Source organism: Amborella trichopoda, chromosome 12 (assembly GCF_054954075.1).
Source record: "Amborella trichopoda isolate Santa Cruz 75 chromosome 12, AtrichopodaSantaCruz75HAP2 v2.0, whole genome shotgun sequence".
Taxonomy (NCBI): domain Eukaryota; kingdom Viridiplantae; phylum Streptophyta; class Magnoliopsida; order Amborellales; family Amborellaceae; genus Amborella; species Amborella trichopoda.
Genome location: NC_142347.1, coordinates 7617753 through 7743367, shown reverse-complemented (window position 1 = coordinate 7743367; position 125615 = coordinate 7617753). Strand labels below are relative to the sequence as shown.

At 36.8% G+C, this 125615-nt stretch overlaps 2 protein-coding genes and 1 long non-coding RNA gene across 23 annotated transcripts; all 3 read left to right on the top strand.

Annotated features, from left to right (window-relative positions):
* The first annotated feature begins 10611 nt into the window (after window positions 1-10611).
* LOC148779417 (uncharacterized) lies at window positions 10612-11257 on the top strand. Its single transcript, XR_016045583.1, has 2 exons — window positions 10612-10666; window positions 10846-11257. It is a non-coding gene; the product is annotated as an uncharacterized LOC148779417 (long non-coding RNA).
* A 20390-nt stretch (window positions 11258-31647) lies between these two features.
* On the top strand, window positions 31648-101816 carry MAP1C (methionine aminopeptidase 1B). Of its 21 annotated transcripts, none has more exons than XR_016045564.1 (11): window positions 31648-31809; window positions 41066-41144; window positions 47591-47828; window positions 49625-49786; window positions 49900-49941; window positions 66047-66118; window positions 68491-68571; window positions 69810-69906; window positions 90820-90867; window positions 99042-99374; window positions 101412-101816. XR_016045564.1 is itself a non-coding variant. In XM_088853360.1 (10 exons), exons 1-10 carry the CDS (start codon window positions 31692-31694, stop codon window positions 99185-99187), a joined length of 1083 nt encoding a protein of 360 aa, XP_088709486.1. In that variant the 5' UTR covers window positions 31648-31691; the 3' UTR covers window positions 99188-99597. The 21 variants fall into 21 exon arrangements, 1 of the variants encoding a protein (XP_088709486.1); XR_016045565.1 differs by having other exon boundaries at window positions 101359-101816; XR_016045568.1 differs by having other exon boundaries at window positions 68491-69061; window positions 69809-69906; window positions 101359-101816.
* Window positions 101817-119338: 17522 nt separating this feature from the next.
* On the top strand, window positions 119339-121285 carry AS1 (myb-like HTH transcriptional regulator family protein). The gene has a single exon (XM_006855757.4). It carries the CDS (start codon window positions 119974-119976, stop codon window positions 121156-121158), a length of 1185 nt encoding a protein of 394 aa, XP_006855819.1. The 5' UTR covers window positions 119339-119973; the 3' UTR covers window positions 121159-121285.
* Window positions 121286-125615: the final 4330 nt, after the last annotated feature.

Here is a 125615-nt window from a genome sequence, read left to right as displayed (position 1 = left end):
CTTTTTGTTTTGACTACTGTTCATTAATTTCTAAAGTAGAGCATGAAGTTTACACCAAAAATTGTTATATAATGAGTCTTTTAAATGGGGAAATAAATATACATTATGATCGTTGGAGATTACTGTCTCGCAAAATTCTCTTCTCCTACGAGATAAAGGGACTTCCCTTTACAAGAATGAGGGATATCATTCTCTGCACTCTCCCTCATTAACTCACGCTTTTCTCATCCTCTCTACTCTCACTCGATCTCTGTCTACTCTTTTTCTGCCATCCTTTCTTTCTACTCTATTTTCCTCATCCTTCTTTACTCTTTACTCTCCCGATCATTCTCTCTCTCCTTTCTTTGTGCAAACCTAATGGTAATACGATAATATGGTGAAAAAAATCTAAAATATTATATTATGAAATTTAATTTCAAAGCCCTCCAAGTGGCAAAGTGCAAAGGTTAGTAAGGAGGAATACTCAAAATAATTTTTATCTAGGTACTCAAGTTTTGAAAATGTTTTTATAAAAATTTACTTTTACTTTTATGTTTTTAATTTTTTTTTTTGCTTTTCGTTTTTTGTATGACTGTATGGTGAAGTAGTTCTTATTATCCTCATTAATATAGAGCCTCTCTCTTTCTGGCCAAACATTATGGATTTGTGGTTTTCTTACGCATAATTTTTATGAGGTATGTGTTATGTGTTGGGGTGCATTATGGCAATTCTTGAAGTAATTGAGACGCCTCTAAAATGAGAATCCAGTATTTTTTACTTATTTTTTGAAGTCCTCGTATAGTTTGCATGTTCAGGGCGTCAAATTTTTGAGACATTTTGAGAGAGAGAGTATTTTTTATTTATTTTCTGGAGTTCTCATATAGTTTGCCTGTTCAAGGTGCCCCTAAAATGAGAATCCAATATTTTTGACTTATTTTTGGAAGTTCTCGTATAGTTTGCCTCTTCACGGTGTCAAATTTTGGAGACAGTTTTGAGAGAGAGAGAGAGAGGGAGTATTTTTTATTTATTTTATAAAGTTCTCACATAGTTTGCCTGTTCACAGTGTCAAATTTTGGAGATAGTTTTGAGAGCGAGAGGGATGATGCCTCAACATAACGTCCTACTGGCTATTCCTACCGTTAAAATATAAATATAGAAAAAGAGGATAAAGAAAACAAGATAGCTATCAAGTACAAGTTTGAAAAAGTACACTTGAATGGAAATAATGAGAGAGAGGGAGACTCTTTGGCTCCTTTTTTTTTTCTGCAGATCTTTGTTTAAAAATAAATAAAAACCCGCAAAATTAGTTCATGTCGAGAACCCAGTTTGGAAAAGTACGATTGAATGGCTAAATGGGGGTTGATGGGTGAGACAATGAGAGAGTTTTAACTTTGATAGCCATCATCTAAGTACAAAATTTGGATAAGTATGTCTGAACGGCTAAAGGAAGGAGAGAGAGAGAGACCCTTTATATTTTGTCTGCATACCAATCTTTACAAAATCAGTTATTGAAACGCAAAAAAAAAATAGTAGAGAGAGGGTGAGCTAGTAGGGAAAGATATGAAGTTGGGGTTGTATGTATACAACCCTATGACTCTAGTTTTCATAAAGTTGCTTTGAAACAGTCAAAGTAGGGTGCACCTCCACATTCTGTCATGATGTAATTTTGACGTCAACAAATATCTTAGAATGGCTTAAGAATCTATTTTTATTTTTAATTATGAAATTTTAAATGCTAAAAATGGTTCAAATCAAATAAATCTATAAACATATGAAAATCTTAAAAATGGATAGTTCAAATAATATGTTACATGGTGCCCTATTTTTGAAACTTGAAATTTTTTTTTTCCATCCATATACATCTTGATGTCGAAATGATCAATTAGAAACTTTTCCAACATCAAATAGCCTTTTTCGATGGATTTTCGAGGTGCAGCTTAATTTTATAGTTCAAGATTACAACCTTCTATAAGCCTTTTCCTATATAACCTTTTACTATTGAAGTAAGATGTGCCTCAAAAATCCTCTAGGTGTCAGTGTTTTGTTTTTGGAAAACCCTCCAATTGATCGTCTCGACCAAGAAATGTAAACATATAAAGAAAAATAATCATTTCAATTTTTAAAAATAGTGCATTTTGTGACAAATTATCTAGACTGTTTATTTCAAGATTTTTAAGTGTTTATAGATTTTCTCGATCTATACTATTTTTTAAATTTCATTGCTAATAATGAAAATAAAGTTTTGAGCCATCATAAAGTTTCCGACACAGGAACTAAATCTAGAGGTAAAATTTCTAGGGAAGAGAAAGAAGAAAGGTGAAAATAATAGGAGGATTCCAAAAAAGTTCTGAAAAGTATTCAAATTGTACCAATGTTTAAGGGGATTTTAGAAACTACAATGTTTATCTTAAAAAGTTTTTTTTTCCTAATCTAACTAAATTAGTGAGTTCACCTATCAGAGAGAGAGAGAGAGAATGGGTGAGGATGTGAAGGGGTACGGAGACAGAGAAAGAGATAGAGAGAGGTGTATACCTATCTTTAGGGGAAGAGAGAAGAAAATTGAAAAGTAATAGTATGATTTAGAAAAAAATTTAAAAATATTCAAATCTAACTAAATTAGTAAATTCACAAATCCAAGAGATGTGAAGAGAGAAAGAGAGGATGAGAGGGGCGGTATGAAGAGAGAGAGGGAGGGAGGGAGGGAGGGAAGGGGACTATGTAGAGAGAGGGAGGGAGGGGGAATATGTAGAGAGAGGGAAAGAGATGGGGCATGGAGAGAGAGGTGCGAACCCATCTCTTGAGGAAGATAGAGAAAAAAGTTAAAAATTTAGGAGTATTAAAAAATTATCTTAAAAAACATTCAAATGGTACCTATCTGTTGGAGTATTTTAGAAATTACATTGTTTATCTTAAAAAAACTTTCTTTTTCCTGATTTAAGTATAATCTATTCTATATCTATAAAGAGGCAGAAACTCTTCAAACATCATCATTATCATCGTCATAAAATTTTCTCAATTAATTGAGATCGACATACAAATCTCGATCTATCATTCTGCTTTATTAAAGGTTATACCCTCAATGAGGCTATAAGTCGCCATATCTTTCCGAACTACTTTCAACCACGTCCTACTCTTTCCCCTTTTAAGTCATTCCACTTGAACTAACTCGTACCTCTTAACAATTGTTGTACTTGGTCGGTGCCATATATGACCAGCCTACCTAAATCTACTCTCTATCATCTTATCGCCTATTGGTGCCACACCTAAATTCTCCAGAATGGACTCATTTTGAATTCTATCCCTTCTTGTCTTGCTACTCATCCATCTCCAGTACACTTATTCAATGGGTATATTATTTTTTGTCCACCTAATATTCAACCGCATATAACAAAATTGGTCTCATAACTGTCTTATAGAACTTACCCTTCAGTTTCATTGGTGTGCGGCGATCACAGAAAATTCCAGTTGTATATATCCACTTCACCTACCCAGCTCTAATTCTGTGTGTAACATATTCAACCGCTCCATTTTCCTAGACTATCAACTCAATATATCGAACGAGAAACTCTTAAAAAATGATATAGAGGGACTATAATGGCCACGCTTTCGAAACACAAAGTTTATATAAGTCGTAATTAAATTTTCAAAGAGGAAAAGTTGTTGGAGTTTTGATAATGAAGAGTTAAATACGAAAGAGCATTTGATTTCCAAGAGCATTTTGAACGTGCTACGGTTACACGTATATATGATGTGATATTGTTCTAAGCCATTCCTTTTTTCTAACCAGCTTTATTGTAATTGCTTTAATTTATTACTATGAATTGTTTGTATTGACTTCTTGAGGAATATCTGATCACATTATTTTTATTTTCTTTGTGAATGTCCATTGAAATGTAGAGCCTCATGTTTGGTTTTATTGAATGAAAATAGGAAATTTTGGTTGGATACATTGAAATTTTATATTTGAATTTTTTTTTCTTTTATTTTGGATTAGCCAGTGGGGAGAGGGGCCCTTCACTTGGTAGGAACTGAGCCAAAGACATAGCGTTGTAAATCGTCAAACGCTAACCAATTAAGCCTAGGTTCTTTTCCTATTTTGTATTTGGAACTAATGGTATTTGGATATGAAAGATATTGACATTGGATCATGGTGCAATTTTTATTTGATTTCAAAGAAATGGGAGATAATGAATTTGATTAATGTATCATAATTCCCCATGGAAAAATGCGTCATGATTGTTGGTGCTGGGTCATGTCTCTTAATGTCAGTTTTTCTGTATACAAGAAGTCAGTAAATTTTTATGGGAAAATATCTTCATACCGCCTGTTTTTAAGTTTCATATCTCAATAGATCCAAAAATTCAAAAGATATATTGTAGCATAGAAATCTTAACTTTTATATCTTCTAAATCCCTAGATTAATTTTACCGATTTTATTTTTTTTCTTTTAACTCCAACAACTTGTTTAAAGACAGCTCTTTGTAAACCACATCTTTTCTCTCTATTCACATGATATTCTCCTTATTTTTCTCTCTTTCTCTTTCCACCGTGACTCTCCCCAACCTCTTTTTTTTTCTCTCTCTCTCTCTCTTACATCCTAATCTCTCTATCTCTCTCCATAGTGTCTCTCCCTAATTCCTCTCTTTTTCTCTCACATCCTAATCGCTCTCTCTCTCCATAGTGACTCTACCTAATTCCTCTATTTTTCTCTCGCCACCATGAGTTTCTTTAATTTTTCTCTCTCCACCCTCTCTCTCCATGAATCTCCCCAATTCCACTTTTTGTCTTTCTCTTATCATGTTCCCCACTTTCTTTGTCCCCCTCCATGTCGTCATTCTCTCTTACATCTTAATTTCTCTCCACCGTAACCCTCCCCAATCCCCTCTTTCTTTCTCTCTGTATTACCTCAACTCTCTCTCTTCATCTGTCTCTCTCTCCATCTATATTACATATCTGCCATGTAAGCATGCATGTAATTCTCTCTCTTCATCTGTCTCTCTCTCCATCCGTATTATATGTCTACCATGTAAGAATGCATGTAAAGCCCTTCATATGGTTAAGAGATATTTATATGAATATTGGGATTGGTACGTCACAGTTGCAAGGTAGGGGCTTAGAGGGAGAGACTTGGGTAATACGGAGAGAGAGAAGGGGTTTGGGGAGAGTTACGATAGAGAGAAAGAAAAAGAAATTAAGACATGAGAGAGAATTGCGACATAAAGGAGGATAGAGAAAATGGGAAACACGAAGAGAGAGAGAATAGAATTGGGGAGATTCACGGAGAGAGGATGGAGAGAGAAAAATTAGGGAGAGTCATAATGAAGAGAGGAAAAAAGCGAGGAATTAGGGGTGGAGAGAGAAAAAGAGAGAGAAATTAGGGGTGGAGAGAGAAAAAGAGAGAGGAATTAGGGGTGGAGAGAGAAAAAAAGAGAGGAATTAAAGAGAGCCAATATGGAGAGAGAGAGAGAGAGAGAGAGAGAGAGAGATTAGGACGTGAGAGAAAAAAAGAGAGGAATTAGGGGTGGAGAGAGGAATTAAAGAGAGTCACTACGGAGAGAGAGAGAGGGATTAGGACGTGAGAGAAAAAAAGAGAGGAATTAGGGAGTCACTATGGAGAGAGGGAGAGGTAATACGGTAAGGCAGAGAAAGAAATGGTTGGGAAGAGTCACGATGGAAAGAGAAAGAGAAAGAAATACGGAGAATATCATGTGAAAAGAGAGAAGGGATGTGGTTTATAAAGAGCTATCTTTAAATAAATTGTTTGAGTTAAACAAAAAGGAATAAAGTGAGTAAAATTAGTCTAAAGGGTTAGAAGATATAAAAGTTAAGATTTCTATGCTACAAGATATCTTTTGAATTCTTGGGTCTATTGAGATATGAAACTTAAAAATAGGGAGTGTGAAGATATTTTCCCAATTTTTATTTTCTCTAAATTTTGTGGTTTTCAAATTATTGAACATAGTTTAAGTAGATGTCTATAATTGAGTCCTACAATATATTACTAATGTCTTCTATTAGAAATTTTGTGATATTATTTACATTTTATGCTTCAAAAGTTAAAAGTATAAGCCTATGTTATAAAAAAGATGTACTATTCTTAATATTTTGAAATATATCAATATCATTCTCTCTTATTTATTAGATTTTATTTTCATTCATTTTTCTATTGGATAAGATTCTCTAAAATTTCGTTCAAGAGAGAGGGGGGAAGTTGGGGCTCCCTTCTCTCCCTCTCTCTCTCTCTCTCTCTCTATATATATATATATATATATATATATATATATATATATGGAAAATGCTCCCTTGAGCCAGCTCGCGCATAGGAAATAGGTGCGTCGAATGGCTTGGATGGTTTTGTCGAGTGCGAACGGTTGGATGTTGCCCCTTTCAAAATAGTAGAATGCAAGTCGTAGTTGATAACCTCAGGCCTACTCGCAATGCCTCTCTCTCATCTCGCACAACTAGCATGCAGTCTCTCTCTCATCTCGCACACCCAACACCTAGTCTCTCTCTCTCATCTCGCCATCCCTGCTAGTAGAGGTCTCTTTCATCCCGCACACCCAGCACACAGTTTCTCTCTCTCATTTTGCCATCCCTGCTTGCAGAGGTCTCTCTCATCTCTCCCTAATAAAACCAGTCTCTCTCTCATCTCGCTCTCCCTGCAGTTGGGTTTTTTTTCTGAGCACCCTCACAACAATGGTAATGGTGATTTCCAGTTTTACTTTGTGCTGTTATTAGGGCTTTATATGTACTCGAATGACATCCATTGATTTTAGGGCTTTTTAGTTGATTATGGGGCTCTTTGTTCATTACGAACGTGTCCTTTCAAATAAACCTACAATTTAGGTTGTTAATGGAAACTTGGATTTTTTTATTATTATTATGTAGTACTCGAACGCCATCCATTCGTGTTGCTATGTTAGCTGATTTACATTTTCTTTTTATGTTGATTCTTGGGCTGGTTGTAAATGAGAATTTGGATTTTTTTTTTTTTTTGAAATACTCGAATACCATCCATTAGTGTTGCTTTGTTAACTGATTTACAGTTTCCTTTTATGTTGATTCTTGGGCTGGTTCTTAATGGAAATTTGGATTTTTTTTTTGTAATACCTGAATGCCGTTCATTAGTGTTGCTTTGTTAACTGATTTACGGTTTCCTTTGGTGTTGAGTCTTGGGCTTTTTGTTCATTAGTTTTGTTTCCTTTCAATAATCAAGTAATTTTGGTTTGTTAATGGTTCGAACGTGGTTTCTTCTTACTGTTGGAGTTGATGTTGCTCTGTTTAGTACTGATTTGGATTTTTTTTGTAATATTTGAATGCCATCTGTTGAGTGATTCACGGTTTCCTTTTGTGTTGATTCTAAGGCTTTTTGTTCGTTAGAAAAAAAACCAGTTATTTTTCAATCATCAAGCATTTTGGTTTGTTAATGAGACAAACATGGTTTTTTCTTATTGTAAGAATTGATGTTGCTCGGTTAAGTACTAATTTGGAGTTTTTTTTTTTCAATACTCGAATGGAATCCATTGATGTTGCATTGTTATGTAGTAATACGAAATTTTTTTTTTAATACTGGAATAGCATCCATTAATGTTGCTCTGTTAAGTAGTAATACAATGGTAATGGTGATTTACGATTTTATTTTGTGCTGATTTTAGGGCTTTTTGTTCATTAGAAAAGAAACCAGTTTTTTTTCTCATTGTCAATGGAGTTCTCAGGGTTTTTTTTAGTTGAGATTTGAAGGCGAATGATCCTGAATGAAGAATTAGGGCTTTTTGTTCTTGTTTTTAATTTCTTTTTAGTGTTCAAGGAATAAGGCTCGATATCTAACTAAACTTAACGACCAAAAGAAAATTTATGCAAATTGTCAAATCATTTATTAAAAAATATGTGAAGTGTTGAATAAAGAAATTATGTTTTGTGTAGGGTAATTTTAGTACCTGAGATGGATCTCACCATTTCAGAAAGTGTCGCATCTCCCTCATGGTCAGAGGATGACAACATGGGCGATACTGTAGAGCCCATGGAGCAAGATCCCTTGCTTGCAACCCCGTCCCCCAATATATCCATAAATCCTGAAAACAAAGAACATGCGTTGTCATTCATGGGGTCACAAATAGAGGAACCCCACGTAGGAATGAAATTCAATGCTGAAAATGACACATATGAGTTTTACAAGGCTTATGCATTGCTGAAAGGGTTTGGTGTCAGAAAGGGAAACACTCACAACAATATCGATGAAAACAAAATTGATATGGAATATATATGTTTTAAGGAAGGATTCCCTATGGTGAAACAAGTGCTAAGTAGAAAAAAAATCCCCGAGACAAGGTGTGGATGTACATCGAAGATGAGTGTAAGCATAAATACCAACAATGAGTGGGTTGTTACAAGATTTGTTGATGATCATAATCACAACCTTTTAACTCCAAGGAAAACTCGACTCATGCGATCGCACGAAACATTATCGCATGCGACAAAGACAATGATAAACACCATAAGCTCTGCTTTGGTAAAATCTAGGAATATCTATGATATCATTTTAGAGCATGTTGGAGGGATTGATAATCTCCCTTGCTCACAAAAAGATACGAAAACCAATTAGGAAACAAGAGAAGAAAATTCAAAGGAGAAGATGGCAATCGTGCGATGGAATGGTTAATCGATATGAAGAGATCGAATCCATCTTTTTTCTATAAAGTGAAATTAGATGAAGAAGATCACATTATCGGTCTACTATGGGTAGATGTCATGTCATTGGTGTTCTACCATCATGTCTCGGATGTGGTCACTTTTGATACGACATATAAGACAAATTCTTTTGGCATGCTTTTTGCTCCCATACTTAGAGTGAATCACCACCTTAGCACGACATGTTTTCGATTTGCCCTTATATTTCATGAGAAGGTAGAGTCTTTTGTATGGGTATTTAAAAATTGGCTAGAGGCAATGGGTGGACGTCAACCGAGAGTAATTATCACCGATCAGAATCCTGCAATGACCATTGCAGTGAGACAAGTTCTGAAGAATAACAGACATCATTATTTTAAGTGTAGCATACTCTCAAAGGTCAAAGAAAAATTGTGCCATGTCTTGCGAAGGAGTCCATCTTTTCCAAAAACATTCAGAAACTGTATAATGAGCCAAACTAAGGAAGAATTTGAGTAAGAATGGAAATCCTTTATTGAGAAATATGTTCTGCAAGAGAATGAATGACTTAATAGATTGTACAAATGTCGAAAGCAATGGATCGATGCATACATGGAAGATGCATTCACAGTAGGTATGTCATTGACTCAAAGAAGCGAAGAAATGAATAAGCAATTCAAAAAGTGCGTGACTTCTAATACAAGCTTGCGCACATGATTGGAAACTGCTATAAAAGTGCATGATAAAAAACTTCTTATGAGAAAAAATGACTTACAAAACATGACATCTACACCTATTCTGAGGACCACGTGTGACATCGAGGCTCATGCTTCGAAGGTATATACACACAAAGTTATGAAGTTGTTTGGAGAAGAAGTTGCAAAATGCGCCAATTACATGAGTGAAATTATTGAAGAGAATGACACAGTTGCAATCTTCAGGGTATCAAAACATGGAAGTGGAACAAGGGCCTGCAATATAGAGTTCAATAGTCATGACCAAACTTTTGTTTGTACTTGTCACATATATAAGAGGCTTGGCATTATTTGTAGGCATGAGATTAGGGTCTTGATGGTGAATAATATTTTTGAAATCCTTTTGCATTACATAATGAAGAGGTGGACAAAAAACTTGATGAAAGGTGTTGTACTTGATGGTAATGGGAAACAAATTCAAGGTACTTCTGATCTACCCCTTTCAATTCGTTTTAATGAGGTTTGTCAAGTCACTAGAGAACTAGCAGAACATGCTTAAGAAAGCGTAGAACTCCATGCATTTATAATGTCTAAATTATCAAGTACACTTGTAAAGGTTTAGGCCAAGATTGGGGGTGTGGTATTACCAGATGGTACTTTTAAGACCCCTTTCAGCAGTCATAATGAGAATGTGATTGCCGACAGTAGCAACCATGCTGAGGTTGAGGGACATGCATGCTATAACATCATTGAGGCCCCCCAGGGACAAAGAAAAGGGAGACCTACCAATGATAGATATTAATCTCAGGCTGAGATAGATGCAGCAAAAGCGAAAGAGAAAGAGAAAGAGGTCACCCAAAAGTGCACAGTTTGCAAAGGGATTGGACATGACAAAAGGAATTGTCCATCTCTCAAACGTTCAAAGTATGAATGAACTATTGCTGCATCTCTTGTACTCTTTGTGATTTTAATATGAATTCCTTAAATATAAATATTTGAAAATTTCTTTCGTTTAGGTTAAATATAAATATAAGATGCACGGATGGGTCACGTGAGAATGTTGAAATGATGAGTAATGGTAAGAATTTCTATTGCTTTGCATTGTATTTAGTAAACAAGTATTCTTTGTATTGATCTAGCATTGTAATAGATTTTATTGCATTTAAATTTTTATGCTTGTGTGGTTGTATCCATGTCAATGACAATATAGAATATAATGAGTAATAATATGAATATAAAATTTACAATAGCTTATGTTGTTAAAATTTACAATAGCTTCCGTTGTTAATGCAGTATTGGAGTTGTGGATAAAACGTCAGCTGTTCTTTTGTATCAAAAGTTGGCAGGTAAATAATATTTGTTGTCGCGTATTGATCTAGTGGGTGGATTTTACAGTTGGCATCAGAAATGTGATCCCTTCACTTTTTAATTTCATTTACCTCACAAACACTTTATGGCTATGGATATGTATATTTATGGTTGTTATGAGTCATGGGATGCCTTCTTAAATCTTGAAATGTTGCAGGTTATTTTTCCAGTTTGACTTGGGTTAGCGGTGGAGAAAAAACAGAGGCAGAGCTGCTTGTATCGTTTATGGGACTCCTCACTTGTTCATGCATTCGTGTTCAAATGTTGTAGTGCATTTTTTGGGGAGTTTGGTAGCTAGTGAATGGGCGATATACTTGTCGGGAGCGTATAATATTTTTGCTATATATACTATCATATTTTTTCTGTTTGGATGGTTTTTGTTGGATTATGACAGAGATGAGCAATTAATTGCTCTTTTCTGTTCTGATGGCTTTTGTTGGATTATGAGCTGTAGCTCCTATTGTTTGGCATTCTGATACTGAATGTCATTTATGGCTCATTGTATAAATTCAAATATCTTATCCATGCAATTAAATACAAAATCAACTGTAATCTTTCTTTGTTTTCCCTTCTTTTGTGTGTGTGTGGTGATGTTGAGGAATGGGTGGATGGGCGCCTGGGTATGTATATTAAGTTAAAAGGAATGAGGTAAAACATCTAGGGACATAACCTGAATCACCAAATAAACGACCTTTCCACCATTAAAATGCAAGAGAAACAAAACCAACACATCACATTTACCATATTAATCCATTGTAAAAATGCAAATAAAGATAGAGATTCATCTCCTAAAATGAACTATAATTTCTAATACAATGCCATGACTACCACTGCCCACAAATCCTTATGCAAATGAAATTAGGGCTTCATGGGATTCATCTTCTCCAAATGAAACACTAGAGATGCAGAAAGTGTCGTAACTACAATTAACCCAAAATCCTTATGCAAATGAAAATAGGGGTCCCTCTCTTACTGAAACACTGGAAGCTGAGACAGTGTAATAACTATAATTGAACTAAAGATCCATATGCAAATGAAACTAGAGCTCCATCTCTCACTGAAAGACTCGATGTTGAGACAATGCCATAATTATTGCAAAAAGAAAATCCTTGCCATGGAACAAATTTGAGTAATGATGTCTTTGCCATGGAACAAATAGTAATCAAATCAGTACCTAATCATTTTTTAACACCAAATAGTAACCAAATCAATAGCTATTCAATATTTTGAACACCAAATCCAATTTTTGATACATTCTTCTGTTTCTGTGTTATTATTTGATACAACAATAGAAATAAGAGCGCATCCGATTCAAATACATTTTTGTACAAAAGTAATGACGTCAAGAATAAGAGCTACATGGCCCATACAAAAGTAATGAATTCAAGAATAAGAGCCTCATGGCCCATACAAAGGCTCTCAACAACCCTCCTAGAAATACATTCCATTTCACCAACTTTGCCATGTTGGCCTTGGCAGGAAGCAATTGCAATCCTGACACATAAATCAGAAGCAAATCATCTTGTAGTAATATGAAAGCTGTCCATTTGATAAATGTCATAACCTGAGAAAATGTGAGAAATAGAACATCCATAAAAAGTAAAAGATAAATAGTCCCATAAGTAACCCAATCAGTACCCATTCAATTTTTTAACACCAAATAGCAACCAAATCAATACGTATTCAAATATTGATACATTCTATTGTTTCTATGATATTCTCTGATACATCAATAGAAATGAGAGCGCGTCTGATTTAAATACATTTTTGTACAAAAGTAATGAATTCAAGAATAAGAGCTTCATGTTACCCTTGGAAGGAAGCAATTGCAATCCTAACACATAAATCAGAAGCAAATCATCTTATAGCAATATGAAGTCTCTCCATGGGCTATACACTATCCCCTATGTTGTCATCGTCTGACAATATGGGTGGTGTCACACTTTCTGAAATGGTGAGGTCCATCTAAGGTACTCTAAGTATTCTACAAAAAACACACTTTATTTCAGGTCTAATCTATAATCACTAGTTTGAACGCTAAATATGTTTACTGGTTTCCATGTCATTGAACATCGAATTTTAAATTCAATGAGCATACTAGACTGAAAATGCAAAGCTCATGGAAAATTGCAAATGCAAAGTTGAAAGTGAATTTATTGACCTCATTAAGGGTGGTATAATAGCTTTGGAACTCGCTCCAACTCCACCTCGAACAGGCCGAGTTAGTAACACTCTCCAACAAGAGGTTAAGATTACAAAACTGTAAGATTAGGATCGAAATTTAACTCAATGGATGCCATTTGAGTATTAAAAAAAAAGAAAAGAAAAAAAAATCTACAAATTATGACTTAACATAGCAACATCAATTCCACCTTGTTTGAACCATTAACAAACTAAAATGCTTGATGATTGAAAGGAAACAAACCTAATGAACAAACAACAATCGCTTAACAGAGCAACATGAATGGATGCCATTTGAGTATTAAAAAAAAAAAAAGAAGAAGTCCAAATTAATACTAAATAGAGCAATCCATTCTTACATTAAGAAGAAACCCTGTTTGAACCATTAACAATCCAAAATACTTGATGATTGAAAGGAAACAAAACTAATGAACAAAAAGCAATCACTTAACAGATCAACATCAATGAATGCCATTCGAGTTTTAAAAAAAAATAAAATAAAAAATCTCCAAATTATGACTTAATAGAGCAACATCAATTCCACCTTGTTTGAACCATTAACAAACCAAAATGCTTGATGATTGAAAGGACACAAACATGATGAACAAAAAACAATCACTTAAGAGAGAAATATCAATGGATGCCATCCGAGTATTAAAAAAAGAAAAGGAAAAAAAAATCTCCAAATTATAACTTAACATCGCAACATCAATTCCACTCTGATTGAACCCTTAATAAACCAAAATTGCTTGATTATTGAAAGGAAACAAAAGTAATGAACAAAAAGCCCAAGAATCAATACAAAAGAAAACCGTGAATCACTCAACAGAGGAACACTAATGGATGGCATTCGAGTATTACAAAAAAAAGCCAAATCAGTACTAAACAAAGCAACATCAATTCCAACAGTAAGAAGAAACCACGTTCGAACCATTAACAAACCAAAATTGCTCGATTAAAACTAATGAACAAAAAGCCTAACAATCAACACCAAAGGAAACCGTACAGTTAACAAAGCAACACTAAAGGACGGCATTCGAGTATTACAAAAAAAGAAAAAACAAACAATCCAAATTTCCATTAACAACTAGCCTAAGAATCAACATAAAAGGAAACCGTAAATCAGTTAACAGAGCAACACTAATGGATGGCATTCAAGTTTTTCAAAAAAAAGAAAACTCCAAATTTCCATTAACAACCAGCCCAAGAATCAACATAAAAGGAAACCGTAAATCAGCTAACAGAGCAAGACTAATGGATGGCATTCGAGTATTACAAAATAAAAAGAAACATCCAAATTTCCATTAACAACCCAAATTGCAGGTTTGTTTGAAAGGACACTTTCGTAATGAAAGAAAAGCCCCATAATAAACTAAAAAGCCCTAAAATCAATGGATGCCATTTGAGTATATATAAAGCCCTAATAACAGCACAAAGTGAAACTGCAAATCACCATTACCTTCATTGTGAGGATGCTCAGAAAAAAACCCAACTGTAGGGAGGGCAAGATGAGAGAGAGGCTGGTTTTATTAGGGCGAGAAGAGAGAGATCTCTACGAGCAGGAATGGCAAGATGAGAGAGAAAAACTATGTGCTGGGTGTGCGAGATGAGAGAGACCTCTGCAAACAAGGATGGTGAGATGAGAGAGAGAGACTGCGTGCTGGGTGTGTGAGATGAGAGAGAGACTGCTTGCTGGTTATGCGAGATGAGAGAGAGGCTTTGAGAGTAGGCCTGAGGTTGTCAGCTATGACTGACATCCTGCTCTTTTGAAAGGGGCAACATCCAATCGTTTGCACTCAACAAAACCATTTGAGCCGTTCGGGGGTGCGACCTGGCTAACCGGAGCATTTTCCTATATATATATATATATATATATATATATATATATATATATATATATATATATATATATATATATATATATATATATATATATATATATATATATATATATATATATATATATATATATGCAAATCCCCCACATGATCTTATCAATTTGATAGAATAAGAGAAGAGATCCTGTTAGCCCATGGGCTGATGGAACAATGTAAGCTCAACGACCCATATTGAATTTGGGCCGATTTGACAATCGTGAACTCATTTCATAATATATTTTTAATATTTTTTCTACAAACTTAATTCACATAAAATTTGAGGATTCTATTCTTCTCATCAATGAGCACCTAATAAAAATATTAAGACATATTTTACAGAAAATAAGTTGATCAAAATATCCCTAAAAAATAATTTAAATTTTTTATTTGTATTTTTTAAATTGTTATTAGATTTTAGATGCTCTAAATTTCAAGTCATTTGAATTTGTAGAAAAAAAACTAAAATTTAAATACGAAATATAATGGTGACCATTGGATTGGCTCAAATTCAATCTTGTCTATTGGGCGTACACTGTAGTTGTTGGGCTAACTTTAGATTCTCCCAAAGAATTAAGAGTAACTACATAATATTGGTAGAATTTTCCAATATTACTTATATAACCTTTGATATTTAAACGCTCAACATGAATTGAAAAACTACGATATATGATTTTGAGTGGATACACTAAGCTCCCTCGTGAGCACACTATACATTTATTCCCACTGGAAAGACACTAATTTAGGAGATTTTTTTAATTTGAAGTTTCGAGGATCCATTTAAGTATAACTATATTATTTTCAAAGAAAAAATTTAGATTTTATATTCATAAATTTATAGATCAGTCCCTTAAAAAATTTGACGTTTCTATTGCAATCATGGGATGATATTTTTTTTAAGCGAATTACATCCCCAAAAGTTGATATAGAAAATATATAGCTATAGTAGGTTTTGCCTGAGGGAATAAATGGATCGTATATTCCCATGAGAGTAAGGAATCTTTATTATTTAATATATAATATTATAAATTTTTGATACGGAAGTACTCTATCTCTTTCCTTGTGAGTTATCTTTTTACAAACTAATGATATTTATTGCATTAAAAACGAACGATAATATCATTTTACATAATATTATCGGGGTTTACTTGATGGAAGTAGTTTGCATGAGGTTAAAACCTTAAACAATCAAAGTTACGTGCACCTCTAAGCTTGTCATAAGATGCAATTTGGTGCAAGAATTATTTTCATCTCTAATCATAAAATGTTAAACTCAAAAAATGGTTCAATCTAGTAGATTTATAAATACATGAAAATATTGAAAATAGGCAATCCACATAATGTGCTGCAAGATATACTGCTTTTAAAACTTGAAATCTTTCTTTTCTCCAAATCCATACATCTCGATTTCGAGATGATCAATTAGATATTTTTCTAACATCAAAACAACCTTTTTCGAGGGATTTTTGAGGTGCACCTTAATTCTACATTTTAAGCTCTCAACCTTATATAAACCTTTTCCTTATTTTATATGATTTTTTATATTAACAAACATGTAAATCCCATTAGCAGCCATCCCAATTGGAATTTTTGTGGGCCTACATGATAAACATTATAAGAAGAAGAATAGTAATAATCGCAACTTATGAAATAGCCAAAATAGTTGGATAAGGCTCGGGTAATGTGCTGATGATGATGAAATAGCAAACAATTCATCATCATCATTATCGAAGCCTTATCCTAATTATTTGGGGTTGGCCAAATAAATCGTGTTCTTCCATTTTTCTCTATCAAGGGTCATACCCTTAGTAAGACCAAGAGTTATCATGTTGTTTCTCACTACTTCTATCAATGTCCTTTTGGGCTATTCCCTTGCCTGTTAGAACCTTCTACTTGAATCAAATTGCACCTCCTAACCAATACTGTCTTAGGTCTACGTTGACTGTAGCCAATCCTCATAAATCTACTTTCCTTCATTTTATGCCTATTGAAACCGCACCTAAGTTCTCTTATATGTATTCATTCCAAATTCTATATTTTATTGTCTTGCTATTAATTTATCTCGATATCCTCATCTAAGCTACGCTTGTCTTATGGATAAGTTGTTTTTTAACCGCCCAACATTCCGTCTATAAAGGACAACTGGTCTTACAGCCGTCTTAGAGAACTTTTCCTTTAGTCTCAATGGTATGCAACGGTCACATAAAGCTCCAGATGCACATCTCCACTTTGCTCACCTAACTCTAAATCTATAAGCGACATCTTCCTCAATCTCTCCATTCTCAGGGATTATCGACCCTAGATATCAAAAATAATCTCTTATAGATATTTCTTATCCACAAATCTTAGCTACTTCCTTTTTTTTATTTATATTATTACTAAAATTGCATTCCATAGATTCTATCGTAGTCTGGCTAACGGTAAAACCTCTAAAATATCTGTTGAAGGATTCACGGTAAATGCCTTGCTGTAGCGCTGGATTTTCTTTTATCATCACTAATTTCTTGCGGTTGTTTCCCATCACCTATTATTTGTTGCTCTTCTTTTGGGATTTTTTGGGGATTACAAGATCCTATTAATTTGGGCATTTTATTTTTGACTTACTCTTTGGTTTTGTGTATATATAGCATTGTAAAGCTTCTTGTAAAAGCATAAATAATAGTGGAAGAAAAACTATCGTGGATGTAGGCAAATATTGCCGAACCACGTTAAAATTTATGTCTTCCTTCTTTCTCTTTATCTCTTTTTCTTTCTCTTATTTTGTTCACATGGTATCAGAGCATGCAGCGATCCATTGCTCATCCAGGGTTTTTCATTTCTTTGAGTGTTGTGGGTTTTTTTGCCGTTGTTTTTTTTTTCACAATTTGCTGCCATTGTTCTCCAATCTATTGCCAGAAAATTTCAGTGTAACTAAACCACTGTTGGCTGATTTAAAAATATCTGAAAACCTACTATCTTGAAGTTTCTATCAGCAATATTATTATTTGCTTGAGGTCGTGTGTATCAAGCAAGCCTCTTGAAATTAATGTCATCTGTTGTTGAATGTAACGATGTTGTGCTCTTGTCATCTATTGTTTGTTGTGTATTTTTCAACCAAAAACCATGAGCATTGATTGCACGTTGGATAGAGAAAACCAGCAACCTGTGAGTGGATTTCTTCTACCGCTTGTGTGCTTCATTCTTTTGGATTTGCTAGGTCATCTATGGTAAGTATTGCTGCCCCCTCTTACTGCTGTTAACAGTTCTTTTTATACAGAACTATGGATGCTAAGGATATTAGCTCTAAGTATTCTCCATATGACTCTGAGTTCAATACTAGCATCAAACATACTACTACCCCTCTTAACGGACTTAATATATTGCCTGGTCAAGGGCCGCAACTTTGGCATTGGGTGGGAAATCTAAGATTGGATATATTATTGGAAAAAAAAAGCACCCAAGGCTGAAAATCCTACATTTGAAGATTGGCAAGCCAATGATCAAATGGCAATATCTTGGATTTTGAATTCTATGCAACCTATAATTGCTGAAATATTCACTCACTCGAACATAGCCCAACAATTATGCGAATCTATCAAGTCAGTTTATGGAAATCAAAATAATATTGCTCGCATATATCAATTGAAACAAGAAATATCTCAGGTTAAACAGGAAAAATCAGTAACTAAGTTGGTTGCCACTCTCAAACCCATGCGGGATGAGTTAGCCACTTATACTCATGTCACTACTGACTTAACTATTATCCAAAAACGTGTGGAGCAAGATCAAGTACTTCAATTTCTCTATGCTTTAAAACCTAAATATGATAGCATAAAAAATCAAACATTGATGTCCGCAAAACTTCCTAGTTTCTCAAATGTTTACTCTATTGTAAGAGAAGAAACTAAAAAGAAGGTGATGAATCCTGATACAAATAATACTGAACTGATTGAGAAGTCTGCCCTTGTTGCAAATAATGACAAGTCTACTAATAATGAAACAAGAGGAAGCGGTGTTTTTCATGGACGTGGTAGAGGGTGTCATAATAAAGGAAGGACCATGTTTAAATGTGATCATTGCAAAGCTATTGGCTACATAAAGGATCGATGTTGGGTTCTATATCCTCACTTGAGACTTTCATAGGATATAAAAAGACATGGTATAAGAGGCAATAGAACTGGTTTTTAAGTATCCAAGACTGAGTCACAAATTACTTTTGAAAAACTTGCTCAATCTTTCCAACAGTGTGGTAAGAGTGGCAATACCTCCACACAAGTCTCTCCCTAGGAAACAAGCAATTTTACTCTTCTCATTCTCATTCAAATACTTATTCTTGGATTATTGATTCAGGGGCTATTGATCATATAACTGGTAATTTAAGTGCTTAACCAGTTATGAGAAATCTTCTAGTAAGCCTCCTGTATCAATAGCCAATGGTTCTATTATTCCTGTTCATGGTGTTGGAAAGTCGAAAATTATTTTTAATTTGTATGATTCTGAAGTACTGTTTCTGCCATCATTTCCTTCAAATTTGTTATTAGTTAGTAAGATAATAAAAAATCTAAGCATCAATGTTGTTTTCTCTCTTCATAACGTTGTCATTCAGGATTGGGCCACGGGATTGGTGAAGGGAGAATTCAAAGGGGTTATATATTTTTCATCAAGAAAATAAAGCCTTAGTGGCTAGACATTCTAGTAGTAAGTTGTGGCATGCTAGTGTTGGCCACCCTTCATATCATACTTTACATCTTTTAATTCCTAATCTTCGTATTGACTCTCATGGATGTGATACTTGTCAATTTTTTAAACAGACCAAACTTCCTTTTCAGAAGTCTATTAATGATTACCTTTCAATTAGTTCATTCGGATGTTTGGGGACCTGCTCCCGTTGATTCTTATTCTGGACATAGATATTTTGTTTTATTTATTGATGATTGGTCACATGTAACTTGGATATATCTTTAAAATCAAAAGATGAAGTTTTTCAAATCTTTAAGGAATTTAATGTCCTTGTGTCCAATTAATACAATGGCTAGATTAAAATTTTTCGATCTGATAATGGTACTGAGTATGTTAATAAAATTTTTTTTGAGTACCTAACCAGCTTTGGGATTATACATCAGACCTCTTGTGTCGGGACCCCTCAATAGAATGGAGTTGCCAAAAGGAAGAATAGGCATATTCTAGAAGTCGTAAGGTCTTTAATGTTTGAGAAATATGTTCCATAGAATTTTTGGTCTGAAGCTATTTTAACAACACGTTATTTCATTAATAGACTTCCGAGTAGAGTTCTTCATGTTAAATCTCCCCTTGAAGTTTTAAATAAAAGGAATATTATTATCTCTCATTTGCGTGCATTTGGGTGTATTTGTTTTGCTCATACTCTTGACCTTTAACGCGACAAACTTGATTCTCGTGCTACTAAGTGTGTTTTTGTTGTATATTCCTCTACAAAAAAGGGATACAAGTGTTATAGTTCTACATTAAAAAATATGTTTTTCTCTAGAAATGTTCAATTTTTTGTGGATGAATCTTATTTTCAAACCAACTCTGAATTCTCTGAAAATAAGATGCAAGGGGAGTATCCTCTTCCTATTTCTGCTAGTCAAAACAACAGTCTTTATGAAAGAAATCAAGAGAATCAAGATGCAGACAGTAACAATGAGAATGAAGATAGAAACAACGACACACCAAGAGATAGGACTCCCATGGCCCATCCTCCTGATCCTCCCATTCGCAAATCATCTCGAGTTATGCGTTATCCCTCAAGGTTGCAAAACTTCTTTACTTACCATGCTGCTTCTCATCCTATTCAAAATCAGATTTGCTATGAAAATATTTCTTCCAAGTTTGCTGCTGTTTTTAGTTCTATCTCTAACAATGTTGAACGTAGTAATTTTAATGATGTTTACTCTCAGCCTGTGTGGAGAAAAGCCATAGGGGAGCTTCTGGCTCTCGACAAAAATCACACCTGGGGGATAGTCCATTTACCCAAAGGTAAAAAAACCTGTCAGTTGCAAATGAGTTTTCAAAATCAAGTACAATAGTGATGGTACCATTGACAGATACAAAACAAGACTGGTTGCAAAAGGTTTTACTCAAACCTATGGTGTGAATTATAAGGAAACATTTGCCCCGGTTGCCAATATGGGCACTGTTCGGGTTCTTCTCTCCATTGCTGTAAATTGTGGTTGGCCTTTATGGCATATGGATGTCAAAAATGCATTCGTCCATGGAGACCTTAAGGAAGAAGTGTATGTGAATGTTCCCCTAGGTCATCTTAAAGAAGGAAATCCTGAACTTACCTATAGACTTAAAAAAACTTTATATGGACTCAAGCAATCTCCGAGAGCGTGGTATGCAAAGCTAAGTACTGCTTTATTAAGTATAAGGTTTAAAAAGGGCTCTGCCGACTCTTCCTTATTCAGTAAGAATGGAAAAAATGGAATTGTTGTTGTCATTGTGTATGTTGACGATATTGTAATGATTGGTTATAACAAAGAAGGAATCTCAAAGCTAAAAGGATATTTTCAAAGCAAATTTGATATTAAAGATTTATGAAAGCTCAAGTACTTTATTGGAATTGAGGTTGCATACTTTAAAGAGGGAATTTTTATATCTCAAAGAAAGTATGTTTTGGACCTCTTAAAAGATGTTGGTAAACTTGGGGTCAGACCTCTTGATATTCCAGTCGACTTGAATAATAAACTTACTTCTGATGAGGGGAGCCTCTTTGAAAATATTGATAGACTTGTTGGGAAACTAATTTATTTGACTGTTACTAGGCCAGATATCGCTTATGTTGTTAGGCTAGTTAGTCAATTGATGCATGCCCCAAGAACTAGTCCTTCGGTATTTAAAACTGTGCCTTGGAAGAGGAATTTGGCTAAAATGTAGCAATCACATTGATACTGTCGGATATTCTGATGCTGATTGGGCTGGATGCCAGAGTGATTGAAGGTCTACTACTGGGTTCTGTGCAATGGTGGGTAGAAATCTTGTCACTTGGAAAAGTCAAAAGCAAGGCGTGGTCGCCAGATCAAGCACATCAGCCGAACATAGTGCCATGGCTGCTATGTAAGTGAACTTGTTTGGTTGAAGTTTCTCCTTCAGGATCTCAGATTTCAAGTGAAACTGCTAATAAAAATGTTTTGTGACAATTGGGTTGCCATTCATATTGCTTTAAATTCTGTATTTTATGAAAGGACTAAACACATTGAGGTAGACTGCAGCTGTGTCTATGATAAGGTTCAAACTAAAATTATCAACACTCCATTTCTTCAAAGTGAAGACCAGCTATCATATATTTTTACCAAGGCAATTTGAAAGACAAATTTTTTATAAGCTTTGAACAAGTTGGGCTCAATTGATATTTACACTCCAACTTGAGGGGGAGTGTTAAAGGATTCACGGTCAATGCTATGTTGTAGCCCTGGATTCCTTTATCATCACCTAATTTTTTGCAGTTGTTTTCCATCACCTATTATTTGTTGCTATTCTTTTGGGATTTTTTGGTGATCACAAGATCCTATTAATTTGGGTAGTTTCTTTTTGATTTACTCTTTGGTTTTGCGTATATATAGCCTTGTAAAGTTTCTTGTAAAAGCATAAATAATAATGAAAGAAAAACTCTCGTGGATGTAGGCAAATATTGCCGAACCACGTTAAAATTTTTGTGTTCCTTCTTTCTCTTTATCTTTTTTTCTTTCTCTTATATTGTTCATAGTATGCCTCCAACATTCTAACTTTGCATTGACGCCGCCACTAGTCTCATTGGTAAAAAATATATCATCCGTGAACAACATCCACAACTGTACCTCATATTGCAGGTGCTTGGTTAACTTGTCATAACTAAAACAAAGATATATGGGCTCAGTGCTGATCCTTGATGTATGCCTATTGTCATTGAGCCTCACCTATCTCTCCAATAGTTATTCACACTAGTTAAGGCTTCCTTCTACATGTATCTTACTATATCAATAATGCCTCTAGTGACTTCTTACTTTTCTAACACTCATAAGATTAAATCCCTAGATTGCAGTTAACTAAAGTACAAATTCAAAAATACAGAATAGCAGTCCATCTAAAATGCTATCATTTTAAGATATTTGCTTGTTCCGATAGATTGTTTTTTGAGGAATATATTGCACCTCTTTTAAGGGAATATATTGGTAAAATATTTTTATAGAAACTTTTATTAAATCAATATTCTTAATTTCCTCATGCTTATTTCTCACCCAAATTCAAAGTTATTAAATCAATAAAGAGATAACATTATAGCAGGGAAGTTTCTTTTAAAAAGTTTTCTTGAGAAAAGATAAAAGACGAATATATATTGTCACACCCCAAGAATTTACAATACTATTATTCCTGATATGTGACGGACAAAACATATATACATCTATTGATAGGACAATTTACAGTGGCGAGGTCTTACATAGTAAATAAAGAAAGCTAGTACAACAACAGTATCTTCCAAGGTTGATCTTGACTAGCACTCAAAATGAATCCGTAGTTATCCTGAAAAAATGTTTACCATAGTTTGATGAGTTTGGCTACTCAGTAAGTGATCATCATAATCCTAAAAATAATCATGATTGAAAGATATCAATATTTTCCAAAATGAGATCTATTAACAGAAATGCATCAACAGTTTCACTTTCAATAAATGCATAATTAAGTATAATCCGAGTAATTGAAATGCTTATAACACTTTTAACGACAGTACATAATTCAAAGGATTTCACAAAATACCCTACTGGCGTCCCAAGTAGGTCACCTATATACCCCATCAGCGTCCTGATGGGTCCACTTAATCCCTATCGGCGTCCCAGATAGGTCCACTTAATCCCTGCAGGTCCACTTATACCTGACCGGCGTACCGGATGAGTCCACTTAATCCCTACCGGCGTCCCAGATAGGTCCACTTATACCTCACCGGCGAACCGGATGTGTCCACTTGCATACTTAAATTATTTTTAAATCTCTTTAAACATTCGAAAGCAGCAATATCATGTACTCAACATATCACTAAAATCATTAATATGAATTTCACTTAAACCATTAATAACAATCACTCTATATAACATTTCAAAAATAACCAATCATATATCTTGGGCTCAAATTTAGAAAGGTAGCAGTTTGTAAAGGCATTCTAGCATAATTGCCAATTTAATATGTATAGAAAAACTCTTATAAAAATTCAAGAATACAGAATTATCACAATTTATGGGATGTTAATTTGCAAATAAACATTTCACAACAATACTATAATCAATTGCAAAAATGTCAATTTTTAAATAATACGGCAGTTATTTGCACACAAATTTTACAATGTCTAAATATTCAAAACAGTAGAAAGAAATATCACAATTTTACTAAAAGCAGAAATATCACATTTATTTCTAACAATAAACAAGAAAAATAAATAAATTTATTTTTCTAATTTACAGCATTCAAAATTTCTAACATAGATAAAATATCACAATTTTGATTAAAAAGATTATTTTTCATGATAATGAGGTCACGTGCGCATAAAATTTATCGCGCCTAAAATTCATGATAATAAGCAGAAATAATTATTTCATTTCATTTTTAAAAAGAATGGATTATTTTTCGAGACAATGAGGTCACTTACACATAAAATTGATAAAATAAAGATCCTAGACGGAAATATCACTATTTATTAAAAGTAGACTATTTTTCAGAAAGACGATGTCACTTACACACAAAACTTATAAAATAAAGATCCTAGATGGAAATATCACTATTTATTAAAAATAGACTATTTTTCAGGAAGACGATATCACTTACCCACAATTATTTGAGAGGGAGCTTCCGATAAAAATTTCGGTTCGAGAGAGAAGTTTACTGTGTTTCGACCAGAGAGAGAGATCTCAAAATTTTGTTTTAGGGTGGGAGTGCTCACATCCCCTATTTAAATTCTTATAACGTATTATTATATTATTTTCTTACGCTCTACCTCATACCTGAGGTGTCGCGTTAAAAGCAGACTTTTATCGTACGAAAACCACGTCCGCTAAAGGACGTTGCCAGCTGCAAACAGCAGAAGGCAAAAGCAGGCAAGCAAAACGGGCAAGCAAAAGTTAAACGAAGTAAAAGTTTTTGAAAATAGTGATGGTCCCCAAAGACCATCATACTCAAACAAAACATCACCTATTTATCAGCATATTTTCTCTTTTTTTTTTTTTTTTTTTTTTTTTTGAAATTTTAGGATTGCTACATTCTTCCCTCCTTAAAGAAATTTAGTCCTCTAAATTTATGTACCTGATTACTGAAAAAGATAGGGGTATTTTTCTCTGATTTCGTCTTCTCTTTCGCACGTGACTCTTCTCTTGAATGGTACTGCCATAATACACGGACTAAAGGAATCTCCTTGTTACGCAACACTTGCACCCTTCTATCCAGTATCAAAATTGGCTGCTCAATGAAGGATAGGTCTTTCCTGATCGATAATGGTTCATATTTTAAGATATGGGACGGGTCGGGCTGATATTTTAGTAGTGAAGATACATGAAAGACATTATGGACATTTGCCAATTCGGGTGGTAAGGCAAGTCTATAAGCCACACCTCCGATTCTTTCCAGGATTTCAAATGGTCCGATGTAACGTGGGCTCAACTTTCCTTTCTTGCCGAATCTCATAATGCCCTTTATTGGTGAGATTTTTAGGAAAACTCAATCACCTTCCTCAAATTCAAGATCTCTCCTTCGGTTATCGGCATAACTCTTTTGCCGACACTGAGCTGTCCTGAGCCTTTCACGAATTAATGCTATTTTATCTGTAGTTATCTGGACAATTTCTGCCCCCAAAAGCTTTCTTTCACCAACCTCGTCCTAACATATGGGTGACCTGTATTTTCTTCCATACAGGGCTTCATATGGTGCCATCTGAATACTGGCTTGGAAGCTATTATTATAAGCAAACTCAATCAGGGGTAAATGGTCATCCCAGCTTCCTGTAAGGTCAATAACACAGGCCCTCAGCATATCTTCCAAGGTTTGGATGGTCCTCTCCGATTGTCCATCAGTTTGGGGGTGAAAGGCAGTACTAAAGGTGAGTCTCGTCCCCATGGCTGACTGTAGTCTAGCCCAAAATTTTGAAGTAAACCGAGTATCCCTGTCCGATACAATACTGACAGGAACTCCATGCAACCGCACTATTCCCTTAATGTACAACTGAGCCAGTCGATCCAAAGTGTACGTCGTGCGAATCGGTAGAAAGTGGGCAGCTTTGGTTAACCGGTCCACAATGACCCAAATGCTATCATGTCCTGAATTTGTTCTAGGCAAGCCAGAGACAAAATCCATAGAGATGTGCTCTCATTTCCATTCTGGCACCGGTAAAGGCTGCAACAACCCAGCGGGCCTTTGATGTTCAGCTTTTACTTGCTGGCATGTTAGGCATTTATACACAAATAGTGCTACCTCTTTTTTCATATTATTCCACCAAAAGGTTTTCTTCAGGTCCTGATACATTTTAATACTTCCGGGATGTATTGTATAACGAGAATGATGTGCTTCTTCTAAGATAGCTTTCTTTACACTCTCATCATTCGGGACACAAACCCGACTTTTGAATCTTAGCAAATCCTCACTACATATAGAGAATTCATCTCTCTTTCCTTGCTTCACCTCTTCTATAATTGTTATAAGCTGAGGGTCTTTCTTTTGTGCCAATCGAATCTGTTGGATTAATTGGGGTTCAGCCTTAATATTGGCAATCATACTTACCACACCATTAATGGGCGGAGTTGGATGCCAATCCACTATTTCCTCTAACAATCGCATTTCTTGGATCATTAGATGAGCTAAGACTCCCGTAGATTTTCTACTTAGAGCGTCGGCTACAACGTTAGCTTTTCCTGAATGATAATGGATTGTACAATCATAATCTTTTAAGAAATCCATCCATCTTATCTGCCGCATATTTAAATCCTTCTGAGAGAAAAGGTATTTCAAACTCTTATGATCCGTGTATATTACGAATTGTTCACCATATAGATAATGCCTCCATATTTTCAAAGCGAATACTATTGCAGCTAGCTCCAAATCATGAATTGGATATTTTTTCTCATATTCTTTCAACTGTCTTGATGCATATGCCACTACTTTCCCATATTGCATTAATACACTGCCCAAACCTTTATGTGAAGCATCACTATAAATCACAAATCCCCCACTCCCCTCAGGAATAGTTAAAATAGGTGCTGAAGTTAATCGAACTTTTAGTTCTTGAAAACTCTCCTCACATTCACTTGTCCACTCAAATTTGACATTTTCTGTGTCAATCGAGTCAATGGGATTGTGATTCCAGAAAATCCTTCTACAAATTTTCTGTAATATCCTGCCAATCCCAAAAAGCTTCGAACTTCAGTCACATTACTTGGTCGTTTCCCATTAACAACGGCTTCAACCTTTGAAGGATAAATTGATAGACCTTCTTTTGATATGACATGTCCTAAAATTGTCACTTGTTTAAGCCAAAATTCACATTTACTAAGTTTGGCATACAATTTATTTTCTCTTAATATTTGCAATACCATTCTTACATGCTGCTCATGTTCCTTCTGATTCTTGGAATAAATTAAAATATCATCGATGAATACCACAATAAATTTATTCAAAAAGGGCCTAAAGATTCGATTCATCAAATCCATAAATGCAGCCAGTGCATTAGTTAATCCAAAAGGCATAACTAAAAATTCATAATGGCCATACCTTGTTCTGAAAGCTGTCTTGAGTATATCTTCACCTTTAATCTTAAGCTGATGGTATCCAGATCTAAGATCAATTTTTGAAAACACTTGTGGTCCTTGTAATTGATCAAATAAATCATCAATCCTAGGTAATGGATACTTATTTTTCACTGTCACTTGGTTCAACTGTCTATAATCAATACACAATCTCATAGTCCCATCTCTCTTTTTGACAAACAGTACTGGAGCACCCCAAGGTGACACACTGGGCCTGATAAAACCTTTATCTAATAATTCTTCCAATTGTTGTTTCAGTTCTTTAAGTTCTGCAGGAGCCATTCTGTAAGGTGCCTTAGAAATTGGTGTTACCCCTGGCAATAATTCAATGGAGAATTCAATTTCCCTGTTAGGCGGTAATCCTGGCAATTCTTCAGGAAAAACGTCGGGATATTCTCGGATAGCCGGAGTGGTATCCAAATTTATTTCTTCCTTCCTATCTTCTTTGATATAGGCAAGAAAGCCTTGACACCCTTTTCGAAGGAGGCGATTAGCTCGAATACAAGAGATTAAATATGATGGGGAGTCTTCTTTGACATCATTGAAGTAAAATATTGGTTGATTCGGAATACTAAAGGTAACAATTTTCTTATAACAATCAATACTTGCATGGTATGCAGAGAGCCAATCCATGCCTAAGATTACATCAAAATCTTGAATTTTCAGGAATATTAAATCAACCAACAGTTCCTTTTCTTCTATCTTTATTACACATGATTTGTACATTATATTGGTGTTATTTGAATCTCCCATCGGTGTGGCTACCTCTAGAATGTATTCTAATTGTTCTGGTTCTACCTTTAAGTGACATGCAAAGTGTTGTGACACAAATGAATGAGTAGATCCAGGATCAATCAAAACATGAGCTACTTTTTGGAAGATAGTAAGAGTACCTTGGATCACTGATTTTGAGGCCTGAGCGTCTTGCTCGGTAATCGCAAATACTCTTCCCTTCATCTGAGGCTTCGGAGCTATCTCTCCTTGCTTTGGAAGCTGTTGTGTCTATAAGCTAGGACATTGTTTAATCTGGTGTCCCAATTTTCCACATTTAAAACAGGCTCCGGTATTCCAATAACAAGGGCTTGATCCATGATTTTTCCCACATTTTCTACATGGTTCTATTGGGTTTTGAAATGGCGAGGGCCTTGGCTTCTTGTTTGGCCTTTCAAACTGTTGTCGATTAGATGATGTAGGTCTAACATGACTATTCTGATTTTTCGTCTTTTGGTAATCTTCAAAATCTTTTTCGACAATTTGGGCACTATCCACTATTTCAGCATAAGTTCTTAATTTCAAGACTGATATTCTGCTTCTAATAGCTGGCCTGAGACCCCTTTCAAATTTCTTCACCTTTCTTGCCTCATTATTAATCATATGCGGTGCAAACCTTGCCAATTCAATAAACTTGGCCTCGTACTGTGCTACTGTCTGATTTCCTTGGATTAATTCTAGAAATTCCATTCCTTTTTGGTCTCGAATAAAATCTGGGAAATATTTTTCATTGAATGCCTCTATAAATACTTCCCAAGTCAAGGTTTTATTTTCTTTGACCAATACTCCTTTTGCCATTCGCCACCAGTGTTGTGCCTCACCTTCTAACATAAAAACTGCCAAGGCCACCTTCCTATCATCAGGACATTCCATAACCTCGAATATTTTTTCCAATTGCATAATCCATCCCTCGGCTTCCAGTGGGTTTACAGCACCCTTAAAAGAGGTGGGTTTAATTTCTTAAATTGTTCGATATTGCTCTCACCATTTCCTGTAACTGACTGCTTGGGTGGATTGTTGTTTTCCATCTGATGTTGCATTAAAGCAACCATATTTTCCAAGGCGTTGTGAATTCCTTCCATATTGGCTTCAGCTATTCTGGATCTTGACTTTATCCCGGTCTGTACACACAATAAATGTGATTTTTAAGTATATTCTTTTTAAATTTCCGAAGGATCTTAAACCTATTGCTCTGATACCATAATTGTCACACCCCAAGAATTTACAATACTATTATTTCTGATATGTGACGGACAAAACATATATACATCTATTGATAGGACAATTTACAGTGGCGAGGTCTTACATAGTAAATAAAGAAAGCTAGTACAACAACAATATCTTCCAAGGTTGATCTTAACTAGCACTCAAAATGAATCCGTAGTTATCCTGAAAAAATGTTTACCATAGTTTGATGAGTTTGGCTACTCAGTAAGTGATCATCATAATCCTAAAAATAATCATGATTGAAAGATATCAATATTTTCCAAAATGAGATCTATTAACAAAAATGCATCAACAGTTTCACTTTCAATAAATGCATAATTAAGTATAATCCGAGTAATTGAAATGCTTATAACACTTTTAACGACAGTACATAATTCAAAGGATTTCACAAAATACCCTACTGGCGTCCCAAGTAGGTCACCTATATACTCCATCAGCGTCCTGATGGGTCCACTTAATCCCTATCGGCGTCCCAGATAGGTCCACTTAATCCCTGCAGGTCCACTTATACCTGACCGGCGTACCGGATGAGTCCACTTAATCCCTATCGGCGTCCCAGATAGGTCCACTTATACCTCACCGGCGAACCGGATGAGTCCACTTGCATACTTAAATTATTTTTAAATCTCTTTAAACATTCGAAAGCGGCAATATCATGTACTCAACATATCACTAAAATCATTAATATGAATTTCACTTAAACCATTAATAACAATCACTCTATATAACATTTCAAAAATAACCAATCATATATCTTGGGCTCAAATTTAGAAAGGTAGCAGTTTGTAAAGGCATTCTAGCATAATTGCCAATTTAATATGTATAGAAAAACTCTTATAAAAATTCAAGAATACAGAATTATCACAATTTATGGGATGTTAATTTGCAAATAAACATTTCACAACAATACTATAATCAATTGCAAAAATGTCAATTTTTAAATAATACGGCAGTTATTTGCACACAAATTTTACAATGTCTAAATATTCAAAACAGTAGAAAGAAATATCACAATTTTACTAAAAGCAGAAATATCACATTTATTTCTAACAATAAACAAGAAAAATAAATAAATTTATTTTTCTAATTTACAGCATTCAAAATTTCTAACATAGATAAAATATCACAATTTTGATTAAAAAGATTATTTTTCATGATAATGAGGTCACGTGCGCATAAAATTTATCGCGCCTAAAATTCATGATAATAAGCAGAAATAATTATTTCATTTCATTTTTAAAAAGAATGGATTATTTTTCGAGACAATGAGGTCACTTACACATTAAACTGATAAAATAAAGATCCTAGACGGAAATATCACTATTTATTAAAAATAGACTATTTTTCAGAAAGACGATGTCACTTACACACAAAACTTATAAAATAAAGATCCTAGACGGAAATATCACTATTTATTAAAAATAGACTATTTTTCAGGAAGACGATATCACTTACCCACAATTATTTGAGAGGGAGCTTCCGATAAAAATTTCGGTTCGAGAGAGAAGTTCACTGTGTTTCGACCAGAGAGAGAGATCTCAAAATTTTGTTTTAGGGTGGGAGTGCTCACATCCCCTATTTAAATTCTTATAACGTATTTTTATATTATTTTCCCCTATTTAAATTCTTATAACGTATTATTATATTATTTTCTTATGCTCTACCTCATACCTGAGGTGTCGCGTTAAAAGCAGACTTTTATCGTACGAAAACCACGTCCGCTAAAGGACGTTGCCAGCTGCAAACAGCAGGAGGCAAAAGCTGCAAACAGCAGGAGGCAAAAGCAGGCAAGCAAAACGGGCCAGCAAAAGTTAAACGAAGTAAAAGTTTTTGAAAATAGTGATGGTCCCCAAAGACCATCATACTCAAACAAAACATCACCTATTTATCAGCATATTTTCTCTTTTTTTTTTTTTTCTTTTGAAATTTTAGGATTGTTATGTATATTGGTTCCATTAAAAGAACAAGAATTTTTAAAGATCTCTTGAAAAACTCGAAATTCTTGACAATTTAAAAAAAATCAGACATTTATTTTTAAAAAAATCTTGTTTTAATTGGAGTTGCCATGTGTGCTCCCACAGATATTTGTTTATCTCTGGGTTCTAATCCTCAGTTTGAGCACGACAACGGCCAACCTTTAAACGGGCTTCGTGAACTCGAGAGTTTGCAAGGACAGAAGCTCGGGCCTTGCTCCAATGGCCTCTTCTACTACACTTACCTGTTCCTCTTTCTTGGGTGAACCCATCTCCTCTGCCTCCTCCTCTTCTAAGCCCCTTTCTGGGGCCACCCATTTGAGATTCTCTCCTCCTCCAGGTTCGTTTCCTTGTCTTTTACATTCTGTGTCAAGGTTTGAGAATTGGGTATTTTCCTATGACTCAGGACGTGTCTTAGAAAGTTGATCATTCTCACTCTTATTGGGTGGGGTTCGAACACTACTGAAATTGGTTAAATTTACACCATCAGTACGAAATGATGTGTTCGAGAATTTATCATTTCGCTGATATAATCATTCTATGAGCCTTTTCTTGCATCTGGACAAGTTATTTTGCAATTCTTTTACCTGGAGTTTTGAATTGATTCATGGGAGAGTTCGTTTTAATGGTGGCTTGTTTGTGAAGTAGAAGTGGTTTTGATGTTGTATCCAGAATGGTGTTCTGAGTTGTATAAAATCTGTGCATTCTGGTGTTAAATGTAGGTGAAACAGTCAACTGAAATTTTGCCCACTTTCTGGGGTCGATTTTTGTTTAGTGGGGCAAATGACAAAAGGAAATCAAATCGATAGTATGGAGTTTCATTCTGGGTTATTAATCAAATTTTTTGGGAACGTTTTAGCACTTAATCATTCAGTTACAAGTTATTGCATTTACAATCTTTAATTATAGTTTCTGCAAATAAAAATGCAAATCTCAAGTATAAATAGATTTGGATATCTGTGGATTTTTCTCCTGAATCACTGTTCATTAGAACTAACATAGGAAACAAGCTCTGTTCATGCCTTCCACATTCATTTGCTTTTCCTAATGAAATAATGATGTGAACTGCATACAACACATGCGTTTTGATTAGAGATTCAAACATTTCACATATAAGAAAGTTCACTAGTGATCAACAAGGGATGTATTTTGTTTCTAGGATGTGGCAATTCAACCTCTTCCCTTTAGCTGAGGTGCAAGAACGAGTTCTTGATGAATGATCCCATTTATGGTGAACGGTTCTGCAGAATATTAGGTCATATCTTTCCTGATGGCTTGGTGCAGAAATTCCACCTCTTTCTTTTTTTTTGATGTTGATTCTCTTTGTAGAAGAATTTGGAAAAGCATGGGTCACAGAGCCAAGAGCTGCATGGGAAGTTGGGAACTTAATAAAAATAGGCCTTCTTGCCACTCTGTTTTAGGATCATTAATGCATGGTCTTAAACCAAAAAAATAAAATACAAAAATCCTGTCGAATAGAGCAATGGTTTCATATTATAGGGAAATCCTTCCTACACATGATGTTCTCTTCATTTGAACTAGAAGCATGAGTATATTGCTTGGTGATAAACATCATGTGAGCCTGAAAACTAGCACCTAGGATGTGATGGTAAGGTCCTATTTGCTATCTTTGAGAGGTTAATTGACAAATGGTTCTCCTTGGCAAGCAACTTGACTGGTGCTCTGCAACGAAAATGAATGGGGCATGTGAAGAATGGAAGAATGGGTGTGTACTTAAGAGGAAAAAACAAGTAAAGTTATATTGTGGATGGAGATCTCAGAGACTGTCCTGGGTGACCTTGTCTATGTCACAATTGGTGAGATCAGATGCAAATCTGCAGTAATCAAATACATACGTTTGAAAGCTATTCATAGTCTAAGGCTAGTTTATTAGTGTGAGCGGTGGTTGTCTTATATTAGCATGGTTCATGCTTGATAAGAAGGCATTTTAAGTGACAGTTTATATTCCAAAATGACTACCTTTTGTTGCTATTTATGAGCTGGATTGTTATGATATATCTTACTACAACAGTTCCTGCCCACAAAATCGAATCCTATAATATAAAGATCTTGTTTCTTCAATGTTTCATCTCGATGTAGTTCACCATGTATATACCCAAATGCCAAGTGTGGCTCTCTGGCAACAGTGCTACCCTTAATACCTAAAGTTTTGATCAAATTGGTTAAATAAACTTGGTGCCTGGTTTTTTTTGATAAACGTTAACTTTTGTATTACTATAAGAGTGGAGTACAATTTTGGGTTAATCCAAGAGTACCCTCTAGACGGGACTCTCGGTAAAAAATAGGTCAACAGACCCTTTGCAAAAAATGGGTTTATAAGGTTGCCCCCATACAATAGGTTTACAATGAGTTTACAAAAAATGGGCTTATAAGGTTGCCCGTATACAATGAGATATTCTTCTAAGTGTATCCTCTGTGGTCCAGAGCAAAAAAGGAGATGGACCAGGTTTGATCTTCTTCATGGGCCTTAGCCCCGTCCTTCGCTAGGAGATCGACGAACTCGTTTGACGTCCTCGAGGTATGCATCCATAAGATGGCCATATGCCTGTAGATGTATGTAATCTCATAAAAAATCGAAGCAAGATACCATGAAGGTGTAGATCTGCCGGTTGCCCATGTTATGATGTTATACACATCACCCTCCACTATTAGGTTTTGCCCCCAAGATTGATCGAAACATTTTGGGCCCCTCACAAGGGCCATTGATTTGGCATACTGGGAATCTTGAAATCCAAGATATTCGGAGTTGGTAAAAAGGATATTGTGTTGGTGATCTCTAAAGACACCACCAGCTCCCGCATGGCCGGGGTTCCCCAAAGAACACCCATCGAAGTTAAGTTTAGTGGCTCCGTCAGGGGGTGGCTTCCAGTTGCTTGATCTTTACTCCTTCAGTGGTCGGTGGAATATTATATTATCCCATTGACTTAGGAAAGAATTCACAGAGATACCCATGAAGAGTTGTTGGTTAGAAGCCCAGAAGGTTACTAAGGATGTAACCTTATGAAAGATTGTTGGAACTTGGCTAACCTGTCCTTGGAAATTCAGGCATTTCTTTTTGTCAAGATCACCCAAATGGTTGCTGCCACTGCAGCCTTCCATAGGGTTCTTCTAGCCTTCGGCCATTGAAATGCATAATCCAAAGCTATTAGGTCCTTGACCGTCATTGGTGTTACCCATTGGACACCGAATAGTTGTAGCAGTAGACTCTAGAGGTCGTGGGCAAGATTACAATGGATGAATAGGTGGGGATTGGATTCCTCCTCACACAAACACATGATGCATATGTTGGGGATGGGAATCCCTTTTCTCTTGGAGGTGCACTTTAGGGGGTGCTATAGTATGCCAAACCTTAGAAAGAGCCGAAGGAGGGTTTAGGGGGAAGGTCGGAGGTTGGATGAGTTTCTTGTAAAAAGAGGCCACTGAGAAGACCCCTGTAGGGGCAAGAGACGATATCAGCTGGTCCCTCCCTTGTGTAGGGATGAAAGAAAGGTGCAAAGCTGGCGACAAGGAGAGAAAGTGGTTTGCTCCCTCCTCGGAGAAGTTTCTTCTAAATGAGGGGTTCCACACTCTTCGACCTCCCTCCGGCACCATTTCCTCCTCTATAGTAGAATCTCTATGGGCTGCGATGGCGTAAAGCGATGGAAAGAGGTCCCTTAGTGGCGCGTGTCCAAGCAAGAGATCTGACCAGAAGCGCACTCTCTTTCCATCTCTTGGATGAAGCTTGATGACTTTTTTGAACATTGCGAGGGAGGAGGTGAACGACTTCCATACTCCTGATGCATTGCTCCAAGGTCTCCTCTCTGGCACCCAAGTGCGGTCAAGAATCTTGTATTTACTGTGTAGTACCTGAGCCCAGAGGGAATCCGTCTGAGTGGCCAGGCGCCACCACCATTTCCCTAAAAGGGCCAAGTTGTGTTTTCTTAGGAGCCTGATCTCCAGCCCCCCCTGATATTTATGTAAGCAGACCTTAACCCAAGAGATTAAATGATATTTTGTTTTCTCTGCCTGTCCTGAACATAGAAAGTTCCTTATAAGTTGGCCAAGCCGATTTGCCATTAAAGTTGGCATTTGGAAAAGAGACATAAGGTACACAGGGGCATTGACCAAGGTTGCTTTGGTCGGAGTAATTTTACTCGCTTGAGAAAGGTATCCCCCTTTCCATCCAGCCAAACGCCTATCAACCTTGTCTATCATTTGGGATCAATATCTCTTTTACAGTATTCCTAGCCCCAGAGGTAGACCCAGACAGGTTGTGGGAAGGTCCTCGACTTTGCAATCCCAATTTGGGATAAGCTCTCTGATTTGGGCATTGGTGACAACTACACCCATCATTTTTTATTTTTCCATATTGACCTTGAAGCCTGTGGCCACTTGGAAACATTTCAGGTAGAGCCTCAAGTTATCAATTTCTTGAGGAGATGCATCTAGAAATGCCAAATTGTCGTCTGCGTATTGCAGGTGCCACACTATAGGGCCTAGGTGAGAAGTTTTAAAACCTGTGAGGAGACCTACCAGGTATACTCGGGATAAGGATCGGCTAAAGACTTCTGCTGAGATTACGAAAAGGAAAGGGGAGAGAGGATCCCCTTGGCGTAATCCCCTCGAGGAAGGGAAGAATCCTTTTGGGGTTCCATTTATGTGTATCGAGAAATGCGGATGAGAGTAACAACCTCTTATCCACTTTCTCTAACGATCATAGAATCCCATTCTTGCCATTGTCTCATCCAGTATGGACTAATCAACATGGTCATACGCTTTCTCCCAGTTGATCTTAAAGATGAGACCAGGCTTTTTAGCCAAATGCCTTGAGTGGATACACTCGTGGTCAACTAGCGTTCCGTCTAGGACTTGCCTATATTTAATGAAGGTCGACTATGAAGACGAGATAATAGAGGGAAGGACCTGTTGTAATCTTGAGGCCAGCACCTTGGCCAGGATTTTATAGGAGCAGTTGAGCAAATTGATTGGGCGAAAGTCCTTTAGCTCATCTGCCCTTCAACCTTGGGGACCAAGGCAATAACAGTAGCGTTAATGGCTTTATGGACTATCCCCTGGTGGAAATATTCCGTGAAGAAACTCATGAAGTTTGGGCGAAAGGTTTCCCAAAAGATTTTGAAGGGGGCAATGGGGAACCCATCTAGGCCAGCAGCTTTATCTTTGGCTAGGTCATCTAAGGCTTTCAGGATTTCCTCTTCAAGGAAAGGACGCTCCAGCCATAGAGCCTGGTCTTTCTACAAGGTATGGAAGTCAAGGTCGGCCATTATAGGTTTGACACTCCTCGGAGCAGCATAAAGGGCCTGGAAAAAATTTAAATAGTCAATTTGATTTCTCTAGGCTGCACATAATAGCTATTATTCAACTTGATAGTTGAAATGGTATTGTCTCTTCTATGACAATTTGCTATTCGGTGGAAGAAGCGAGTGTTATAGTCCCCTGATTTGAGCCAATTGGCTCTAGATCTCTGGAACTAGTAAAGCTCTTCTCTTTTGAGGGTAGAGAAATATTCAAGTTTGGTTTGGGTTCTCAGATTAGATTTAGTGGCTGTCAGAGTTCTGGACTCCTCAAGACAGTCCAGGTCTTGGATGAAATTTAGAAGAGAGGACTTCACTTGTGAGTAATTCCCAGGGATGGACTGACTCCAGGTCTTAAGGGAGGCTTTGAGGAGTTGAGTCTTAGTTTGGGGTTTTTAGCCTGCTCTTCTCGAAACTTGGGCAGAAAAAGAGTTCCACCAGATGGGAATCAAGTTAGGTAGAGATTTTTCTTCAAGCCAAGCCATTTTGAATCTAAGAGGTTTCAGACCTCTACTAATAGCTTGGGTGCTATGAAGAATGGGGCAGTGGTCAGAAGTGGGTTTAGGCAGGGCCACGGCATGGGATCCCAGAAAGAGTTCCTCCCAATTTAGAGCTAGGAGAAACCTATTGAGTTTAGAGAGAGTAGGTTGGGGGGAGTGATTGGACTAGGTAAAGCGGTTTCCTTGTTGTGGGATGTCTAGGAGATCATTTCTAAAGATGAAATCCGAGAAATCCGTCATACTGTGAGAGATGTTAGAGCTGGAGTTTCTCTCATGAGATCAAGGAGTAATATTGAAATCTCCACCCAAGCATCAGATTGGGTGGGGTAGGGAAGCCACGAAGTCCAGTTCTTTCCAGAGGCTAGAACGAAGGGAAGCAGAGTAGGGGCCTTAAATGGTCGAGAATTTCCACTGTAAGCCGTCAGAGATACGAGATAAGAAAACAGTAATAGAAAATTCCCCTAGATGGGAGGATAGGAGGTGGTCACTGGGGTCCCAGATCACCCATATACCCCCTGAAGCCCCTTCCGCAGGTAGGACAACCCACTGGCATGGCCTCCTACCTCAGATCTGGTGAATGAGGTGGAGAGAGGGCTCGGGTAGCTTAGTTTCATTGAGAGCAAGAATAGTGGGACGATGTTTCAAGTACAAGTCCTTAACGACCTCCCTTTTGGAGGAGTGTCCCAAGCCTCTAATGTTCCAAGTGAGAAACTTCATGGTTTTGGAGAACGAGTTGAGATTGAGGCTAATCTAGCAGATCGCCTTAGAGGGAGGGAGGAGATAGTGGCAGGGAGACCTTCTGAAGAGAGGCCTTCGTATGAGATTGTGGAAAAGAGATTAAGAAGATCCCTTTGTCCTTTAAAACTCACCTTCAGTCGACTCTGAGCATTTGCGAGAAAGAATCGGTGGGCAGGTCTTTCAGGGCCTTCATGCTGAAAGCCCATAATCTGAAATAATTCCTTCATTCTCTCCAAGTCTCGATTGTTCCCATCCCCGTCGACCCTCTCGTATTGTCCCTCGTCGAGGCGGGAGAGATGGTCGTGCCAGGCTCCTCAGGCGAACCTGAGGTCTGCTCAGGAGGAAAAGAGGTGGAGAACAGGTAGGGTAGAGGTCAGGTGGTAGGGTTGGAATAGGTTCAGAGGAAAAGGAAGGGGGAACAGAGGGAGGATCAAAAGAAGGAGAGGGGAGGGGTGAGGGGGCGGAAGGCGAGGTAGTGGAGGGGAAGCCTGGCGAGGCAAGTATGAGTGGCTCGGCGGAGGCGAGGGGAGGTGAGTTTGGCGTGCCTTGGTCCCAAGAGGGGAGAAGAGGGGGCGAGAAATGGTCAAGAAAGGCAGGGTACAGGAGAGGAAAGGGGTTAGAAGGGTAGAGAGAAGCATGGTGAGTGAAAGAGGGGGAGCAAGTAAAAAAGTGGTGGGACAGGTAGTGGAAGGTGTAGTTGAAGTGGAAGGTGTGTATCCTGCAAATGCAGACCAGATGGGGTGAAGAGGAAAAGTGCGGGGCAAGAAGGGAGGAGATGTAGTATGAATCTTGGGGGAAGGGTATGTGGAGTGCACAGCCATGAAGTCGTAGGGAAGAGGAGGATGGTCCATTGATGGTGTAAGAGGAGAAGAATGGGGAGGCTCGGAGAGGAGACTCAAAAGGGTGGGAGAGGAGGGGGTTGCCGAGGCCAACAGAGAGGGGGGACTCAGAGGGTAGGTGGCAGAAAAGCAAAGGCATAGGAGGGGGAAAAAAAGGGGCTTCCACCGAAGGCGAAGGGTCAACATTAGAAGGAGGGGGAAAGAGAGGTAGGTCAGGATCTCGAGGTAGGGTAGTAGGTGAAGTGACAGCAGTAGGGGGAGGAGAGAGAAGGAGGCATTTCGAAGGACGGTGGAAAGGTGGTAGGTGAGATCTGCGACAGAAGACAGATCAAAGGAGGTGATGGGTCGGCACTAGAGGAGTGCCCAGAAGGCGGAGGCAATAAAGGCAAGGGCGACAGGTGGTCTGGACAGGACCGTGCAGCGGGGGACATGGCAACCGAAGAGAAGAAATGTTCGGAAGGAGTAAATGCTGGGGTCATTGAAATCAAGTGCACTGACATAAAGCACGCCGAGTCCTTAAATGAGGCAGGTTTGGGATCCACATGGTCAATCAAAGAGGATGGGTCGGGTCCGAGGGGTTTACCCGGCAACACGGCATGCGGACCAGGCACATATTCGAGAAGGGGTTCTTTACCGGGTCGACACAAGGGCGCTTAGGCTCGATCGAATAAAGAAGCGCCGACTTCGGTCCTAGCGCTCGTCAGGACATTGATCCTTGCATGCGCAGACTTTGGTCCTAGCGAGGGAAGGAGGACCTCTTGGACTTCCATCCTAGTATTCATCAAGAGGGGAACACTTGTACCCTCCTGGGCTGGTTTGGTGAGTTCAGTTCTGTACCCTAGCCGTTCTAGAGGCTGATGGCGTGGCTGCCAGATGGCGGGGTTTGGAGGTTTGGGTGCCTTGCCCTGGAGTCGCACCGTATGGTTCGGAAGAGGAGCGGTGGCCTGCCGGAGGCGCCTTCTGGAGCGGCGGTTTTTGCACCACACAGTTGTCCAAGGATTAGAATCAGTAGGCGGGGAAGGAACCGCCTGATTGAAGAAGAGAGAGGTGGGAGGCAAAGCTCCCGACCACGAAAGGGAAACCTAAAAGAAGAGATTGTCAACTTCAAACCATAGGCTTGAAGGGCTTAGACTGGTCTCCAGCACCTCCAGAAGCAGGCGGATGGAGCCAAGAGGGAGAGACTCAACCGATTTCTAGTGGATAGAAATCAGGTCGTCGCAAACTTTCGCCACTTACTTGAAAGTCGAGGGGGACCACACATGGAGAGGGACGTGGTCAAGGATAAGCCAGACTCGCTGCATTCTGAAGGACCCTTGAGAAGGGGACCACGCTCGAAGCAGCCCGGAAGGCCCTTTGAAGGTGGGGAAAGAAGGTTCGTGGAGGGCACGCAACGCGTACTCAGGGGACAGGAAGGAGAAGAGGAAATCACCACCAGAGATGCGTCTGCAAGTGAGATAAGGTTCCCCCCATATGCGTTTTGCTCATCGTTCAATGCCTCTTACATCGTCGTATCTGGGTTGGAAACTGGCCACCAAGCAAGAGGCGAGTTTTTGCTTGAGCTAGATAGCTACATCAGGAGGGGTTGAGATAATGCAAGGAAGGAAGGGGGAGGGAGAAAAAGAAATGGAACTCCTCCTGGATAGATTAGGAGGGCCGAGGGGAGCAGAGGTAGATTTTCCAGAGATCATCACCTAGGAGAAAGTGGCCTTGGGAGGTTGCTTAGTCACTACACATGGCTGCTTAGGTCCCCCAGGAGGAGAGTGGGGCCGTCGGGAGAAGAGGACTGGAATCTAGGAAGCGGAGGGTAGGTTTTGGGGTAGAGATTGTAGATCTGGTCCCAACTAAGAGGAGGAGGGGAAGGAGGACGACGACGGCTCATGCCCAACACCTGGTTGTAAACTTGGTGCCTGGTTCTTAACTTCTTATTTAATTTCTTTATGTGTGCGTGCCTGGAGCTAATGTGTGAAATCCAACCTTGAGTGCATGGCTAGGAGCACAAAAATATATGGGTAGGAAAACAATTTTATCTTTTAGACTGTGTGCCACATTCACTGATTGTACTTAGTCTTTGGATTTTATGCTGCATTTTCTTATTCATTTATTATTATTATTTTTTATTACACACTCCTCATCCTAGGTTATGATTTTTTCTTTTTAATACATATGTTCTCATCTGCAATGTTTGTGACTGATATTTGCATTTGCAGGAAATCAGTGTTCACATAGATGTTTTCTAGTGTTTTCTAGGAAGCTATCAGGATTAGAGGAGGCAATGCGAATTAGAAGGTACATTATAGTGAGCTCATACAAACATGCTAACTGTAAGGTTATCAATGCACACTTGTTGGTTGACTCAACTTGATCTGTAGAATTAATGAGTTTTGAGAATAAAAAGTTACAGTATAAGCTCTTAAGTTTTTTGGGCTCTTCTAGTGTTCAATGTTTAGTATTGGTACTTGGTGTCTCCATATTCATAGTGATAAGGGGCTGTTCTTTACTAAGAAGATTTTATGTAAGGTATCTTTTGTCAGTTTTTGTTTTTCATATTACTACAATTTGTTTTTCAGTGAGGGTATTTCGTGTGAACTTCTTCTTTCTTGTACTTTTATTTATACATAGACAATCAGAAATATGCTGATCTGTAACTACCTTGAAAGTAACTTTCCAAACACTATCTTTCAAGAATTCTTTTGAGGAGACAATGCTAACTTTGAATTTTCACTTCTTTTCACATTGGAAAATCTTGGGATTGAAATTCACCTAGAAGTGCAATCTAAGGGGCACGCACCACCTATGGGCAAATTGTCCACACACCCCTCATTCAATTAGAACAAGGATTGTGAGCCATGTGCCTCACATGGCCAGTGGGGTCCATGTGGCCTCTTTTTGCCCATCACATGACCATAACAGACCCACAAGAATGACCCCATGTTCTCCCATACGATTTTCCAAAGCCCCCTTAAATTTGACTTCTAGAAAAATGATATTTTAATCCAATACTATTCCTGTTTTACAATGATGCTAATTCCATTAATATTCTTATTCTAAAGGAAAAAAGCTTATATAGGGTTGCAACATTAAAATGTAGAATTACTGATGCACCTCAAAAATCCATTGAAAAGGGTGTTTAAATGTTGAAAAACCCTCTAATTGATCATCTCGATATCGAGATGTATGAATGTGAAAAAAAGAAAAGATTGTGAGTCTCAAAAAATAGTGCATCTTGCAACACATTATCTAGACTGTCCATTTTCAAGATTTTCATATGTTTATAGATCTACTTGGATTTAACCATTTTTGGAGTAAACTTTTATAATTAGATATGAAAATAGATTTTGAGATGATCTTAAGAATTTTTTATACCAAAATCACATGTTATGATAAAATTTGGAGGTGCTCCTTAATTGAATTATTTAAGGTTGCAACCGTATAGAAACCAATGTTGTCATATTCGCTTTGGAGACTACTTCGGTTTGATTTAAAAAATGAAGCAATTTGGTGCTTCGATTGATTTGAGGGAAGACTTCGGGTTTTTTTTATATTTTATAATTAATAAAAATAATTTAAAATTAATAATATATAAATTTATTACTACACTCAATAATAAATAAAGTAGTAAAATATTTTTTTAATATTATCAACAATTTTGGATTTCAATTTTTAATGCCCTTAGGACCTAGAAGCATGGTAATGAAAAGTACTTGCATAGATCTTTTAAATTAAAAAGAAAAAATCAATTTGTGTTTTACTTTTGACGTTTTAGCTCTATTAAAGTAGGTAAGGTGGCAGGGCCGTGCAGCACTTCTCTCTACGTGTAAAAGTAGGTAGGTGCTATTTTTTGTTAACCTTTTTTTATACATGGCATTATATTGTGGAGACTTTACTTTTAACAGCACCACACAACAAACAAAAAATGTGCCTCTTCTTCAGTTCGCTTCGTTGGTGTGAGAAAACCCGAAGACTTCGGGTACTTCGCCCGAAGCGAAGCGAACTTAACAACATTGATAGAACCACATCCTATTCAAAAAGTGAATTCCACACCATAAAAACAAGGCGACTAATTTGAGAGAAAAACCTATTTTATTTTTCCCGAGTTAACAAATTTTCTTCAACCACGGTGCATTGTCCAGTAGTTGGTCATGAAAGGTCAAACTACCAGTGTAGTCAGCATTTTATTTCGTGAGAACAAAATCCCCATTTCAGGAGAAGACTTATTGTATCCCAAGATACTAATGAGTGCATCCATGTGTGTAGATCGTGGTTCATGCATGAATTGGACCACCAAACTTGTAGCTTGTATAATGTTTGGTTGGGTTATTGTCAAATAGATTAGCTTACCAACCAATCTTTGATAAAGACCACTATCCTCCAACTCTTGATGGAGGCAAGATTGAGTTTGCTTCCAAGGTCTATTGGTGAGTCAATTAGTTTGGCTCCAAGTTTTCCAATCTCCTTGAGCAAAGACAGTGCTACTTGCTTATGGACGTTAGAATGCAATGAAGGGCAGTTCTGTAATTTGCCTGTGTTTTAAGTGGTTTGTATTGGAAAGTCATTTGCTGTAATGTATAAGTGCTAATCTGTCCTTACTCATGATGAAATATTACGTATATTGTAAAACAAAAATTAGGGCTGTGCCTGGTATGTGCTTTCAAGTGTGTTCCTCTTTTCTTTCTTCTTCTCTATGTTTTTCATGGTATCAGAGTGAGGTTTGTATGTGCCCTCAGCGTGATCAACTCTAATCAAGGTAGCCCATATTTCCTTCTTCTTAAAGATTTATTATCTTTTTTTCTTCTAGGCCCTAATCTTCTTTCTTCATTTTTACCCGTTTTCATCATTCTCATTCTTCTTTCCTAAACCCTAATCTTTCTCACTCATATTTCCTCCATGTCAGGGGCATCTACTATTCACATTACTGTTCATGCTCGTATTTCACACTACCGTTCATGCTATTGTTCTTTCTTTTAATCCTCATATGTCAGCCACCTAACCCATAATTCCCTCTTCATTCAATATAAAACGTTAGATCTTGTTTGAAATCTGTGATATTGCTCTTCATCACCTATTTCTTTCTCTTAAAAAAAAATCCTAATTTCTTTCTCCTTTTCGGTTCTTGAAATCTAGTCCAAAACCCTGACTGCTTTTCTCCCTCTTGCTCTTCAAAACTTAACTGTTTGTTTCTTTCCCTTTTTCTTCTTTCTTGAAATCTCTTGCTCTTGTGCTCTTTCTTATTCTTAACAATGGCCTTGTCATCTTCTTCTACTTCTATTGGTCTTCCTAATCGTCAATACATAATTACATACCTATTAAACTGAATGCCTCAAATTATTTTTACTTGGAGAGGTTTAGTTCTAGCTCATTTAAGAGGCCAACGATTATTAGGGCACATTGATGATTCATCAAAGCCTTCAGCTGAGTTTCTTGGAATATTTTCCACCCTACTAGAGGAGCTTATTCCTCAAGTAATTAATTTACGAACTGCTGCGGGAGTATGGGAGGCCCTTCATGACTCTTATTTTTCTAAGAAATAGAACACTAATTATGCATTTTTGAAGCGAGCTTCAGGCTTGTAAAAGAAATGATATGTCAGCCTTGGAATTCTATAACAAGATAGGAGCCCTTTGTGATCAGCTTGCTGTGATGCAGGATCCTCTAAGTGAAAGGGACAAGGTCCGTCATGTCTTCAGAGGTTTAGGGGATGATTATAAAGTGTTTGTTTCCTCTGTGATTGATGGAGATCAAGAGCTGGGTGATTGAAAAATTTAATTTAATTTAATTTTTTAATTTCATGGATGTGGGTGTATGTTTTATTTCTTTTGATTGGGTTAATTTTTTAGAAATTATATTCTGGGGTTAATCTCCTATACTTAGTTTCTATTATTTTACTATTCATGAGTGCTCTTTATAGAGCTGTTCACAATTACTAGTCTAGGGTGTTCACGGTTTAATGTTCAGGGGGTATTTTTTAAATTGTAGTATTGTTTAGGGGTATTTTAGAGTCTTAAATTGTTTACTTTGAACTAAATTTAATTTATAGGTTTATAAAAGGTGGGACTTCAAATTATGGAATGCTTATGTTATGAGAATGAGTTTTATTTTATAAAAGAAGAAAGTTCTTCTCTTGAGTTGATTTACAAACAAGCTTTTTCTTCATTATTTTGATAACTTATTTGAGGTTCGGGAAAAAACTTGGATTTAATTTCCCACCTTTCCTTTCCCATCAAGTGGTATTAGAGTTAGGTCCAAAGACAGTTAGAGATTGAGATGGTAGGCCGTGGAGGTCTTAGCCATAAGTTGCCGACCTGATCTGATTGAAATCAACAACTTAACGGAGAGGGCTACACAGCTGTTGCGCAAGTGAGACCAGCAAAAATGTGCCTTAAATGAAGAGGAACCTATGTGGGATAGATCCAAATTTTGAAGGTCTTTATGGAGATTTGCACAAATCAAAGTCCGATCTGAGTGGTAATGGATGAATAACGTGTCAAGTTACGAAGATGGGTTTAATGCGCGATGGCATCAGCGAGAGCACTATCTTGAAGGAGAACAACAAGGATCCAATCTTCAATTGGATTCAATATTCTTTGAATCATGAGATATCTTTGATAGTAATCCTATTTTTGATGAAGAATCAGGTGATCCTATCTTTTCCATATGTCTTTATTTTAGTTATGGACGAGTTAAGTAGGCATCTACAAGATAAGGTATCATAGTGTATGTTGTTTGCGGATGACATACTTTTAATCAATGAGACTAGAAGCGGTGCCAATGCAAAGTTGGAACTTTGGAGGGATGCTGTAGAATATAAAGGTTTTAAAATTAGCTGTACGAAGATAAAATATATGGAATGCAAGTTTAATAATAATAATAGAAACGAGGACCTAGCTAAGATTGATGGCCAAGAAGTACCTAAAAGAGAGTATTTTTGATATCTTAGGTCAATAATCTAGGAAAATGAAGAGCTTGAGGAAGATATCATACATAGAATTAGAGCTGAGTGGAGATGTGCAACCGGAGTTTTATGTGATTGCTGTACACCATGAAGCTGAAGGGGAAATTCTATAGAACAACTGTGAGACCAGTTTTCCCTAATGGGATGGAATCATAGGCAGTTATGAAACAATATACCCATAGAATGATTGTAGCTGATATGAGAATGTTGAGATGGATGAGTGGCAAGACAAGAAACGATGGAATTTGAAATGAGTACATTCGAGGGAACTTAGGGGTGGCTCCAACAGGCGACAAGATGAGGGAAAGTGGACTTAGGTGGGATGGACATGTGCAGTATAAATCCAATATAGCGTCGATTATGAAGTACGATTTGGTCCAAGTAGAAGGCTCAAGAAGGGCACGGGAAGGCCAAAAGGATATGGATGGAATTAGTGAGACAATATGTGGGAACTGATGGTCTTACTCAGGCCATAGCTCTTGATATAGCAGAATGGCGGAACATGATTTGTGTAGCCGATCCCAAATAGTTGGGATAAGGCTCTGATGATGATGTTGAACTAGGTGATTCTATCTTTGATGGTGATATTATTTTTGATAAGCCATTGGATGACAACGAAGTACTTGGAGTTCCTATCTACCTAGAAAACTTGCTTCTTTTTCATGTTCTATGATGCTATGATACATGAAGGGAGAGCATGACATATGCATTACTTTCTCATCACAAATCATAGATGATTAACCTCTCTTCTTTGCTGAATGTCTATAACTGGAACAACGGTTTCTCTTTCGTCCACCATTGAGATCGGATGATGGATGCGCTGTGTATGTATGATATGGCACAATGTTGTTTGTTTTGCTGCTCTTCGGCCAAATTCTTCAACTTCATGAGCTGAAATGAAGCCATTTAAATCTGAAGCAAATCCAATATCTAGCAATTTTTTTGGTGGTTTTTTCTTTCCATAGCAGTATTCATTTATTGTTATTCAAGGTACCAAATATTTTAGGAATTTAGTGTCTAAAATTTTAGAATACTCTTTGAGTTTTCATGAGAGATTTGGGCAGTCCGAGATTTTTACTTTACTTTAGGAGTTTAACTTGTTCTTCTTTTGTTATAAATAGATTCATCTTAATCCTTACAAAATCAATTTTTACATGGTGTTGATCTTTACGTAATTGCTCTAGTTTTACCCATTTATAATTTATCTTGAAGATATTGATTTCACTCTCAAATTAGTAATTCACACCAAAAGGGAAAAGTGGGTGGAGCTTTAGTGAGTTTTTTAAATACTAAGGATTCACACTTTCGTAATTCCATATTTTTTACCAATTTTTTTATTTTACCTTTTTATTTATAAATATGTTTGAAAAAATTTAAATTAGAAAAAGGACACGTTGAGTCTTCCCAGAATTTGTTGATGTGCTGGAGTGCTTCACTTCCCTGGCCAAATTTAAGTAGACCCTAAAGTGAATTTAACAACATTGGTATGGCATATGGTCTCCTATATATCAAAAGTTAGACTTGACAAGGCAAGGTTTTTGGTAATATCCTGCTGTGATAACTTTTGATTCCAGAGCAAAGATGTAAAGGAGATAGTTGTTCTGTGTAATTTAGTTTTCAATCATCATATATAAATTTTTTTGTCCTATTATTTATTTTTTAGACAAGTTTTATTTTTTATTTAGCAATAATAATAGTTAAGCAAATGCTATATCCATTTCCAATGATGGCATAACCTTTTCATTTTCTAGCTCCTTTGTAACATTTTTCAAATCACTTACAGGGAACGTGAACTGCAAAGTTCTGGGAAAGTGAGGAGAAGGCCACCTCTAAGGCGTGGAAAGGTTTCTGCCCGTCTTCCTGTGCCAGAAAACATCCCCAAGCCACCCTATGTAAACTCAAGTTCATTACCAGATCTTTCAAAGGAGCCACAAATACATGATGCTGAGGGCATTGCTCGCATGAAAGCTGCTTGTGAGCTTGCTGCACGGGTCTTGGAATATGCAGGAACTTTGGTTAGGGTAGGAAAGAATCAAATATCACATTTTTAAAGGGAAAAGTGTGCTGTAGTGCATATACTATTGAAAAATTGTCATCCATTGGGTCATTGTCATCCATTGAAGTAAGAGTCGTGATGGAGGTGGAGTTGGACTGACCGTTGGGGTTTTGTTATGGTGTGTCTTCCTCCTTTTCTATTAAAAGCGATCATTTTATTGGATGGGTAAGACCCAATGGACTGAATTTATATAATTTATTAGATCATGGCATTCTTTGCCTTCTCAATATCATTTGCTTTGATCACGTCTTCTATAATGTTTTTTAAGCAGTAATAATTTACTTCCGTTTGAGATATGCTTTGGAGTAGACTTGTATTTGGTTCAATGTCTTTATATTATTTTTCTTATATTGAACTTTTGGGCTTATTTGTAATTATGTGAAATACCAAGGGTAAAAGTCTCATTTCCATATCTGCAGTCATTTGTTATCTGAGATGACTTTTGGAAGAGTCAACAGGGCTAAGTGAACCTTCTAGATACCAAAACTGTACTCACATGACCTTTGTAAAAGGGTAAAAGCAAAAATCCTTTACAAATAGTTTCTTTTAGTATTGGACCAACCAAATCAAACTTGTTTTCTAGGCTTTTGAAAAATTTGTAAATTAAATTTTCTTTGAAAGTGGAGTTTGCCAGTTGATGGCCCCAAAAACAGTGGCGAATAGAATTTCGGTGGCGTACCCCTCATCAGGAAGCAAGTGATATGTCTCCTCTGCTTGCGATTTAAGCTTATTTGCAAGCTCCTAGATATTTAATTCCAGGGCATCTGACAATGAAGCAGGCTACGAGACATAAATTCTGGGTGTAGAAGAGACAGGAAACAAAAACATCGAACTGGTGGGGGGGGTCTAATTGGACACAAGGGCCGTACTATTTCCAGCACGTCGTGAATCCCCTATTTCATTAGCCATTCGTGGCGCATACTGGAAAGTGACCAGATTCTGTCGACAGACATAATAAATCTCCTCTAGAGTGTCCACGAGCCTCCAAGGATGGTCACGATCCTTCGAGCCCCATGAAAGGCATTTAGGGAATCGCCTTCGACTAGGAGGAGGCCTGTGAATAATTAGGGAAAATGCATAACTTTGTGACGAAGTCCAAACTTCTGCTCTATTGGCATCTCCAATCCCTGATGGGCCTGTATGAAAATACAAGTAAACCCCAAATGACATCTAGTGACACCCCTACCCCCAAAAGGACTAGGATTCCTAAAACCTCCCATCAAAGTTGAGCAAAGGCATTACAATTGGAGGTGCCACCTATAAAGCATGAATGAGGTTGTCCTGACCATTTTCTCATCAAGCCTATCATATGAAAACCTCTGAATACATCTCTCTAGAAAGGGCCCATGAAATGATCATATATCTTGATTTCCTATAACACCTGGGTCTTGAAAACCTCCCCTCAAATATCCTTTCGTTCCGCTCTAACCATAAGCCCACAGAATTGCAACAAGGCTGAGATTCCACAAGGTACCATCTTTTTGTGCGAATGGGTAATATTTCCCACTTGCAACCACCTCTTCTATTGATCTTGGAGAAACCCAATGCGTCTCAATAGGAGTTTGTTTCTTTTGAAGCACATCTAAGTTTATAACCTGGTTTAGGTCATTTATGTCATTGGAATATGGTTTTTGTTTTTCCTCGTATTGAAAGCCAATTTCATTTTAGTCCTCATTTCATTATTGAAAATGGTTGTTAACTTGTTACCCTAGTTATTTATCCATTATTATTTGGCCAGATATCTGACTACTTATGTATCAGCCATCCATAACAACAAATGAGATTGACAAAGCAGTGCACAAAATGATTATTGATGCCGGCGCGTATCCTTCGCCTCTTGGCTATGGTGGATTTCCAAAGAGTGTGTGCACATCGGTTAATGAATGCATGTGCCATGGAATTCCCGATTCTCGACAGTTACAGGTTTTGTATGACGCCATATACTCATAGTAGCTAATGCCGATTATATTGCTTTTGGTGTGCTTTTAGAGTGTGAACTATGATGGATTTGACTTTGTGTTAATGGTGATGTGCAGAGTGGAGATATAATAAACATTGATGTCACCGTCTTCTTGAATGTAAGTTATCTGGTTTGTTTTGTATGTATTGATCTTGTTTCCGTTGCAATCCTCTAGCTAGTTTGCCTTCATGAGTTTGTTTGCGTTCTCAAGCTGTTGTTCATTCCTTTATTAATGAACATCTTCGAATATCAAATTATATGTTGGTATGTGTTTTATTTTGTTTCTTATAACTTCCTGTATTGTTTCTTGTAACTTCTTATATAAAGATTAAATTCATGTATCACATGAATCAAATTCAATCTTACATGAACATGTGTGGTTATCCCATGTCAAGCACATGAATCATATAAGAGAGAAATTCCCTTAGGGTCGATTTTATAAGCTTTGTAGAGCCAAGATGCCCAAATACATGTATATATATAGACATGGATATGGAGAGTGAGGATATGACTCGGTATTTCTTTGAAATAAGATAGGGAAATGGACACGATTATCCTAATTGATATGTCAATACTTACAATTTTATAGCTTAATAATGCATATAATTTTAGGAGGGCTGATTTGGTTCAAGTGGAAGCTCTAAAAGTGCAAGGGGAAGGCCCTAAAGGACATGGATTTAAGTAGTTTTGAAAAGATATGGTGGCTTATAGTCTGATTGAGGATATGACCCTTGATAGAGCGGAATGGCTGAACAAGATCGTGCAATTGACCCTAAATAGTTGGGATAAGAGTTTGATGATAATGATGATGATGAATACATATAAATATGTATCAGGTGCACTACTACATATATAATATAGAACGTGTAACATACAACTTACAACATGCAACATATAATACATAATGTATAAAACATATATAAAATACATAAAACATTATAACACCCTCTTAGCTCCTAGGTGGCTGTCTCCCCTGCTTAAGGGGCCAGAGCATCCCTGGGTGGCCCCCATGGGGTGCCATAGCCTAGGGCGGGTGTCCAGGTGGCACCTAGCACCTAAACCGAGTTGCCCATGTGGTCACCCCCCCACCACCACCCACCTCCCCAATATATATATATATATATGGGTTTGTCTAGAGTTAACAACCCCTCAAAATACAAAGGTTAAAAGTTAGAAGGGGTTGTGATGGATGTATTTATCGAAAAGATGATTACTTTTTGTTTTTAATAGGTAACTTAACCATTGAGCAAGGGCAAATTTGAAATTTGTTACAAAAGTACAATGGCATTTTGGAAGTCAATATCCTGGAATTTTATTTGTAGAGTGTCTTTGTCTTTTAGGAAAAATTTCAACTTTACCCTTTATGAAGATGACAAAAGTACCCTTTGTTTTGTAGTAATATTTACAAATTGCCCTTACTTAATGATGAAGATATGACTAAAAGTAACTTTTTTTAAAAAATAGACTATAAAATTAGTAAATCCACCCTTCACAACTCTCTCTATCTTTAACCTTTGTAATTTGAGGGGTTGTGAAGTTTAGATTATCCATATATATATATATATATATGCACAAATGTTAAGAGATAAAAAAATTTGTTGTGGCCATAGTTACTGGGAACGCCTCAATAGGTGGTCACTTGGCTCCAGAATCCAGATCCCATGATCCGGAGCCGGGATCTCGCCTGGAACGCTTTTTTTGTTTTGTGGGATCTCTTCCCTTGACTTGAACTCTCGATCCGATGAGCACAGGGATCTTGATCCCCACTTGTCACGGTGTTTGTTCATTTGATTTGTGGATCCCGTTCCTTAAGTCATAAGGTCCTCAAATCTTGAATTCTGGGAGCACAATTCACAAATGAAAAATTTATCAAAATTTTTTTGTCAAATTTGGGGCCTTTCTTTTCATTGTTTTAACCAGTGGTTTAAAAAACAGATCGGTGCCCCGGATTGGCACTCCAAAAACCCAATCAGATAGGTGAATTGGCGATCCAGATCGAGAATCGGCCGTATCAGTTGGATTAAGCTTTAAAAAAAATCAAAAAAATTTATTAAATTTCATTATAAATGTTGTTTTGTAGGAATCCAGTAAAAATGGGGGTACGACATTATTAACTTTCATTTTTTTGATCAATATGCGAATATTGAGATGTTATTTCCCTATATGAACTTCTGTTAACCACTAAATTTACATCATACAAAAGAAAAATCATAGAATTATCATGGATAAAGTATATAATCATACATGGACTACAATAAAGAGTGAATTAAATCGATGAAAAAATGGCCACTAAAATCTCAAATTGGTCGAAAGCCCTAATCCGCTAAAAAAAACACAACTTATTACAACCTAACTAACTATAATTCAAAATTATTACAACCTAACTAACTATAATTATATATTGAAATTGAAATTGTTTTTTTATATTTTATAATTATTTTATTATACAAATAATAACAAATTCAAAAAAATAATAAGATGTTGTGCTACATTTTTTTTTGCTTGTTGTGTTACTTTTAAGTTTTTTTTGACGACAAAAATAAGAAAATGATGTTACCGAGGTACCTTTTAGTTTTTTATATTTTTTATTTTATTTTTTGACAAGAAATACTTGTTATATTACCTTTTAATACTTGTTATATTGCCTTTTGTTGTTTTGACAAGAAAAAAAAAATATTGTAGTACCCTTTTTTTATTTGAAAAACCTTTTATTTTTTATTTTTTTCCTTTTACTTTATTTTCTTTTTTTTAGACTTTTTTTTTTTGAAAAACCTTTTATTTTTTATTTTTATCCTTTTACTTTATTTTCTTCCTTTTAGACAACAAAAATAAGTTGGATGGTGCCCAAGGGGCTCGAAGTTGAGACGTCCAAGAAGAAATTGTGAGTCATAACCAACTGCACCACGTAATAATAGTGTACTTTGAATTACCATCTAAACATTATAATGATTTTGCGCGCACAATGTGTGCGAATTATCCCGCATCAAAGCTTTAATATAAATCTGCATGGTATAAATGCTTCTGCCGGGCCATCAATAAATGTGTTAGTTACTTAGTAGGATTGAGACCCATGAACTGCATGTGCTTGATGTGTGGCATCAAAAATGCCCCTCAATTGTAAAAAAAAATTGGACTTTACCTCTGACCGTTGAAATTGCCCGTGTCACTGTAGCGACTCGCCGCTGAGTTATCGCTACGAATCGCCCGGTTCTCTCTAGACACGAGCTATTTTGCGTAATATGGTGGAATCGGCACGGGGGTGTCGATTTTCGTGTCGAACCGAGCGAGTCCGGTTCGACTCGACGAGTTTTCAAACATTGGTTTTAACAGATCCACCATTTTTGAGGATTTTATCTTCGATTTACCACTATTTTACCTGAAATTTGGTTCATTTTGAAGGAAAGCAAGTCTTTCACATGATTGTTCTATTTGTTTCTTCAATTAAACAAAGATTATTGCTCAATATTTGCCCGATAGATTGTAGCTGAAAAGCGTGATGCCGATCAAAATTTAAGAACCTGGTCATTTTTCTTTCAATTTCGATCAAATTAAGGTGTACTTTTTGATCTCCATAGTTTCAACTGTCAAATAAAAAAATATCACCATTTATCATTTCTTATTTTTGTTCTATGAATTTTTGTTGTATGGGACCGTTAGGGTTCCATCGAATTTGGGGCCTATTTTCACAGTTTAAGCAAATCCACCATTTTGTGGATTTCATCTTTGATTCATAACTATTTTTCCTGAAGTTGGGTTCATTTTGAAGGAAGTCAAGTTCTTCACAAGATTGTTGTGTCTATTTCTTTGATTAAATGAAGATTATTGCTCGTTCTTTGCTCGAAAGATTGTAGCTGGAAAGCGTGATGTTAATCGAAATTGTAAGAACCTGATCATTTTCAGTTCAATTTCGATTAAATTAAGGCATGCTTTTTGATCTTCATACCTTCAATTCTAAAATGAAGCAAGTATATTTATTTATCATGTCTTATTTTTTTCTATGAATTTTTGTTTTATTGGAATGTTAGGGTTCCATCGTATTTGGGGGCTTTTATTCATAGTTTGAACAGATCCGCCGTTCTACAGATTTTATTGAAAAAAATTAGGGGTTTTTATGCATATAGGTTATCCATGCCTGTGATGCATGAATTGATATGTTTTTCATTTTTTATTACTAAAATGAATTTTATGCATATATTTTCGAATTTTCAGGGAAAACTCATTTCTCTAAAGATCTTTTCTAATGTTATAAACTTGAAATTTATAAGGTTTTTTTTTAAACATAATCTTATAATATGGAAGTGTTTCTTTAATTTTTTGATCATGATGCAATATTATGATTATTTAGTAATAATATTGGTGGATTGAATAGCTCAATTTTTTATTAAATTCATGAGACCAACTTTTTGTATGAATCTGGGATAATTTAAACTCGTTTATCTATGTTTGGAGAAATCATAAATTTTGGTTTGGATTCCATGGTGTTTAGGTCTAATGCGGGGAGCACGGTCCAACCCAAATGGGAGCGCGATCGATTCCTGATCCCATTATACATGGGATTTTGATCTTAATACATTGGGAACAAGATCGTCTTTTTTTCGATATCTGGTTCTATTCTTGGTTCCCTCGCCAGAATGCGCTCCCGGAGAGTTGGAGCTTCGGTCAGCCTTTGATCCGACTCTCCTTTTCCAACCACGAAGCCGTTCCCACTCCAGCTCCTGGTAACTATGTTTGTGGCATCCCACAGTCTGGGTGCTTAGCATACGAGAGTCACCTTGAGGGTTACAACCTTTAATAAGAATAGATAATAAGAATAGAGGTGCTGAGGATAGGGAGAGAAGAAGTGACAAAAATGAGAAAGAACAAGATGAAATATGAGATGGGTAGAGAGAGGAAACGCCATACAAGACAACAAAAGAGTGAGGGTAGAGAGAGAAAATGGAGGAATAAAAAGTTCGTTCTTGATTGTGTAATATAGGGGGGTGGAGAGAGAGAGAGAGAGAGAGAGAGAGAGAGAGAGAGAGAGAGAGAGAGAGAGAGATGTTGGAAATAGAAGGAATAAGCTTTATTGTATTTGATGGACAAAACTGACATTTATCTTTTGTTTAGTCTTTATTTGTCTTATGTCTCTAAATAAGGACAATATTGTCCATAAGTTGTAATTAGGGTTACTACTCAATGTTGTAATAGTAGAGGTACAAGTGACCCTTAAGCCACTTACTTTCCCTCTCTATCTCTCCATCTCTCGCATGTCTCTCTCTCTCTCCTTCATCATCTTGATTTCTTTTGTCTCTCTCTCTCTATATCTTACCAAACTATTTTCTTCTCGATTTGAATTTCAACTTGGTATTAGAGCTTGACGATCAGTAAAGATGGTAATGTAGCAAATTATTGTAGCACATTACTGTAGCATGTTACTGTAGCGGAGCTGACATTATCTTTTGGATTAGGTGATGTCATTATTGCGACATTGCCCTAAAGCCCTAACTTTTTTTCCAACAGTATCTGTGCCCATGGAGGTGAGTTTTTATTTTGGATGTCGATCAAGTATTTATTCGATAACCTAGTCATTGGATGGATTAAGGTTTGTATGCCCCAATCAAATAAGTATTGTTAGTGCTGTTTTTTGATGTTTTTTTGGAAAAAAGGGAGTGTGATCAGATCTGAGGGTGTAACCAAATCTGTAGAACTTTTATTTGAAAAGATCAAAGGGTGTTAATTGATCTCAGTCGTTGATTAGGATCTGAGGGTGTAACCAAATATTAACTATAGTAGATAATGTCTCTATCGGCATCAAATATGGAGTCGTTTGGGCCCCAAATCCCCACAAACAAGTTTTATTGAACCAATTGTTTAGAATGGACCAGGTCAGTTAGACTATTTTTGGGTGGAAAGAAAAAACTGGGATACATTGACGGCTGTGAGGATAAACCTAACCTGACTGATGCTAAATATGCAGATTAGAAAGCTAAAGATGTGGCCATTATGAATTGGATGCTATTTTCTGTGCAGCCTAGTATGAGTTGATCCTTTATCAATTGTAATACCTCTAAGGAATTATGAGAAGCAGTCTCTGAGACTTATTCCCAAAAAAAAAATATTGTAAGGGTTATGAACTGGAGGAGCAAATCAGTGATTTTAAGTAAGGTCACTTGTCACTGGTAGAATATTATGCTTCGGGATGAATTTAGCCAACATCAGCACATACAATATTCTTCTTGTGCAAAGGAACAGAGAGGGAGACTGGAAAAAAGGAAGATTTTTGATCTTTTGAGGGAAAATAATGGAGAGTATGAAACAATTTGGGCAAATCTTCTCGGTGGTGAGACTTTGCCATCACTTTCTACTGTTTTCTCCCTTCTTCTGCGTGAAGAAACTCGGCAGTGTCTATGGCTGAAACTGAAAGATCCGCCCTATTCACAAGTTTTAGTGGTAATTGAGGTGGCAGATGTTTCTGGAGCCATGGTGGAGGCTGAGGTGGTTGATGTGGCTGTGTGGAACCCCACATCTGATGAGAAGGACAAATTTAAGTGTACCCACTGTGGGAAGTCTCCACACACAAGGGAAACATGTTGGGGATCTGGTTGGATGCTTAAGGCGAAACTTTCCAAGCCAAATTCAACAACAATCAGTGAGAGATCTGCCCTTGTTACTTAAGGGTAACAAGATACCATCTCCTTTGAGCCTTAAGAAGATTTGGTGAGTATTCCTAGAAGAGAGCTCTTGGATTTCAAGCAGCAGACTTTCACTCGATACCCTTCGTCCTCCTCTAAGTCTTACATTGCATAATCAAGTATGTCTGCATCAGCGCATCATATCTCTGTAAATAGCTTTGAAACCCCTTGGATTATTGATTTTGTAGCAACTGAACATATGACTGGGAAGGCTGATTTTTTCTCCTCTTATATTCCTTGTTCTAGTTATGAATCAGTTAAAATAACAGATAATTCACTTATTACAATCATGGAAAAGGGATTCATACATGTTACGCCTTTTATTAACTTGTCATTTACTTTGCATGTTTCCAATCTTTCTAATGACCTCCTATCAGTTATTAATCTCACAAAGACCCTAAACTGCAGTATAACCTTTTTCCCTTCTCACTGTGTATTCGAGGACTCGATGGCGGGGAAGGCATTTGGGTATGGTCGTGAAAATGGACGGTTGTACTTTGTGGAGACTCCTGATTGTGCCTTGGCTGCAGCAGTCACATCTTCAATAGCTAACAAAGAAAGTGTGTATTTGTGTGTCACCTGACTTGGTCATGCATCATTTTTTACTTTGCGTTCTTTAGTTCCGAAATTGTTTCAGTCTCTGGGTCAAGTTCAATTGCAATGTGACATTTGTGAGTTGTCAAAATATTGTAAACTCCATTTCCTATTAGTATCAATAAAAAGAGTGATATTCCTTTCTTTCTTATACACTTTGGTGTGTGGGGTCCTTCTCCAGTTGCATTTGTGTTCGGATTTCGTTTCTTTGTTACATTTGTGGATGATTGTTCTAGGGTTACCGCTGTCTATCTAATGAAACACAAAGATGAAGTTGCTAATCTATTCCAAGTCTATCACAAAATGGTTAAAACTCAATATGATGCACAAATTAAAGTCTTGCGGTCTAACAACGGGGTTGAGTATGTGTCACAGACTCGAGGATTGTCGTCTTGGTCAAGGGATTGAGTTCCAAACAACGTGTCCATACACACCTCAACAAAATGGTATATCTGCGAGAAAAAATAAACACTTGTTGGAAGTCATCCGGGCTCTTTTACTGGGAATGGAAGTTCCAAATTTTTTTGGTCTGAAGCAATTCCTACTGCGGCCTTTTTAATAAACCACATGCCCTCTCCTGTTCTTAGGGAAAATCTTTCGCATAAATTGTTCATCTCAACTCACCCATGTTTCCTTTATCTCCCAAGGTGTTTGGTTGTGTATGTTTTGTCCACATCCTAAGTCTAAAGAGGGACGAGCTTGATGCTAAAGCTGCCAAATATATTTTTCTAGGGTGTCCACTCATCGCAAGGGGCACAAGTGTTATGATCCTATTACTAATGTCCACTATCTCTCCAATGATGTCACTTTCTTTGAATATGTGTCGTAGTTCTCCTCTACAAGTTATTAGTGCTCTCTTCAAGGGCGGAATAACAATTTAGTGAAGAGAGCATATCAGTTGTTCCCCTTCCTATTCCGGCACGAGTTCCATATGAAGAGAGTGGTTTATCTGAAAGGAATGGTGCATATGAAGTCGTATACCAAGAGGAAGAAAATGGTACAACTCGAAGTTCTATGCGACAATACCTCGAATGCTAACTCGAAATAAAAAATTGTTCTCGACTTACGTAACTCTTTCACCCTCTTAGAGAATCCTAATTTGGACTTGCCTGTTGCTATTCGCAAGGGTACACCTTCTTGCACTCAGCATCCAATAGGAAACTTTATATCCTACAATTCTATGTCTCCCTCTCATCGTGCCTTTGTATGTGCTCTATCTTCAGTTAGAATACCTTCAAGTGTTGCAGAAGTATTGTCATAGCCTCAATGGAAAGCTGCCATGTGTTATGCGATGCGTGCACTTGATCGGAATAATACATGAGAAATCACTAACCTTTTGGAAGGGAAGGTCATAGGATGTTGATGGATATTCACTGTAAAATACAAAGCTGATGGTACTATTGAAAGGTATAAAACAAGATTGGTTGCAAAAAGGTTTCACCCAGACTCCTGGTATGGACTGCATAGACACTTTCGTGCCTGTGGCCAAGTTGAACACTGCAAGGACCATTCTTCCACCAGTTGTGAATAAATCGTGGTCACTCCATTAGCTAGATGTTAAGAATGCGCATGGAGACATGCAAGAAGAAATCTATATATGGCCATGCGTCCTGGTTTTCAGATTAAGGTGGAGACATGAAAGGTTTGCAAGTTACAGAAGGCAATCTGTGGACATAAACAGTCTCCTAGAGCATGGCTTAAAAAATTCAGTGAGGCATTGCTGAAATTTGGGTTCAAAAGGGGTCAAACTGATCATACACTATTTGAGAAGAAGGATATTGCTGGAATTATTGCCCTTATTGTGTATGTTGGTGATATTGTTGTGACAGGAGATAATATGATGGGTATTGAGGATCTTAAATATTATTTAAGCGAGATGTTTGCTATCAAATATTTAAGACCCCTTAAGTATTCTTTTGGGAATTGAAGTGGTGCGATCAAAGAAAGGAATAGTGATCTCCCATAGAAAATATGTGTTGCACTTGTTGCAACAAATGAGGATATTGGGATCTAGACCTGTAGATACTACTACAGGAGTCAATCATAAACTTCATGGGGAAAGAGGAGAGCTACTCAACGATCTTAATCAATATCAAAGAATAGTGGGCAAGCTTATATATCTCACAATCATTCAACCAGACATTTCTTACGCGGTTAGCGTGATCAACCAATTTATGCATGCCCCACGTAAACCCTACCTTGATGTTGTGTGCAGAATATTAATCTATCTCAAGTCTGCACCAGGGAAAGAGATATTTTTTTCAAATCAAGGACATCCTGATGTTGTAGTTTACACAAATATTAATTAGGCTTGTTGCCAAACTGATAGAAGATCCAACTGATTATTGTACCTTCGTTTGGGGAAACTTGGTTACTTGGAAAAGCAAGAAGCATGTGGTGGCAAGATCAAGTGCTGAAACAAAATACAGAGTAATGGCTCGTGGTACATGCGAAGTAATGTGGATCAAAAGTATTCTTTTTAATTTGAGTGTTAGAGTTGAGCTTCTCATGCTCTATATTTTGACAATGAAGCAACCATTCATACTGTAGAAAATCCTGTTTTTCATGAAAGGACTAAACACATCGAAGTAGATTCACTTTATCAAAAAGAAGGTTGTTGCCAAGATCATTTGGACTCCTCATGTGAAGTTTAAAGCATAGTTAAGGGAACCTTGTGGGTAGGGTCGCGATCCCACGGTTCCTGCAAGGGATCATGTAGGGACCCCGATTTTTCAATTTTGAGATCTTGCTCCCAAAAAAGAGGGGACCACATTCCATCCATCAGTGGAATCCAATTTCATATCGAAATAGATCAGTGCTCTCATCAACCATGGTCCAAGGTTATGGTACATTAAAATCTTGGGTTCCATGTTTGTGGGATCTACTTTCATTAACGGATAATACGAGTTTAGAGATTGCCATTGTCCCAAGTTCCCATTATTTAGGAATTATAAGTTCCACACAAAGCACAAAGTTCCATTAGTTTTAGATTCTTAAGTTGAAGTAGGCATAGTTTAGAGTAACTAATTGTTTTATTAGTTCGTGTAAGCCATCTCTCTTAGTTGTGAGAATATATATTTCATTTAAACTCTTATATTTATGATGCTCGATTGTTTTAGATTCTTTAATCACAATGATGAATCCATAGATATTATTTGATGTTTTCTTCTATTTCAAATAAGCCATCCCTCTTAGCTGTGAGATGAGAATATATGCTTTCATTTAATGCTTGAAATTTTTAAGAAGCTTCTTTTACATCAGAGAGAGAGAGAGAGAGAGAGAGAGAGAGAGAGAGAGAGAGAGAGAGAGAGAGAGAGAGAGAGTAGTTCATCTTGTTCTCTTGTGTCTTCGGAGAGCCAGCTTTTGAGAAACAATGGAAGCAGAGGAGACTACATTCGAAGAAGATGACCCTCGAGTGGTAGGATTCTGGGTTGTCGGGGATTCAGAGGGAATGGTGCATACCAAACTTGTGTCATGGCCTGAAGATGTACTAGGAGGGACGGACCTTGGTAGTGGAGTACTATGACGAGCCTCATCATCAGCATAAGGCATTCGCCTAATACTTGTAATGCTCCAACATCATCCTCAAGGTGGCCATCATCAGGATGAAAATCCCATCCTCGAGGTGGTCATCATCATGAGGACCTTGATTCATATTCTTGAAAAATCTTGATATTAAAACTAGAGGAACCCTGTTATATAACAAACTTAAACTTCGATTCCTTAACCAAGGGAACCCATTCTAGCTTTACTTGACAACCTTATTTTATGCATAGTGGAGCTTATATTCCTGCTAGCCAAAACCTCGAACCCATTGACATGGGATCTCACTCTCATAAACCTAAGGATCCCGTTCCCTATCTTGTTCATTGTACGAATGTCGATCCTAACCCCAGGGAGCTTCTGTTATAGGGTGGTTTGGCGATTCCCGAACTGATCCTGGTCCCGATCTTGCTCCCTCCTCCAACAACTATGGTTTAAAGATCAACTTGCAGATATCTTCGTCGAAGCCGTTAGATGGCATATATTACTTGATATCACAAGCAAGTTGGGCATGATTGATATCTATGCACCAACTCTAGGGGGAGTGTTGGAAATAAAAGGAATAAGCTTTATTCTCCATAAGTTTTATTAGGGTTATTACTTAATGTTATAAGAGGGATAGAGGTCAGAAGTGACCTCTAAGCCACTCAATTTCCCTCTCTATCTCTCTCTCGCATGTCTCTCCTCTCTTCTTCTTTATCATCATCATCATCTTTATTTTCTTTCCTCTCATTCTCTCTCTCGATCTTACTAAATTGTTTTCTTCTCTACTTTAATTTCAACGAGAGAGGAGAGAGAGAAGAGAGAGAAAAAGCCATAAACGAGGATTGTGTGTGCCGAGTGAAGAGAAAGGGAGAGAAGACGATAAGAGAAATCCAGAGAAGAGGATTGTGTGTGTCGAGCAGTGTAGAGAAAAAATGAGCTGTTCAAATTCTAACTGCCCCATTGGATTGGAACCGGCCATTGGCTTCAACCAGTTTTGGTGAACCAGTGGGTAATATAAAAAAACTCAAAAAAATATATAAAATTCCAAAAAATAATGGATTTTGTTTTTCATCATTTTGGCAAAGATTGGAAATTGTTTGGGCCATTAATACTTATTTTTACATTTTTCCATCTTTTTAGAAAATTTCAAAAATACCCTGGCCACAAATCTATTCTTTAAAATCCATTTTTTCATTAATTTTCAATTTCATTTGGATGTGCTTTGTTTAATCATGTTTTAAATGTATTTTTCATATTTTATTATTATTTGTATATATATATTTTTATTGTTTAACACTTGTTTGACCGCTTGGGACTTTCCCGATTAGCCCGATTGGACAGTCCTTTTTACTGGTTAGCACTGAATTACTGCTTCTGGCCCCATGTCCAAATAACCGCTTTTGGCCCCATGTCCGATTAATTGCTTTCGGCATCACGTCTGAGTAACCGCTTTCCTACACTGGCACCGAGTGAAAAGGCGTGCACTGTGCAATTAGGAAGAAGTAGGGAAGAAGAGGAGAGGGACAAAGAGTTAGAGAGACATATAAAGAGAGAGAAATCCATGGCATGCACAAAACAAGCTAAGGTTAGCACCAAAAAAATACATTATAAGGGACCGATTTCACTAAACTGGTAGGACAATACTATTAGCAGCTCCCTCCTTGGCTAGAGCATCATACGCCTTATTGGCCTCCCTACAACTGTGATGAAAATTGACTTCAACATACTTGCAATGCAAATACGAAACAAAATCGAGATTGAAAAATTTTTATTTTTTTTGAGATTGAATAAATCGAGAAGTTTGAGAAAATCATCTGAACCTAACACTTTTTTTATCGGATTCATTATGAACTACATTCGGGAGAACTTAGGTGTGACTCCAATAGGCGATAAAATGAGAGAAAATAAGCTTAGGTGGGCCGGCCATATGTAGCACATGTCCATTACAACACTTGTTAGGAGGTGTGAGTTGGTACAAGTGAAAGGCTCAAAAAAGGCAAGAGGTAGGCCCACAAGAACATGGTTGGAAGTAGTGAGAAAAAATATCGAGACTTATGGCCTCACTGAGGGTACGGCCCTTGATAGAGCATAATGATGGATCGGGTTTTGGGTAGCCGACCCCAATTAGTTGGGAAAAGGCTTTGATGATGATGATGATGTGAACTATAAGGGAGGTTATAAGATAATTTTTTATGTGATTTTGATCTTGATAGTCATCTAGAACATCAAGGATTGGAGATCGTATATATATATATATATACACAGGGTTATGTTTGGGTACTCATGCATGAGTATTTCCTTGACGTACTCAACATTTTAGGACACTTGATACCCTTACCCCACTATATAGTAACTTTTCTGTCTAGACATATTTTAAGCAATTAATTAGGGATAAAGTAGAAATTCTTGACGGAAAGAGAAATATTTATTAACTGTAGTGGAGGATGACATCATCCACATGAGGTGTGACATCACCCACATGGAGCAATACTTGCTTCTTAATTACTAGTTAAATGCCGCTAATTTGTTATAGAAATATCTAGCCTACCCCTCCTAATGACATAAGCCTTACTAAAAAAAAAATTGCATTACAAAACAAGGGGCAATGAGCGTCCAAAAATATTGAGTTTATTAAGAAAATATTTAGATGTGTGATTACCTTAAGAAAATATTCATGCGTACGAGTACCTTAACATAACCTATATATATATATGGAATTTGTTGAGCTACACCACTTGGTGGTGTAGACCCTGAAAGTGCTCAACATTTTTTGACCCTAAAATACCCTTGAATTGTAATACAAATTTTTCAAGTAGGGGCATTTTTGTCATTTAGAAGGGTAGAATGGATATTTTTATAAGAAAATAGTGGCATTCTATTAGTAGTTAAAAACAATTAATGCATCTTGTGGGTGATGTCACGCTCCAAATCGGTGATGTCATTGTCCACTATTTTAATAAATGCTTTTGTTTCTATTAGGAATTTCTAGTATATCCTTGACTAATTACTTAAAATACCCCTAAACAAAAAGTTACTATATTATAAGATAAGGGTATCTAAATGTCTAAAAATGTTGAGCACTTTACGAGTTTACACAAGTGTTGTAGCTTAACAAAACCCTATATATATATATATATATATATATATATATATATTAACACATGCAAAAGTGTGTGCATCTACGCGTATTTTGTTTTACCTTACATTCCACTAGCCTTAATTTTTAAACGAAGAACCAACAATTGTTTCATGGCTTGTTTAAAGAGGAAGACAATCCTACGATGTATTTTAGTTACTTTTTTGAAGTTCCTCCATTTCCCTCTTGCCGAAAAGCTTGGGCACAGAGTGAGTGAATCATGTTGGCTCAACTTGGAAATGAGTGGTGAATAGAATACTGATGTTAAGAGAATATATATTCGGAGGCATGCATTTCTTCATACATGTGATGAGAGTTGTTATGGTGGATTTTCTTCAGGCATTTGAGTGGGAGGCCACAATAAAGTATTAAATTCACAACATGAGGCTGAAGAAACTCTTGGCAAGTGTAAACATCGAGTAGTGGAAAAGAGAGTTTAGCAGTGGGATGAAGGTGTGTGTGCGTGTTGTTGCAGTTGGTGGAATTTTGGATATGTGCAACACATACTTTCCTGAGGAATGCAGATATCTCAAGAAGTTCACATTAAGATTGATATTTGGACACATGGAATTTGGTCAAGGCTTGTAGCAGTATAAGATTCTATAAATTTCCTTTTATTTGAGCTAAGAACACAATTGAACAAAAGAAGATGAATGGTTGATTTTTCTCTTTTCATTTTGATTAGTAGTTCTCCACAATTGAAGAGAAACCCTTTTATTAGGAAAAGGCTTCAATCTAGAAGCTACGGAGGACTAATGGTTTTGATAATGTTATAATACATATCTTGCTGTTATATGTGATGTCTTAGGGTGAAGTTCTAGTGGGACTTCTAATACTTTAAAGGTTTTGCCCTGGCCAAGCTTTCTTTCATACTGCATCAGCTGATATTAGTTTCCTGAAAAGCATGTCATTTGTTTGATTTGTATCATCAGTGAATACATGTAGGTCCATTTTAAAAAACAAAATACATATAGGTCTTTCTGTGACTATAGGTATGGCTTTCATCATTGCCGAATTTATAATTGTCATTTCTGGGAAGAATTTTCCCTTGAGTGGCATGCTTGAAGCATAGGACTTTTGCAGTAATGTGCAGTAAACTGTAAATATCCCATGATAAAAGTTTTGAATCGATGAGCGCTAAGATTAAATCCCGACAGAAGTCCAAACCTTGACAACAGGAAAATGAATATTGATTATTGGGTGAAATCCAGGAATCAAATGAGGGACCTGCTGTGAACAAAATCCGTTTGGTCCCAAATTGTCCACGACTTCCACAAAATCCTAAAATGATCACAAATCATCTGGGGAAACCATTATGTGGATGTGCTTAGAGCCTGGTAAAAAAAATATGATGCGACACGTAGGAGTCTTTGAAATTGGAGCTAGGTAAAACTAGATTTTAGATGTTTATAGACCTGGCTAGGCTTTCTGGTTCAACTGGTTCTACAGTTGTTTGGGAGATAAGAAGAGAGCATTTTAGAGGCTTTGATTGAGAAATTGGAATGAGCTGTGATGGTCAAGTTGGCGATCCTATTGTAACATTTCTGGAAAGTGTTGCCTTGCTGATTGTCTGCATCTTTCTTTTATGGGCTGCGTTTTTCATGTTAGCTTGGTACTTTGGATTTGGTCAACATCATGATCACAGGATAGATGCTGAAGGATTTAAGCTGGCTATCTTAGATTTCATAAGTTTGAAAGAAGTATGCTCTTTTATTGTTCTTTAGTGTTACTCTTTTGGCCACATCTGATATTTTTTTTGTGACTTCGTATTTTTTATTGAAATGTGAATGTTCATGCTTATAACTGTCGTGCTTGATGTAAGATCTCTATCTTTGTCATTAATTTTTACTCTTAGTTTTATTCGTCTGCATACCATAACTTCTTAATAATTCTTGTACCCATGGAGTTTGCTCAAATTGCATGTTGATAGATAGTTACTCCGTTATTTTCCTTGCTAAGTAGATGATTTACACATGAATGTTAAGGAAATCATGTCTAGATTTCAATTTCCACAATAACCTACGGAGTATATACTGTTACGCAGTCAAATGTAATTACAGACAGTTAATGATAAAGATAAACAGTTATCTTGATTGCTTGTCTATCAGTGTACAGTTCTCTTTACATTTGGTCCCTTGGAGGCATTACAAGTTAGTTAGTGACATCCTTGTTGCATTCGAATGTGAAAGTCCTTGAATCTACTTGAATATAGAGGCCACATTTTGAATTTCTCTCATACTGCATCTTGCTTGTACTGTTGAGCAGAAAGTGATTTTCATTGATTTTCATGCTAGGGGTATCATGGGGACACTTCAAAGACATTCCTTTGTGGGAAAGTTGATGAACAAACGGAACGCCTTGTCAGGGTATATACTTTTTTTCTATTTATTGAGACGTACCACATGGTGTTATGTTAGGCACCTCAATATTAGTCTGAATGGATTTGATTGCACATAGACTAGAAACCATTGTTCTTGTAGATTGCTCTCAGACTGGTGCAACTAATGGAATGAGTTAAATCTCGATAACCAATTTACTTGCATGCCTATATGCTCATGCACCTGCTTCCAACACACAAAGTATGCCCGTCTGTTTATCCATCTAAACTATTGTAGATTAATGGAGTTCTCTTTATCATTTTGGCCCTTTAAAAGTCTTTGGTTTTTCTGTGTTGGTCTTCTTTTCCTTTTTTCTGTTTTGAAGTGGTTGTGTTCATATATGGTATCTGTATGTCATCGGATTTGCCTTGCAGCCCGTGTTTGTTTGGTTCTGGAAGAGGAGTGCTTTGATTGGTTAGGGGAGACTATCAATTAAGATAAAAAAATTGAATGCATAAATACAAGACAAATGGCAACGATCATGACAACAATCAATAAATAACAATAGCTGTAGCTTATGTAACTATATGCATATTGACACATTGATTTGCTAATTGACATCAGAAATCATTCACACATTCACTTGATCTTGTGCTGTTTCACTTTTAGTTCGATATATGATGAAATATTGAATCATAGCAGTTCATAATGTGATATTTATTAGTTGTTATATCAAAGTAAATGAGTTCTAAGTAATCTCAAATTGAAATTCTTTGAAGTCAGTGTGCATCGTTGGCATCATCTTATTGATGTCTGTTGTCATTATCATTATGTGATCATGTATGGTTCATTGTCCTCCTTGTTGAGGGGCATACGTATTGCCACTTTTGCTTGTTCTTGTCTAGGCTACTTTTGATACATTTCTTTCCCTTTTGAGTGATGCAAATTCAAATGTACAAAGAATAACTGAAAAACAACTCTGATAATTTGATTGAAATCAAAGGGAAGCTCACAATCCAAGCTTCAATGGCTTTGTGAATTCACTAGAATTCCTATAATGACTGGTTTCTTCTTGGTCATTGCCTGTAGTGATAATATCATCAACATAAACAACCAAAACAAGTATCCTCGAGTCCTATTTCTGAATAAAACAACGAATGATCTGTAGGTTGTGTCGAAATCCATATTCCAAAATAATTTTACTAAATTTCTCAAACCATGAACGTGGAGTGTGGGGACTGTTTGCGACCGTAAATGACTTTCTTCAACTTACATAACCCCCTGACCAACAAACCTAAGTGGTTGCTATATATGAACCTCTTCTTGTAAATCGCCATGGAGGCCTTCTTGACATCAAGCTGCCACAATGGCTAGCCCTTGTTTGCTGCTACAAATATAACTACTCGAACGAATTAAGCTTCGCGACATGAGCAAAAGTTTAAGTGGAATCAATGCGAAGGTTTGCGTTTATCATTGACAACGGATCAGGCTTTTAATCTCTCAACAGTGACATCAGGTTGGTATTACTGCATAAACTCTTGGACACCCAACGATCCTTTTTCTAGCTGGTAACTTAGTTAATTCCGATGTATCATTCAAGTTGAGTGCATCTATTTCCTCCATTGTTTTCTTCCACCCAGTATGAGAAAGTGCTTCCTAGTAAGGCTTAGAGGTAGAAATATATGACAGAGCAGAATAAAATTTTTGATAGGATGGAGCCAAACCTGTTAAGAAAACAAAATGAGCAATGGGATGTTGAGTACAAGTCCTTTTACCTTTACGGATGACAATAGGTACATCATCATCACCAGACACAGAGTGTGAGCTAGAAGCAGGAAGTGGATCTGTAGGCGAAGATGATGCTTGAGTGGTTGGCTGAGTGGAGTGTTCATCCTACACTTTTCTTCTTGTGTAAACTTTTGTGTTGTTCTTGTGGGACATAAGTAATAGGTTCAGGAGCGCTGAGTAACTGAGGTGAAGAAGAAGTATCAACAGGAATAGAAAGAGGAACCATAGAAGGCGAGGACTTTTGAGACTTTTGCTAGCAGGATGAAGATATTTGTATCAAGCATACGTTCTTAGATTCTCATAAATTATTAAAAAGGTCTTGATTACCCTTTATAGTAGAATATGCTTATGCACAACCTGCCAAAAAATAATTACCACTTGATTGCAGTTACATGGCTGTGGTTTTCATCATGAACATGCTTCTTGAAACCTGAAAATTGGTTCCCTCTTTTCTACTGTTCTGCCATGTATGCTTTCAATGCTCTATTGCAAATAGTGGTTCAGCTGGAGGAGTCTCTGTTTCTTATTTTGTCCTTAGCCTTCTTCCCTTATATGTATTAGGTAACAGACGAGTGCATGAGCAGATATTGTTTCTTATTTTGTACTTATTCTTCTTCGCTTATGTGTATTAGGTCACAGAAGAGTGCATGAACAGAGCTATATCTGCCTGCAAAGATGGTGCTAACTTCAGGAAGATTGGAAAGAAGATAAGTTATGTTGCAATTGTGTTTTAAAGCTTGGGTTGCATAAATAAGATTAGACATTTCCCCATTTTTTACACAAGTGAATTGAAAGGGATATACTATAAATCACCCTTTCCGAGTGCCAAGGATGTTATACTCGAGAACAAAAACCCTCATGGGACTCCACTCCTAATTTCCAGTAAAATGATTTACCATATCTATATAATACTATGCTTCTATTCAGATAGGTAATGAGCTCAAGCTTTTTGTGGATCAAGTTTGATGTAATTCACAGTTGTCCAAATTATTGTGGATGGGAGCAGTGCATGCAGGGTCGCTGTTTGATCTATGCAAACCTCTATATGTTTATCTCTCCAGCTGGCCATCTCACAATAGTCCATTCATGCTACTTAGATCTTCTTACTTGATGCTTCACTCTCGGTGGCCTACAACTCAAGTCTTAACCTTGTGAGCCATGTATCAGAAGAGCCATTGACAACTTTCTCATTTCATAAAGCAGGTTCCTCTAATTTATATTGATGTTTAATTCATAAACTGCAACAATGGCCATGTCTTCCCTGAACAGCGCTGCTGGTCAGCAGGTTAATGTATTTATTTGAATTTGAAATGATAATGTCCTTTATTTTTGTTTGTAATAGGCTAGCTAGACACTGCCAGCTGCATCTTATGTATGGTCAAACCCAACTTCCTTCTTATCCATGCCTACATCCAATATTCTCCTTCATTGTTGGCATCTGTGAACACTAGTGATTCTCACTTACTTTTTATAATGTTAACCTTCAAATTGTGCAGCATTGCATCCTCGGTTGGTATCTCTTAGAGAATACTTTTGGGCGCTGTCTCTGTCTGTGACTTTTCTTGGTCTTCTGTGAATCTTTTTCCCTTTTGTCTGTTTCTCCTCTGACATTGTTTCCTCCTGAAATCATCTATGCTGCAAAGATTGTTTTCTGCTTTTTGGGAGTAAATTTCACTGTTCTTATAATTTCTTCTATGGTTTGTGTTTTTGAAAAAATAGCTAGTTTTAACTGTTTATGTTTGACGTCAGACTACAGTGTGTGAGGTGCATTTTCACCATTAAATCTTCTTCATCATCGTCATGTGGGTTATGCATACCTCATGCATGCAGTGTGCCACATAAAACATTGAAAAGTCATCAAGCAAGCATCTTATCAGATTCCTATTTCCAAATAATATTGACAATCTGAATTATGTGGAATCTCATGCTTTTGGATGTTTGCTGTTGCAGTGAGCATGCTGAAAGATATGGGTATGGTGTGGCTGAATGTTTCGTTGGGCATGGCGTAGGAACTGTATTCCACTCCGAACCACTTATATTGCATTTCCGTAAGTGAAATTGCATCATTTATTCTCCAGTTATAAATTTTATTTGGTTGCGCAGCTTATACTCTAGTGGTTGTAATTATTATTCTAAAACTTTTACTAATATAAGATTCACCAATATACCTGAAATAATGCCTATGAATTCCTTTCCTCATGATCTTGCCACTTTTGTTCTTGTTATAGCATCATTCTCCATTTGGGTGGACAATGATGGACTTGAATGGGGAACATGTCATCTCAATTGGCAAAGATTTTAGTACGAATAGTTGAGATCATATGTAATAGCTGTTTTGTATACTATATGATTAGCATACGGTAAATGAGAGGAGTCCTTTGCATAGAAGAGAGGATCTCATCCTCTCAAAAGTCTCTGCTGTCCTGTGGTCAAAGTGGCATTAGGAGCAGAGTATTGTCACAAAGATATCGAACCAAAATGGCCGAAAAATATTTCAAAAGTATAAAGAAAGAGATATAAAGACTATGGTTTTATTTAGATAAATTGGGCCTCTTGGGACAATTTCCCTTGGGCTTGAAAAGGGCTGGAGAACTGGTTGACAATTCAACACGATCACCTTATCAAAGCTTGCAAAGTTATACTTCCTTGGGTATGCAATTGACACTGGAGAAACTTTAGTTCTTTTGACTAAGATTATTTGCTTTCTAAACACCTCTGGTTGCATTAGTTTGGGGATGGATTGTTTTTATTATCTTTGAAAGATTACCATAAGCATTGGTAATTCTCTATTGTCTTTGTTGAGAACTTCAACTTTATGATGCTGAGGATGGTTCTTGATAGTGTATATCAAAGAGTTAGCTCTTTGTTTACAGTTTTCACTTATTTAGGCATTGTGCTTCTAGTTTAATTGGGTGTTCCTGTAGTTTCTAACATGGATTTTCAAATGATCATGTTGGGCTACAAGTTTATATGTGTTTCATTTGCTTGATTTTTTATATTTCTAGGCTTCCTGATTGTGTCCACGTGTCTGTCTTAAATTAGTTTTCTTGTGATCTCACCTTTCACAACCTTGTAGACAATTTAAATACAATACCCCACTTAAGTCGAATGTTACTCCTTCTATACTGGCAGATCGAGCCAAATGCCACATCCTATTGTCAAATTGTTTGGCAGATGACATTACCGAAGAGGATTTTCAGAGGTTCATCCCTTGTTGAAGTCAGAAAGATACCCAATGATGGTTTGTAGGTCAGTAGAGCTTTGTGGTCTCCTACTTGCGAATGTACGTCTGTGAGAGCGAGAGCTAAATACTCAACAAACTTTTGCACGACTTGTACACATGGCAACTGCATACTGAGAAGCAACCCAAAAAATGGAATATGTACAGATTTGAGAGTCCCCCTTGGACTATAGTACCCCTTGGACTATAGTGATATGTGCGTGAGTCTTTCTCTCAAGGGGGAACCTGTAACCCATGTTTTCAGGACCATGTTTTCATTATTATTGGCCAGCTTTGATGAGCTAATCATAAGCCCCCTGTATGAGACTATGGGTCATGGGTCTTGTTGGGCTAGTTTGAGTAGATAGTCGAGGATCATGGTTATTAAGTCGAGTGAAATGCCCTAAAAGTCACTTATCTTGACCTGTTGGTACTAGTCCACTTCTATCTCTTTTTTAGTGCAATAAATGTTTTTGTGAATTTCAGAAATTTTTCCAGAATTTTTAGAATTATTTTCGGTAGTATAAAGCCTTAGAAGCGTGTTTTAGAAATTCCTGTATAGTGGAGGGGTTAGTTGGTACTCGTGTGGGCCTCTTGGATCCAGCCCTCACATATGAAGGTGGTACACCCCTCTCGTCCCTTGTTTTATTTTTTAAAATTAAAAATAATTTTGTTCAGTAAGGAAATCTTTGGAAAAGATATTGTGTCCATATTTGGGGGAGTTAAGAATATTTTGTTTTGAGAAATTGTTTAAATCTTTGACCAAATCTTTTATTTTTTGAATTCCTACAATCTTGTGAGAGATATGGGAGTCTTAGAAAATTAGGTTTTGATTCGTCTTATCCTAGTTTTGACTAGAAGTGGATATGGGTCAAAGATTCAGGGGATAAGGTTCTTCCAAACTCATGATGGCTGATTATGGGATGGATGTCTCAGGTTTAATCCTCTCATCGCATAGATTTCCTAAAATCCTATGGGCCATAATGAGTCACAAATTGGATAGGCATACCTAGGGCCCTTGAGGCTTGTATAAGGAGGGGAGTCCCCCTCATTCTCTATATCACATTCTAGCCTCTCTCTCTCTCTCTCTCGCTCTATCTCTCTCCTCCACATCCCACTCTCTATCTCTCTCTAGTCACCAAAGGGTGGCATGTGGCACCCTAGGCTACTAGGGCTGGCACACCAACCAAAGATAACAGAGAGGGGTACGCTCAGTCCATAGTAAGACCAAGGGAGGTGCTTTTTGAGGCATGCTCTAGAGAGGTCCAAAAGGGATCTAGAAACCCTAATCTAGTTTATGCTCTCAAAACCCTAGATTTGTGAGGTATTGCATAAGGAAACTTTCCAAATAAGGAAATTCAGTAGGGCCAATAAGACCAGACAGCGGCATTAGTCAGGACATCGGGTGTGGGGTGTACTAAGTCGGAGGGGTGACTCTAGGTAAATTCAAGTAAGTCTTCTCGACAGTTTGGGTTTATTTTGTAGTCATTCTTTGCTTGCTTATTTGAATTTTCAAGTTTGTACTAAAACTTATAGTCAAAGCATGTTTCTCAACTTGGATTGTGTCTATTCTATTTGGCAATAAAAGAACAGATCCTAGGTTGTTTTTAGGGTTTTATTTCTTGTTTATTGCAGTGTTTTGTGGCACTTGTAAGTGGGATTCAGCTACATTAATAAAAGAGCAAGGAAAAATCTTTATGTTATCTCCCTTCAATTCCACATAGCCACGCCTTTCATTGATATCAAAGCTGTCATATTTTACTGCCAAAGTTTAGGAGTTTTCGTTTATTCTTGAGTCAAGAAAGATGGCAGCCAAAAGCTTTATGCAAGTTGGAAGAGAAAAATTGACCATGTCCTCTTCAAAGAAGTACTCAGCCAGATGCTCACTGAGAACCCCCCACCTGCGCCAAGGGGGAATGTTTACGGAAGGCAATATATATGGATGCTTATACTCAGTGGGAGTGCAAACGACCCTTGGCTAGGCATCTCCCCCTTACTGTCATGGATGATGCTCATGCCTTTGAGTACGAGCCCCCGGAGATTGCAAAAGAAATCCATCAAAAGCCCGAGGCCCATTATGCTACTCCTTCCCTTATTAGAAGAACCATGGCGATGAAGCAATTCTCTGACCTAAAGCTTAAAGAGGGAGGAAAGCTGATTGAGCACATTCAAACTTTCTGAGCTCTAACCACAGAACTCGAGGCTGCTAAATAAAGCCAGATGAAAACATGCAAGTGTGCCACCTGCTGAATTCCATGCCAAGCTCTTGGGAAGCTTTCATCTCAGCCCTTTCTGTATAAGAGAGCATGCCAAAGTTGGACGAGACCAGCCCAAGCTTAAAGCAGCAGAAGAAAGAAGGATGACTCGTGATACTCCATTCTCGGATGATTCTGTGAACCTGGTACACCTCAAACCCAACCCAAGATCATTTAAGAAGAAAGACGGGACAAGGAGATGAATAAGAATAAGAAGAATGAGAATTGAAAGGGGGTTGAAGGGCCATAAGAAAAAGAGGGACTCAAAGAATACCTAGTGTTATAAATGCAAGAGATTTGGGCAAATTGCGAAATGCTTTAAACACTCAAGAATGTATATCCCATGGCCGATAGGAAGCATTCTTGTGTGGTTGTGGAGACCATGCTCACTGACCCTAAGGATGGGTCATGGCGTTTTCACTCAGGGTCCATTGCCCATGTGTCTAACACCAAGGATGACTTCAAAAATTTCAAGCCAAATTCCCCTAGGGATTAGCATATCTTCATGGGTGGAAATCAGAAGACAAATTTTTGGTATTGGAGATTATGTCCTTCAGTTAGAGAATGGAAAGGGCATGGTCCTAAAGCAAACTCTTCATACTCCGCACATGAGGAAGAGTTTTGTTTTGGTCTCTAAATTGGCTAAAGCATGATACTACACCATTTTTACTAGCAATAACGTGGAAGTGAAATTAGGGAAAGAATTAGTCATGAATGGTCTTGTTGTAGAGAGTTTCTTTCCAATTGCAAAAACGAACTCTATTTCTTATGTCTAGTGTTATAATGATAGTGATGATGCATTCATATGGCATATGAGATTGGGGCACATAAATCCTACGAGAATGAAAAGATTAAAGAGACGACTATTGAAAAATCTAAATGGAGACTTATCCAGAGTTTGTGAATCATGTGTTCCTGGAAAGCTGGATAACAAATCCTTTGTGAAAGCTCAGAGAGCTATTGACATTTTATTTGTTGTCCATAGTGATATTTGTGGACCTATGAATGTGGCTAGCAGGGGTCACAAGAGGCACTTTATCATTTTCATAGATGTCCACTCCCGTTTTGGCCAATGTATACCTATTTATGGGAAAAGTTAGAAGCCCTAGATCGTTTCAAAGAATACTCCATAGATGACCACTCCCGTTTTGGCCATATATACCTATTTATGGGAAAGGTTAGAAGCCCTAGACTGTTTTAAAGAATACAAAGCCGACGTAGAAACCCGAACAAACTATAAAATTAAAATGCTTAGAACCGACACCGGTGGAGAACATTGTTCATGGTCATTTAAAAAGTTTTGTATTGAGCAGGGTATCATTCAACAATATAGTATGGCGTACAATCAACAAAATTGGGTAGCCGAGCGATGCAGTAGGACCTTGGTGGAAATGGTGAGGAGCATGATGCTAAACACTCCCTAGATTTCTAGGGGGAAGCAGTTTTGATAGCTGGTTACATTCTTAATGGGACTCCCACAAAGGTTGTCCTACTAACTCCTCATGAGATTCCTTGACCACCTAAGAGTGTGGGATGCTCTGCCCATGTCCTAATACCCCATCAAAGTAGGACAAAATTAGAATCCAAAACTGTTAAGTGCATCTTTCACCCACCACATGGTATGGGATACCGGTTTTATAACCGTAAGACAATGATGTCCTAGAAAGTAAGGATGCCCATTTCCTTGAGAATGAGTTCATTCAGGGACATGCCACTCGTAAACAAGTTGATTTCAATGTAATAGTGAGCGACGCGAGTGAGGCCCAGTATCTCTAACCATTCTTCCTAGGAGAAATAACTTAATTCTTCACCTTCCTTGGAGAATATTATGAGAAAATTGAAGAAGAGCCCTTACATGAACCTTGCTCCTACCAAGAAGCTATTAGCTGTCCAGAAAAGGCACAATGGGAAGAAACCATACTTGATGAACTTAACTCAATGAAACATAACCGAGTTTGAGACTTAGTGAACCTACCTTTTGATAGAAAACCCATAGGTTGCAAGTGGATCTTTAAGAATAATTTGAACTCAGAAGGGAAATTAGAAAATTATGAAGCTAGATTTGTAACTAAGCGTTTTACCCAAAAAGAAGGAATAGACTATGATGAAACCTTCTCCCCAGTAACTAAGTTCCCATGAGGATCCTTATAGTTATAGCTACCCATTTTGCCTCCGAACTCCAACAAATGGATGTGAAGACTGCATTTCTAAATGGGGAATTAGAAGAAGAAATTTACATGAAACAACCAGAGGGCTTAATATAAAAGGGAAAGGAAAACCTAGTGTTTAAACTTAAGAAATCCCTTTATGCCTTAAGCAAGAATCAAGGCAGCGGTATATTAAGTTTGAAGTGACCTTGTTAAAAGTTGGTTTTGTACGTAACCAAAAAGACTATTGTATATATGTCAAGGATAGTCAAAGTGAAGTAGTATTTGTCCCCTTATATAATTCAATGACTCTCGTATTGGAAACAAAAGCGTCCTTGTCACAATGCTTCGATGTGAAAGATCTTGGGGAGGCTTCATATGTTTTGGAAATCATGATCACTGGAAATCAAAGAGGAGAACCATTCAATTATCTCAAGAGACAATGCTAGAAAACATTGGAATTATTTGAAATGGAAGATTGCTGGTCCATATTAACCCCTATTGGAAAGAAGCCCATGTTGAGCCTAGCCATGCATCCTGGAAGTGCAAATGCAAAAGGCGCCATACAGAGAATTCTGTACAGAAGTTCACTTGGGTGATTGATGTATGCCATGTTAAGGACGAGACCTTACTTATCATTTGTTATGAATATGATTAGTAGGTTCCAGAATCCAGGCATGGAACACTGGAAGGCAATTAAAATAGTTCTACGATGTTTAAAGGGAACCGTTAATCTCGCACCCATTTATTGAGGAGGCTTGGACATATAGATACAAGGATATTCAGATGCGAGCTATTAGGGCATTCCAGATGAGATGAAGTCCACATCTAAGTATATCTTTACACTTGCTAGTGCAGTAGTTTTCTATTGCTCAAGAAAATAGGACATTGTTGCATTCTTGACTATGGAGTCAGAGTATGTGGCTTGTTGTCTTATTGCAAAAGAAGCAGCTTGGTTGAAGAAGTTCCTGAATTAGCTCATATTTGATCCATTGAGGTGCCTGTGTGTAAGAATCTTATGTGACAACCAGGCAAAGAAATATGCAGCTAAAGAGCCACGATTTAATAAGAAATCTAGGCATATTAAGGCGGACTATTATCTCATTCACTACGAGATCCGAGCAAGAGAGATTGAGGTTGTTTATCTCCCAACAAATGCTATGTTAACAGATCTTTTCACAAAAGGGTTGGTGGCAAATGTATTCGCCAAGCATGTACATGTGATGGCCTTGAAAGAGAGTAAGAGGGAGTGATTTTACAGCCTTTAAAGGCCAAGTGGGAGATGTTGGGGTTTGTGGCCTTTAAAGGCCGTGAGAGCATGTAAATAGGAAGTGATTGGATATTGCACTATAGAGGGAGTGTGTAAGGTTATGTGGTCTATGCCCCGGTCATATCCATAACCTTTACCCCTAGTCATATGGCACTACCGAAGAAAGTGTTTAGAGCTTCATCCCTTGTTGGGGTTAGAGAAATGCATAGTGATTATTCATAGGCCAAGAGAGCTTCGTGGTCTCCTGTGCACGAGGTTGGCATGTGAGAGCAAGAGCTAAATCCCTAACAAGATCCTGCATGACATGTACCCATGTCAACAACATACAGGGAAGCAACCTTGAAAAAGGGATACATGTAGATGTGCAAAGAGGGAGTCCCCATGGCACCACTGTGATATGTGCGTGTGTCTTGCTTTGAAGGGGCCAAGGAAGAACCTATAGGGGTGGCAACAGGTCCGGTATGGGTCGGGTCCAGCTGGATCCAGACCCATGCCCAAATAGTATTCGGTCCAGGTTTTGGACCCGGACCCGACCCGTCGGGTCCAAAAGTTGGACCATTACCATTCTCGTCGGGTCCTGGGTTTGAACGGGTCCATTGCCACCCTCACTATGAGCCTTATTTTTTGCTCTTTTTTACCATCACATACACATATTATTGGCAGCAAGGTCACAATCACTCGCCATTAGATTTCAAGCCGTCTGATTTGTCTTTTAATAGCTAAGATGACTACGAGTTCTTATTGTATACGATCCTTAATATACCCAAACGAATAGGGCACGAAGTATTTTATCTACAACAATTTATGGGTACGGGTCGGGTCGGGTCGGGTCCAACTGGACTTGGACCCGAACCCGGACTTGAATAGTATTCGAGTCCAGGTTTTGGACTTGACCCGCTAGGTCCAAATGTTGAACCCATGCTCAGACCCATGTCAGGTATATCTGGCAGGTCCTGGGTCAGGTCCAAGTCCATTGCCACCCTTAGGAACCTATAATTCGCATTCTAGGACCGTTGCTCCATTATTCCTTGGTTAGCTTTGACGGGCCAGTCATGAACTCCTCCATGAGGCTGTGAGTCATGGGTCTCGTTGGATTGGTTTAAGAAGATAGTCGAGAATCATGGTTAGTGGGTCAGGTGGCAAGTCACTTATCTTTACCCATTGGTACCGGTCCACTTCTTGATATTTTGTTTTTAGTATAATACACTTTTTATGAATTTTAGAACTTTTTCTAGAATTATTAAAATTATTTTCAGCAGCAAAAACCCCTAAAAGTGCATTTTAGATATTTTTGTATAGTGGAGGGGCTAGTTGGTACACATGTGGGGCCCCTAGATCTAGACTCACATGTGTGCCACACCCACATGGCTGGGGCATGGAGCCCATGGGGTCCACACCTCACATTGGAGGTGGGACTCCCTCCTCTGTTGTTTTATTTTTCTAAAAATAAAAATTGCTTTGTTTGGTAAGGAAATCTTTTGCAAAAGATATTTTGTCCATATTTCGTGGGAGTCTCTAAATCTTTGACCAAATCTTTTATCTTTTTGAATTCCTACAATCTTGTGAGAGATATGGGAGTTCTAGAAGATTAGGTTTTGATTAGTCTTCTCCTAGTTTGACTGAAATAGATATGGGGCAAAGATTCGGAGGATAAAAGGTTCCTAGATTCCTACCTAAATCGTGATGGCTGATTTATGGAATGGGTGAGTCAGATTTAATCCTCCCACTTCATAGATTTCCTAAAATCCTAATAGTCTTGATGAGTCACAAATTGGATAGGCATACTTAGGCCCCTTGGGGCCTATATCAGCAGGGGATCCTCCATCATTCTCTGCACCCCATTGTAATCTCTCTCTCTCTCTCTCTCTCTCTCTCTCTCTCTCTCTCTCTCTCTCTCTCTCTCGATCTCACTCCTCCATACCTTGTGCTCTCTATCTCTCTCTAGTCTCCGAAGGGTGGCATGCGCCGGTCTAGACTACTAGGGGTGGCACGCCACCCAAAGATAACAAAGAGGGGCATGGCCAGCCCACAGTAAGACCAAGGGAGGTGTGTTTCGATGCATGCCCCAAAGATGCCCAAAGGGTTATAGAAACCCTAATCTAGTTGATGCTTTTAAAACCCTAGATTTGTGAGGTATTGCCTAAGGAAGCTTTCCAACTCAGAAAATTAGTAGGGCCATTAGGATCGTAGTGCGCCATCAGTCAGGAAACTGGTTGTGGGGTGTACTGAGTCTTAAGCAGGTGACTCTAGGCAAATCCAAGTCTTCCGGGCTGTTTGGGTTTATTTTTCAATTATTCTTTGCTTGTTTATTTGAATTTTCAGGAACACTATTTGTACTAAAATAGATAGTCAAAGCTTGTTTCTCAATTTTGGATCGTGTTTATTCTATTTGGCAGTAAAAAGAAAGATCCTAGGTTGTATTTAGGGGTTTATTTATTGTTTACTGCAGTGTTTTGTGGCACTTGTAAATTGAACTCAGATACATTAATAAAAGAAAAAGAAAAAATGGTTTCTATACAGCTGCAACCCTAACTGTTGAAGTTGGGTTGCAGTCATCTCCACCGTCTACTTCTTGGACGGTGAGGATTTCACACTCCACCCAAGAATAAAAAACAAGGGCTTCCCGTTCCCAGTTATTAGACTTTTTAAGAAAAAAAAGACCCATTCGTACTTCTCTCTCTCTCTCTCTCTCTCTCTCTCCCATGTTTTCCTCTTTTCAGTCTCCTCTCCTATTTTCAATCGCCAAAGATGTGTGGATAGAATCAAAAACTTCAACAAAGCTTCAAGAGAAAAAAAAAAAAACGCAAGCAGCCCCTGTACAAAGCTTGGCTTGTCATCTGCAAGAGAATTTGAAGAGAGGGATAATGGATATAGACTAGAGAGAATGAGGATATTGTGTTAGAGAGAGAAAGGAAAGGATAATGTGGTTGTGCTACTATTTTTTCCTAAAATGGCAGCCTTCATCAAACCCAACATTAAACACGGACCGAATCAAAATTCTTTGATTAAGAAAATCAAATATTCAGACTGATTTGGCGCCATGTTCTCCATGAATTCATCTCTATAAAGTATGGGCACAGCCCCATGCCTCAATAACATTCACCAAAAGACTAGAGAGAGAAAGTGAGAGAGGTTTGTGGAAAGATAGAGAGAGACCTGTAGAAGACTATACTAGAGGGAGGATCTTGTTGTTGAAACGGTTTCACAACCAAAAGCTTGAGAGAGAGGGCACTTGTTGTAAAACTGACCAAACCCAACTTACCAATTTCAATTGAAGGACTAAGATAGAGAGAGAAACCAATATTGAGAGAGAGTATTTTGCAGGACAATCCCCAAGATTAACATTATGATTCGCTTTTACCTGCGTTTCTTTGTTTTCAGATCAAGCTAGAGATATGGAGGTGATCTTGAGAAATGGAGCTAGAGATATGGCGGTGATCTTGAGAAATGGAGAGATGTGATCTTGAGCTGAAAGATCTAATCTATTATATTCTCTTGGCTACCTGCCCTTGATTTGCAGATGGGGTTCTTAGAGCTTAAACACATGGGGTTTTTAGAGCTTGAAATAGATCGCCATTGATTTGCCGAAAGAGAGGCGTTCTAGAAGTACTAGAGAGAAAGAAATGGAGGAAAAAAAGAAGAAGAAAGAACTGGAGCGTCCAGTTTCTTGGTTGGACTTCTCCTATTTCCTTCTTAATATCCACCATGTATTTTATTGGACGGTAGATATGGTTGCAACCTTAAATGTAGGAATAAGTTTGTAACCGTATATAAACTTTTCCCTATATATACAGGAAAACTCTTCCCAACACGTATAGGCGAAAATGAACAGTGATTTCACCTACCCTTATCACCATCAAAACTTCATTGTACGGTCACAGTTATCCCGTAGTGTTTCAATTTTCATTTGTTTCCTACAAATCTAAATTACTTGAAATTTGGAGCATGTGTACCTCTTAGTGAGACGCACCTAATAAAAATATCTAAAAAATATAAATTGATCAAAATACCCTCCGTAAATTTTTGGGGGTATTTTGATCAATTTATATTTTGCGAATTATTTTTTTCATATTTTTATTAGGTGCGCCTGACTAAGATGTACACACGCTACAAATTTCAGATCCTTCCGATTAGTAAAAAAAAAAAAGAAATGAAAAATTAAACACTACTGGACAATTATGACTGTGTGATGAAGTTTGGATGGTGATGAGGGTAGGCCAAATCACTGTTCATTTTCGCCTAGAGGCATTTTGTAGTATCTTCCATATACATATATACATAAAAAGACAAACATCTGCAACAGTAAAGATTCTCTTGAACGATGTGACTAATTTCGGGTCAAATCACCCGCCTGACGTGTCTCCTCCTCCTTCGCTGTTGTTCGCACGTACCGCTCACACAGACCACCTAAGATTCGCCATGTCGCCATCCGTCACCATCGCAGACAACCCGCTATCTTCTGCACCAACCACGTACCCCTCTTCAGCAAGAATTGGAGGTTCTGGTTCTCGAAAAGAATGAGTACTTGAAGTACCTGAGATGGATGCATTATCCATAATTCTATTATTTGTGGTGAACTGTATTTCAATATTTCCGTCGGTATATTCAATAATTTTGTCTGGAATATTTTGAGTGGGATTCCTATCTCAATGAACAAACAAAACAACAAATATTAACTAATACTCGACAATGGACAGCAAAAAATGAACACAACCAGGATATGGTATATTCTGAAAGTGATGCTGTCAATTCCTTAATCTATACAATTGCCCTTTATTTTATAGGAAATACTTCAATACTTGCAGCACGAACTGCTGATCTTTTATTTATTCGACGATGTCCAACAGAGCAAAATCTTTTCAAAATATTTGCCCCTCATACTACTGCACCAGCTACATCAGAAGAGACAGTACAATCTGGCAATCCTTTGCTAGATGATTTTAGTCAGAGACCCGATGAGTAGCTCGGCCCGATATCATCTCATCCAAAGACAAGACGTTTTCGCTACAAAGATTCGTTTTGTTCCTTACTTTGCATGCAGGATACGACATGCCACAAGATCTACCCTACTACTTTTATAATAAATATGAAAAGATTACAGAGTTATATACGAATAATTGTTGTAAAATTGTAACATAGAAGAGAAAAACAAATAGAATAATTAAAACAGGGAACTAAGATATATCGAATATGATCCAAGAAGTATGAGTATAATCGCAGATTTTGAATGTAAAAACAAACTTAAATTGCATAACTTACTGATTACAAATACAGAGACTTGCAAATCTCTTCCACTCAGAGGGATAATAAGAAGGTAAAGAAGATAGATTACATTCACACATTCTAAAAAGAAGTCATATGGAAGTTACCGACTTTGATGGTGTACAAGTGTCGATGACTGTAAAAGCCTAACCTACTGTCTACAGAATGAAAGAAGAAGGTGAGAAGAAAAGAGAGAAGAGAGAGAATATGAGAGAGCAGAGAGAATATGAAGAACTATGAGAGCTTGCTTCTTGATAAGGCTTGTTGCTTCCTTGATGCAGTCTGCCTTCTTCTTTTGGCAGAGTGGGTATTTATAGAGGATCGTCGGAGGAGAGCAAGTGGCTAGGATTGATTGCTTGGTGACGAAGGAAACCCTAGTGGCTGCTATTCGTTTGCTTGACGAAGAAGGAATGTGAAGATAAGATTCTTGCTGAAGAGGGGTACGTGGTTGGTGCAGAAGATAGCTGGTTGTCGGTGATGGTGACAGATGGCGACATGGCGAATCTTAGGTGGTCTGTGTGAGCGGTACGTGCGAACAACAGCGAAGGAGGAGGAGACACGTCAGGCGGGTGATTTGACCCGAAATTAGTCACATCGTTCAAGAGAATCTTTACTGATGCAGATGTTTGTCTTTTTATGTAAGGGAAATATTTTTGTCGTAGCATTTGCTAGTGGGATCTCATCTGATGGTTGAAGAAGGAATCTTTACTGTGCATGATATGACTCCAATTTAGTCAAATCAGCTAAAGAGGAATATTTGATGTAGCTTGTATCCTGTATGCAAAGTAAGGAACAAAACGAATCTTTGCAGCGAAAACGTCTTGTCTTTGGATGAGATGATATCGGGCCGAGCTACTCATCGGGTCTCTGACTAAAATCGTCTAGCAAAGGATTGTCAGATTGTACTGTCTCTTCTGATGTAGCTAGTGCAGTAGTATCAGGGGCAAATATTTGAAAAGATTTTGCTCTATTTCTTCTAATGTAGCATTAGGGTGTGATTGCTTCATTTTTTTCAGATAGGCCGAAAAAGTGGGTAAACTGACTGTATTATATGCTGGTGGGCTTAATACATTGGTTTGAGGGGGTATTCGTTTCAGGGATAAGGAGGCAGGATCAGTACTGAAGATGTCCCACCATTTGATTTTGAGGGTTTTGCCAAGCTTGGGAATATACTCATAATTGCTCGTATTATTTTCAGAAATAGAGTAATCCCATTTGAGAATCCAGGGTATCTGATAGATTGCCATGAAATAAAGATGGAAATCTTCTAGGTCGGTACAAGTATTATATTGTACAAATTTAGTCTGGAATGCCTAAAATTTATCAGGTAGAATTTGAGTCTGTGATCTCCATAGTAAGAACCAATGGCCAAACCAGTTTGGGAATCTTTCAAGGATGGGAAGTTTGAATTGTAAATACCAGGAATGAGTATTATTGGGATTCTGGTAAAAGAACACGTTGTGCCATGCATCGATATATTCAGCATATTTATAATATTTATATTGGAATTTAGGGTTTAGTAATTTTTTCCCTTGAAGGGGATTGCATCCCCAATCATCATAAGAAAGTAGTTTTTTTTATTTGAAATTTAGAATAGGCATATACTTTAGTTGTGCCTTGGTAGAAATGGACTATTGAAACCGAACCGGTTTCCATGAGAATGGCTTCATACCATTCACGAGTTTTGATTCCATATGAAGGATTTAGATGGTTGATAAGATAAAGGGGAGCTATTTTATTTGGGTCAAGTTGTGCATGAGTATCAGAAATAGGTATGTCTGAGAGGAAGGCTGTGTCTACATAGACTGATTTGGCAGAGGTAAATGGTTTTTTATTTGGATATGTTGCCGGGGTAAACGCCGGACATGGAGTTGGTATTGGACTTTGAGGAGGAGTTTGTAACAAGTACTCAGGTATATTTGAAGATATGAGAGGTGACATAGGTGTCAGGTTTAAAGAAGAATGGATCGGCATAAGAGGCCCAAACATATTGCTAGGTACTATTTCCATAGGTTGTTTTCCTTTTTTGGTATTTGAAGATTGAGGATTATTCATATTGTTATGCTTATTATCAAGAAAGAGTTGCAAACCGTAGGAGGAAAAGCCGTAGGATGAGATTGTATTGTCCTTAGTGTGCTAAGGATATGTACGGTCCCCCCTGCAAAAATTTACGGGTTAAAAAGTCAGGTAAAGAATTAGTAGAACCGTGAAGATGCTCAATAGAAAAATCAAAGGCAGATAAAATAGCCTGCCACCTGGCGAATATTTGTTTGGAGACAAAGTTTTGAACATCTTTTTGCAGAATGTCTTTAGCGGCTTTACAATCGGTGCGAATAAGAAAGTGTTGATTTAAAATATCAGTCTGGAATTTACAAACACAATGAATAATAGCAAGTAATTCTTTTTTGACAGTAGAATAATTCTTTTGAGTTGGATTCCGGGCTTTGGAAGTAAAGCTTATTAATTGTTCTTTAGAATTAATAGATTGTTTTCATATACCACCGAGTCCTAATTCAGAAGCATCGCATTCAATGATTTTAGAAGCTGTTGGATCAGATAAAGTTAAACATGGAAGTTCTTTGGCCTTAAGTTTAAGTCGTTGTACAGCCAAGGTATGAATATTCGTCCAAGGTGGAGGATTCTTCTTTAATCGGTCATATAAAGGTTTAGCATCAAGAGCTAGATTTTGGTAAAAATCACTTATATAATTGAGACATCCTAAAAATCGTTGTAATTCAGTTTTGTCTAAAATTTTGTCAGGAAATTTATCAGCCAAGAGAATAGATCTATCAATTGGGATAATGGTCCCTTGATTTATATTGTGTCCTAAAAATCTAATTTTTGTTTGAAAAGGATTTATCTTTTTAGCAGAAACTACTAATCCAGCATTTTTAACTGTATGGATGAAAGTATGAAGATGTTTAAAATGTTGTTCAAGAGATTCAAAAAATACGAGGACATCATCAATATAAACTATCATGAATTTGTAAAAGGGATTAAAGATATCATTCATTATATAATAATTTCTGATGGTACCTCTATAAAATTTGAATTTCTTGATAAACCCAAAATTAAAGAAATCAATACTGTCAAACAAAATATCAAACAAAAAGAAAATTTTATAGGATCATTACAACTTGAAATCAAACATAAGATTATCAGTTAAAAACTCCAAACTAATGATATGATTCAAAAAATATAACAACTCAAAAGTTTTATTGAAAATGAAATATGTAATGATTTACCAAACGCCTTTTGGCATAAAAAACAACATATTGTTGGATTACCATATGAACCAAATTTTAGTGAAACAAAAATACCGACAAGAGCTAGACCAGTTCAAATGAACACAGAATTATTATAAACATGTCATCATGAAATAAAAGATTTACTCCATAAGAAACTTATACGTCCTAGTTCATCTCCCTGGAGCTGCTCTGCTTTCTATGTCAATAAAAATGCTGAGCAAGAACGAGGAGTTCCAAGATTAGTCATTAATTATAAACCCCTCAATAAAGTCTTACAATGGATTCGATATCCCATTCCAAATAAAAAAGATTTACTCGATAGACTCTTACATGCTGTAATCTTCTCCAAATTCGATTTAAAATCTGGTTTTTGGCAAATACAGATAAAAGAAGAAGATAAATATAAAACAGCATTTAATGTCCCTTTTGGACAATATGAATGGAATGTTATGCCTTTTGGTCTTAAAAATGCTCCATCCGAATTCCAAAAAATAATGAATGATATCTTTAATCCCTTTTACAAATTCATGACAGTTTATATTGATGATGTCCTCGTATTTTCTGAATCTCTTGAACAACATTTTAAACATCTTCATACTTTCATCCATACAGTTAAAAATGCTGGATTAGTAGTTTCTATTAAAAAGATAAATCTTTTTCAAACAAAAATTAGATTTTTAGGACACAATATAAATCAAGGGACCATTATCCCAATTGATAGATCTATTCTCTTTGCTGATAAATTTCCTGACAAAATTTTAGACAAAACTGAATTACAACGATTTTTAGGATGTCTCAATTATATAAGTGATTTTTACCCAAATCTAGCTCTTGATGCTAAACCTTTATATGACCGATTAAAGAAGAATCCTCTACCGTGGATGGATGTTCATACCTTGGCTGTACAACGACTTAAACTTAAGGCCAAAGAACTTCCATGTTTAACTTTATCTGATCCAACAGCTTCTAAAATCATTGAATGCGATGCTTCTGAAATAGGACTCGGTGGTATATTAAAACAATCTATTAATTCTAAAGAACAATTAATACGCTTTACTTCCAAAGCCTGGAATCCAACTCAAAAGAATTATTCTACTGTCAAAAAAGAATTACTTGCTATTATTCATTGTGTTTGTAAATTTCAGACTGATATTTTCAATCAACACTTTCTTATTCGCACCGATTGTAAAGCCGCTAAAGACATTCTGCAAAAAGATGTTCAAAACCTTGTTTCCAAACAAATATTCGCCCGGTGGCAGGCTATTTTATCTGCCTTTGATTTTTCTATTGAGCATCTTCACGGTTCTACTAATTCTTTACCTGACTTTTTAACCCGTAAATTTTTGCAGGGGGGACCGTACATATCCTTAGCACACTAAGGACAATACAATCTCATCCTACGGCTTTTCCTCCTACGGTTTGCAACTCTTTCTTGATAATAAGCATAACAATATGAATAATCCTCAATCTTCAAATACCAAAAAAGGAAAACAACCTATGGAAATAGTACCTAGCAATATGTTTGGGCCTCTTATGCCGATCCATTCTTCTTTAAACCTGACACCTATGTCACCTCTCATATCTTCAAATATACCTGAGTACTTGTTACAAACTCCTCCTCAAAGTCCAATACCAACTCCATGTCCGGTGTTTTCCCCGGCAACATATCCAAATAAAAAACCATTTACCTCTGCCAAATCAGTCTATGTAGACACAGCCTTCCTCTCAGACATACCTATTTCTGATACTCATGCACAACTTGACCCAAATAAAATAGCTCCCCTTTATCTTATCAACCATCTAAATCCTTCATATGGAATCAAAACTCGTGAATGGTATGAAGCCATTCTCATGGAAACCGGTTCGGTTTCAATAGTCCATTTCTACCAAGGCACAACTAAAGTATATGCCTATTCTAAATTTCAAATAAAAAAAACTACTTTCTTATGATGATTGGGGATGCAATCCCCTTCAAGGGAAAAAATTATTAAACCCTGAATTCCAATATAAATACTATAAATATGCTGAATATATCAATGCATGGCACAAAGTGTTCTTTTACCAGAATCCCAATAATACTCATTCCTGGTATGTACAATTCAAACTTCACATCCTTGAAAGATTCCCAAACTGGTTTGGCCATTGGTTCTTACTATGGGGATCACAGACTCAAATTCTACCTGATAAATTTCAGGCATTCCAGACTAAATTTGCACAATATAATACTTGTACCGACCTAGAAGATTTCCATCTTTATTTCATGGCAATCTATCCGATACCCTGGATTCTCAAATGGGATTACTCTATTTCTGAAAATAATACGAGCAATTATGAGTATATTCCCAAGCTTGGCAAAACCCTCAAAATCAAATGGTGGGACATCTTCAGTACTGATCCTGCCTCCTTATCCCTGAAACGAAAACCCGTCAAACCAATGTATTAAGCCCACCAGCATATAATACAGTCAGTTTACCCACTTTTTCGGCCTATCTGAAAAAAATGAAGCAATCACACCCTAATGCTACATTAGAAGAAATAGAGCAAAATCTTTTCGAAATATTTGCCTCTGATACTACTGCACCAGTTACATCAAAAGAGACAGTACAATCTGACAATCCTTTGCTAGACGATTTTAGTCAGAGACCCGATGAGTAGCTCGGCCCGATATCATCTCATCCAAAGACAAGACGTTTTCGCTGCAAAGATTCGTTTTGTTCCTTACTTTGCATACAGGATACGACAAGCTACATCAAATATTCCTCTGTAGCTGATTTGACTAAATTGGAGTCATATCATGCACAGTAAAGATTCCTTCTTCAACCATCAGATGAGATCCCATTAGCAAATGCTACGACAAAAATATTTCCCTTACATAAAAAGACAAACATCTGCAACAGTAAAGATTCTCTTGAACGATGTGACTAATTTCGGGTCAAATCACCCGCCTGACGTGTCTCCTCCTCCTTCGTTGTTGTTCGCACGTACCGCTCACACAGACCACCTAAGATTCGCCATGTCGCCATCCGTCACCATCACCGACAACCAGTTATCTTCTGCACCAACCACGTACCCCTCTTCAGCAAGAATCTTATCTTCACATTCCTTCTTCGTCAAGCAAACGAATAGCAGCCACTAGAGTTTCCTTCGTCACCAAGCAATCAATCCTAGCCACTTGCTCTCCTCCAACGATCCTCTATAAATACCCACTCTGCTAAAAGAAGAAGGCAGACTGCTTCAAGGAGCAACAAGCCTTATCAAGAAGCAAGCTCTCATAGTTCTTCATATTCTCTCTGCTCTCTCATATTCTCTCTCCTCTCTTTTCTTCTCACCTTCTTCTTTCATTCTGTAGACAGTAGGTTAGGCTTTTACAGTCATCGACACTTGTACACCATCAAAGTCGGTAACTTCCATATGACTTCTTTTTAGAATGTGTGAATGTAATCTATCTTCTTTACCTTCTTGTTATCCCTCTGAGTGGAAGAGATTTGCAAGTCTCTGTATTTGTAATCAGTAAGTTATGCAATTTAAGTTTGTTTTTACATTCAAAATCTGCGATTATACTCATACTTCTTGGATCATATTCGATATATCTTGGTTCCCTGTTTTAATTATTCTATTTGTTTTTCTCGTCTATGTTACAATTTTACAACAATTATTCGTATATAACTCTGTAATCTTTTCATATTTATTATAAAAGTAGTAGGGTAGATCTTGCGGCAAAATTGATATCAGAGCCAACCCTGTTTTAGAGATCTAACAGTTACTACTAGTTCGTCTATCTTAAGAAACTTAATAAATTAATCCATTAAAGAAAGTTGGTCCGAGAATTGAGGTTAGAGACGCTCAGGACACCCAGTCAGTTGACCGTTTAGGCCAGGAGAGCCGCTGAGGTCTAGAAGACGTAAGAGGTAGTCAAAGAGGACTGTCCAGATAACACTCAACCGCAACCTAATAATGGAAAAATTTATTCAGAATCTGACGGATAAAACAACTAGTACAACTAATAGAACTCTAAGGATCAAAAACAAAGAAGAAATTGTTATTATATATATATATATATATATATATATATATATATATATATATATATATATATATATATATATATATATATATATATATATGTTACTCCCTTGAATTCCACATAACCACTTTTTTTTGCTTCAATGCCTCACTGCTAGATTGTTTTTCCTTGTCGAAGTGGGGAATGTCATCCAATATGTTATAGATGCATGTGTAGAGTAGTGAATACCTGCTCTTTTATTAATAAAAAATGGGTAGGGGGGCTTCTACCCCACTGACTTACCCAAAAAAAAAGAATACTTCCTTCTTGCTATTGTAGATGAATGAAATTCCTGCTTAATTATTTGTAGGGTTCTCTTATTGAATAACTTGTGATTTTTTTTTTTGACCATTTCAACATGAGATCCTGAGGTCTTATCCAACCTACCTAAAGGAAACAAAATTTGCAAGTCTTTCTTTCTTTAATGACGGAACTAGAATGTTGAATGACTAGGTTGAATGAATTCATATATTACATTTTAAGTCAAAATAAGAACATGCACTTATTATATTCTCATGATATGATAATAGTATGTATAGATTTATGCGTATTAACAATTTAACATGGCTAATGAGCTCCCAAACCATTGGCAGTCACCCATATTCGTGATGTTAGCAATAACCAACCCTATAATAAATGAGTTGTGACCTTCGCCTAATAGGAGTATCCGATGTTTTAATAGTTCTGTTATTGTTCTTTTGCTTGTTTGTACTTCATTTGGTTCTGAATTATGGATTGATGTTCATTTCTTGAAACCAGAACGAACACATTTTTGAGGATAGACATACTACTTTAGTGGTCCATAAAGTTTTATGATACACCACTTGTGCTCGCCTTTGTTCCTAGAAGCCATCAAGTAGACATGACATCAGCTCCTGGAAAAAGGCAGTAAATGTCCACTTGTACATGAACCAACTATAGCTTCCTGTTCTCCTTTAGTGTAAAATTATGATAAAGAACTCCCTACCCTTCCATTAAGCTTCTCTAACAAATAAGTAGATCCATTTTGTCAGTGGGCTGTCTTGGATGTTTATGTGTTTTCTTGTTAAAATACCTATACCTACCGGAAAGAGACAAAAATATAGCACTTTTTGTTTATACTTTCATGTATCTATTAATGTAGAATTCAAGATAGATTATAGCACTTTTTGTTTATACTTTCATGTATCTATTAATGTAGAATTCAAGATAGTCAGCTTCAAAAAAAAATAATGTAGAATTCAAGATAAAAAGTAAATCATCATAAATAAAAAAATAGTAATATAATATTACAAGGCCTGTAAGGAGACAGTTGAAAAGATTTACCCTTTAACCCCAAACCCAGCATTTGCTATAAGCACTAAAGGTACTCGTTTGAGAGGTTATCTTTTATGAAAACTAAGTCGAATTTGGCCAAAGGCACTATTGTGATTATCAAAATTTAACTGTGGTTGGACAATCTCTATAGGTAACTTCTCCTCTTAATTTTCTAATGCAAGTGAATTATTAAATTGCAGGTAATGACAAACCTGGATGCATGGTGGAAGGCCAAACATTCACTATAGGTCAGTCCTTTTTATTTCTAAAGTTGCTGTCCATTTTATTGAGTAATAATTTGACTGAAATTCAAGGAGCACATATCTTTCAATAAAATGCGATTAATTATTAAAATGATTGCGTCATTATAATAGTTCAACCTCTTGATCAGCATTTAAATATTGGAAAATGAGTGGAGTAACTATTACCCATCTACAACTTCTATACATGGAATCTGTTAATTAGTATATGTCAACCAACATAAACAAATATGTATTATTTTTTTAGGTTGATTGACTAATGTAGTTGTCACCAAAATCGACATGCTTATTTCTGAGCACCATCCCTTATTACTGATGTTTTATGGCATTTGAAGCCTTAGATGACCAAATGCGTTTATGGTATCAAAGTCACATAAGAGTTTTTGGTTAATTAGTTCACAGAATTGATCAAATCTTAATTTTGCATATGCTAGAAATCTGTGAAACTTCATAAATTAGGGAAATACGAAGGAGAAGAGGGAAAGATATTGAAACTTCATTGACGAGAGAATAAAAGAAGAGGAAGAATGGCGTGGAAGCCAGCGTGGCTGGGTCATTCCACTCAATTGATGTGGAGGCCAACATTATTGATGTGTGTGTGTGTGTATATATATATATATATATATACATATATATTTGTGTGTGTTAGGTTGAGAGATATTTACCCTTGTACGCTTATGTGCATGAGGATATTACTTGAATAGTAGGCATTAAAATAGTGAATATTACATACAAGGACAAGACATCTAATAGTGCTAATAGCCCCCTGCTAGCTGTGCCATGGCTAGAACCATGGAGAGCTTGGCTTTAAGAAACCAATGTCGATACCATGTGAATGCACTGGTGAAAATATCCGCAAATTGATTTTCAGTACCTATGAATTTTGCCCCAATTTCTTAATCTTTAATCTTTTCTCTTATGAAATGCTGTTCTATTTCGATGTGCTTAGTACTCCCATGATGGACTGGATCCAAAAAATTGAAATTGTGGTACAACTATCACAATAGGGCAGTGATTGAGAAATGTTTAGACCTTAATAGATGCTGAATCCAAGATACTTTAGCAGTTACTGCTTCCATAGATTGGTACTCTGCTTCCATGCTCGATAAAGCGACACACCTTGTTTTTTTACTACTCTATGAAACCAGAAAGATACAATAGCTAGATATGCAGCGCTGAATTTCTGGATCTCTAGCCTAATCAGCAGCAGAGTATGCAACAATAATGAGAGGAGCAGAAGAAATATCTTCTTGAGTATGTAATAGGATGTCACTTGTTGTTGGCTTAATATGGTGAAGTATGTATTTCACAACTTCAACATGAGTATGGTTCATGCACATATTGGGAGACCTGACTCACTGCAAAGGCATTGTCTGGTCGCATGAATATCAGATACTGGAGTATTCAATGCTGCTGCGGTGTTGCAGTGGATCAGAAATCGATTCACCTTCTTTTGCACCAAGTATCAGATGAATAGGTGCAGTGATCATGACCTTGCAGTATTTCATGCCACTGCGAGAAAGTAGGTCTAAGGCGTACTTGTGCTGGTAGAAAATGAATATTAGCAGTTCTGTCCACTTCAATACCAAAATAATGCTTTAGGGAACCCAAATCTTTCATCTGGACTTTTGCATTCAAGAGGTATCTAAAAGTTTTAATATGTTCATGTAAACTTCAGGTAATAACGATACTATAGTAAGATCGTGATTCCACAAGAGCCAGTATAGGTGAACAATTACTGATCGAGTCCAAGATTGCCTTAGTGAGTAAGCACACTTTGAGTTTTGGGTTGCATATGCTGTATCTTGGCTCTGATACCAAATGGTGCAAAACTGGCACCTGGAAAGCAGAGATCCAAGATCGATGCAGCAACAACTCGTTGATCCTGCTGGTTGATATACAAGAGGAAAACTTCCTTGATCACTGTCAAGAAAGGGAAAGGAACAAGGATTTTTCCAGCCTTATATCATGCAATTATTCCTTGTAGAAACCTTCTAACTCCAACTCCCTTGTTGGGCAATCTTACTTTCTCTCTACACCAAGTAGGAGGAAAATTGAAATTTTATTAATCAGAATCATCAACAACTGCTTCAACAATGTACAATATATATAAACCAACTAGGGATAATTTAGTTAAAGAAGAAAAATGGAACTCTGAATATGAGGTCATTGTTAGGTGAAATGAGATGGCTGACTGTATTAAGAAAGTTGCAAAAGAAGTTTTAGGAGAATCTAAAGGGAAAAGAAATTTCAATAAGGAAATTTGTTGGTGGAGTGATGAGGTTCAGAAGGCCATTAGCAAAAAAAGATCATGTTATAAAACTTGGCAGTATAATAGAAATGATCAAAACTTTGAAGAATATAACAATGCTGAAAAAGGCACTAAACAAATAGTAAGGCTAAACTTAAGGCATATGATAATCTATATAGTAAATTGGGAATAATAAAAGGTGAAAAAAATGTCTTCAAATTAGCAAAAATAAGGGAAAAAATGTAGGGATCTAGACTATATTAAATGCATTATGAGTGAGGGTCAAAGGGTCTTGGTGAATGACGAAGAGGTCAACGAAAGGTGGAGAGTTTATTTTCAAATTTTTATAAATGATCACAATGGGAACATAACAGTAGAAGGAATAGTTGGCATAAATAAGGACGGAGGTCATAAATACATTCGTAGAATTAGGATATCAGAAGTGAAAGAAGCTTTGAAAATGATGAAGATAGGAAAGGCTTTAGGACCAGATGGTTTCCTGATAGAAGTTTAGATGTGCATAGGGGAGATTGGTATTGACTGGCTGACCAAGCTGTTCAACAAGGTGTTGAGAACGAAGAAAATACCAGTCGAATGGAGGAAAAGTATTGTGGTACTTATTTACAAGAACAAAGGAGACCTATAGAATTATGCGAGCTATCAAGGGATCAAACTTATGGGCCACACTATGACGCTCTGGGAGATAGTGATTGAGCTACGACTAAAGCATGAAACAAGTGTACCAGAAAACCAATTCAGTTCTATGTTAGGGAGGTCAACAACCGAGGCTATTTTGCTACATAGGCAACTGATTGAGAAGTTTAGGACGAAGGGAAAAGACCTCCACATGGTCTTTATTGATCTAAAGAAAGCTTATGATAGAGTACCTAAAGCTTATGATAGAGTACCTCGAGATTTGATTTGGTGGGTGTTGCAAAAGAAAGGAGTCTCCACACACTGCATCGAGTTAGTGAGAGATATGTACGATGGAGTGCTAACTAGTCTATGAACAACTAGTGGAGAGACGACTGAGTTTTCAGTGACTATAGGTAAACATCAGGGGTTAGCATTAAGCCCATACCTCTTTGTTTAGTTATGGACGATTTAATTAGGCACCTACAAGATGAGGTTCTGTAGTGCATGTTGTTCGCAGATGACAATTTTGATCAATGAGACCCGAAATAACTTTGGAGGATGCTCTAGAATCTAAAGGTTTTAAAATTAGCCAGACTAAGAAAGAGTATATGGAATGCAAGTTTAGTAATTATAGGAGCAGAGACAAAGAGGTAGTTAAGATTGACGTTCGAAAAATACCAAATAGAGCGCACTTTCGTTATTTTGAGTCGATAATCCAAGAAAACGGAGAGATTGGAGAAGATGTCGCACATAGAATTAGAGCTAGGTAGGCAAAATGGAGATGCGCAACCGGAATTTTATGTGATCGTCGCATACCAATGAAGCTAAAGGGCAAGTTCTATAGGATAGCTATGAGACCAACTTTACTCCATGGGGTGAAATGTTGGGCGGTCGAGAAATAATACCCATGGAATGAGTGTAGTGGAGATGAGGATGTTGAGAAGGATGAGAGGCAAGACAAGAAGGGATAAAATTCGAAATGAATAAATTTGAAGAAATTTAGATGTGGCACCAATAGGTGATAAGATGAAAGAGAGTTAGACTTAGGTGGACTAGCCATGTGTGGCGCAGACCCAGTCCAGCACCTATTAGGAAGTGCGAGTTAGTTCAAGTGAAAGGCTAAAAAATGGCAAGTCATAGACCCAAAAGGACATGGTTAGAAGTAGAGAGAAAATATATGGGGACTTATGGCCTCACTGAGGTTATGGTCCTTAATAAAGTATAATGGTTGACCAAGATTTGTGTAGCTGACTCCAATTAGTTGGGAAAAGGCTTTGACGATGATGATAATACCCTATAGCCCATACAATTAAATCAACTTGCATGCAACCTCATTCCTATGTTACAAGTTCCCATTCGCGTAATCAAATTCCCATGCATAGGATCTCTACATTATTGACTCTTTGACTCATAGAACTTGCAGCAAGTCAACAACATTATTTGTACTTCAACTTGTTGAGTGCATGGGAAATCTATAGCGCTTAATTTTACCCTCGACTTTAAACCACAACCCAAAATTACCCCTTAGTGACAAGTTTTGAAATGATACTTGACAAATAAGACAATCCCAACATGTCCAACTTAATAAATATTGCAATTTCAGAAACATTCCCACTTCATATTAAAAAATAAAGGCATGTTCCAGCCAATGCCTTGATGCTGTTTACATCATATCTAAACCATCCATTATCAAGATTTTCAAGAGTTTGTAGATCTGCTAGATCTAATACTATTTTGAAGCTTTAAATTTAATAATTAGAGATGAAAAAATATTTTTGGACCATCACAAGGATTTCCAACACTAAAAGATATTTCAACATCATTTGGAGGTGTGCCTTACATTGATTGTTTACGGCATCAACCTTACACAAACGTTACCCAACATGTAGTCATTTATTACATCACATATATTCTAGTGAAACCATAGTGGATTCTGACTTGGCCAACTTTCGTTTTGGAAAATCTTTTTACTTCTCTGCACTGTAAAACCTTTGAGTGTCTAATCTGTCCAGGTTATATAAGAACCTAAACAGGTTGGAATACTTTCAGACATTTTAGTTTCTTTTGGGTTTTTTATTCTAGGTTAAGTATGTGTTGCATTGGTGGTCCTTTTGAGAGATTAGATGAAAAATACCTTAATAACAATTAATTTAGTTAAAAAATGAATGTTTTATTTAACTTTGAAGTCATTTAATGTTATTTTGATTGCTGTTTAATTTTCTATCAAACCTTTCTTAAAACTTCCATGTTCTATTATTTTTATAAGCTAACATGTTATGGAAATTCTTAATTTTGCGAAGAATTATAGCATAGAATGCCCTTTCTAAATTTTGTAGTAATAATTTTCATGGGTTTGCACCTTATTTATGTAAGGCGGTAAATGCTAGGGGTTTTGGAGGGCCCCAAACCACATCATGATATTATGTACAACACTGCTAAAAAGTAGCATTTCAAATTATTTTCTAAAGGGGTTCGAACCCCATTTTATCGTACAGGCATAACAAATTTGTGCATTATTGGCTTTTTCTTCTTCTTTTCCCCTCGTTTTTTTCCTCAATGGATATTTTGTTAGATTGTTAGTTACTTATCCCTTAAAACAAAATTTAACTGAATCTTCGCTTAACAAGAGTCAAATTTAAGTGTAAAATCTGAAATTCAATTTCCAAATAGCCCAGTAAAGCTTAGGTGTAGTTTTGATATTTAGGGAGACTGATGTATTGGGATCTAGAGGCACGAGAGCTCGCTTTCTTCGAAGTGGTAAACACCCCCGACTCGGGAAATTCTGATATGCAACTGGGTCATTACAAGCTCACTCCTAGGATACAATTGATCCCACTGAAATGAGTCAAAAGAACTTCGAGTTGCACTTCAAAGATCTTTCTATTCATAGCTGTTTTCTGGTTGTCTTGTCAAGTTGATGAAGAGTTCAATGGATCTCAAATTGACACAAGCAATTGACACAAGTTGAAAAATGGTCGATAGACCAAAATTACAAATCCCAAAAATTGGTGCCATGGATTCCAGTGTTTCTAGTTCCTGATATTTCAAAATTCCCAGTGGTTAAAACACCTTCTTCAAATGCCCCTTGTTTCTCGCCAAGTGACTCCCTTTAAACTTTTATGTATAAAAAGATTAATATTGTATGGGAGGAAGAGGGGATGAAACTTGTATGAAGTGATAAATGAAAAAGAATAAGAAGCCACATCAAAATGATGTGGCCTCACCCTCCTTTAAGAAATGGAGCCACATTAAAGTCAAGCTAATGGAAGGAATTCCAGTGATCTTCACCACTGTGAAAGAAGTTCCTGCGGTGACGACCTTATTGACCATGGCAAAACAAAAATAAAGTTTACCACCGTGAAGAAGAATGATGCATGCCCATGAAAACAGAAAAGGCTCACGGAGATCTTCTGCCCATATAGATGTTTTATTTTCTTTAATTTCTATATGAAGTTCATAGATGTTTTGAAATACAAATTGCATAGAAGATTGACATATTTTCCTTCCCCAGGCGTAAACGGAGCATAAGTTATCTTTCTTTTTTATGTGGTTCTATTTTTCTCATTCTTCATAATGGATTAGTTTTAAATATTTAGGATTGTAGTGATACATACAAGAGATTCTTTGAGTGATAGATGTGTTTTCTTATTGGCAACTTTATCATTGCATTTAAGTACAATAAAAGATATTTGTTGGTGAAGAGATTTTAGGGATGACAGTTTAAAAGAGAGGGAGTGAGAGGAAGATATCTTAGGAAATTTGGGGGGAAAAATGAAAGTGGTGAGAAATTTAAGTCAAATTCCTATTTATTCTCCCTCACATATTAGGTGAAGAGATTTTAGGGATGACAGTTTAAAAGAGGGGGAGTGAGAGGGAAGAGATCTTAGGAAATTTGGGGGAACAAATGAAAGTGGTGAGAAATTTAAGTCAAATTCCTATTTATTCTCCCTCACATATATGAATATAATATTGCTCTTTTTAAGATAAGCATGTAGAGCATTGTAGTGACAGGCCTGTTTGTGAGATGCATGTATGTCTTTACAATATGCCTTTCTACAAAACCTGAAAGTAGGGAATCTATACCTTTCTTTTGTATCTAACGCCATATGTTTAAGTCACACTTCCATTTATTCTCCCTCATATATGAATATAATATGGAAAAAGTTTATATAAGGATGCTACCTTATAATGTAGAACTACGGATGCCCCTCAAAAATCCATCAGAAAAGGTTGTTTTAATGTTGAAAAACCCTTTGATTGATCATCTTGACATTGAGATGTATGACTATGAAAAATAAAAAGATTTTAAGTCTCGGAAATAGTGCATTTTACAACATATTATCTACACCGTCTATTTTCAAGATTTTCATATGTTTATAGATCTACTTGATTTTAACCATTTTTTAAATTTAAAATTTTATAATTAGATATAAAAATAGATTTTGAGATAATCCTAAGAACATTTTGCATCAAAATTGATTATATACCATGATAAAATTTGAAGATGCACCTTACCTCTACACCTACGGATGCATCCATATGCCAACTGCACCCATATAATATTGCTCTTTTTAAGACAAGCATGTTAGAGAATTGTAGTGACAAGCCTGTTGTGAAATGCATGTGCGTCTTTACAATATACCTCTCTACAAAACCTCAAAATAGGGAATCTATACCTCTCTTTTGTATCTTTGGGCATATGGATAATATGAAACTGGTAATAATTTTGTTTTCTTATTTCTTTGTTTTCTGTTACTTCTTTCTTCTTTCCCTCTTGGAGATGTTGGCCTCTTAGGTATTCCATTCATCCGAAATCACCTATTTTTAGCAAAATACTTTTGCAACAGTGTAATTTAAAATGCAATTTATATAATAAAAGGTCTATCACGGTTTGGTTTATATTCCATTATATTAAATTTATCCAAAGTAACAGATGGATTATATAGTTATAAATGTTTGTGCACGAGATTTTGCTGTGTTTTGGTTGCAGACTGTAGGTGTATTTAAACCATTTAAAGTCTTACAACCAAATTGCAGCCTTTTCTGACCATACACTTCTGATTTGGCAAAGGATCAATGACTTGTTATATAAGCATACATCCATCCAAGCAATATTTTTCTCGGCCTCTACATATGCTTACCACCGCACTCATTTAAAACCTAGAAGATGAAACATGCATCCTTCATTTTTATATGTCAATACGATTCTGGTAATGAATAATGTGTGTTTCCCTTCTTGTGTTGTATTATAGCTTTTAACATTGAATATTTGCAGAGCCCATACTGACAATGGGAAGCATTGAGTCCATTACATGGGATGATAATTGGACAACGCTTACTGCTGATGGGAGCCCTGCTGCACAGTTTGAGCACACGATATTGATAACTAGAACTGGTGCTGAAATTTTAACCAAGTGCTGAGATCAGGGCAACTTTTCCAACCAATATGTGTAAGATATTATCTGCTCTGGAAATCCTGAATTAGTTGAGAAGATACATTGAAGATGCATATCTGCTCTTGAAATACTGAATTAGTTGGGGAGATACATTGAAGATTCATGGCAGAAGCAGAGATCACTGAAGCATAACCTTATTTGGCCAAAGGGAGGTATGTAATCTTAGAATTTTTGTACCAGACAACCTCAGTATCATCAGTGGCCAAAGGGATGATTTTTGAAAAATTATTGCTAAATTAACCTCAGTATCATCAGTGGGCTCCATCTTTGAAGCTTAGGTCTCTCATACCTAAAGTACAAAACCAGTCTGTTGACTCTCTAATTATAGAGAAACCCTCATAGACGTAGCGTCTTGTGAGCTTTTCAAGTTTCCAATGCCTGGCTTGGCTTGAGGATAGTGCTAACCCCAAAATGCATATCACAGGGCTAAATATGGTGTTCTACATGCTCTCAATACTCGATGCGAGGGAATCCGCAACAAATTCACCTGATTTAAACTCAATCTCGAAAAATGATACTGCAATCTAGCTAATGCAAGAATTGATTAGGTTCAAAGGGAAAAACACAAGGCGCATGTCAGATTTCCAGATTGAATTCTCACAAACCTTGAAGAACTAGAATAGACGAAGTTTCTTTAATAATATCTATGGTCTACCAGCTATGTTTTGCGGACTATTATTCAATAGTTTTTGGAGGGCATCTTTATACTTTGTAGTAGAGAAGTGGAAGGGAGCTTCAGCATTTTCTTGTTTGCAACAGTTTATCAAAATAAGTACAGATTTTTTCCAATCATCCAACATTAGATTTACAAGGATGATGGGTACCATGGAACCTCCTTCCTTAAACACAACTAATTACCTACAAATTAGCTTCTTCTTTTTTCCTTTTAAAAAAATAAAAATAAAAATTAAATAAAATAAAATATTCGAAAGGGCTTTTTAAAAAGGTTGCGGCCTTAAGCAATCCAATTAAGGCGCACCTACAAATTTTATAATAACATGTAATTTTGGTGCAAAACAATTTTAGGATTATCTCAAAATCTATTTTTATATCTAATTATAAAATTTTAAACTCCAAAAATGGTTAAAATCAAGTAGATGTATAAAAATATAAAAATCTTAAAAATGTACGGTCTAGATACTACGCTGTAAGATACACGATTTCAGGGATTCAAATTTTTATATATTTTTCATATTCATGCATTTTAGTTGTTGAGATGATCAGATGGATTTTCAACATTAAAGCAACCTTTTTCGATCAATTTTTTAGGTGCATCTATATTTCTACATTTCAAGGTTGCAACCTTATATAAACTTTTTCCTTTTTCCTGCCATACCAATTACTTACAGGCGTATATAGTGTACTCCAACCAGAGCGAAATGTATATTTGAAAACCAAATTTAACTTACCTCATGGACAATCAGAAAAAAGAAAAAGAATAAAGGGAGAATTGGTTTTGGGTTTTGAGTTTTTAAAAACCCAGGTTTGATCATCCATAGTCGATTTTTACTCTTGGAGCGGACACTGTTTGGACCATTTTTGGGGAGTGCTCATTTATTCTTCTTTATCAATGGGATGCATATTGGTTCCCTTTGTGGGTGGAAAGCACTTAGGTATTTGGGTATTTATGTGCGGGTATTGAAATGAGATAGTCCTAAGAGAATTAGGATGGGTATTTTAGAAATATCATTAGAGATATATATGGGTATTTTAGAAATATCGTTAGAGAGATATATCCAAGACAAAGGACTCGAATAGATATGTACATTTGGTAGGAATCATTCAAAGATAGGTAGTCTTGAAAGGGCCTGGGTTTGTAGCGAGAAAGTATATGATTTTTTAAGTTTTTGTTGAGAGAGCCTCTCTCATCTCTTTTCCACCTTTTTTGTTTCTCTCTCTAAACTAAAGTATTCCTTCGTCAAAAAGGGCTTAGGGATTTTATCTGTGTATGTTGTACTTTCGGTTTTAGCAATTAATATTTAGCTTGAAGTTGCAAGCATTGGACCCTTGAATTGAAGGAGCCATTTTCAAAAGTAACGAAAATAACGATACCGTTGCAAGAGGGTAATCGTATTCAAAAAATATATATGACCTCCAATTGATCCTTTCATTTTGTATTTTCGTTGTGTTTGATAGTCACAATTGAATCCAACATTGCATCTGTGGCGCTTGTGCTATGTCTCACATAGGGGAACTATAGTTGAAGATGCACGAATGTCGGTGCGCTCGCGGTTGCACTATTACTTGTCTATAGATGTTATAATGAAGTTGTTGTGCGGCTTCAGTTGCTTTGTAGCCTCAATGTCGCACGTAGGAGGCCGTACTAAAACTTGAAGCCACATACATGCAACCACAAGTTCACCAATTAACGGTAAACTTGCATCACAATTACATTGGAAGGTTACGACCCTACTTTGACATCAACACATTGTCAAACTTCTTATATCATTGTTAAGGTGCTTGTTTTGGTTCATAAAGACATTTAACTACTTTACAAATTTTGTTCTCATGACCTGGTATCACAAACCCTTTGGGTTATTCCATATATATTTCTTCATCTAAGTCATTATTTAATAAAGCAATTTTTACATGCATTTGATGTATGACTAGATGATTGATACAGGCTATTGTTAAAAGCAATCAAAGAGTAACAATTCTTGCCACAGGTGCATACGTGTCAAAATAATCAATACCTTCTTTTTGTTTATATACTTTAGCAACTGATATTGCTTTATATTTATTAATAGAACCATTAGAATTCATTTTTCTTTTAAATATCCATTTATAACCTATGGGTTCAGAACTCGATAAAATATCTACTAATTTATAGTTTTATTCCCCATTATGAAATCCATTGCACTATTTATAGTTTCTCTCCAAAAAATTGCATCTTGAGATGTCGACGCTTCACTTAGTGAAGGTGGATCTTCCTCTACATTTGAGACTATACGTAATGAATTTAATATCTTATTTTGATTAGCCTCAACTAGATAAATATAAAAAGCAAGTCCAAAGTTGTAAGATGGACCACCTCTAATTCTTTTATTTCTTCTTGGTTATATTTTCTCATTATCATTATTTTCTACATTTTTTATCAACATTTTGATCATTCTCATTATTATTTCCATTTTAAATGCTACTTGTTTTTATCCTCTTCACTTTTACTAATAAGATTTTAAAAAACCTATGTATCTCTAGATTTCATTATTTTGTTAGAATTTAGATCCAAAAAGCTATAGGCTTTACTATTTTGTGATTATCCCACAAACACGCATTTAGTGATTCTTGGACCCAAATTATTTCTTTCTATTGAAGGAAATGGGTTTCCAATTATTTTAGTTTGTGTACATATTTCACAATTTTTCTTTAGATAAATCATCATAATTAGAAATTGATCTTAATTTGACTAAAGATTTAATAAAAGCATAATTAATATGTTCTAATCTATCATGCCACACATTACATAAAGTCACAATATAAACATAAGACTTATTTATTCCATTAATTAAATCAAACTTGAATATTTGCCAACAGATACGCAATTTTTGGTGCCTAATGACCATTCTAGAGCTCATTAACTAATCATCCCATCACAAGAGTAACATTTGCCATAAGATATGCGACTTTTGGTGCCTAATGACCATTTTAGAGCCCCTCTTGTTCAAGATACATCCTGAGATAAGGTTTCTTCTCATATTCGACATGTAATACACATATTTTAGTTCTACCGTACCTTTTCTAGGCATTTTAACCATTACCTAGGTTCTAAATTGAACCGAATTACCATCATCCACTGGTTCAAAGGTCTTAAACATGTCCCGATTGTTAGACACGTGAATAATAGCGTCGGTATTGACCCACTATCAATTATTTTTATCGATCATGTTTACTTCCGTGACGATTGTGATAAATTTTACATCAGTGGTCATGTTCATTTGGTCTCTTGGCTTTTTGAGCCCTCTCTAGTGTCGACACTATCTTGAATAGTGCCTCGATTTTCTACATATATTACATGTGGCTTTCTTTTTATTTTTATTGGCATTAGACTTATAATTTTCATTATGCGCCTTAAGAAAGAAAAACCTCTTGTTACATGAAGCATTTGATTTTTGCTCAACAAGGTTTGCCTTGTAATGAAAATTCATTGTTTCATCTTTCTTTTCCCGAAGTCTACTCCTTTCTTTAATTCGAAGCGATATTTGAAGTTGAACCAAATCATGATCCACTTTCTTATGTTTGATTTTCTTTTGGTATTCTTTCCAAGATGGGGCTAGCTTGTGAATTGTAGAGTGTATTAGAAAAAAATCATTTAATTGAATTCCATAATATTTAAGTCCATTGAATACAAGCTGCAACTCATATACTTGAGAAAGAATTAGTTTTTTTCAATGAATTTAAAGTCTAAAAAAATTAGAGATAAGAAATCTTTTGTTATCGGACTCTTCTATAAGATACTTGGTTTCAAGTAGTTTCCATATCTGTCACCATGGCCACTGACGCATACATGCCATAGCGTCAAAGCGTTGAAGGTATGACCTTTACAAATGTTGTCATCCTCCGTCCATCTTTTGTATGATTGATTTTTCTCTTCTGTTGAATCATAAGATGGCAGTGGAGCAAACATAGACTCGGTGACTATGTAAGCCACTTCGAGAGTAGTAAGCTAGAAGATATCATTTTGTTGTCATCTTTTGAAATTCCACCCGTTGTAGCGCTCAAGTCTCATGAAATCATGGTTCATGACTTTTAAAGAAATCATGGCAATCTCCTTTATTTCACCTATAAATATCGTCTTGAATTGTTGAGAATTGGTTGGGTGAAATGGGGGCAAAAAGGTAATATAAATTTAAAAATTCAAGTCTTGATTCTTTCTTGTTTTTATGCACAAGAACATTATCTCAAGATAATATTTACCCCCTTCAATACTACATTTGTTATGTATAAGAAAGATAATTCATCCTTGGGATACAGGAAAACATAATTGTTGGGAATTGGTTGCGTGAAATGGGGGCAAAAAAGTAATATAAATTCAAAAATTCAAGTATTGATTATTTCTTTCTAGCATGCAAGAATGCTATCTCAAGATGATATTTGCCTATCTTCAATACTTAAGGCAATTTGCCTTTGAGATACATGAAAACATAGAGGTCTCTTTTATATTCCAAAGCTCTATGCACCGTAGATTAGAACCCACACACTAGACACCAGAGTCTTGATGTTATAGAGAGAGAAAGAGATAGAAAACGAGTAGAGAGAGATGAGGTGTGTTGAAAGGTTCAAAAGTGTGCTAAAAATTGTCTATCTCGTATGACAAAAGGACCCCATTATACATTAACTGTATTGGTGGTTACATGCACCACCAACAATGTGCGCCATCAAGTGCCCACGCCCTCACAAGCTTTGCGCACTCCACACATACACCATCGCTCTCACCTTTGTACTAATAATATAAAGCATGTGAATACTGCTAAGATAACTCCCTCATCTTCAATGTGAGACTCAAACCCGCACCTTTCTCTCTACAAAAATAGCTTAGAGAAAACAAAACAACCTCATATTATTCTTTTGAAATAGACCCAAATATTTTTCAAACCAACATACCAACCATTAATTTTATTAATGTTCCTATGTATTTTTCAAACCTAAAAGGGGATATGATTTCCCCCCCCCCCCCCCCCCCCCCCCCCCCCCCCAAAAAAAAAAAAAACCAAAAAACAAAAAACAAAACATGTAGTATGATTTGTTGTGTCTATAGTAGGAGGGTAGGCCTCCAACGTTCTAAACTCCTCAGCATCCATCAAATCATGACACCCATCAACCCCAATGCTCCCAGCCCTAAAAGACCACAACCCCTCCAAAATCTTGAACCTTTCCATACCAAGCAGGGCTCAAAAAGGAAGAAACAACACCCACCCACCCACCCCAGTTCGACATTCTTTCTTCCAATCATTTCACCCCCCGAAACAAAAAAAAAAAAAAAAGGAAAAGCCCACAAAGAGATGCCCTAAGATCAGGCGCATGAGGATTGTGTCCTTTCTGCACCACCATTAGATGCAAAAAGATGTTAATAGATGAGCAAAATACAATCTAGATAGAGAAAGACAGAGAACCATGCAAAAAGATGTCGATAGATGAGCAAAATACCATCTAGATTGAGAAAGAGAGAACCATGCATCTATGGTGCAAGAAACACAAGAGGAAAACAAATTTAAAAAGTTTGAGACTGCATTAAAGGCTTGACACGAAAAGGAAGAGAATGGGTAGAGAGAGAAGTATGAAAAACGAATCTAGGCAAAGTAAATATTAGAGAGAGAAAGAGAAAAGGGGCAGACTTTTTAGAGTGGAAAAGCTAGGGTTTTTTTTGCAGGGGAGGTCAGACAGGCTTTCGTGGGGTGAGAGAGCATCTTTACCGTAAATAGGGGGAGAGGGGTGCTGACACTCCGTATAACAATTCAATGCTGAGAGAGAGGAGGGATCTGTGCCGTTGGCGAGGCATGTGAGTGGATTTTGTGCAGAAAAAGAAATACGAGTTAAGTGATGAGAGACAAAAAAAAAATTTAGAGAGAGAGCGAGAGAGCAGAGAAGAGGGAGGACGGGTGGGGGGAATTTCTTGCAAAAGCAGTTGACAGTGCAGTATGGACGTACGAAAATGCCCCTCTTTAAAGATCTTAGACATCCTTGGGTTTTTGGATTTTAACTTTTTGGATCTCGAAGGTTAGTCTTCCGTGTTGGATCGATAATTTAGATTGAATTAAGCATGTGTGAATCAATTGTCTAAAAAATAATTTAAAATTATATTAAAATTAAATTTTGTAGGGTGGAAACTAAAAAAATGGACAAAAACATTAGATAACTTAAATATTTGAAAGAAATTATAAAAAAGGGGTTTTTTGGGCCGAGCTCTATACCATCTCAAAACTAGTTCAATTTTTATTAACCCTTATCCAAATCAGAGATCTGGATCGGGAGCCGTAGGTTTTAAAACACTGGTTATAACTAGAATTGATGTTTAGAATAGCAGGTAGGCTGGCTGATCAGCTACCATATCCTACTAACAGTAATTCCAATGGGTTCGACTAGTTTAGTCCCACTGAGATGGTAAAAAGAAAAAAATCAAAAAGTTATTAAGAATAATTTATATATCAAATAATTTGATTTGTGAAAAATTTCGATAAAATTATCAAAGATGGAGTGGTTTATGTCTATGTTTCATAGGGTCTGTTTGAAATGAATGAAATCTCAATAATAATATATGTAGGGTATTTTGAATATTAATGTTTTATTTAAATGAGTCAAAATGTATAATCTAACACCAAAAGGTACGTCGTGCTAGCTCATCGGAATCCTGACCGCCGCAATCATAAACATCACACCATTGGTTGAGGAACAAAAGGATTGGGGTCTGGAATATATTTTTGCTTCTCTCCATCTTGCAGTATAAAGCTCTGTGTCTCAATACCATATATAAGAAAAACAAATAACATATAAGCAATGTCCCAACTAGTATCAAAGTTATCTCGATGTGCAATATTTTTACCCCTATCATGAGCTCAGAGGAAATAATGAAGATTCGAATTGTATCATGATAAGGTTGAGTGTTAGTGCATCTAATTTTTTTTTTTTTGTAACAAGCAATGGCTAGCCTAGCATGAAATTTATTGCGCGTGAGGTTGAAGAAACAATATAAATACTACAAACAGAGACAAAATATAATATCCAAGTTATGTACCATTCGATGGTAAATACTAAATAGAAGAATAATATCCAAATCCTTAGTTATATACTACATTGTGAATCGGATGGCCTAACTTAGTTGTCTTCCATCTGTAATCAATGATTTTCAACATTTCCTGTGCAAGTTAGCAATTTTTCTGTGCTGCAACCTTCACTTTCAAAATCCCAATAGAGAGGAGCCCCACGGTGGATTTCTTGTTTGCATCTAATGCCTATAGTAATGATGTAATAGGAGTGTTAATGAAAATTGATGGAGCACATATGAGACCAAATTTGATATCAGACAAGGGGTGCCTTAGATTAGGAAGGCCCTTCACTGCTAGAGGGAGAGAAAAAATTTATAACTATCTGTTTACAGAAGAAGCTCTGTACTTTTTTTTTTTTTGTCTTCATCTCTTTAGCTTTTCATTTTTATAAGAAGGAAAAAGGGTAACGGTTATCTTTCTCCAATAAAGGTAACGGTTATATTCATTTAATACATCCATATAAACGTTGGATATAATTATATATAATTATAATAAACATAGGATTCCTCTAAACCTACAATTGTAGGCTAAATCACGTGAAGCCTCATAGTCATTCGTGTCAACATGGAGTCATGCATACTTTCTTGCACCCAACCCAAAACCTCCATTCCCTAATTATGCCTCAATTTACTTTTCAGCTTGGGGCCACCCGAAACTGCTGGTTGTCCATTTAGTTGAGGCAACTATAACCTTTAGCTTAGGGTTGTGGCTCTAAAATTGATTCCATAGACAAATAACTAGCCGCAAAGCATATGATCCCGGGCCGAATCAAGTTTCCTAAATGGGAAGGACTCCAAAATGGTTGTATATAAATTTTGGTATTATTCTCCTTGCCTTCATAGTGTCCTTCACATTCTAGGTGAGAAAATAATGTAGAAGCACATATCCACCCACAATTAAGTTGCGAAACTATTATTAATTCCAAATAATGTTTTAAAAACCCGATCAAAAATATTTTATGGCCTGTTTCGCAATCATTGTTACTAGCCGTACGTGTTGCGAATGTTTGAATTTCTGCTAAATTTATATAGCTTCTTTGGCAGAAATTCAAATGAATCTCTCTTTTTCTCTCTCTTTCTACTAACAACTAACAACTGCTGGAACACAATAAAGTTAAAAATACAACATGATAATAAAATTAATCTCTCTAAGTCAATTTATCTTTTTTATTTTGTATTAACTTAAGAGTTTTGATTTTTTAGAGAAGCTATATAAATTTAGTTGAAGCAGTTGCTAGTAGAAAGAAAGAGAGAAAGAGAGATTCAAGTTGCGAATGTTTTAATTCCTCCCTTTGGCATCTCTTTCTCTCCATCTTTCTACTAACAACCGCTTCGACTAAATTTATATAGCTTATTTAAAAAGTCAAAACTCCTAAATTATAAAAAAGATAAATTGAATTAGAGAGATTCATTTTACTATCATGTTGTATTTTTAACTTTATTTTGACTATAAAATAAAATTTAATTGACAACAAATGCTCAACATGAGACATTTTATTAGTATTTGCATGTTTTTTGACACAATAATGAAAAATATAATGCAATTGACACTATTCCCTTTAGAAACCTGAAAAACTAGATTTTTGTGAAATTATATTGATTTTTTAAAAAAAATTCTTTGAAGCCGAGACCTGAAAGAAAGACCTATGTGATATTTTGCTAGGGAATACAATTTTTATTTTATTTTATATTAATGATAATAATCGCCCCTTTTTATTTTGACAAAAAGATCACTTACAGATGGTCTTATTACAATCAATAAATATTTCAAAATAAAAAAATACAAAAATAGAATAAAACTCAACCACTTGATTCATTTATTCAACCTAATACTATGCTTAAGAATATAAAAATAAAAAAGAGCAAGTAAGTAAAAGAGAATATGCCAGAGATTACCTCAACTGGGCTTATTAAACCCCACACCGAGTCACTACATCTAATGGTACGGGATCAGCGGTCTAGCTTCAATCTCTAACCCGAAAAAGTAATTTCGACCAAACTAGGTAACCACCCTTAAATCTCTACAAAACCTTAACCCCAAAATTAACTAAAGTTTTAACCCTAATTTCTCAGACCCTTAGTATATTCAGGTCAAGAGAGAGAGTAGATAGTAGACCTAGGGTTGGGGCGTGCCCCTATGGAACTTTTAGAGAGAGAAAGTTAGAGAGATAAAATCTGAGAGGATAGAGAGAGGGACGTGGCCCCTAAGGAGGAGAGAGAGAGAGAGAGAGAGAGAGAGTTTATGAGAGAGAGAAAGAGAGGTGTGTAGAGATGGGGGAGAGCACCCCTATTTATAGTGAAATTTTGGTCTAGAGTTTCTTTAGGATTTCCTATAATTTGCATATTACTTGAGATTGAATATGGACCGTTAATCAATGTGACTTGTGATGTGAGATATCTGAGCCATCCATTCCATAGATGGGCAATCAACATTTTGGAAGGTGCATAAATCATTATCCCCCTTTCTTTAAACTATTTTTTCATCAATATATTTAAATAAGTTAAATCCATTAAAGATATCATGCATTTCATAAAATTGCATTATTCATCTTATATATTCTATAAGAATATATCAAGAAATATCAAGTTAATATTTACAATCTTAAATAGATAAGATATGGTCAATATTTACTATATTACAAATTGATCATATGTCATAAGATACACTTTCTATATTTAAATAACTTGAACACAAAGCTATCAAAAGGAATCCAAAGGGGTGGGGTGTGCCACCCCTATGTGGCACATGTGAGCCCCAATCCACATGCCACATGGTGGGCCCATGTGCACTATGGGCCCTCATAGAATTTTATAAATATTTTTTTAAAATTAAATAAAATAATTTAATATGTATTTAAATTTTTATAACTTTGTAAAATCAATAAATGTATTTTTATAAGTCAAAAAATCATAAATAAAATATTGAGAGATTCATAAAAATTCAAATAATAAAACTAAAACCATTTCAATAATAAAATGAACACAATTAAATTAATATGATGGAAAAATGATCTATATTGTTTTAAGAATTCAATTTGTAATTATGGGGTACTCCACTTTCAACTGTGGACTACAGACCATACTTGCTTTATCGAACCGACCAAGGGTTTTTCATGACCCACAGTCGAAGCAGGGGCTCATTAGAAGGTCACCAAAGTCTGCCTGATGAGTCAAGGGGTCGCAATCCCAGTCTGTGGATTACAGGTCCTCCCCTAGAGACAAGTCAAGGTCACTACGACCTGATGCAACCACATCTCTATGGTGTATAGGGTTATCTCTCTCGCACATGCATATGCTTCACCCAAAGGTGGATAACTGGCTTTCCCGAACGATCTATCAATATGCATACCATGTGATGGAACATGGATGAGGATTTGGCCCCCGTCTCTGTAGGTCTACTATCACACACAAGGGTCACACTGTCCCTCGGCTCACTCATTCAGGTATAAGCTCCGACCTCATCAAGGGCTAACCCAAAACCCTTCTCCGTTTATTCTTTATGCTCAGGTACCTTGTGTTTTCCAACCAACTAGCCTATATCGTCAAGCATAGTCTGGTATCAGCAAACATCATTACTTAGTATGGTCCACGAGGGACCACACTCCCACTGAGTTTATGTTCCACTATAATAAATATTTTTCATTACATACTCATAAGGCCTTTAAAGGCCACATAAACCCAAAATCTCCCAATTGACCTTTAAAGGCCTTACATTCTCTATTCATCACTTTCTCTTATCCCTATCTCTCTCACATGTTTTACAAAAACATTAGGGACAACTCCCTTAGTCAGAGAGTTCGCAACCATCAAATCTATAAATATATAGCTGATCTCGATCTCTTTCAATCTTATCTCATTTATCAAATGATAAAAATATGGTTTAATATGCTTGGAATTCGTATGAAACCGAGGCTCCTTAGAGACACAAATATGTCGTAGAAAATTCGCATTGCCTTGCAATGTACAGGATGAAAATTAAGTTGATTAAGAAACTTCTTAATCCATATGGCCTCCTTGGTTGCTAGACAGCATGCCACATACTCGGATTCCATGGTAGACAAAACCACAGTATCTTGTTTCTTTGATTTCCAAGAAACGGCACCCCCTCCAAGCATAAACACATACCTAGATGTAGGTTTCGCATCATCTGGATCCGCGAGATAGCGTACATTTGAATATCCCTCTATTCCTATTGCAGTTCTTCCCTTATATGTGAGCGTATAGTTCATAGTGCCCTTTAAATATTTGAGAATTCTAACTGCTTTTCAATGCTTATCTCCTAGATTGCTTTGGAAACAGCTCACCAGACTCATGACGAAGGACAAGTCAGGCCTTATTCCCGTCATGGCGTACATAAGGGACCCAACTGCGCTCATGTATGACACTATCTCTATGGCTCTTATATCCATCCCTTCGGTAGGACACATTTTATTACTAAACTTCGTCTTTTTGTCAATTGGGGTAGACATGCACATACTCATATCAAACTTTTCCAGTATCCTCTTAGAGTAGGTTGCTTGAGAAAGTTTGATAGTCTTCTCTCTCTTGTTTTTTATTATCTTGATGCCCAACACATATGAAGTTTCTCCAAGATCGATCATATCGAAGTGTTGTGCAAGGAAATTTTTTGTCTCTACTACTAGGGCAATTAAGCTACTAACAATTAGCATATCATCCATATATAATGATATAAAGACCACATCACCCCTACTAACCTTTTGATATATGCAATAATCTTATTATTTGTAGAGAACCTTGCAAGAGCAATAGTCTCTTGAAATTTTATGTTCCACTATCGTGATGCTTGTTTCAGGCCATAAAGGGATTTATTAAGTTTGCACACTAGGTTCTCTTTTCCTTTTTCCTCAAATCCCTCAGGTTGGGTCATGTAAATTTCTTCTTCTAAATCCCCATTTAGAAATGTTGTTTTAACATCTATTTGATGAACCTCAAAGTCAAAATGGGCTGCTATAGCTATAAGGATTCAAATGAATGGAAATTTGGCAATTGGGAAAAAAAATTTCTCATAATCTATCCCTTCTTTCTGGGTAAAACTCTTTGCAACCAACCTAGCTTTGCATTTTTCTATTTTTCCTTCAGAGTTCAACTTTTTCTTGAAAATCCACTTACAATCAATGACCTTACGCTTTTGAGGTAGATGTACTAATTCTCATACATGGTTTTGGTTAATTGAAGCATACTAATATTTCATAGCTTCTACCCAGTATTCCCTTTCAGGACAGGTCAAGGCTTTACGGTAAGTTTTAAGTTATTAATTTGGATCTTCTCCAACCCTATCAAAATGTTCCCCAAGGTAGACAAATTGTTCTAGTTATAGAGGTGGTCTACTGACTTGGTTACTTCGTCTTGATTTGGGTAAAGGTTCATTTTCTTTAGAGAGTTCAGGTTCATGTTGAGTTAGTTTAGAAGTTTCAGGTTCAGGGTCTCGAATTACATCCTTGTTTTTTGCCTCCTCATAACAATTGGCTTGTTTTCTACTCACCCTTGCTTCAAGGAACTCTTCTTCGAAGAAGTGAGCATCATGGCTATCATTAACCGCTCTTGTTTGAAGGATATAGAATCGATACCCCTTACCATGACCTAGGTAACCAATGAAAATGGTTTTGACAGTTTTGGGTTGCAATTTGGTTCTATTTTGATGTGGGATAAGGATATGGGCTGAGCAACCCCAAACTCTCAAGTGTTCAAGGGAGGGAGCATGACCTGTGAAAATTTCGCGAGGAGTAAGTGGGGCAGTTTTTGTAAGAGTCCGGTTAAGGATGTAAAATATCGTTAATACGACTTCTCCCCAAAACTCCAAGGAGAGATTTGCGTGTCCCATCATACTCCTTACCATTTCCACTAAGGTCTTATTCCTTCTCTCAGCTACACCATTAGGTTCAGAAGTATAAGGCATGGTGTATTCATGGATGATCTCATTTTCAATGCATAAATCTTTGAAAAGGTCAGATGAATATTCCCTCCCTCTATCGGTTCTAAGAACTTTGATTTTCAGGTTGATTTGATTCTCTACATTGACTTTATAATCTTTGAATTTTTCGAAGGCTTCTGATTTTGTTTGAATAAGGTACACATGGTCAAATCACTACTAGTCATCTATTAAAGAGATAAAGTATCTTTTTCTACTTTTGGTGGTCACATTCATAGGTCCACATATATCACTATGAATGATTTCCAATATGCTAGTAGCTCTTTTTGCCTTGGTGGTCTTTTTCTTATTAATTTTCTTTGCACACAAGACTCACACACTTTCGATAAATCTCTCTTATAATTTTGAAGAATCACGTCATTTTTCAATCTTTCCATTCGTTTGATACTAATGTGTCCTAACCTCATATGCCATATGGTAGCATCTAATTCATTAAAGAACGAGACATCAACAACATTCTTTTTCATTTCAATAGTAAATAGTCCATCTACAAGTCGTCTAGTTATGATTACATCTTTTCCCTTTTTGACCACCACTTTCTGCCCAAATGAAAGTGGTTATGAATCCAGTCATGGACATCTTAGGAACAGAAACCAAGCATTTCCTCATATCAGGAGCATAAAGTGCTTGCTTTAGGATTACGGTGCTCCCACTCTTCAGTTTCAACTCGAAATCTCCAACTCTAAGTATATCAATCTTCTGATTTCCTCTCATGTAAATATGTTGTTGTCCTGGCCCTATGGGAGAGAAAGAACAGAAACCATCCTTGGTGTTTGTGACATAGGTCGTAGGTCCCGAGTCAAGACACCAAGAAGCTCCCTTGGGGTCAGCCAGCATAGACTAAAAAAAAACCACACATGTCAATTCCTTGTTGGTCCTTCCAAATTTGTTTAACAAACAACTATTGGCTATGTGGCCCACCTTCTTGCAAATAAAACAAGTTCGAGTTTCTCCTTGCCCCCTTATTTCCAAAATCTCTCCTTTTGAAATTTCTTTTCTTTCAAAAATTGTTTCTTCCCTTTTCTTTCTTAAATTTAAAAGAAGGTGGAGATTTTACCATATGCACGGCTTCCCTTGGAGTTGTTGTCAGTAGTTGCCTTGAATATTTCCTCTCATCTTCTGCTTTGATTGTAGTGATGAGCTATTCCAGTTATGGTGCTTTCCTTTTGGCTGCGATGGAAGATATGAATGTCTCTCATGAATTAAGGAGTAACCAATTTAATATATATTTGAATTTTTATATCTTTGTAAAATCAAGAACTGTATTTTTACAAGTCAAAAAATCATAAATAAAATATTGAGAGATTCATAAAAATTCAAATAATAAAACTAAAATCATTTCAATAATAAAATGAACACAATTAAATTAATATGATGGAAAAGGATTCATATGGTTTTAGGAATTCAATCTGTAATTATGGGGTACTCCACTTTCAACGGACCACACTTGCTTTATCGAACCGATCGAGGGTTTCCCATGATCCACAGTCCAAGCAGGGGCTCATTAGCGAGTCACCAACGTCTGCTCGATGAGTCAAGGGGTCGCAATCCCAGCCTGTGGATTACAGGTTCTCCCCTAGAGATGAGTCAATGTCCCACGACCTGATGCAACCATAGCTTTATGGTGCATAGGGGTATCTTTCTCGCACATGCATATGCTTCACCCAAAGGTAGATAACTGACTTTTTCGAATGATCTATCGATATGCATGCCGTGTGATGGAGCATGAATGATGATTTGGCCCCAGTCTCTGTAGGCTTATCATCACACACAAGGGTCACACAGTCCCTTGGCTCACTCATCTGAGCATAAGCTTCGACCTCATCAAGGGCTAACCCAAAACCTTTCTCCGTTTATTCTTTATGCCCAAGTACCTTGGGTTTTCCAACCGACTGGCCTAAATCGTCAAGTACAGTCCGGTATCAGCAAACATCATTTGCTTAGTATGGTCCACGATGCACCACACTCCCACTGAGTTTATATTCTACTATAATAAATGTTTTTCATTACACACTCATAAAGCCTTTAAAGGCCGCATAAACCCAACAAGACCAGCCGATCCGTTTCGAATCGCTAATCCACTAATTCAACACAGTTTTGGAATGGTTGATCCGTGTCATCGATCTGTTGTTTTAGCCTTTGATCTCAATTGCTCTTACTTTTACTTTGAAGTACCTTAACATTAAAATAATTTCCACAACATATCTAATGTGATAACCAATTTTTCAAATCGCTGGAACGACATGATTTTCTCAAAAAAAACCTAAAAACCTTGGAGCTGCATCTTCCATTGAAATGCTTAGATGCCGTATCATTCTAGGTGCCATAAGTAAAATTTGGGCCCTTTAGAACAATTCTTGCTTAAGTGCACTCTCTCCAACTTTCCCAAGCCATTGACACCCCAAGGTACAACAATGTTTTACCAATTCCCGAGTCAAGGATCCAATGTGTTACCATTGCATTTAGTAGGAGCATGTTGTCCATTTATTTCCTCGGATAGAAGACCGATATAAGAATATTTTCTCAAACTAGTGATCAACTTTAGGACCTAGATTAATATTTTTAAACATAATATTAATCTTTTGAGTTTTAAAACACTCAGATCAAACTATCAAAAAATTATATGACTTCCTTATATCTAAGGACTTTTTTTTTTCCCTTCACGTATGAATAGAATGCAATTTAAAAAAAATAATTAATTACTTTTTTTTAAACATGTAGATCGGACTATCTAAAGGTTAGGCAGTTTCCTTATATCTAAAAACACCATTTTTTGTTTCAAGCATGCGTAGAATGCACATGAGTTGGAGGCTGCTAGCTCCAAAAATACTCGTGGATGGGATTTTTGGGCCCCTAGGAGTTGTAGCAATGCATATGGCATATTTTTTTGGGTAATTTATTAGAAAAAACATGCATCTTACCTATTTTTTCATATAATTAGCAAGTTAGGTTTTTTAAATATTTTAGCAGGATTAGAAACCACAACGTGATAATTAGGTATAGGGATACTACAACCACGACCCAGCATCTGTCCTTAAATTTTATTGGATGCAAAGTTTTATACTCCACTTTAAAATGACCGGATGAGTATTTTTAAAAAAAATTAAATTCCAACTTTGTGTTTCTAAATATTTATACATAATAGTTCAAAATTGGAGAATCTCAATTTTATCTTGAAAAACTATTTCTTTTGACCTCAATTCAACTGCCTTTATGTCTTTATTTGAGGCTGGAAGTTGCCTTCTTGCCTCCCATAACGTTGGTCTTGAATTTTTTCTTGAATTAGTCTCACCCGTGGGTCACCAAGTTGAGGAGGTTGTAGGGGTAGCAATGGACTCGGGTCCAGGTATGGGTTCCAAATTTGGACCTAACAGGTTGGGTCTGGGTCCAAATATTAGATCTGAAAAATATTCAGGTTTGGGTACAGGTCTACGTAGATCCAACCCGGACCCAACTTGAATAGTGTTAATATTTAAATGATATTCAATATACAATTTTTTTAAAAAATATAACCATATATTTTTTAGGTATAATATTTAAATGATAAATATATATTTAATATAATATTTAAATATATTAAATTATATATATTATTATTTGTTGGTAAGGTCCAATTAGATCCATTAACTTTGGGATCAACTTTGGGATCTTATCGGATCCAACAGCGCAGATCCGACCCAACCCATTGCCTCCCCAAGGTTGCGGTCTTGGATTTCCCTAACTGGGGGGGTTGCATAATTCAGGGTCTTTGGGTAGTCTCACCAAAGGGAAGAGTAAATGAACAATATGCTCAAGCAGGAACACATAACGTCGTGGCATCGGTAAAGGAAGACGCCAAGGTAGGGGGTGCAAAAGAAATAAAGAGTAAAGAGAAGGGCAGAGAGTGGGTGGAGTAAAGGAGAGAGAAAAACAACCCTGTTTCTGGGGAATCTCACCCAGGGAAAAGCCCCTGCTCCTACCCAATACGAAAGGCCCACCAAGAGAGAGGTGCGTGCGACTGCTTAGAGAGAGATTGACTTTGATAGCCGGAATTTAGATTTAAAAAAACAGAGGGTGAGCCATACCTCCCTGTTGACTTGCCCGGAAAGTGGTTTGGATCGAGCTGCACCAGCTCTGGCCCAATTCAGTCCTAGGCCATATATGACAAGCCCAAGCCTGCCCCTGTTAGGATCCGGATTGGGTGGGAGCCCAGCTGGGTTGGATAAAACCCAATAAAATTTTGAAAATAAGAAAAAATAAAGAAAAACATGCCTGGTTGAGTCATGCTGAGGTGACCTTAACCAAGTCTGTTGCCCAGCCCTAGCCCTAGCCTAATCCTTGAGCCACATTTTGTAATGGGGATCAATGCAAAAAAAATTGAACTAGAGCAGATAAGTGGACATGGGCTAGAAGCAGTTGCTCAATACTAACATGTAAACCGGCCTAACAGGGCCAGTCGTAGGGTGTTAAAAAAATGGAAAACATAAAAAAAAATATAATTAGATATAAAAAATATATTTTAAACATGATTAAATAAAATACATCCAAATAAAATTTAAAATTAATAAAAAATAAATTTTAAAGAATCGATTTTTGTCCAAAGTATTTTTAAATTTTTTTCAAAAAAGATAAATAAATATTAATGGCCAAAACAATTTTCAGTCTTTACCAAAATGATGAAAAACATTAAAAACACATTTTACAAACAAAATTTTTTATTTTTTGAGATTTTATATAATCATTTTCAATTTTTTTATAAAAAATATCCAACCAGTTCATCAAACCGACCAAAACATAAACCGGCTGGACACCAATTCCAATCTAACTAGACAGTTAGAATTTAAACAACCCGATTTTTCTTATATGGACTCAATTTTTTTTAAGACCAAACCAAGGGACCCGGTTCATTACCAACCTTAAAAAACCAAGGGACCCGGTTGTTACCAACCGGGTTGGGACAAAGAAGGGGAGGGCTTGGAGAGAGAAACTAATAAGAGGGAGGGGAGTTGTGTAGAGAGAGATAATAGGTATTAGAGTGACCACGTGAGAGCGAGAGAAGGGACTTTTAGAGAGAGAGAGAGAGAGGGGTGGTTATGTGGGTTAGAGAGAGAGAGTGAGTAAGGGGGCCCAGTTGAGGGAGGGGGTGCCTGCAACTTTTCGGCCCCCTTGACGGTGTGGTCTGGACGCATCAAAGGCTCCAAAGCGCACCTCGCCTCTCTCTCACTCGGCATCCCGACGTGTCTTTTCGCTGCCTGCTGCACCTGTACCTGCCCGCCTGCACCTACGCCTGCACACCCCCTTTTCCCTCGCCCCTCCCCTGCCACCACCACCACCACCAACCCCACTTTTCCCTCACTTTAATGCCCTCTTCCCCTACCACTTAATTTCCATATATGCCCATCCCCTCATTTATTGAATTTCAAACAAACTGTTTTCTTTCTACAACGCAACAAATTATTAGACACATTCTACATATGTTTGATTGTTGTTTCAATATATTCACCAATAGTTATGGTGGTGCAAATATTTTATAGGATTCATAAAAAATAACAATCTTCGTCATGGAAAATAACAAATTTCCTTAAGACAATACATAAAATTTGTCCATGCCATCAAGAGCAACGAGAAATGGAGGTTGTTGTGTTCTTACTAACAATTTGGCCCAAAACATTATAGCTTATAGTTGGCCGCCATTCTCTGCTACGACGCCGCCAACATTGCCGTTTTCTTTATGGGTGTCGTCGTAATTACTGCAGTCACAACTCGGGCTCGAGAGGTTATTGTGGATCAGACATCTCCGGCTCGAGAGGTTACTGTGGATCGGATGAAGCTTATTGATGGTTGATGTTGTGAGATTTGGGTTTAGTGTTTAGAGTCATTAAGCTTGAGGTCTACTTTGATTGGGCCAATTGGGATACTTTTAGTTAACAATTTAAGGATCATCGTGGTCAAGAAGGCATGTATTGTTAAGTTTAGGATAATCATTTTTCAAATGAAAAAGTTTATATAAGTGTGAGGCTCTCAACCATCAAATTAAGGCGCATCTCAAAAGATTTTATTAGAAGAGGTTGTTTTGATGCCCAAACATCCTCAATTTAATTATCTCAACCTCAAAATGCGGGCATGAACAAAAATAGAATTTCAAGTTTTGAAAGTAGTGCGTAATGCATTTTTGAACCGTTAGTTTTCAAGTGTTCATAAATTCACTTGATCTATACTATTTTTGAAACTTATAAATTTTATAATTAAAAATGAAAATAAATTTTCAGGTTATCACAAGGATGTTCAATATTGAAACATCTTTCGACACTATTTAAATACACGCCTTACTGTGATGGTTTAGAGCCTGAGCCCTATACAAACCACACCCCTTTAAAAATAAAGGCTTGTATCCTTCTATCTATCTATTCAAACCACGCCCCTTTCAAAATAAAGGTTTGTATCCTTCTATTACTATTGTACCAATGGAGCTTTTGCTCCTGAAAAAAAATAACGACTAACATTTTAACTCCAAAAACAAAAACAGAAACAAAAACAAAACCAAAACCAAAAAAGAAAAAAGAAAAAAGACAAAAGGAGGGGCATTTCTGATATTAGAAGGAATTGAAGGAGTAATTGGACTTACCTCTCTCTACTTACACAATGAATAAATATCATCCCGCATCAAACACGCCCCACCACTCCCTTTTCTTCCCCAATTTCAATAAATCGCTGCAAACCCCACAAACGCAATCCAACTTAAAAACCCACAGGAACTGAATAATGCAATGCCCCGAGCTTGAGCTTGAGCTTGAGCTTGAGCTTCTTCCTCTTCTCAGCATCTCTTATAAATAAAAAACAACATCTTGCTCATGCTGTGTTCTAAGGCTCTCTCTCAAACAATAGCTCTGTTCTTCATTTTTAATCTCTTTCAAGCAAAGCTCTCTTCTTCTGCATCTCCACTCTCTGTCTGTAAATTGTTTGAACCAACGCTGAGAGGCTGAGTTGGGATCCTATGGGTTGATGGGTGTGGCAGGGGAGGCCGTGATGGTGCGATGGCAGGCGGAAGGCGGCGAAGTGTACAATGAAAGAGCGGCAGCGCTGGCAGCCTGAGGAAGACGCCCTCCTGCGCGCCTATGTTAAACAGTATGGGCCCAAGGAGTGGAACCTCGTCTCGCAGCGGATGGGCCGCCCTCTCCACCGCGACGCCAAGTCCTGCCTAGAGCGGTGGAAGAACTACCTGAAGCCTGGTATAAAGAAAGGCTCTCTCTCTCAAGAGGAGCAGGCGCTCGTCGTTGCCCTCCAGGCGAAGTACGGGAACAAGTGGAAGAAGATAGCGGCCGAGGTCCCTGGCCGCACTGCGAAGCGCCTTGGCAAGTGGTGGGAGGTGTTCAAAGAGAAGCAGGCGAAAGACAAACAGCGGAGGCTCCAGCAAAACCACCACCACCACCACCACCACCAGCAACACTCGTCTTCGATCTCCTCGCAGCAGCCTCCTGTTGGCTTATCCTCTGATTCATCGTCGGTTCCTGTCTCCGGGCGCTACGACCACATCCTGGAGACGTTCGCGGAGAAGTATGCGCAGCAGGCCAAGTCCTGCTGCCTGCCGCCACCACCCCCGCCTCCCCTCTTGTCGGACCCAACACCACTTCTGTCGCTGAACTCCGCAGGCACTACCACCCAAAGGGCGCCGGCAGCTACTGAAACACCAGCATTGTTGCCGTCGCTGCCCCCTTGGTTGTCGGCAGCAGGGGGCCTCAAGAATTTCGGGGCAGTCCCCAGTGTTTCTCCACCACCACCACCACCACCACCACCACCATCTGTTAGCTTATCTTTGTCACCTACTTCTGTAGCAACAGAGTGCACAATGCAGGCAGCGGCTTCCGGGGTGGTGCAGCAGCTGGCTCAGTGGTGTCGGGAGGTGGAGGAGGGGCGGCAGGCGTGGGTTCAACAGAAGAAGGAGGCAGCGTGGAGGGTGAGGAGGGTGGAGCAGCAGCTTGAGTCTGAGAAGTCGAGGAAGAGGAGGGAGAAGATGGAGGAGGTGGAGGCCAAGATCAGGAGGCTGAGGGAGGAGGAGGCGGCATTCGTCGACAGGCTGGAGGCGGATTGCAGAGAGCAGCTGGCCGCGGTGCAGAGGGATGCAGAGATGAAGGAGGTGAAGCTCATGGAGCAGTGGGCTGCCAAGCACCTCAAGCTCGCCACCTTCGTCGAGCACCTCTCATCTCAGCATCCATCCTCTTCATGTTTCCTCAAGGACTCCTTGCTTTGAACTCTCTCTCTCTCTCTCATCCATGTCACGGAGCCTGTATACTTTTAATCTTCTCACTCTTGGAGTAATGGGTGTTTGCTCAATCTAATTTTGAAAGAGAAGAAATTGCAGTTCAGATTCAATTTAACTTTTGCTCGAGCTTGGAGTAGTCTTAACCAATGAAGAATTCATTGTTTTTTTTTTTTTAATGGAACATGGTTTGATAGCGCTGCAATTCTTTTATAAAAATAAGCAAAAGCTTTACCTTACAATTCAAGCATCGGAAAACCTTCACATCTCTATGACCTCGGATGGGCTCTGAAGATATTACTTGTAAAAAAAAATTACAATTTTAAGTTCTAAAAATCGTGTATACTATATTAAATAATCTTGACTTTACATTTTACCCTAAAATTAAATGTTCATCCCATAAGATCTCGTAAGATATATATCATTTCTTGAATTTCAAATTTTACTATGGGTGATGGAAATTGATTTAGATTCATCATGGACATTTTCATTACCAAAAATGTTACATTTTACCCTAAAATTAAATGTTCATCCCATAAGATCTCGTAAGATATATATCATTTCTTGAATTTCAAATTTTACTATGGGTGATGAAAATTGATTTAGATTCATCATGGACATTTTCATTATCAAAAATGTTTTTCGGGTGAGAAATCAAGATGGAGCTTTTATTTTATTTTCATAAAGCGGGGCCCATATAGAAACTTCATCTCTTTTTTATTGCCATCAGCTTTTCAACTTGGGGTGGCAAGGGGCCGAGCCTGGACCGGGCGCCAAACAGGCTGCTCATGCCTCAAGCCCAGTCTTAGCCCAGCCCAGACTAGACCCACCCTTGTGTCCTAGTCCAGTTCTTGGGCCACATTTTATTTTATGTTCGAAAGCCCTAAATAATCAGGAGATAAAAAAATAAGAGGTCAAATGGATCTTGCAAGTCCACCAACTTGTATTTCAAGTATCTTGGGCCAAGTCAACTTGATATGAAAAATAGAGTGGTTGGAACCAAAGAATGTCTCTTGCTTCAAAGATGCTTACCTTTTTCTATGAGGTGAAATCCCAATTTCGTCCCATAGGTATAGACATATGGGGACTCATTGCTCCCTACTTCTAGGGTTTGTAACCAAGACGCCCTACGCATAGCCCTCATGTAGATTCTTAGGTTCTGATGGACCTGGTCTGACCCATTAGGTTCAGGTGTACTGTCACCTTAAGTTTTAGGGAAAAGTTTCGAACGTCCGTACAAAATGCTGCCACCCTTGCAAAATTCATTCTAAATATAGATTTTGGATCTGAATTTTTACATGGCCATGTATATCTTTAGGGGAAAGTATCTAATAGGACTATTTATCTTTGGTAATCACAATAAATCTTGACCATTGGATGTGAAGTTGAGGGGCTATATTTATTTTATTGACCAAGCTCAAAGTTCAATAGAATTTTTTTCAAATTTTGTGACACACCCATGTACATGCATCTTGATGAGCTATTTTCAAAACTTAAAATCCATTTTTTTTCTCATGCACATACATCTTGATGTTGACATAATCAATTTGAGGATATTTAGGCATCAAGACAACCTCTTCCAATAAAATTTTTGAGATGGGTTCTAATTTGATCCTTTAGAACCTTGGCTCTATATAAACTTTTCCTTTTAAAAAAAGGGTACGGTTTGTATAGAGCCTGAGCTTTAAACAATTAAATTAAAGCCTACCTTCAAATAGTATCGAGAAATGTGGTTTCAATACTGAAAATATTTGTGATAGTCTTAAAATATATTTTCATCTTTATTTATAATGTTTAACGCTTCAAAAATAGTGTAGATAGATAGATCTTATTAAAATTGACGGTCCAAAAATACGTTACAAAACACATTATTTTCAAAACTTGAAATCCACTTTTTTCTCATGTCCATGCATCTTGATGTCGAGATGATCAATTTGGGGATATTTGAGCATCAAAACATTCTTTTTTAGTGAAATTTTTGAGTTAGGCTCAAATTTGATTGTTTAGAGCTTCGGCTCTGTATAAACTTTTCCCTTAAAAAAAAAGGGTCTTAAACTTCAAAGATAGCTTAACAAACAAAAATCAAAGTTTAAAATAATCTATTTTTAAGTATTAAGACCCCATCCCTTTTATCTTTGTTGATAAACTATATATATTAGACGAAGTTATGGTGCGGCAGCCAATACACCTATTCATATGCCATAAAAGGCATTCCAGTTTAGGCACAGTGCCCCACTAAGACCCTAACATGTGTTCAAGCAGGTTTAAGGGGTAGGTATGGGTGATCTGAGATTTTTGAGAGGTCATGAGCTTCCCCATTGTTGATTAGGGTTTTGGGGTACCAGGATATCGCTAGATGTCGTCATTAGGGATAAAGTATGATTTAAAGCCATTCAAATTTAGGTATATTTTAAGCTTTAGTAAAGGGTGTGGTTTCTATATAAGGTTGCAATTTTAAACAATCCAATTAAGACTGACCTCCAAATTTTATCACAATAAATAATTTCGGTGTAAAAAATTATTAGAATCATCTGAAAATCTATATGCATATCTAATTATAAAATTTTAAACCCCAAAAATAGTTAAAATCAAGTAGAGGTAAAAACATATAGCAATTTTGAAAATCGACGGTTTAGATAATGTGTTGTAAGATGCACTATGTCTGAGACTATATATATATATATATATATATATATATATATATATATATATATAAGCAATGACTTCATGCAATGGTTGCATATGCAACAACCTTCAAAAACCATGTTATGGCTATTTGTTTGATCCAAACTTTGAAATATATACTCTTTTCATTCTAATGAACAATCACAAAAAAAAAAAAAATGATAGAATTTAGCCCAATTAACATAGTCCATTCATTTTTGTGAGATGCTTAGATCTAAGCCTTAAGAGGATTTTTTCATTTCCAATCTTTTTGGATAACTTTATTATCATTAAATGAGCAATGTTAAAAAAAAAAAAAAAAAAAAATGATTTTGAGTTTATAAAAGCTAAGATCTTGAAATTCACCGTTGAAATTCACCAAATGAATGGTCTAGATTCGTTTTTGGAAGGGACTCATTTTGACCATATCTAGGGTTTCAAATTGAACTTTTTTTTTTTTTTTTTTTTTTTCCGGATTGATAATTGAGATGAAGAGAGTGTGTGCGCCAAAATTTGGGTCCTACAAATAACACAAACATGGTTTTCTAGAAGTGTTGTTACATTATAGTATGATACAACCGTTGCATGAAAATCATTGCTATATATATATATATATATATATATATATATATATATATATATCAATGGATTCTGTCAACCCAAGGGCTAACAATTATATTGTTAGCCAATGGCCCAGATTCAATCTGAGCCTATTTGATGGTCACTACGTTATTTCGTATTTGAATGTTTTTTTTTTTTTTACAAGTCGAAATTACTTAAAATTTTAAACGTACATTCTACTCAGCAAGTCACACCTAATAAAAATATAAAAAAAAACATTCGTAAAATATAAATTGACCAAAATACCCGTAAAAAGTTTCAAGGGTATCTTAGTCAAATTATATTTTTCAAATTAATGTTTTATAGTTTTATTAGATTATAATATGTTGAAAGAATAAAAGCTCAAAATTTCAAGTGATTTGAATTTGTATAAAAAAAATGAAAATTCAAATATGAAATGAGGTATTGACTATTGGATTTGGCCCAAATTGAATCTGTGCCGTTGGCTGACACTGTAGCTGTCAGCTCGTCAGCTGATATGATCATTTCCTTTATATCGATACATCTCAATGTCGAGAATATCAATTAAAGGGTTTTTCAATACTAAAACAACTTTTTCCTATGGATTTTTGAAATACATTTTTAATTTTACATATTTAGATTGCAACCTTATATAAAATTTTTCCTTTAATAAATGGTAGTTTAGGTGTGTTTTGAAAAAAATCTGAAATATTAAATAGTTAGTACTTTAGGTGCAGCTTGATAAATTGTCTATTTTATATAAAAAAGTTGTTTTGCCTCAATTGCCACCTCATGCAGATGCAGATGGCTTATCAATGCGTGCAAATAGAGATAGCAATGGGTTGAATGGCTTGGCCAACTTGGAAAAACCAATGCCAAGGCTACAACATTTAGCTTAAGGCCTAAGCCTGAGCTTGGCCAACGCAGCCTAAGGCTTGGTGTGGGCCTGCCTAGCCCTTTATGTCAATTTCAAGATTTTTTAAGTTTTTATAAATCTGTTCAATCTACACTATTTTTGAAGCTTTAAATTTTATAATTAAAGATGAAAAAATATTCTAAAGCTATCACGAAGATTATCAATATTGAAACCACATGTCTTGACCCTATTTGAAGGTGGATTTTACTTTGATTGTTTAGAATCTTGGCTCTACACAAACCGCATTTATTTTAGAATGCAAAAGTTTGAAGCCATCAAAAATATT

Excerpts from the sequence above, each read along its gene's own strand:
- AS1 (XM_006855757.4), top strand. The coding sequence starts at position 119,974 with ATGAAAGAGCGGCAGCGCTGGCAGCCTGAGGAAGACGCCCTCCTGCGC.
- MAP1C (XM_088853360.1), top strand. The coding sequence starts at position 31,692 with ATGGCCTCTTCTACTACACTTACCTGTTCCTCTTTCTTGGGTGAACCC. Across the intron at positions 47,829-49,624 it reads ATGCAGGAACTTTGGTTAGG|CCATCCATAACAACAAATGA; the intron begins GTAGGAAAGAAT and ends CTTATGTATCAG. Across the intron at positions 49,942-66,046 it reads ATGTCACCGTCTTCTTGAAT|GGGTATCATGGGGACACTTC; the intron begins GTAAGTTATCTG and ends TTTTCATGCTAG.